Source organism: Pseudorasbora parva, chromosome 18 (genome assembly GCF_024679245.1).
Source record: "Pseudorasbora parva isolate DD20220531a chromosome 18, ASM2467924v1, whole genome shotgun sequence".
Taxonomy (NCBI): domain Eukaryota; kingdom Metazoa; phylum Chordata; class Actinopteri; order Cypriniformes; family Gobionidae; genus Pseudorasbora; species Pseudorasbora parva.
The window spans coordinates 19,006,568-19,150,746 of record NC_090189.1 but is presented as its reverse complement, the minus strand read 5'-3'; the positions used below and the strand labels follow the sequence as shown (position 1 = coordinate 19,150,746).

General features: G+C 36.8%; 8 protein-coding genes and 1 long non-coding RNA gene across 13 annotated transcripts; 4 read left to right on the top strand and 5 right to left on the bottom strand.

Annotated features, from left to right (window-relative positions):
* Positions 1-43,414: 43,414 nt before the first annotated feature.
* Positions 43,415-55,461, bottom strand: zgc:103482 (intracellular hyaluronan-binding protein 4). Its single transcript, XM_067424264.1, has 8 exons — positions 55,044-55,461; positions 54,797-54,905; positions 54,563-54,709; positions 45,058-45,129; positions 44,877-44,957; positions 44,595-44,760; positions 44,330-44,518; positions 43,415-43,581 (listed from the first exon to the last, which is right to left on the bottom strand). Exons 1-8 carry the CDS (start codon positions 55,285-55,287, stop codon positions 43,537-43,539), a joined length of 1,053 nt encoding a protein of 350 aa, XP_067280365.1. The 5' UTR covers positions 55,288-55,461; the 3' UTR covers positions 43,415-43,536.
* Positions 55,462-56,300: 839 nt separating this feature from the next.
* si:dkey-30k6.5 (zinc finger protein 431) lies at positions 56,301-66,260 on the bottom strand. 2 transcript variants are annotated; one of them, XM_067422910.1, is made up of 4 exons: positions 65,909-66,260; positions 64,615-64,750; positions 60,908-61,411; positions 56,301-58,005 (listed from the first exon to the last, which is right to left on the bottom strand). In XM_067422910.1, exons 1-4 carry the CDS (start codon positions 66,086-66,088, stop codon positions 56,549-56,551), a joined length of 2,277 nt encoding a protein of 758 aa, XP_067279011.1. In that variant the 5' UTR covers positions 66,089-66,260; the 3' UTR covers positions 56,301-56,548. The 2 variants fall into 2 exon arrangements, with proteins under 2 accessions (XP_067279011.1, XP_067279010.1); XM_067422909.1 differs by having other exon boundaries at positions 64,615-64,753; positions 65,909-66,259.
* Positions 66,261-67,034: 774 nt separating this feature from the next.
* hspb9l (heat shock protein, alpha-crystallin-related, b9-like) lies at positions 67,035-68,115 on the bottom strand. The gene has a single exon (XM_067423525.1). It carries the CDS (start codon positions 67,959-67,961, stop codon positions 67,344-67,346), a length of 618 nt encoding a protein of 205 aa, XP_067279626.1. The 5' UTR covers positions 67,962-68,115; the 3' UTR covers positions 67,035-67,343.
* A 912-nt stretch (positions 68,116-69,027) lies between these two features.
* Positions 69,028-71,541, top strand: LOC137046549 (uncharacterized). The gene is made up of 4 exons (XR_010898998.1): positions 69,028-69,146; positions 69,818-69,872; positions 70,571-70,669; positions 71,428-71,541. It is a non-coding gene; the product is annotated as an uncharacterized lncRNA (long non-coding RNA).
* Positions 71,542-72,788: 1,247 nt separating this feature from the next.
* Positions 72,789-89,176, bottom strand: pde6b (phosphodiesterase 6B, cGMP-specific, rod, beta). Of its 2 annotated transcripts, none has more exons than XM_067423535.1 (23): positions 89,041-89,176; positions 82,871-83,671; positions 82,090-82,242; positions 81,685-81,774; positions 81,440-81,580; positions 81,246-81,320; positions 78,951-79,015; positions 78,790-78,856; positions 78,638-78,685; positions 78,406-78,555; positions 78,180-78,323; positions 78,025-78,090; positions 77,581-77,727; positions 77,373-77,480; positions 76,920-77,029; positions 76,740-76,827; positions 76,565-76,665; positions 76,252-76,359; positions 76,101-76,164; positions 75,950-76,024; positions 75,725-75,808; positions 75,464-75,617; positions 72,789-74,389 (listed from the first exon to the last, which is right to left on the bottom strand). In XM_067423535.1, the coding sequence occupies exons 2-23, from the start codon at positions 83,339-83,341 to the stop codon at positions 74,334-74,336; spliced, it is 2,565 nt and encodes an 854-aa protein (XP_067279636.1). In that variant the 5' UTR covers positions 83,342-83,671; positions 89,041-89,176; the 3' UTR covers positions 72,789-74,333. The 2 variants fall into 2 exon arrangements, with proteins under 2 accessions (XP_067279636.1, XP_067279634.1); XM_067423533.1 differs by lacking the exon at positions 89,041-89,176 and adding an exon at positions 88,809-88,946.
* On the top strand, positions 88,551-90,647 carry rbp4l (retinol binding protein 4, like). The gene is made up of 6 exons (XM_067423537.1): positions 88,551-88,675; positions 88,835-88,952; positions 89,048-89,184; positions 89,701-89,813; positions 89,902-90,114; positions 90,250-90,647. Exons 2-6 carry the CDS (start codon positions 88,836-88,838, stop codon positions 90,258-90,260), a joined length of 591 nt encoding a protein of 196 aa, XP_067279638.1. The 5' UTR covers positions 88,551-88,675; position 88,835; the 3' UTR covers positions 90,261-90,647.
* A 1,130-nt stretch (positions 90,648-91,777) lies between these two features.
* Positions 91,778-101,637, top strand: slc26a1 (solute carrier family 26 member 1). Of its 3 annotated transcripts, none has more exons than XM_067422995.1 (4): positions 91,778-91,906; positions 96,343-96,454; positions 97,421-98,062; positions 99,499-101,637. In XM_067422995.1, exons 3-4 carry the CDS (start codon positions 97,448-97,450, stop codon positions 101,014-101,016), a joined length of 2,133 nt encoding a protein of 710 aa, XP_067279096.1. In that variant the 5' UTR covers positions 91,778-91,906; positions 96,343-96,454; positions 97,421-97,447; the 3' UTR covers positions 101,017-101,637. The 3 variants fall into 3 exon arrangements, with proteins under 3 accessions (XP_067279096.1, XP_067279097.1, XP_067279098.1); XM_067422996.1 differs by having other exon boundaries at positions 96,343-96,525; XM_067422997.1 differs by lacking the exon at positions 96,343-96,454 and having other exon boundaries at positions 91,827-91,906.
* An 801-nt stretch (positions 101,638-102,438) lies between these two features.
* Positions 102,439-109,785, top strand: zgc:86764 (uncharacterized protein LOC797431 homolog). The gene is made up of 14 exons (XM_067423536.1): positions 102,439-102,590; positions 103,131-103,263; positions 103,342-103,464; positions 103,796-104,029; positions 104,118-104,288; positions 105,526-105,675; positions 105,796-105,946; positions 107,563-107,699; positions 107,790-107,885; positions 108,296-108,442; positions 108,572-108,667; positions 108,744-108,857; positions 109,128-109,226; positions 109,433-109,785. The coding sequence occupies exons 1-14, from the start codon at positions 102,574-102,576 to the stop codon at positions 109,496-109,498; spliced, it is 1,734 nt and encodes a 577-aa protein (XP_067279637.1). The 5' UTR covers positions 102,439-102,573; the 3' UTR covers positions 109,499-109,785.
* A 144-nt stretch (positions 109,786-109,929) lies between these two features.
* On the bottom strand, positions 109,930-133,017 carry si:dkey-247m21.3 (5-hydroxytryptamine receptor 4). Its single transcript, XM_067423250.1, has 5 exons — positions 132,889-133,017; positions 131,395-131,595; positions 129,669-129,822; positions 126,566-127,128; positions 109,930-111,454 (listed from the first exon to the last, which is right to left on the bottom strand). Exons 1-5 carry the CDS (start codon positions 132,918-132,920, stop codon positions 111,361-111,363), a joined length of 1,044 nt encoding a protein of 347 aa, XP_067279351.1. The 5' UTR covers positions 132,921-133,017; the 3' UTR covers positions 109,930-111,360.
* Between the last annotated feature and the right edge of the window lie 11,162 nt (positions 133,018-144,179).

Below are 144,179 nucleotides of genomic sequence, written 5' to 3'. Positions count from 1 at the left end.
CTGCCTGAAGTTTACATGTTTGCATGCAATGTGTTATTTAAGTGTTGATTATTAGATCTAAAAATAAATAGCAACTGAATTTAATTTTGGGCTCTGTTGTTATATGCGTAATAATATAATATACTATAATAATATTATATTATAATATTTTTTATAATATGTTGTGTTTTACCGGTGTTTTACCTTTAACATGTAGAACCTGGCAACCATATGCACACAAGCTCTCTCTCGCGCGCAGATGATCTGAAAAGACCAATAAACAAGTAAGCTGCATTTTAGAAATCTCCATTTGAGATGTTCTGCTTAAAGTGTCATTCAGTCTTCATTTTAGACTTGTCTTTTTTCGTCAACCATATTGCATTTTTATATAACGTTAGTCACAATATAGGCTAAGGTTACGCAGTGACTTTGAAGTACTTTGAAATACAAGAATGCAAAAACATAATAGGCCTACTTTAGTTCTCAAAAATATAAATATATAACTTATATTTTTACAAAATTTAATAGCCTTGTCAAATGACTATCATTTTAACTTATATGGTGGAAAAGGTGACGTTTGCTAGAAGGATCAAGTGAACGATCTGTAAGCAAAGTATCTACAGTTGTATTTTGTAATACAAAATAATATTAACCTTTGTCATTAGACACACTATTTAGTTTTGTATGGTACTTGGAGTTTCCTATTGTTACTGTACTAGCATCTTGCGTTATCCAAACAATGCTGTCTCTCTAAGAAACTTTCAGCTAGTCAATAAGTGGATAAATCACTACTTACTGCTTGCAGGAATATAGTTGCCCCTTTCTTCAGTTTAAGACGCTGAGTGAAGCTTGAAATGGGCCGAACAAACGATTTTGAATTAAATTGTTGTGGTATCCGATTATAATAAACCTCAACCATGACTGTTGACATATGAAAAGTCCTCACGTCCCCTGCACAGCCTAGAACATGACGTGTGTCATGAGAGCCGTTTTTGCTATCCTCAAGTGTTGTGTGTTTATGTGCAGTCCCGATGATTCGGCTCCGTCAGTTCCGCCTGAGAATGAACATGTTTGGACATAAGCAAATGTCGGGGCATGCATATAAATGATCCCCAATGCTTGCGTCACGGTTGGCCTTATGCTGAGAAGCATTTATTTTTCTGTTGTTTTTCATGCATGAGATTTACATAAGAAGTAGGAGGCAATGGTGTTTGAGACTCACAGTATGTGATGTCCATGTACTGAACTTTTATTATTTCACTATGGCAAGGTTAATTAAATTTTTCATTCTAGGGCACCTTTAAAGAAATTTTCTTGCATATAAAATTGCACATGGTTTGTCATAAAGCAAATTTAAAACACCAAACTAAAAGGAAACCCTGACTTTCACCATAGGGGGTCTTTAGATTGACCTTTGCATAATTATAATACAGCAGCAACAAGGAGAAAAATGCAACAAAATAATAATATAAAGGTGTAATGTGAGTATGTGCGGATTGTGCTCCTCAACCTGACGGAAGAAACAAAACAAGACAGAAACGTCTGTATCTTTTACTTCAGCAGAGAGGCCAAGTAAATGCCTTAGACCTCTTCATGAACCAATCAGCATAACCGTCCAGCAAGACCAAAGCATGTGTTTCGACAGAGCAGCGTGGAAGAGGGCTGGGTCAATGGGAAATTGATTTTCTGTGCTGTATCTACAGAAATGCCAACTCTCTTCAAAGAGTAACTCTGTGGAGGAGTGGGTTTGCATTGTCTGTTCATCACAGAAAGCCTCAGGAGAAGTCAGAGGTGACAGATGGTAGAACAGAACGGAAAGAAAACCATGCACAGAGCCATAGATAAAATATTAAAAACCCAGCATGGGCTTTCACCTTTTTATTATTGAGCCTTGTATTTACATTTGTCTACGTTGCTGACTTCCACTGTAAATTCCAGTGTTGGGAATAAATCAGCTTAAAGGTAGGGGAGACAATTTGCTTTATAAATGCTTTGTTATACTGGTTGAAACTCTCTTCAGGTCCAGATAGCAATCAATAAAAGAAGTGGTCTTAATATTAAAAAGTACATGCATCTTCTGTGGAAGTCTCAGAACCCAAAAAATGTTCTTCCAATCATTGCATTCTGCCTAAAATGCAACGATACAATGTCCTACCTGTCTGGCAACATATTTCCAAACCGTAGCACACTAGTGCAGGCTTGTTCTAGACTTTTTGAGCAATATTAAACTGTATAAAAACAAGTCTTAATATGGTCACCAAAATATGGTCCATTTCACACACAAAGACTAATTAGTGGCGGTGCCACACAAAAACAACACCGGCCGTCATATATTGCATTTTGTTCGGCTGCATTTCCTGCTCTCCTCCATCTCTCTGTCACTCAAGTGTCTCACACACAAACGCACACACACAAAGGTGCGTTCCATTCGACCGCAAGTCAAGGTTGCCAACGCTCACGCATTTGGCATGAGACACACGCTTTCAGGCTCTGTCTCATGCGTTCACTCTGCCCAAGTAAATCTCATGCCAAATTGCCAAACCTGCTTTTGATATGAAAACTTTTTCTAAGTTTTAATACAAAATTCGAACAACAAATAGCATTTTGGCGCAAGTAATGTGGCATAACAGTTAAAGCCAGAGAGTTGCGACATGCTTTCATCTCCCGGCTGCGCGCGATCACGTGGTCCATGGAGCTCTCAATAAACAAAGCAGCACTATTTTCCAATTAAATAAATGTTCTATATATTAGTTTAATAATATTTATTGAATATTTTGAGGAGATATTTTGGTACTAAATACTACTTGTGCAATAATTATGGTCTATTAATGACCACCTAAAAAATAAAATACAATAAATATTTTTCTTCTTATATTTTTATTATTCATATCACAATTAGTGTAGTAATCAAGGTTAAATAGAGAATTCCAATGCAAAGAGGCAAAATAGAATAATTTTGTGGCTGGAATTTTTATTTGTAATTTTCAGTACCCACAAGGTGCCGGACTGGTTCTTTAATAAATATACATGTAGACCTATCTAGTCTAGCTGCTCAAAGTATTGCAGATCATAATTGCTAACTTATTTTTAGGTTTTTCATTTGAATACATATTTAGACATGATCAAACACTAGATATCTTTAAAGGTGCCCTAGAATGAAAAATTGAATTAACCTTGCCATAGTGAAATAATAAGAGTTCAGTACATGGACATCACATACTGTGGGTGCTTCCCAATTCTTATTTGTGCATCCTCGTTTCCTTTCCTAGCTTCCTTTCCTCGCTCCTTAGCTCCGCCCCTTCAGGATGCGAGGGAAGAACGCAAGGAAAAGACGCGAGGACGGAGGAATTGAATCAAGTGAAATTATATATCCTCGCTCCTTTTAACGTCACTTTAAAGCAGCGTCAGTTAATGATGACTTTACACCGCAGGATTTAGTCAGGATTCTTGAACATAGAGATAACTATTTATATTGTGAGCTTCAGCCTCCACAAAATACCACATTTGTCCATATTTTAATTAATATTAACAGTTATTATTAAAAACAAATTATTCATTGTATAGTATTAGTTTCTATTTGTTTCTTTCATTTTCTTGTGCTTTGATATAATTCTGCAACTGTCAGTTGTTGTTATTTGACAAACATTTGTGTCTTGTACATGTAAACATTAGTCTAGAAATCTAGACGCACCCTAGCGGCAGCAAATTTAATCTGCCCGCGAGTGTCGTCTAGCAACTCTCAATACCCTTCTGAGCTGTATTCCCCTAACTCTTGCCGGGCCAATCACATCGTGTATAGAGTCGGAGGGCGGGGCCATAATGATGACGGCCGAGTTGCGTTTGCGTGCTTCTTGTAAACACAGAAACTGGCGAACGTCGGTCTTTCGAATCAGCTTTGACCGCGATTCTGGAAGACTTGGAGTTAAACTTTTCTCTGAGAAATGAACAAAGAATGGCACTGAAGTCATTCTTAAAAAGGGAAGATGTGTTCGGAGTTTTGCTTACCGGATACGATGAATGTTTAATCTATCAACGAGCTCTGTTTCACCTTCGTTGCTCTGGTTGGTTGTAGCGCTATCCTATCGCGTGCAGAGGGAGTTTGAGAGACAACCATTTGTCCCGCCCCTTGGATTGAGCCCAGTCAATGGTGAGTTTACAGACCAAACATCTTGATGTGGGTCTGGCTTGTCAGGCTATGTAAACATAATAATAATAATGAATAAACTGTGGCACGATATGAAGTGGGAGGAGAATTAATGCGTGCGTTACGTTTAGTCGATAAAACAATTCCGCAAAGGATACTCCAGTGTATCCTCGCTCATGACTCCTCAGGAAGCCTCCTCACTCCTCGATCCTCGTAGCCTGGGTGCCTGGATGCCAGCCGAACTTAGCCCCGCCCACAACAATTTTAGGTCGGGCAGTTCGGTCTGGCCTCGCTCCATAGAGGAGTAATTATCCCTGAACAGAAACTGTTCGGACCAATGAAATCATCAGGGCGGGCTTTAGACGATAATGGACAGATAAAGTAACAGTAAAGTAATCATGCACGTCATCAAAGGGGCTTGGATTATATTTTTTCGAATCCTAAACAGAGAGCTTGTTTGTATCTGCATTCACCTTCACAATTTCTCTCAGAAATGATGATCATGTTGGGTAAGTACTCTGTGTATCATTAAATTATTTTATTTTTTTACAACAGCGGCAAAGATCGTGTATTCCAGCCTGATTTCAGCATGCATGCAGACAGGGTTGCCAAGTTTTTACAACAAAACCCGCGAACTACTAGCCCTAAACAATAGCTTCTCGGGGGGGTTCTCCGGGGGAAAAATGGCGTTTGGGGGGTAAAATGTGTGTTATTTTGGCAAGGTTGCCTGCTAAAATTCGCACTCATGGGTATATCACAATAATAGTCGCTTCAACCCGCGGACATAGAAAACAACCCGCGGGGAAAAAAATGCGGACTTGCCAACACAGTGCAGTTGAACTATGTCGACATTTGACGATGCGTCGCTTCGTTGTTCTGATTGGTTGTTGTAGGTCTATCCAATTGAGGTCTTTCCTGGTTCGGTTGAAACACGCCCCATAATCACAGCCCAATGGAGCAGTTTCAGACTCATATTCTGACTAGAATTGAGTATGACCACGTCAGGTTGGGATCCTCGCCTCCTCGCGGTGCAATTAGAGAATTGAGATCTCCTCCATCCGCTGAGCTCCATCGGTTTACGGGTCATAGGATGGAGGACGGAGGAGCGAGGAAACGAGGAGGGATATTGAGAAGCACCCTGTGATTCTCAAACACCATTGCCTCCTACTTCTTTTGTAAATCTGCAAATCAAACACTCAACGGAAAAAAAGTGCTTCTCAACATAAATGCAACCGTGACGCAATAAGCGTTAGGGATCATTTATATGCACGCCCCCAACATTTGCATAGTCCAAACAAGCCGAATCTACTGATGGTAAAAAAGACACTCGAAGATAGCAAAAACGGCTCTCATGACACATGGTTGAGGTTTATTATAATCGGATACCACTAAAAATTGTTTCTTTGTTCTGCCCATTTCAAGCAAGCTTCACTCAGCATCTTAAACTGAAGATTTCTGATTAAATTGAAAGTTTCTTAGAGAGACAGCATTGTCTAGATGATGCAAGATGCTAGTACAGTAACAATAGGAAACACCAAGAACCATACAAAACTAAATAGTGTGTCTAATGATGACAAAGGTTAATATTATTTTGTGTTACAAAATAAAACCGTAGATACTTTGCTTACAGATCGTTCACGCGATCCTTCTAGCAAACGTCACCTTTTCCACCATAACGATAGTCAATGGAGATGGATAAAATGCAGCTTACTTGTTTATTGGTGTTTTCAGATCACCCGTGCGCGAGAGAGAGCTTGCGTGCATATAGTTGCCAGATTGGGCATGTTTAGGTAAAAATCGGAGAGTATACGGGATTGTTTTTACAGAAAAGCTGTTTGGGGGATTAATTCCTGAAATTTGGCAACCGCAAGCACGAACGCGAGCTCTTTCTCGTGCGCAGATGATCTGAAAACACCAATAAACAAGTAAGCTGCATTTTATCAATCTCCATTTGAGATGTTTTTCTTAAAGTTTCATTTAGTCGGTCTGTGTTTCTGTCAGAGCGGTCAGGGCTTCGCTGAACTGCTGTGAGCTGATGAAATAAGCCAATCAGAGCAGAGTTCAACATTAATATTCATGACCCTTCCAAATAAGGCAAAATCAGAGCATTACATCCTAGGGACAATTTATAGGGTTGTAAATGGACCTGTAAAACTGTATCTGGACATTTTTTTCCCTTAAATAAGACACATACCCTCTATGTAGATATCAGAGAACAATTTGACATCATTCTAGGGCACCTTTAAATGTGAAATATTAAAATGCTAATAACTTGTATCCTAATATTTGTAATGATACTTATATAAGCACACACAAGTGTATATTAATGAATGCGAGCGAATATAATAAAATAAACTAGGCTATATACATATGAATTGATACTGAATCAAGATTGAAATCGATATTTGTGGCAATCACTAACCATGCAATCAGCAATGAGCACTCAGTATGACTTCAAAAACAATACATTTCAGCGCCAGATCGCCTCTCATTTAACACAATGAACGTCAACTGAATATTTTATTTGCATTAGGTATATCCGTGCAGCAAGATATTTCAAAAAAGTGGTGGGGACAATATCGACCTTTGCAAAAAGTGGTAGGGACATGTCCCACCCATCCCCCCCCAAATTACGCCAATGGTTGAAACTCAATATTTGGTTTAAAGTGTTAGTCTGTCATTTCTTTCCCAAAAAATCCTGTTGTCACTGGTGCACAATAAATTCTACGGTAGGCAATACTGCAAAGGGATCTGCTGTATTCTTCATTGCACAGGAAATGAAGTACACATTTGGAGGCCACATTTGAAGGAGACAGCCTTCATCACGCAACGGTGACACAATCGGCTTTTGAAGGATCTAGCCTCTGAATTGGGATGCAGCTGTAGACAGACAGTCGCAGGGCGCCGTAAACAAACATCCGCCACATTTTACAGTTCCTCCTGAACCAAAACAACAAGCTTATGCTGCATTCACACGATGTCATAACCCTCAAGATCTACCCGGAGCTGTTCACTTAGATTTATGTTTTTCTATGTCAAGACTATAAACACCCAAAGTAATCTGCAGCAGTCAGGTGATACAAGTCCGAGCTCTGTTTACGTTCATTAATGTTGTAATGTTGTGTGCTCTGAGACATGAGGAAATTTAATGTCATCTCTTGTCTTGTGACACGTTGCAGACTTTGCTGTGTGTTTACATGTTTTGAAGGAGGCGTGGCTTTGGAGACGCTCTGACGGGAGGGTGGGATCTCATGCTTTCAAAGCTAGCTTGCTATTGCTAGACGCTCCGAAATTGCCTTTAACTAATTTTTTTTTAGTAAAGTGACAGCAGTTCTGCTATAATAGTGTAGCTCTACCAAATGCGGCACAAACACTATTTTTAATATCTGAGTAATTCTATTAATATCCGATTCATTCTAGTGAATCAATGTGTAGACATAGACAATTCCTTTAAATGAACAGATGCACAAAAATAATTCACCACATCTAATGCATGTATGTAACTATTTTTGACACGGTTATGTCAATTAGGGTGTTTTATTGTACTTTATATATATATCTGCTTAAGTTTGATACTGTCTCCATGAAATCAAAATGGACTATTATTATTTTTATGGAATAATGCAGTATTTATTATAAATGATTTATCCATGCACAATAATTGTTGTCAACCATTTTATGTTGACTTACTTAACTATACTAGTAACTCCAAGTATAGTTTAGCTTAACTAAATTCTTGGACATTATGGACAGGACATTGAAGGCGTCTGCTGTCTGAATAATGCTTTGTCAAGACCGCCTGTGGCTCTTCATTGATTTATCAGCGAGTTGTATGAGAGCACACAGCACTCTCCACGGAGCAAGACAGATCAGAAATGACTTGAAAAGAGTTTAAAGGATGTAGAGAAATGTTTCTGAGTCTGAATACCAATTCCTATAATCAAGAGCTGTCTTTTCTTTGTTTTATAATGAGCATTGATTGAATGTGGCGGGGAAAAAAGGAAGGGTAAAAAAAGAAAAGAAAAATCATTTTTCAATTTTCTCTGTGTGACGGAATGTAATTAGACTGTGTGTGAGAAAGACAATACTATAATATTCATCAGGAATGATTAATTTGAAATATGAAGCATGATTCATTTGAAGTCGTTCCCGATTAACAATCCCTCCGTGGATGGGATTTATATACAGATTTGTGCTGTTTCTGACAGACAAATGGATGAAGAAAGAAAACATATGCTGAATTTGTTATTGTAATTATATATAAGAGATGCCACAGACATCGGAAAAATGCCTCAAGCACACCCCACGAAACCACAACCGGACAGATAAGGCATGTTCTTCTCGCTGACATGAGCTACACAGACTCAATATTTCGCGACATATATCTGCATTGTCCTGTCCACCCGCTGACTGTGATGGCCTTTGAATCAAGAGCTCCGAACGAAATTCAAATTGCGGGCACCTTTCATCCCGGGGGCATCCACTGTGGGTGACATCCTGTGAAGAAATGTTTCCAGCTGCTCATGAATTCATTATGCACTCTCAGACACCTCCTCCAGGTGCTGCAGAGGTACCGGCACTCGTTGACATTCTGAAGCTGGTGTGTGCCATCTATCCAGTAGACCCACCAGAAGCTTGCCAAGGGACTTTATATAATACTTTATATGATACAAAGATGGGTAAGAAGCACAACCTTGTTATAACCTGACCAGGGGCCATGGGTTCCTCCTGGGAGCAGTTGTGAGCCCTTGTCACATGCACTATGAAATCTGTAAATGCAGAAGGCCGGATGTGTTGGTGAGAGGGGGCTTGCAGAAGAGTACAGGGATTATTAGAGAGCACAGTCAAGGTCACAAAGCAGACATGTTCAGTGAGAATGAGACAAGGGGTCTTTGGAGGCCTGTACATGGAGACTTTGTGTTGATATTGTACAGGGATGAGATACTGACATGTTGCAGGCATGTCAAAAAGGAAAAGATTTCATATATAGCGTAAAGAATGAAAATGCGCACACATTGTGGGCAAAATGCACACACTTGTGGGCTGGATTTTAAAGTCAAATTGTGCTGGATTTTTAAAGTCAAGTGTATCTTTGATCATTATTTGCACAATTGTTGTTGATACACATTGAAATAAAAATAATTAAAAATATAAAAATAAAAAGAAATATTTTAAAATTTGATCCCTTCATAATTAAAAGTTTCATAAATAAATAAATAAATACATGTATAATGTTCTCTAAGGTCCACTTAATGTTAAAAAATCTAATGACAAAAATCTTTTTTTTAGAAGTAACTAAATAGTCTATTTTCTATCCAAGATTTTTTTGTCTTTAAAACACTCCATTTGATGAGCACGCTGCATTCAAGAGTTGCTATGAATGCTATGAATGTGCAGCAGTTTTTAATATATAAAAAAAATTCAACGTCCATGCAATTACACGCATAGAAATGTTTTTAAAAATCCATAGTTTGTCGCACTATTACACAATATTCATCGTTCATCAGTTTCAGTAAAGGGTAAGCAAAGTTATTACACATCAAATGTTAACATTAAAGGGATAGTTCACTATAAAATGAAAATTCTGTCATCCTTTACTCACCCTCAAGTTGTTTCAAACCTTTATCAAAGATATTTTGAAGAATGTCAGTAACCAAACAGTTAACTGGAGCCATTGACTTCCATAGTGGGAAACAAAAATACTATGGAAGTCAATGGCTCCAGTTAACTATTTGGTTACTGACATTCTTCAAAATATCTTTCCTTGTGTTCAGCTGAAGAAAGAAATTCATAAAGGTTTGAAACAACTTGAGGGTGAGTAAAGGATAACAGAATTTTCATTTTAAAGTGAACTATCCCTTTAAGATTGAACCACTAGTCACAATGACTATTTAAACGATGACTTTACTCCATTTGTGGGCCTTGATAGTGGTCATTGTGTTGCTGTCTATTTGGGGTCAGAAAGCTCTTGAATTTTATCAAAAATATCAATCCCGGGACATGTTTGCATTCAAACTCTAGCAATGGCAATTTTCTGGGAACGATGCTCTGAGTGAGCTGACGCAATCTTGAACTTCATTAAAAATAAAAATTTATAATTATTTATATTAGGATCAAAAAAGGCAATACAAAGACTCTGTTGCACCTATTTACTACTACATGGCAATAATATAGAAGTACCCGTCGATTTTATTCTGCTGAGGTGGACTTATGTCACACTATAACACGCAAAAAAATGCTGAAACCGCTGAAGAAAACGCTGTTTTCTTTAATAATCAAATTATTTTATTGGTAAATTATGGGTGTGACAAGAAACTTATCTCACAAGACGAGACACGAGATCGGGTTCACGAGAACAAGACAAGACTTTACATAGTACGAGATTTAGAAATCCACAATGGTGGAATACATGACTAGAAAATAAAAATAATTTGCAGGTGCATTTGAAATGTTTAACTAATCATCTTGTAATGAATGTCACTTCATGTTTTACTTTCTTATTATGAATTATCATATACAGTAAACAACAGTACTGTATTCTTTCCTGTATTATTGTCTCTTTAGACCTAAGAACTGCGCATGAGCTTCTTTTGACCTCCTAACTGAACTCCTTCCTACTAATTAATCATAGATATTATGTGCAAACTATAACTGTAAGTACTCTAAGTATTTAATATTCAAAGTGCAAATAGAGACCATTTTTATCTTCAAGCATACATATACAGAGCTAAGAGATGGTTTCAACTACAGCTCTGGAAAAAATTAAGAGACCATTGAGAAATCCATGTTAAAGGGGTAGCCTACTTTAGCGCTGGGAAGATGAAACTGTATTTAAACAGGGTCAATAATGTAGTAGAAATGTGAAATTATTTTTGAATTTGGTGCTTTTACTGAGAAAAGACAGAAAATGTATTTTTGTCTCATGGGGATGAAAGACAACAATTCCCAGAATGCTTCGCTGCCCTACGAGGCCACTTCCAAAGCCACCGCTACTAACGATCATTTGAATATACTCCAGAGTGTCTGATAAAACGCCATATAACGTAAAGTAACCCTCTTAATTTTTTTCAGAGCTGTAGATAGCTTTAATATTGGAGAAATGCTCATGCCTCAGAAAGCCGCTTTTTGAGCTGATGGAATTAAAGCAACTGTTATAATTATCCACCTGAATTAAATTGTTTTTATTTCTATAAAAAGCAAAACTAGAGTGGGGCCATAATATAAACTTCCTCCTCACATCCTCCTTCCTCCTCAATGACCAGATAATGAGTATTTTCGCCTTCTGCCTTAATTCTACGTGGCATTGATTCAACAAGGTGCTTAAAGCATTCTTTAGAAATGTTGGTCCATATTAATAGGATAGCATCTTGCAGTTGATGGAGATTTCCAGGGCACAAAACTCCCGTTCCACTACATCTCAAAGGTGCTATTGGGTTGAGATCTGGTGACTGTGGGGCCATTTTAGTACAGTGAACTCATTGTCATGTTCAAAAAACCAATTTAAAATGATTCGAGCTTTGTGACATGGTGCATTATCCTGTTGGAAGTAGCCATCAGAGGATGGGTACATGGTGGTCATAATGGGATGGACATGGTCAGAAACAATGCTCAGGTAGGCATGAGGCCTAAAGTGTGCCAAGAAAACATCCCCCACACCATTACACCACCACTACCAAGCCTGCACACTGGTAACAAGTCATGATGGATCCATGTTCTCATTCTGTTTACGCCAAATTCTGACTCTACTATCTAAATGTCTCAACAGAAATCATCAGACCAGGCAACATTCCAGTCTTTAACTGTTTTTTCAGGATTATTTAATGAATAGAAAGTTCAGAAGAACAGTATTTATGTGAAATATAAAGCTTTTGTAACATTATAATGTCTATACTGTCACTTGATCCATTTTATACATCCTTGCTGAATAAATGTTTCATTTAAGTTCTTTCCCAAAAAAAAAACAACCCAAAATGATTGACAATGTTACAAAAGCTTTCTGTTTCAGATCAATACTGTTCTTTTGAAATTTCTATTTATCAAAGAATCCTAAAAAAAATTATTACACAACTGCTTTCAACATTGATAATAACAATAAATGTTTTTTTTTTGAGCAGCAAATCATCATATTAGAATGATTTATGAATGATTATGTGACACTGAAGACTGGAGTACTGATGATCAAAATTCAGCTTTGCATTACAGAAATAAATATATTTTAAAATATATTAAAATAGAAAAGTTATTTTACATTTTCATAATATTTCATAATATAACTGCTTGTTGTTTATTTTTAATAACACAAATACAGCCTTGATGAGCATAAGAGACTTCTTTAAAAACCTTACCATCCTCAAACTTTTGACTGGTAGTGTATATATAAATACACATACCGGTAAGCCTTACACCCACTAAAAAAACACAAAATGTTTCCTTTGGTCATGTTTTATCTCACCTAGAGCATTAAGTGAGCCAGGACTGGCACTGGTGCATGACGGCCCTAAACTCTGCCTCACACACCTACGTCAACCACCCTTCAACCCCAGACGCACTCATTTCTTTTTTATCAGTGGATTATATGGACATATTGCTCCATTATATGATACATTTTCAATCCTTCTAATACATATGAATTTTTCATTTACCTGTGATTTATGAGTACTCTGCACTGAAAACATATTAGAGCATTTTGACTGGCACCAGCATTTTATTTTTATTACACTGTCAAAATGTCTGATGACTCAAATGTCTGATGAGGTTCCTATCTGCAGGATATGTATTCATATAACAGATCATTTCCTTCCAACATTTAATGTCCATTATTTGTATTTCTTTCAGGCAGAACATTAATTCTACCTTTCAGCTCACAAAGACTCATTGGTCAACATTATGACAAGCGTATGTTTAACTGTCAGCTAGGATATAATCATGTATCATGGAAATCAAGGAATAAAGGTAATTTTCTATAGCATTTTCCATCAATGTTTAAGCACTTATGTCCCAGGGGTTGATTTTTATTAAAAAGAACAGATTTGAACTTTCTATCTTTTAGTTATATGAAGATCATATTATTTGAAAGTCTTGGGAACTTTAGATCATGCACTCATTTATTTTTGCTAATTTTCAAATGCATAGATTTGATTGTTTTACCCTTGTCCTAGACTAGACATTACATCTTAAAATATAAAACTCTCAAATCATAATCTAAACAAAGCTCAATAATCATAAACCATTTAAATTGTATTGTGTAAAATTAGTTTATATTTTTTTTACACAAATTACTTATTACTTATCCCTTAGCTGAGCCATCAACTTACACTTATATATTACAACCAATAATTTTGCCACTGATACATTTTTTATCAAAACTTGTTTAAACAACAGTGTCAGTGAAGAGCATGCTTCAAATTAAATATGAGACTAAATATGATTTAAAAAAAAGGAAAAAGTGTATTATTGTGCATCATTTCCAACAGCTGTAACTGTCAAATTATGCACAAATGATTCAATTCCACAATACATATATAACAAATTAGCCTTATGCCTAGTTTAAACATTAAGCTACATCCGCACGAGCACGATGTCATCGTGGTGTGGGTAGTTGTGGGCGAGACCCCATTTTAAACTGCATTTTTTCAGGTGGTGCTCACTGCTGAGCCAAATGATGTCAAGATCTGTGGACCTAATGCATGACAATGCCCCTGTCCCAAATGGCACACTTCATATGCACTTTCGGTCTTGTGAACTTACAATGGCTGCCGTGTGCGTATGTCCATTAAGTCCATGAGACCGTAGGGTGTCCCATTTGTCATTTTAGGTTTCAGATCTGTGCTCACGACTGTCCCCTTTTGCAGTTGATATGTGAAAGTGGTTGAAAGTGTGGACTCATAGGAAGACCGTGAGTGTTTTGGGTGCTATTTGGGACAGGGCTTACGAGGTGATTGTGGCCTAGCAATACGGCATCAATACGGCATCCATCTCACGGGCATCCTGTTTGCACTTGTCTAAATTATTTGCTTACATTTAAAAAAACAAAACAAAAAAAACAAAACGAGCCTAATAGCAGAAATAAGACTTTTCAATAAAAATATAGGTCCCTGTTTAATAATTTTTTTTATGGGATTAAATTATAATTTTTAATGAAATGAGAAAATATTTTGTTTAAGTTAGTTTTACACATATGTTAACATATCCATACATTTAGCTCTAATGTCATTAATGTCAAGTAATAATCTCAGGGTGTACGGTGAGAGTAGCCTGTCATGTATAAAAGCCATGTCTGTTCGGGGAGGAGTGGCTCGCGGTGTGGTCCCAGGTGAAAAGATTACAACACCTTCACATTATACACTGTCATCGGTCACTGTGTTGATGTCAGTTTTGCTGCTCTCCTCAATCCCAAATACATTCAGCTTTAACTATGTCACTTCCTCTGGCTATTTGCCTCTAGTCTCTCAGCAACAAACAGAAGAAATGGGTATGAATGAGCTCAGTGTCTCTGTGGGTGCCGGCAGAAGGAAGCAGCACAGACAAGGTGGACGGCCAACAGCAGGGTGGAGCTGTTTTGGAGCCCCTCTAGACCTGCATTCTCGGGTGCGGTACTGCACTCATGAGGTGTTTCTGGACAGTGACAACAGTCTGGAGTTCATGCAGGAACATATCCATAAGCAATCATTTATATGAAGCTAGTTGCCAGGCTGCAATGTCATCTCGAAGCAGACAGTGCCAGTGGTAGGTTATGGTTTTTAGCGGCTGTGCCTTGGCTCCCAGAGTAAAATGACCCCTTCTGGATATTAACAATTATTTTTTTTCCAACCTATTTATAGGGGCTATGTACCCAGGTTTCCTGAACTTTTATAAATAACTTTCTCCAGTTTAGTACATTTTGTATTTTACCTCTGTATTCAATGCATCTCAAATGACCAATGAAAAACTCAACTCTGTTTTCAAATAGATTTAAAGAAGAAAACCACTAAAGAAAGCTATATTCCTAAAAGATTTAGAAACTTAAGTGAATCTTATGAAATTCAGGACCATTATTAGCCCTTTCGTTCAGTACTCTGTGTGAAAAGTAATTTCTTTGACATATGAATACTGAGCGTTGTGTGAAGTTCCCGTGGAGCACATATCCCTCTGTGCCGATAAGAAAATAGGTTTGAATCAGCGTTATGAGCATCCCCAGGTCTCAGGATCGAAATCTCCCTCTGTATTAAGCCCATTTTTTAACAGAATGTAGAGCTTTTGACATTAAATCGATTCCCAAATGAAACAGTCAGGTACAATGCAAGACAGAAGAATGATTAAATATACTTAGTTAAGTTCAGGGACCCAAAAACGAAAATTCTGTAATCATTTACTCGCCCTCATGTAATTCTAAAACTATATGCTTTTTTATTTTGCATTAAATGCTGATAAATGCTTAAAGGGATAGTTCACCCAAAAAAGAAAATTTAAAGGTTTTAATTCTAATTAGACCCCATTGACATGCATTATACAAGCAACGGTTGGAGTTAAATATCTCCATTTGTGTTCTACTGAAGAAACAAACACATCTAAATCTTGGATGCCCTTGGGGTAAGCAGATAAACATCAAATTTTCATTTTTGGGTGAACTATCCATTTAAATTAAATGTTTGAATAAAAGTTATAATTTTCCATGCTAAATATTATTTAAAATAAAAATGTATTTTTAAATGTAAGTGTTTTTGATGAGTAAAATTATATGACATTTTAGCCTATTATTGAATGTGACAAAATATGTAAAAATGAACGCTTATTCAGAAAATTAGGAATATACTGCTCAAGTCATATGGACTAAGTTTTATTATCCATTTATGTAACTTTTTTGTCATTTTGGAGTTTGGTAGCAAAAGTTCCATTTACTTGTTGTGGCTTGTGGCTGTATGATGGTTATAAAATAAATGACAGAATTTTCATTTTTGGATGAACTACACCTGACCATGCTAGAAACTCAAGCCACCTTCTCCCTTCCAAAAGGCTTGTTTGTCATACTTGCCAGCTGTCTTAATGTCACACAACCATCCACCAACCACACTGAAATACACATTCTTTATCAAACTGACAGGACAAGATGGAACTCGGCTCCAAAAGTTTGGCACCGGGGGATGCACACAATCCAGGAACCTTCAGACTGATATACAGACCTTATATCCAGTTTCTGCACTCCCATCACAAGCATCTGATTACTTCCACTCTCTGTGAGGTCACAGAAATCCTCTTTCTCCTTGAGGAGAGCAGGAGATTGTAAGTCCTCATTATCTTCTCTGTTTCTTCTTAAAATTCTCCACATGTGGTCTAATCGTATTACCCAGCTCCTTATTACCGGTGGTATTAGACAGAACATCAGTTCTGATGTAGGGCTTAGAGCTTAGCTCTGTTTCTCAGCATTAGTGCCGAATAACAGGGGGTCTCCTCCTCTGCACATTATGGTTTATATGCCTGTCAGTTAGTTGCGGTTTTCTATAATACACTTCATGTAACACAGTAGGGCTTCAGTCTTTAAGCCACAGTTGTTTCTCTGTATCTTACACTACCTGTCTGCTGTTTTAACACACCTCTGTGTTAGACCACCTTTTTTAAAGCAGCAGTGCTGAGACACACACATAAAAAAACAACAGCAGGAAACTGAAATGTTAAATGTAAAAAAAAAGTGCAGGATCTTTAAAGAGGGTCCACCAATAATTGTTTCATCTCCAATAACTTTTGGTGAAAAAATTGAACTATTATATTATTGTATTACACAGTATATAACACCATTAAAGGGATAGTTCACCCAAAAATGAAAAATTGATGTTTATCTGCTTACCCCCGCAGGGCATCCAAGATGTAGGCGTGTTTGTTTCTTCAGTAGAACACAAATGAATATTTTTACCTCATAGCAGATGAGTCTCATCTGGTATTCCCAACGCCATTACTTCCGCCGGAGAAGGTCAAAACTCTGCAAAATCATAGATATATTTATAGAATCCTTATTAGTGTCTGCGCGGATGGCGCGGATCAGTCAAATGATAAATCTTTGTACACATATCTATGATCGCGCTGAGTTTTTACCTTATCTGGCGGAAGTGATGGCATTTGGAATACTAGATGAGATTATTCTGCTATGAGGTAAAAAAAATAACATAAATACTGCTCGGTTTCTCGCAGAAACCAATCGTTTCGTTTTTGAAGACATCAATGTATCGTCATGAGCCACAGGGTTTAATATTGATTTGTATGTGTGTATGTGTTGTTTACTCTTATAATGACTCTCATAGAAAAACACCCTATTGACATGCATTATATGACTGGCACAGTGCAACAGTTGGAGTTAAAAATCTTAATTTGTGTTCTACTGAAGAAACAAACACACCTACAAACCTGGATGCCCTGGGGTTTAAGCAGATAAACATCAAATTGTCATTTTTGGGTGACCTATCCCTTTAAGTTAACTTAAGCTAATTCTTTTATTGCAAATTTCCCCAAAATATATGAAGAAAAAACTAATTGTGCAAATACTGTATATGATTTGTTATGTAACAAGGTAAAATACACTATAATATGAATTTCTTTCTGTCACCATGTAAAGCATACAGAGCCAATTTAAACAGTTATTCAGAAAAAGAAAAAAAAGCTAATTAAAAATTTCTACCCTTAAGTAAAATAATTTCCGGTTATATGGAGTAAAAAGCAACAGGGCTAAAGAGAGGAGAGTGAAGGGAAAAAAAGACCAGCTACGGGGAACCTGACAGAGAGCTGACAGCAGCAAGCCAAGAGACTAGATGCTTCAGCACAATTCCAAAGGCACAATGGACTGGCAATTTAATGAAATAATGAAAAATTAATAGAAGTCGCTTCAGGTTATCATGCCTGAGCTCTAGCGGCTGTACGGTGAGGTGAGTTTCCAGAACGGCTGATGGAGTCTGTACCTGACTACAGGGGGAAAAGCGAGACGATAAGCAAAATTAAACTAATAGAGCCGCTCTGCTGTGAGCAGAAACTGCTGCTGTTTTCTTACCGCTGCATTAATTAGTCTGACCTTCTACTCATTACTGCCAGTGTTACAGCTAAACCAGCATTAAAGAGCCCCTCAGCAAGTATGCATAATATAATTTGCCACCTACTTGCAACTGGGGGAAGGGCATTTTAACCAAAACAATAAGTTATGGCACATGAAACAATGTGGAAATAAGAGACTAACACATACATGGGGATATTTCTGTCAATGTAAAGGTTTTAACAAATGATCTCTTATGCTATGGCAAGGCTCAAAAGACCAGCAGCAATTATTGGATGTATTCCTAATAATAGAAATACTCATCAGGTGTTAACAAAGCAGATCACATAGGACAAAAGACCATCAGTGTGTGCAGGCAGCTTATCAATAAGTTGAAGCTTATAAGCTCCTCAATTAAAACATTGGTGATTTAAAAACGATGTCAAACATTATAACCAATGAATGCTGGACAAGAAGGATCAGTCATGAGAGAATTTCTTGCTGAATTGAAGCCGTAGTGCTGCTGCTTGCCAACTTGATCACATTATTAATCAAAGGTATGCTAAGCCTGGTTGTACACATACATTTTAATGAAACTAAATGATCAACATACTGACAGCATCTAAAACTGAAGCAATATATACTGTATATACACCTATCAGGCATAACATTATGACCAAGTAAAGTGACAGATGAAGTGAATAAAATGATGAAGTGAATAAAATGAAAAAATCTCTTCATCACAGCACTTTTCAGTGAATGGGATTTTTTAGACAACAAGTGAGCATTTTGTCCTCAAAGTTGATGTGTTTGAAGCAGGAAAAAGACAAGCTACTGTAGCTTAAATTGCTCAAGGAGTTAATGCTGGTCGGACAGAAAGGTGTCAGAATACACAGTGCATCGCAGTTTGTTGCGTATGGGGCTGCATAGCTGCAAACAAGTCAGGGGGCCAATGCTGACCCCTGTCCACTGCTGAAAGCGTCAACAGTGGGCACGTGAGCACCAGAACTGGACCCCCGAGCAATGGAAGAAGGGGGCCTGATCTGATGAATCATGTTTCCCTTTACATCACGTGAATGGCCGAGTGCGTGTGCATTGCTTACCTGGGGAACACATGGCACCAGGATGCACTAAAGGAAGAAGGCATCCCAGCAGAGGAAATCTGATGCTTTGGCAATGTTCTGCTGGGAAACCTTGGGTCCTGCCATCCATGTGGATGTTACTTTGACACATACCACCTGCCTAAGCATTATTGCAGACCACATACACCCTTTCATGGAAACGGTTTTCCCTGGTGGCTGTGGCCTCTTTCAGCAGGATAATTCACCCTGCCACAAAGCAAAAATTGTCCAGGAATGGATTGAGAAGCACAACAACGAGTTTGAGGAGTTGAATTGGCCTCCAAACTCCCCAGACCTGAATCCAATCGAGCATCTGTGGGATGTGCTGAACAAACAAGTCAGATCCATGGAGGCCCCACCACATAACTTACAGAACTTAAAAGATCTGCTGCTAGCATCTTGGTGCCAGATACCAAAGCACACCTACAGGGGTCTAGTGGAGTCCATGCCTCAACAGGTCAGGGCTAGCCTAGAAGTCTAGACGCACCCTAGCGGCAGCAAATCTAATCTGAGAGTGTCGTCTAGCAACTCTCAATACCCTTCTGAGCTGTAATCGCTTAAACTCTTGCCGGGCTAATCACACCGTGTATAGAGTCGGTGGGCAGGGCCATAACGACGACAGAGTTGCGTTTGCGTGCTTGTTCTAGTAAACACAGAAACTAGCGAACGGCGGTCTTTCGAATCAGCTTTGACCGCGACTCTGGAAGACTTGGAGTTAAGTTTTTCTCTGACAAAAGAACAAAAAAGGGCACTGAAGTCATTCTTAAAAATGGAAGATGTGTTCAGAGTTTTGCTGACCGGATAGCGAATGTTTAATCTGTCACCGAGCTCTGTTTCACCTTCGTTGCTCTGGTTGGTTGTAGCGCTATCCTATCGCGTGCAGAAGGAGTTTGAAAGACAACCGTTTATCCCGCCCCTCGGATTGAGCCCTGTCAATGGTGAGTTTCCAGACCAAACATCTTGATGTGGGTCTGGCTTGTCAGGCTAGGTCAGGGCTGTTTTAGCAGAAAAAGCAGGACCAACAAAATATTGGTCATAATGTTATGCCTGATAGATAAAGTTTAGTTCGAGGGATTTTTTCTATATTTCTCAAAATAAATCTCTTATATTCACCAAGGCTAGAGTTATTTGTTCAAAAAGATTTTTTTTGTTGTTGTGGTAAGTGTTTTTTTTTTTCTTCCCAGGATACATTGATGAATATAAAGGTAAAAAAGAAAGCATTTATTTGAAATAGAATGTTTTTGTAACAATGTAGTTTAGACAAAGCTTTGAAAAACTTTGTTTTAACTAAGCCACTTTGATAGATTTAATGCATCTTTGCTTAAGAAAAATATTAGTTTAATTTAAATGCATATGTCTTACCTTTTTAAAGTTCAAATGAATATACTTTACCATTTTAGATGCTGTCAATACATTGTATACATGCATATTTCAGAGTATATGAAAATGTATATGTCAGATTTACATATGGATACTAACAAATATTAATGAGATCAGGCTGTTTTTTGCCACTTTTATTAATAGTGGAAAGATGGCCGAACGATAGAGTGGGGGATTCAGGAAATGACAAAAGCAACCCAGGTCAGTGTGCACACGCCACCCACCCAGCCAGACATTGTTTTCAAAGATTGCTATTGATTATTGCAGGGTGAAACCACCAGTTTATCAGGCTGATTTAATAAAGATGCGAACGTTCGGTGCTCTCTAAACACTCTTGAAGTGTAAAATATTATGTTTGAGTTCAATCTGATTTTTATTAAACATAAACTACAGAAGGATTGACGCATTTCCTGTGAAAACCACAAATTAGCAGACAGAAGAGCACTCTGATGGCATAAAAAAAAGATCAGCTGAAATGTATTATAACTTTAGAACATGCATTCTTTATGATGTGTTTTCATATCACACAAACCCGGTGAGGCAGGATGTCTCCGCACTCAAAGTATCAGAGCCCGAGTTCACTAATGTCAACAAACCTCGACCGACAACACAGCGGGGATGCAGGAGTCAGCCAGCGAACAGGCCAAACATCATATTACCATACCATAAAGATTAGCCAGAAAGCAGACGGATGTGTTTTCTGTATCCCAGCCTCTGTCATAACAGCGCCCACATGGAGAGATTCAATCACGTCTCATTCAGTTAATGTGAGAGCAGCCAAGGCTGGGCCTGATTACCTCTCCAAACAAATCACCTGAGCTTCACTTTCACGACGGCTGACTTGTGCATGAATTCACTTACATACTACACCTCGTAAACCTTTCATAGTATATTAGGAGGTAGTCATAACTGTGGCAATTATCCCCCCAGAGGATGTTAACCACTCCAACTGAAGCGAAATGCCTAACAGGTCTGATAACACAAAATAATTTGAGTAGCATTTCGGAGTGTGTCCATAGCTGTTCATTACACATCAGGCGAATTACTTCAAATACACGTAATCTTCAACACATTTATGTTCTCTATAATAACATTTAAATCCAAGTGATACACGCTCAGTAGCATTTTTCGGTCAGGATTAGTTTTCTACATAATTTTTGACTTATAGCTATTTACAAGATGTCTGTGCGTTCATGATTCTAACAGAATTGGGATCTCTATGGATCATGTGCTGTGAATGCATCATGAAACCCTTTAAAATAAACAAGACATTAATTATGACATTATTTACATAATGAGATATTAATTAAATTAAGGATCATACCTGATTTTATCAGATTTTAGCAATTTAATTTTCCATTTTAATAGATGCGGATGCCAAAAGTATTTGATACCACCAAGTTAAGAAAAGGTCTAAATCCATAATGCAAAGTGCACTAGGAAGCACAACACGAAATATATCTTTACATACGGTACTCAGTGAAGGTCAGAATGAATCAAGACATGCATTGTAATCTCATCTATTAATATTCAGATAGCATTTGATAAAAAAGTATGTCCTCAAAAAAAAGAAATGTATATAGGTGTGCCAAGCCTGGTTGTACACATAAAATTTCATGAACTTAAATACATCAACATAATGACAGCATCTAAAAAATGAATCAATATATACTGTATATACACTAATCAGGCATAACATTATGACCAATGACAGGTGAAGGGAATAACATGTTAGTGGGTGAGATATAATAGACAGCAAGTGAACATTTTGTCCTCAAAGTTGATGCGTTAAAAGCAGGAAAAATGGGCAAGCTTAAGGATTTGAGCGAGTTTGACAAGGGCCAAATTGTTAAGGCTAGACAAATGGGTCAGAGCATCTCCAAAAACTGCAGCTCTTGTGGGTTCCCGGTCTGCAGTGGTCAGTATTTATAAAAAGCGGTCCACATCACGTGGATGGCTGGGTGCATGTGCGTTGCAAACCGGCAGAGACAGAGATACTTTGGGCAATGTTCTTCTGGGAAACCTTGGGTCCTGCCATCCATGTGGAAGTTACTTTGACACGTACCACTTACCTAAGCATTGTTGCAGACCATGTACACCCTTTCATGGAAATGGTATTCCCTGGTGGCTGTGGCCTCTTTCAGCAGGATAATGCACCCTGCCACAAAGCAAAAATGGTTCAGGAATGATTTGAGGAGTATAACAACGATTTTTGTGGTGTTGACTTGGCCTCCAAACTCCCCAGATCTCAATCCAATCGAGCATCTGTGGGATGTGCAAAACAAACAAGTTCTGAACCCTTTTTGCTTTGTGGCAGGGTGCATGACACTGCAATTCTGACACCTTACTATCACATGCATCATTAACTTCTTGAGCAATTTGTGCTAGTTACAGTAGCTCGTCTGTTTGATCGGACCACACAGGCCAGCCTTCGCTCCCCACATGCATCAATGAGCCTTGGCCGCCCATAACCCTGTAGCCAGTTCACCACTGTTCCTTCCTTGGACCACTTTTGACAGATACTGACCACTGCAGATTGGGAACACAGCACAAGAGCTGCAGTTCTGGAGATGCTCTGACCCAGTCATCTAGCCATCACACTTTGGCCCTTGTCCTTGTGGGGACATTTTTAGGTCCCCATGAGGAAAACATCTTATACATCATACAGAAGAAGCTTTTCTGAGAAAGTAAAAATGCAGAATGTTTCCTGTGATGGGTAGGTTTAGGGGCAGGGGCAGTGTAGGGGGAGAGAAAATACAGTTTGTACAGTATAAAATCCATTATGCCTATGGAAAGTCCCCATAAAACATGGAAACACTACGTGTGTGTGTGTGTGTGTGTGTGTGTGTGTGTGTGTGTGTGTGTGTGTGTGTGTGTGTGTGTGTGTGAGCCTGTTTATGTGGTTTATGAGGACACAAATTTGTATAACTACATGGGTATTACTCTGGTATTACACTATAAATGTGGTTTATGAGGACATATCAAATGTCCTCACAATTCAAATGGCCTTAAAAACATACTAAATGATGTTTTTTTGAGAAAGTAAAAATGAAGAATGTTTCCTGTGATGGGTAGGTTTAGGGGCAGGGGCAGTGTAAGGGGATAGAAAATACAGTTTGTACAGTATAAAAACCATTACGCCTATGGAGAGTCCCTGTAAACCACATAGACCAACGTGTGTGTGTGTGTGTGTGTGTGTGTGTGTGTGTGTGTGTGTGTGTGTGTGTGTGTGTGTGTGTGTGTGTGTGTGTGTGTGTGTGTGTGTATATATATATATGCACAGTATATATAATATATATATGCACAGTATATATAATATATATTAAGCAGACATAACATAATGTGCCCACCACATATGCATCATGAAGATATAATGATGCACACCAGGAAGAATATAATGGAAATGTCTTCAAAATTATTTATTCATGCCTAATTCTCATGAAATATTGTCTATCTGTGTAGAAAATTTATAGACAAGTGATTAAGACATAAATCTGTTGAACATGGACATTTTAAATGCCATTGCATAATAAGACAAGGACTTGACACAACCAGCCTGAGAAATGAGCCTCCTCATTAGCAAAATAAGAGAGCTGACATGATGAAGTGTTATATTAAAATAATGGTTTTATTGTTCCATTTTTACAACTGGACTGGCATTTATCAAAAGGTCACAGACAAAAGTGTAATACTGAGATGTTCAAGGACAGTCAGAGGACGTGGAAAATGTAATAATTAGGCATTAAATGCTTAAAATGTTTTAGTCTCGCTAACAAACCGCAACTGTATAACCACAATAAGTGTCACAAAGTATTTTTCTCCTAAGGCCCCTCTGTTGCTTCACGGCAATTTTGGATATGGCAACGGACACAAAAATCCGTAATGACCAGAGACAGTCAACAGCACTTACAGACCCACAGGCATAACTAACAAGTCCGTGTATTGTTATCATCTGTTTGCCGAACTGACCCAAAGAGTGGCTCTGTCAAAATATAAACCCTAATTACTTTGGCTATCAGTCTTCTTCTGTTTGTCCACATTCTCTTGGGCTTTTCTATTCAATCTAATTGACCAAAAGTACCACATGTAAAGGCCATAAACATGTCCTCTGAGAACATGCTCAGTCCTAATGGTGAGCTAAACGGCTCCCTTGTAGCTCATTAAGTGCTTAACAGCCAAAACCAGAATATAATGAGAATAAAGGATGCCTTCAATCTAAATCGAGTGCGCTTTTAATGTGGAGATGCATCTCCACTGTAACTCACGGCCGAGTTCAGCTCTATGGCCAAACAATTGCAGTTATGTGAAATCTAATGGTCCATCCAGAAAAAGTACTGTGCAATTCTTGTTACAAAATGAGGTAAGGAAGATAACGGTGATTGTGTGTGTTAATTATCAAATGAACAGTCATTATATTTCAACCCAGTTCAAAATATAAATTATATTTTCTCTCACTTAGCATAGAATAAATAGAGGACTGGTTTGTTGGTTTTAAAAGCATCTTGAAAAGCATCGTCGCTATAGGCTGCGAGACAAATTAGACCAATTTAAACCATCTTAGGCTGCTTTAAGCTGTTTTTTCCCCCCCAGCAAGAACAAAATGTCAGATTGTATAAGAAATTATAATTCTCGACATACAGGCTTTAAAATTGAATAGAAACATGTTTATTTCTCATAAAAAATATTAAAACTAAAAAAATTAATAGTGGTAACTGGACAAATTAAAGACTTTTTTTCTGATCTATATACAGTTTTTTTTTTATTTTTAAATATTACAGTAGAAATATATTTATTAAATCATTCAATTAAGTATCTCAATGTGCTCTTGTGATGAAGGTCTTAAAACAGCATTGTCTGATTGAACTAAACTACGGGAATACTGTATAAATCAAATCAAAATTATGATAGTCTTACGATCATTGAAGTCAAAATAGATAAATGCCTAATGCAAAACGAATTACACTGTTGGACTCAATGGTACTTGGAGTTTCTGATGTGATTAAATGTGGTACTTGCCCTGCGTGAAAAGTTTCAAAAGATGAGAAATGCTATAATATGAAATCAGAGCTCTACTAATGGTTTTTACACACTGTTCAGAATTCACAGACTCATCCAACCGCACAATACAGCACATGGTGCCACCGGAGTTCCCTTCCGGAGGGAGAAAGAGTGACCACACTGGAGTGAGCAAGTTGGTGATAAGCTTTCATTAATGCTGAGCAGTTCAGCAGGGTTTGTCAAGCAGGGGATAAAAAGCGATCAGATGCAATTAAGCATCAGGAGAGCTCCGGTAATTGTATCATTTTTATCGTCAGCATGCTTTATTGCCCCACGTCTCTGAAAAGCAAGAGTCTGCAAATTACTGCATTAGAGTCAGTACTCATCTCATGGCCTGCATACTGCTAGCTTATTAAAGTACCGTCAGTACAGCCACTCAGCAGGCTCAGTTGATGAATCACCAGCTAATCACCTCCCTTTGCCCTGCTCCTTCATCTCCATACAGGCTCCATCTCCTTCCCTAAACAATCCAGCTGTTTCTGTCTTTTACCCTCTAGTGTCCTGTTCTCCACGTGATACCGTGCAGCATCAGTTAGCAAACAGCTCTACAACGTGATAAACTGCTGTTTCGCCACAGTGACAGTCAAAGAGTTTTTAATGACTGGAGAAGCGATCCATTAGTATTCATATTCATCTCAACAACGGCAGTTGCATTGCCAAATGAAATCTATTCACTTTGATGAATGCCAAGAAGTGTAAGCTAAAAATACCTATGGCTCTCTAATCATGTTTCAAATACTCAGATCGGTTTTACTGAACAACAACCCAATATTTAAAGGTGCAATAGGTGATCTGGGAAATGCTAACATTAGCTTGCTACCACTGAAAGCATACGATCCCCCCTCCCTACAAATCGCCGTCCAGAGCCATGTCTTGAACGTACACAGACCAGAGACGACCAGAGAAAATGTAAGTGGATTTCATCTTGTGTTATTCACCTTGTGAGAAAACATTACTACAGTTAATAAAAGTACTACAATAATGAATGTAAACAATTGTTTGCCTGCCATTGTTACTCTGTCTGCAGTCAGTGTATATGTGAATGTGCTGATGACTGACAGGGAACACGTTTTCATTTCATCCGGATCGAACGCAAAGATTAAACAAACATTTTATGGTCCTACGCCTTTCACAGATGATATATATTTATAAAAAATACATTTAGAGCGCATAAATTGTGACTGCTAAGAATAATATGATGAGACTTTTAACCAGCATAAAAAAAATAAAAATAAAAACTTTTAAGAAAATATACATTTAAATTGTGGAGGCCAATATTGCTCTCCTGTGTGCCTATTAGCAAAAATATGATTTTTTTTTCTTCTTCCTCCACATCTGTTGTTTTAATGCCATTTGGTAAAACAAAATTTAAGCTCAATTTCTGACACCTACTATACTTTAGTATGACGTGCTTTGCAGTTGCTTAAATACTGAGGTGTTGTCCACCAAAAAGCATTTAAAAAATGAAAAGCAGCATTTAATTCTTTGCTAAAAAGTGTTACAGCAAATACGTAATACCATTATATTAAATTCATTAAAAAAAAGATATTAATTAAAGGTGCAATTAAACAGAAGTAGCCATATTTTCTTCCATATTGTGACGTACAGCCAAGTGATTTTTTTAAGTAGGGTTCTGTCCATCAGTTGTTGACTGGATGTTGGATGTAATAAAGGGGTGGGTTTAACTGAACTAAATGATTGGAGAGGTCCTGCATACATCATCAGAGAGAAGTCTATTGTTTTTCACTGGAATATTATTTCAATAATAAAAAAAAGGTTAAAAAAAAAAACCATCCATTTAAAAAATAGACAAATGTAATGCAAACATTATGCATACAAAAAAAGCATAAACAAAATATTAGAAAAACAAGTCAAAATACAAGGCAAATTTCTGTCAGTGGAGAAATATGCTGGTTTGGAACAAACATCTAGTGTAGTTCCAAAATTGACCAGGAGGGGCAAACAGGGCCATGCTAACCAGCTAAACCTTGAGACCTTGGTGACAGACACTTATTCTGAGTACTGGGTCGAGTTACATTGTATCTTGTGACATATGAAACTTCTAATCCCGTCCTAAGAGATCAACCAAACGCTGTCCCCACAAGGGGGCGAGTGCGCGAGAAACCCAGTCTGAACAATGACTCATAACTTTATGAAAATAGGCAGCGGGGAGACCTGGGGAGAGGAAATGAGATTTCCTCAGTCTGTCACCGGATAGACAGGGTCGCTGAGAGGAGAGTGGGGTTATGTTTTATGAGGCTTTCTTTTTCTCCAGCTTTCATCGCTCATGTGTCACTGTTGAAAGAGTTCATAAGAGCTGCGGCTTCTGAGTCTAATGTCCCATACTGCCCTCCGCTTCCAGTAATCCTTGGGTCATCTATTCAAATCAAACCAAATGCAGAATCAATCTTTGGTTTGTTTAACGTCTTTTTGAGTGTTATAAACAATGGAACGGAACGTCCCCTCCTTCTCTCGCTGTTTTGTTTGTGCTGGCACAATCCACTGCAACAATGTGTTATTCATATTGAGAGATTGAGTAAGTGCACGGGGAAAGCAGAATTCATCCCCCACAAAATCTGCCCGAATTCCCACCATATAACACCGAGCTTTCATTTTGATTTCCATCCTGTCAGAGGAAAGAGCTATGATGTTATTTCTACAGTCGACTTTTCCTTTGGATTTCTGTTTTGGATGAATAGCAAACTCTTTTTTTTCCGGGTGAAATTAGCTCAACACGCAATAGCTGCAGGTGCTGGCTCCCGCTGACAATGACAGGCCATTTCATCTTACGCACTCCCGCACGTTCCTCTCAGTGGATGAAAGCATCATTTTCGGCGGCCATCCATTTGCTCCAAGCCCTGCATGGTAAGCATGCCACTAAAAGGCTCTTGAAAACACGGGAGCAAATCTCAATCAGTTTGTTTACCCTGGGAACGACAAACATGCATTCCCGTTTCCAAGCAGAGAGATATTTTTAAATGCATTTGTCCTCAACAAATAACAATGTCATGTTTACCTGAAGGGAAGATTTCCCCGAAAACATGATGAATAACGAGATAAAATATCAGAGGGCAAGTATACACTGTAAAAAATGATATGTTCAATAAGTTATGACAACATATTTTGATGAGTAAGTTTTAACTCATCAAACTAAGTTAAGAAATGTTCAACTTTTTTATAAGTTATACAAGATGCAACTTATTTTTTAAAGCCAGTTTAGCATAATGTAAGTTGAAATAACTTAAACACCCAAGTCAATTTAATTTTAATGTTTTTTTTTTGTTTTTTTTAACAGTGTATGCATTTGGCTATGAGGACAACATTAATATAACCCACACTCATTAAATTAAATATTTAGGACTACAATATATTTTTTCAAAATGTATAATGTCACTGATGTTTTATAATCATAGAAATAATAATCATATAATCCACCCACAAACTAAGCAAAAAAGCAGTTTTATGTCATGCTTACTTGCATTAAAATAAAAGGTCAAAAACAACAATGCATTTGTCATCTCTATTACCTGTTATATAAAACTGTGATTTATGAAATTAGATTGACGAAAGTCTGACTGCTTATACACACATAAAAATGTGATCATGAGCTTTCAAACTTTGAGATTAAGAACTTTTTTTTTTACACAATTCATCATTTTTAGCCTAGAGTGAACACGAAACATGACAAAGTATAACCAAATGTAGACATCATTAGTCATGTCTGCTTTAAAGAATCTACAGTTTATAGTTTGTGTAGAGTAATGTCAAACAAAAGGAAAAATCTCATTTGACTTGGAATTACTTTACGATCAAGCAAAGAATCTGTTTTGCTTTGCTAAATAATATAAATGACAGGCTGAAGTAACATACAATTATAAGTCTTTAAAAGAAAAGACCAATTGTGTGCTATAGTTAGCTGGTCATATGCCTATGTATGAAGTCTTCCTCATAACTGTGTCGAACCTGTCCTGATTTTTCTCATTTCATCAAATGAATAATTTGTGCAGATGTGTTTTATGCCTAAATTCATCTGCAAAATCTATCTTCACAAGAACAATGCAAGTCAACAGACCTGAAACTTCCCTTTCAAAATATACGCATTTGTAATGTAAAAGGAAACAAACTGTTTCTGTTGGTTACCATCATTATGCACATATTCTTCATTCACCAGTCAAATCTCTCATAAATACTCTAATTTGCTCTAAAAATTGACAACTACAGGGCACAGGCCTCCTATCCATCTGGTTTTCAAAGAACTACTGAATCATTTTGCTAATAGAAAGATACATATTTGACCCATGCTGGCAAAAGGAGACAGAAGCTTTAGGCAAAATAAGTGAAAAATGTCACACTTTTTTTTTTTTTTTACACAAAAACGAGTTCATTTAGCCCTCGTCTAGCGACCCGACCCCAATGCTCAAATAGCAATTAAACTTCTAAAAGTATCTTTATTTGTACATTTTCACAGAGGAGTACTTTTCCTTTGTCCAAGAAAACGTTCTTACTCACGCTGACTGACAGACTTGACACATGCGCACAGACAGCTTGTGATCCCGATATACACATATACACAGAATTATAGCATTTCAAAATATCTGTCATGGCAAACTTTATCTGTTATGTCATAAATAAACGTTTGGTTCAAGTCCTCATGAAATGAAAATTGACCCTATTTATTGACCCTCTTAGCACACATTATAGGTCTTAAAGGGTTAGTTCACCCAAAAATGAAAATTATTTAATTAATTACTCACCCTCATGTCGTTGGACACCCGTAAGACCTTCGTTCATATTCGGAACACAAAGGAAAATATTTTTGTTGAAAGCTGATGGCTGAGAAAGGCTTCAGATAGGCCTCTATTGGCATTTAGTACATTCCCACTCACAAGACCCATAAAGGCACTAAATACATCGATACAAAGTCCATCTCACTACAGTGGCTGTAAAATAATGTTACAATGCGACGAAAATAGTTATTGTGCGCACAACAATCCAAATAACGACTTTATCCACCAAGTTATTGACGTGAACTCGATGCATGCGCGAGAATATGACGCAGATCTGCCGTTCGGATACATGACCCAGAAGAGGAGGAGCGCCGCGATCACGTGAGTTTCGTCGCATTGTAACATTATTGTACAGCCACTGTAGTAAGATGGACTTTGTATCGATGTATTTAAAGCTCATCTGAACACACATCGAGAGCTTCAGAAAAACTGAATCTACTGACAACAGAGAAGATCATTTAATAAGAGAGAAGAATGAAGATCAGTGCCTTTATGGGTCTTGTGAGTGGGAATGCACAGGAATGTGTGTCTTACGGGTGTCCAACGACATGAGGGTGAATAATTAATGAAATAATTTTCATTTTTGGGTGAACTAACCCTTTAAGGTGAACAATTAATCCATGCAAGTTAGTACACAGAAAAAAATGTTAATCTTTATTCAAAATCTTAGAAGTTAATTCCGGTCTGGAAACGGCATTACTTCTCAGATGATGTCAGTTTGATGGCTTAGGTTTGAAAATGCTTAACCACTCCCCTCCAACCGTTAGTCTGCCATGAGCACGAGCTGGAGAGGAGGAGCGCTGAAGTAAAACCCTGCCCTATATTCAATATTCCGTTACACTTGGAAATACGTCACAGCACTGAAGGAAACCCACTTGCAGCTTCCGGTTTACTGGGACCGGTTCACCGGTTCCACTGTTGTGGAAAAACATCTGATGTGTTACATTAGTTTAGATCCATGCAGTACAGTAATAATAATAATAATAATAATAATAACTGTAATTTATATAGCGCCTTTCACAAAACCCAAGGACGCTTAACAAACAGCAAGGGAAGGGAAGGGGGGCAGGGAGAGAAAACCGAGCAGTTATGGTCCATAGGCCTCAGTGAAGAGATGTGTTTTAAGCTGTTTTTTAAAGGTTGCTAGAGAAGATGCAGAGCGGATGGAATGAGGAAGCTTGTTCCAGAGTGAAGGAGCACTAACACAGAAAGCTCTATCACCAAACGTCCGTAGCCTGGACTGTGGGACAGCGCGCAGGTCCTTGTCTGAGGACCGCAGGGACCGGGCTTGGTTGTAAGGATGGAGTCAGATCAGTCAGATACTGTGGTGCAAGTCCATTTAGAGATTTGTACGTCAGGAGGAGAAATTTATATTTGATCCTTGATTCAACTGGCAGCCAATAAAGTTTTTTGAGGATTGGAGTAATATGAGATCCAAGTTTTGTGTGAGTAAGCATCCTAGCCGCAGAGTTCTGTATACTGTAGTCTGTCAGTAGCTTTGCTAGGCAGACCAAACAGAGACAAACTAAACAATCAAATTAGACTTATTTTATAAGTGTATATTTTATAATTATGTAATTTTTTCCCAAACTTGGTTTGTGTCATTTTAGGCAGGTTTTTTCAAAATGGTTTCATTTCAAGTGTTCATTTTATAAATACGTTTAGTTTTAGTTAGTTATTTGATTCTATAAAAACAAGGGTTGTGAAGTCATGATCGACAGCTGAGATTGACGGCTTCTCTGAGTGTGGTTGTCATTGAGGCAATATAACTTTTCTCTGGATTTTCGGGAGGAGAGTGGAGCTTTAGCTTTAATTTCTACATTTCCATAACCGTTAATTTCACACCTACATAATGAATTGCTCTGCATCTGTGAGGGTGTGGGTGGGCTTTTGATATCACGCTTCCATTTCCTGCTCTCTACTGCGCAACTCCGGTCCCGAGATCACTACTGTGAAGACTCTGTCCCAAAATGTCAGCGCCATGTGCTGGCCATCCGGAGGCTTCAATTTTCATCAGCAGAAGGCAATGAAGTCGCGTCATCCATATTTTTTACGGTATATGGCTTCAATAGAAACTGGGGGAGGCTGCTGCTTGAAGCTGGCGCTTGAAACAGACAGTGGTTTATAGAATATGATAATTAATGGATCTTTATCATCGCTGAAGAGGAATGACGATACGATTGCAAACGGACAAACAAGCGAACATGACACACGAGCATATTCAAGCAAAAGCCAGCATATATTAGTTCTGTGAAACAAAACTAAATCAATTTTACTCGCCTATCGAGAAGTCACATGAAATAAAGCAACCTCGGCCTTCGCTGCTTGTAAAGTTGTACTTTACAAAGTTTTTATATTCCTTCCTTCTGCCCTGAATGGAATCTATAAGTATAAATACAATTTTACATGAGAAAGTAGCTATTATACATATTCTTATTATAGGACTTCATGATTTAAGAAAAATTAAACAAAAACTTTTGCTGGGGGAAACCGTTCATGTGCATGTGCATTATATCATTGTAAAATGGTCTAATTTAATCCACGTTAACTCAAACACTAGACTCGACAGAAAGAAATCAATGAATATAATTTCCATAGCTCCCTGTTAAAATGTTTGTGGTAATGCCAAGCATGGATGTGCAAACAGCCTCTGTGCCTTCATTTGATTAAAATAATAATGATGGTGTTAAGCAGCTGCGATTTTTGTTTGAATTTAAAACTTCCTAAGGAGTAAAAAGCGGTTGTCGAAAGCAGCAATGCGACTTTCTTTCCCCTCGGACTGAACGGTAATTACTATTGCAGCCCAAGCCACATCCCAGACAAAACAGAGAGGAGGCAGAAGAGAGAGGCAGAGAGATGTAATATGAGCTGCTGTCTCTCTACTAATTTCAATTATACAGTCATCATTAGCACGAGCCATACTCTCCTGTGGAATCCTATTTACTTTGAGTGTGTTTGTCAGCGTGTATCTGCAGATAAAAAGCGACACCATACACATCAGTAACGATCAACACATTTCATTTTATCTTACTAATTGCCAGCAAGTTTAGGTACTACTAACATAAGCACGTATTTAAACTCCAGTGGTTATTGCTCAAGCTTTCGTTTTCCTTACTAATCCAGTCACATTTTCAGGTCAACAGGCTCATGTAAGTCAATAGAGATGGAACCACTTTTATCGTGACGCAAAACATGTTACATGTTTCATTTCTGAAACACTAGGGAAGCAACAAATACAAATCTCCAAAGATATTGTGGCTCACTGCGATATGGAGATCTGCGTGACCACCCTTGATGGTCTATATATATATATATATATATATATATATATATATATATATATACACCTGGACAAAATGTTCTCACCACTACCCATTGTCAATACGCAACATAAAAATAAAAAAAAACTGATCTTATGAGGTGGATACCCTGCTGATGAGCAGACATGAAGCTTAAAGTTACACTACACTGTCAAAAAAATTATCCGTAAAATAACAGATAAAGTACTGGCAGCTCATTATCTGGACATTATCCAGAAATTTTACGGACATTTCCATAAACCCTAAAAAACAACGCAAAGAAGTGCAAGATTCAAAATACAGGTAAAACACCTGTAAAAAAAAAAATGAATCCGGAAAATTCTGTTAAATTAATACAGTCTATTGTGCCCTATTTTTATGGATTTTTTTAGAGTGTATATAACTTTTAAAACCATATGTTTTGTGAAAGAACCTTGTTTTGGTTTCACTTCGGCTCCTGCACGGATTAATGTGGTTCGAGGCCTGTGTGTACATATGGATCTTATCAGAGCAGATGGACAAATAAATATTTATTTTCCCCTCACAACTTGTGATTACCTTGATGTTTGAAGTTATGAACGATCCATGTGCATTTTTCGCATTTATTGTTACAAACTTTTGCAATTTCTGTCCCGAGAGCTCTAACATATAAATTATTATAATAGGTTTATCACAAAGCATTTGGGGACAGTTTGCAAAACTCTCTTTAAAGACATATTTTATATATAAAAGTTTCATGGTGTACCTAGCTAAAAATGAAAATGGTGATATTTACTCACCCTTGTGTCGTAATTTCTTTCTTTCTGAAGTGTCTTCACAGGTCATTTCCATTCAGCTTGAATTTCAGTCTGTTCCTCGCACATCAAATATCATGATCCCCATTTGGAAGACCCATTCTTCCTAAAACATGAAAGCAGAATTTTCTCATTTTTTAATGTCTGAGAACAAACTCGTTATATATATATATATATATATATATATATATATATATATATATATATATATATATATATATATATACACACACACACACACACACACAACTCTGAAAAAAAAATTAAAAGACCACTGAGACCATTAAGTGGTCTCTTATTTTTTCCCAGAGCTGTATATTTAAATATTTTTGAAGATAAACACTATCATCCTGTCACTGTGAAAGTTGTATGTAAAATGCTTTAAAAATAATAATAAAATAAAATAAAAAACCTACTATTGTGTGTTCCTCTGTAAAAAAAAAAAGGGGGGGGGGGTTAATAAATACTGAACATTTTAAAGAACTATTCCTTTAAAAAAAAAAAAAAGTAGCCTTCCTATTCACTGCCTTCATTCCTAAGGTAATTCAGTTCAATATTAAATTGCTTCATTGCACTTTAACAATGCTACAAGATTAAACTTGTTCTAGACAAGCAACCTAAATGTTTGATAATGAGCCACCAACGACACTTACATCCACAAGCTTCTGCAACTTAAATCCACGACATGATCTACCTCACCCCCACATGTCTTAAATTTTCAATTACTAAAGATTAGCAGTGCTTTTCTCAACCATAAACAGGGTTTCCACATTACATTCTTACACATATGAGCTCTGTGAAGGCAACCAAATGAAAAGCCCTTCTGAGGATCCCAGGAGTGGTTTCAGGTGCCCACCTCACCACCCACCAGAGCCATTGCAATGACCTTTACAGGGTCATAGAAAGTTCTGGCACAGTCTCAGGATGTTAATAATAACATAATAATAAAAGGCAAATATTCACATCCCTCAGGCCAAAGCGGTCATACATATGCATGCAAAACAAATAGTCCTTGACCTACAGCTCACAGATTGTTTGTTGCTAAAAATCACATCTCAAATGAAATATTCATAGCCGTCACATGCCTACACATATCTGTTTATTCCACAACACTGCTTATGCATAGTTAAAATAAAGACGTACACAGTTGCCACTGGATTTGCAGCTTAGAGAAGAACTAGTTCCGTGCCAATAAGAACAACATCGCCTGCACGTCTTGACTCTCGAAGGAACCAAGAAGTCCGGTGCTTGGTGATAAATGTGGCATAGGTTATTTCTAACGGTAAACACATTTAGATAAAGTAAGCGTGTGGAAGGGCCTTCTGGGTGTCTACTGTGGAGAGTGTGAACTAATTAAACAGCTCTACAGTGCTGTGTTTGGACTGCACTTCCATAACCTGTCAGGGCCATGTTGTATCACACCACAGGGAGATCAGCCGTTGACTAAAAGAGAATCACCTGAGGGCATTTATCCACATTCAATAGGCTAGATGACACAGCTGGGCCAGGGTAGGTCAGACCACACACTGTCTGTGCCCTAAAAAGACAGGAACCGAATGGAATACAAATGATCTCCGGCGACCTGCTTGTGTTTTAATGAAAAAGAATAAGTAATTTGAACATTGCAAACAGTCCCGAGCTGGCTGCTCAACTCTGCTGGAATATTAATATTTTGATAAGTCATCTCTGGAAATGTTCCAGACAAGGTTAGTCATTTTCATCACAATGACGGAGAAATGATAAAGAACCATAAAGGGGGAAAAAGTTTTTAAATATTTCACGTTCAAACGCAACCATGGAAACTGAAGCATGAACATTGGTCACATTTGTCTCTCAAAATCAGAAAACCTTAATTGAGTACCTCCAAATTCACTCTTGCTGTCAAAAAAACACCCCTTTTCTTTTCTTTTTACAGATTGTTCTTTCCCCATGATTGAAGATGACGGATAACTGGTGCACATTTTTTTGTGCTTTTATTGCCTGTGCTTTCATTTTGGCTCATGTTGGGAAGACACTACAGGTGAATATGGTGTAACAACAAATTAATATTCCTGTGAAATATCAGCTTTTTTTGCACTCATAATAGCCTATGCAAATTATAAAAATAAAAAATAGATTACAGAAGAATTTTGATATTTAAACCATATCACACAATTAAGAGAGCTGTCTGTTTTACCCAGCCTTGGAGATATTCACAATAGTGTAGCCTACGAGATATTGCTTTAATAAAAAAGGTAAATAAACAAATGTTAATACTGAGCACATTATAGACATAAAACCAGTTATTTTGTCTGTTCTTGCTCCGATGGTGAAGAAAGTGCGTTCATTACCTTTCAAAATGACGAGATTCAAACTTTTAAGAAGCTTATGTCCTTGTAGAACTGCCGCGATCCAGGCAACCCGTAACCTGCGTTTTTTTCAACATTCAACCCGTAAAACTGCACTGGAACGGCCGTTAAACTCGTGACTTCCCACATCAATACAATACATTTCCAAATATACAAATAATGTCGCCTGACAAGCCAGACCCACATCAAGATGTTTGGTCTGGAAACTCACCATTGACTGGGCTCAATCCGAGGGGCGGATAAACGGTTGTCTTTCAAACTCCCTCTGCACGCGATAAGATAGCTACACCAACCAGAGCAACGAAGGTGAAACAGAGCTCGGTGACAGATTAAACATTCACCGTATCCGGTCGGCTAAACTCCGAACACATCTTCCCTTTTTAAGAATGACTTCAGTGCCGTTCTTTGTTCTTTTCTCAGAGAAAAGCTTAACTCCAAGTCTTCCAGAGTCACGGTCAAAGACCGCCGCCGTTCGCCAGTTTCTGTGTTGTTTACTAGAAGCAAGCAAACGCAACTCGGCCGTTGTCATTATGGCCCCGCCCGCCGACTCTATACACGATGTGATTGGCCCGTCCAGATTGTGAGGAATACAGCTCAGAAGGGTATTGAGGGTTCCTAGACGACAATTGCGGGCAGATTAAATTTGCTGCCGCTAGGGTGCGTCTAGATTTCTAGGCTACAAATAATGTAAAATAAAAGGCTAATTCCTCCACCGTTTCCTTCAAATAAGCAAGAAGTAAGAACTTCAAGTAAGCCCTTGAGTAAGCGATATAAATTATAGTAAATGAGCAAGCATCGTATAAGGTCTTGGGAAGATTTGTTTAGCCTACATCTCGTTACCACAATTCCTCGAGTTCAGGCAGTTTGGTGTGACTTTGCCTGGAACGCTACAAAGTCGTGAGTGATTTGAATTCGTAATTTACGTGCTCAAAAACCTGCCTGGAACGCAACATTAATTACAACTTGTAAACTGGGAATTTTCTGAGAGCTCCAACTTTTACCATTTGGGCATTGATAGTATTGCCTTAGAAATTCATAATTCCCATTCTGAGGATGTGAACAGCTTTTAGCAGAATGAGCAAGATTATGGTATGGTATGCCATGAATGCAGCAATGCTTTTTTTGTGTTTTTTTTTAATAGTCTCAGAAACACACAGTAAGCTGATTCAGTGTTTTGGATGAATGATTTAACGACTCAGTTTGTTCCTATATCAGTGATTCAAACAAATTGGTTGAATGACCTATTTAACAACTCACTCGTAAAGACAATTGTTCAAAAACACGGAAAATGAAACAAAAACACAGAAAATGAATTGTTCAAAAACACAGAAATGAAACAAGTCTTCTGAATTAATTATTTAATGGACATCTTGATTTTTTTACTTTTCCTAATTTTAAAAATTTGCTTGAAGATGACAGCTGATTCCACCGCTTTCATTGCTTGTGATTTCACCATTCAACTCTGACACTTATCCACTTATACATACAAAAAAACAGAATATTTAATGCATATAATTGTATATATAACATCTCGTGCATGTTAATTACCCATAGTGATGACTAATATTACTTGTTGCTTGAATATATTTAACATAGTAGACCAAATCAATACCAAGAAGGCCAAACTGTGATGGATGCACTTTGTGCTGACACAGAGCTCTAAACTCAGTGGGGTGGGGAGCTAAGAGGTCCCATAGCTACTGAATTAATAATGAGCATGGGTACTGCTGATTGGCCTCCTCTCCCTGCAGAGTGAAAGCAGCCCGTGTCTCTAAAGCCCTGATTGATTAGTTGCTTATTATTAATAGATATGGGTTAAGACTTTGATATGACCGGCCTGTTTGAAAACACACACACATCAAATGTGTATAAAAATAGTACCGATATGTCCATATTGCAGTATGCATAATCAATTCAGAGGGTCTTGTGCAGTTTGTATAGTAGTAAACAATTGTTCTGTAAAGTAGAATTTCTTTGTGTGAGATGAATCTAAAGTCCCAGTAGCAGCATGTAGTTTATCGGAATCCATTTCCTTAGTCAACAAGTACATGCTCTTCAGGATTCAAGGTTTCTGACGGCTCTAGCCTTAAAGCTCTAATCAATATGTTGGGTTTGCCTCTTTGAGCCCTACACCCATTTACCATGGATCACAACCTTGAGACACCACCACAGGAAAAAAAGGAGTGAGGGACTTTAGGCTGCTAGTAGCTGTCCAATCACAGTGCAGGATCCTGGAAGGACATGAATTGCAATGAGCTAGAGAATGGAATAGTTGAAGGCAAATCATGGTGCAGTACATAGTTATATATAGTCTATATATACCGATCAAGCATAATATTTTGCTTGGTCCCCCTTTTTGCTGCCAAAATAGCCCTGAACCATCGAGGCATGGATTCCACTAGACACCTGAATGTGGGCTATGGTACCTGGCATCAAGATATTACAACAGATCCTTTATGTCCTGTAAGTTGCAAGGTAGGGCCTCCATGGATCAGACTTGTTTGTTCCGCACATCCCACAGACGCTCGATTGGATTGAGATTGGGGGCATCTGGAGGCCAAGTCAACACCTCAAAAGTCATTGTTGTGCTCCTCAAACTATTCCTGGAACATTTTTGCTTTGTGGCAGGGTGCATTGTCCTGAGGCCAAAGCCACCAGTAAATACCGGATGGCAGCACCCGAAATTTCCCATTAGAACATTGCCCAAAGCATCACACCATCCTCCACCAGTTTGCCTTCTTCCCATAGTGCAACCTGGTGCAATGTGTTCCCCAGGTAAGCAATACACATGCACCCAGCCAACCACATGACGTAAAAGAAACCGTGATTAATCAGACCAGGCCACATTCTTCCATTAATCCACGGTCTAGTTCTGATGCTTACACTTTCGGAGCTTTCGGTGGTGGACAAGGGTCAGCGTGGGCACCATGACTGGTCTGTGGCTATGCAGCCTCATATGCGACAAACTGCGCATTTACTGTGTATTCTGACAATTTTCTATTAGAGCCAGCATTAACGTCTTGAACAATTTAGGCTACAGTAGCTTGTCTGTTAGATCAGACCACACAGCTCAGCCTTTGGTCCCGACGTGCATCAATGAGCCGTGGCCGCACATGACCCTTTAACCAGTTCATCACTGTAACTTCCACTGGACAACTTTTGACAGATAATGACCAATGCAGACTGAGAACACATCAACTTTGAGGACAAAATGTTTACTTGACAGCTAATATATCTTACTCACTAACAGATGCCATAGAGATAATCAGTGATATTTACTTCACTTGGTCATAATGTTACTCCTGAACAGTGTACATGATGTTCCTCTTGTTTTCAATGTTTCTATATATATAACACACTGAAAATTTTGAAATAGATTGATTTTCAAATTGTCTCTTTTAACAAACATTTCTTTAGTATGATGTTACAAGCATGACTTAACTAAGAGAAACTTCCATGAAACTATTTTTGTAATGTTCAACAACAACACAATTGAACACTACAGTTTTGTAATGTAGACCATACATGGTTGAAAACTCATTTCCATCCATGTTTACAAAACTGTAAGAAATCAGGAAGTAAATGTTATATTAAAATCATTCTGTAATATCTTTCATAACATAGTTAAAACACTATGTCCAAATACTTAGTAGAAGTTTAAATGTCTATGTCAAAGTACTGCAAAATAAATTAAGATTAAACACGACTAATTAATGTACACTAGTGTGCATACAAAAATATGAAATATAAACATTATTCAACTATATATGTAAAGGAATGTAAAAGAAAGTCAAAACAAAACCTAAGTAAATATTTTAATGTATTTTCTTAGTACCCAAGTCCTGAAATCTCTACAGAGAAGTCATTTCTCCAAACACTATAAATTATTTCTTTAAAAAAATAAAACCTTAAATTCCACGTTTTTTTTCCAGGGTCCCACGAGGATAACAAGAACAAATGCAACACAGATGAAATACAAGCAGGTCTAAGACTTTTAACGTCAGCTTAGTTCAGATCATCTCACATTGCTTATAGGACCAACCGCTTCACTGCATCTGTAGCAAAAGACTGATATACAATAATCTGAAGGAAAACAAGATCTCACTTGTTTAAGATTTAGCCAACATTTGTTCAGGAAAAATAAACGACAAAAAGGTACAACATGCTATTTTGGGGTTATACCAAATTCAACACCACACTGAATCAATCACTCTTTGGATCCCGAGGCCAACGATCAATCACCATTTGTTTCTACGCCCCAATGGATCTATATTAATTCAAAACAGTTGACAGTTAATTATAGTCACACAGTTCATGATCTCCCCAATAGCCACTTAAATACAGAAGGAAAGAGTAAGGAAAAGGGCTGATGGGAAAAAATAAGATGCCAAGACAAAGAAAACTTTGGACTTGGGTGCAGAAAATATTGTATACACATCCTTCCAGTATCACTGCTTTATCCATCTGGATTCACTCTGTCAGCTACAATGAGCTCATGCCTGTGTGTGCTTCACCAGCTCAACACTATCCACAGAAAAAACAGCCCTGAGAATGCAGAAAGAACATTTAAGCCTAACATTTACAATCACCTCAGTGTTAACTCAGCCACGGGAATCTGGCCCAATCCCCCTAAAAAAAACAACTGACTCTCTTCAAAGACTAAAACAGTGTGTATCATATGACTACACTAAGACAAGACTCGTATAGCTCAAAGATAAGAGTGTCAGAGCAATCAAGAGGGACAGCGTAGCCAAGAGAAAAAAAAGAAGAGAGATTTCAGCAGATGAGAGGTTCTCTGACTACTGTCCATTTCCTCATTGAGGAATCTGTTTCCAGAGTTCACCGCTGCCAGGCTTGCAGGACAGAGCTCTCTGGTTCTTTTCAGCGAGATTGGCAGTATGTCTAGCAAACCGCCAAATCTTACAATGATACACGGTGAGTCGAAGGAAACAGCCCACTGTAAATTTAATTTCCTTTCACTATATGACTAGCAGTGTGACATTCCATCACCAGCCAAAGCACTGCAAGCTTAGAGGAAAGAAACAAGCTGAATTTCCTGACATCAGAACTTTTTAAATTTAACATTTTTCAAGCAGAGCGTTACAGTATAGGATCATTGATCCAGTTTTACAAGTCTCACCACAACAACAGCGTAAAAGCACAACGGACATCCTACTGGCCACAGGAGCACAAGGGTCAGATTTCACTGATTCTCTGGGGTATTATGCCCCCTGGTGGTAAAGTGAAGCACTGTACTGCAAAAAAGCTAAGATCCAATGGTTAATTTGGACTACAGTAAGCGTTACTAGTTTAAAATAAAGCTCTATCCATCTCTTATATACATAAGCAGTGCTTAAACTCAAAATAAACACTTAAAACTGTCAAATTGATCTTTACCTTCCTGTTCATAGGTGTCATTACACATACTGTTTAGGGTGAGGGTGCATAATTTAATTATTCTTATGCTCAACACGGCTGCATTTCTGATAAACTATAGCATGCATTTAAAATTTAAAATATGGTTTACACTCAATTTCTTCAGCTGCCATAACTCCAGTCTTCCCATAAACCTTCAGTCTAAAATTGGTTTGCAGCTCAAGTTCAACTTGCTCATAACGGTGTCATGAAATGACGGATCCAATATAGAAGAATGGAAATGGCACACTGTACACGATCGCTCAGCCACATCTTTACACTAATATTGAGCACCCCCATATTGCCAAAAATGGTATGATCCTCATTTCATAACACCCGCAAAGATTCGACAATAAGATCGGTGGTCGAATTTTGGTTCTGCATATCGATGCATCGAATCTTTGACCATTCGGGGTCACCCCTAATAAAAATGTAGCTTTTTTTTAACTTTTACCTACTCACCCTTATAATGTTACAAACCTGGAAGACTCATCCTCAAAACAAACTAAGATATTTAACGAAAGGAGCAATTTCTATTCCTCCAGTGACAGACAACTTGGCTTCAAAAAGCAATCGTAAAACTAACACATATGAATAGAGCAGTTGTCAAATTTCTGAAAAGGTATGTTTAGTTAGGCTTTTATTCTCACATAAACATTGATTTGCTTGATGCGCGAGAACAAACCTCAAATGTTTTGCGTAAGGAGAATGAACCTCATTTTTTGCATGTCAAGCGAATATGCTCAAGTGTCTGTTTACAATAACTGATGAGAGTTCACAAATATTTTTATGTGAATAAAATAGAGTAACAAATTGCTCCGATTTCATTTAAAATCTTAATTTGCGTTGCAAAGGTGAGCAAAGTCTTATGGGTTTTATGCTTTATGTGTAAAGTCTTATGGTGAGTAAGTAACGGTCAATTTTTGGGGTGCACAAACTCTTTAAGAGTCCACAAACTAAAGATTAAATACGTAATATAGTGTTCACTCGGTGCCAGTGAATGCCTTTAACAGCATGCTTTATTCTAGAACATGCCACTTCTCCAGCCTCAATATTAAATTAAAAAGTGAAAGAATGATGAACAAGTTGACAACGACAGTAAATGCAAAGAACCAACTTCGATATTCTTTATTTTGATCATAAGTGCACATTGCCCATTACAGTGTTACCAACATGAGTTGCAGAACCGTTTACTCTTCACCCTCTTCCTCTGGAGGAGTACTAGGCCAGGGCAGGGAAATCTTCTGGATCATCTGGGTTTGGAGCCTTAGGAAACACCAAAACATGATTTAGCCACAATCCACCACAGGCACCTTCTCATACAGCATGAACACCTAGTTGGCTTACAAGTCTTACGCCGCATTCACACGGGGCGTAGGCGTTAACGCTTGACGGAGGGCGTGGCTGAAGCCGGGTGCTGACGCGATCGTCATAGTGACAACAGCCAATCACATTAACTTGCCGCTTGGACCAAAACACAACACAAAAAAGCGCCTTTTTATGACAGCTAGTCTGTGAGACGAAATGGATGCCGATTTGGTTGTATGTGCGAGTGCGATTGCCTGTGTAGTTGTTGTCAGCGCACTGCACAGGTGCACAAAGCTGTTAAGTATATTAAATCCTGAAAAAGCGCCGACAGCGGGAAGAATATCACGTAGTGGTCCAGGAGCTGCGTCTGGATTTTTAACGGTCTATGGTCTGGATGGTTCACGGAGCAGTAATGAACGCAATTGGCTAGCGTCTGCTGTAGGATATTTGCATACGGCGATCTGATTGGATGACGCCTGCGCTGGCGCTTGAAAAGTTGAGAATTCTTCAACTTCTGCCGCTTGCAACGCGAGTGAAGCGCCGCGACGGAACCCACAATTCAGTTCGGCAACGGATGATGTCACGCATTCAAAGTAAATGGGAAGCGTTAACGCCTACGCCCCGTGTGAATGCGGCGTTACATTTTACACGGTTGTTGTCAGGGGCATGAGCAAATTCTGATGCAACAAATACAACATAAACTTACAGATTCAAGTTTTTGTGGAGATCTCTGGGGGGGCATGGAGGGAGCCCCACGGCCACGACCACCTCGTCCACCTCGCCCACCACGAGAGGGCCTAGCCAGGCTGCCAAAGTTGATCTCCAGTTTACAGGTAATGTCATTGGTTGGGCGACGGAAAACCACATCCTCGTCATCAACACCATCTTGTTGTTTCTAAGAAAAATAAAATTGGAATTACAAGAACAGACCTGCACACAACAAGATCGGCATCAAGATTGAGACTCCTTACCGGAAGGATTTTGGACTTATGGATAACCACAGCCTTGGACGGGACAGGGGTGTCTGCCTTCCGGATATTCAGCTCCACCTTGGGCCTGCTTTGCTCTTGTATGGCTTTCCACTCATCCAGTGTCATCTCTACAGCAACCTCAAGCACTTCCTCAGTCTCAGATGGCCTATAAGAGGAGCAAACGTGCATTAACATCCATTATACAAGTTCATAAAGCCAGCACATAATAGCATTTGCTGTCACTGTTACACAATGGATTTCCTGCAGCAGTGCGAAACAAACCTGTTTTCTCCATCATTCTCAACTGCCTCTTGGGTCTCCTCACTTTCAACGACCTCATTAGGTGACCTCTCTTCAATTTCACTACAGTAAAGTAAAGGGGGAAGATGACACTTATGGATAGAGGGAGGAAGCAAACTAAGAGATATTCCAATCTGACAACTATATACAAATGTGAAGTCACCTCATTTGGTCTCTCATAGAGCCCCAGTTACGAGATCCACTGCCACTGCGCTTCTCTTCCGAACGGACACTCCTGATTTCAAGCAGAGGTGGAAGTCAGTCATACATGTGCAAGCCACAAGCAAGTCTCAAGTCTTAACCTTCAAGTCTCAAGCAAGTCAAGTCATAGCTTGGGTCAAGCAAGTCACTGGCAAGTCATACAAATGTTCAATGATTTAACTAAATTAAATGTATTAAAATTTGTTACAACTACAGTAGTTATGGACAGAGTTAGTTACAAAAAAATAAATTCAATATGCATTTCTACCCCAAAAAAACGTGTCCATATACAGTAGAATTGTTAATACAATAAAAACTCTAAATAAATACTACATAACCTAAAATGGAAGTGTATAACTGAAATTAGGCCAATATATTGGGTGAGAAATTCTCTTTGTATTATTTGAATGTTCTCTCTCCTCCTATTTCTGTACAGCATGACCAGGTGATGATTATTATAATTAATAAACTTTTTGAATTGAAAAAAAAATAAGAAATCATGTTTTAATGTGTGTAAAACATGTACACATGCAGTGTTGGCTGGATTTCAGCATTTTTATTAGGCTTGATTCAAGTCATTTAACTCAAGTCCGAGTCAAGTCTCAATCATGAATAAAGTCAAAGTCGAGTCGAGTCTTTTATTAATAATAAGTCTCAAGTCCTAAAAAGTGCGACTCAAGTCCCCCACCTCTGATTTAAAGTAATGCGTCATTTACCAGAAGACATTGCACACACAAAAGGTTTTAAAAGGAGTCATATAATGCTTTTTAAATGTTTTCCTTTAGTTTGTAACAAACCAGCAAGTGCATGTATTTGAGCTGGAAAGTTGCAAAGCTCATAAGTCTCCCACAAAGGGATTTATTCTATCTAACAGAGAACGCCGTTCCAGACCTGCCTAAAACGCCTCGATCCAAGTGCAGATATTACTTCTGTAAACATCTGTCAGAGAGTAATATTAGCATTAATGCCCACCCAAAAAGACATGCAAATAAAGAAGACTTAAATTCTAGTGTTGTCGTCATGTTGCAGAGAGACCATGTGTTTAGATGTGAAAGCAAAACCGCTTTGTTTGGCCTTCCATAATTAGGAATCAAATGTTAAGTTTTATAAAGCTGTTCTTCTTGAGCAGTACAACCCAAAAGTTTGCTTGTGCAGTGCATTTTTACAAAGGACATCTTCCTGAAACTGGGAAAATACAACACTGGCTATATACAAAGTACTTAAAACTGCAAAATGTTCTTCTCAAGTCATGCTTGAGCAGAAGTGCAAACGCCTGCAATGTTGGTTCCGATCGTACGGCTTGATCCACATTTTCAGAAACAGACCTGGGAACAAACTGATATGGTAAAAGAAACAACATTAACGGTTTACAATTACTTAACCTAGGAAGTTCAAAGCTGAAGCTCCCAATGATGGAATAACAGTGATCTTATATTGATTTGAGGGGCATTACATTTCAGGCACACACTTGAGGTATTTGGCCAACTAGAGCAATTTGAGCTGTACGGAGGGAGGGGCTTTGTAGAAATCAGCACGTTTGAGACAGAAGATAGTTCAACCAAAAATTATTTACTCACCCTCAAGCCACCCTAGGTGTATAATGACACTCTTTCATACAAATACAATTTTAAGTTATTTTTTTTATAATAAAATAAAAGTCCAGGCTCTTCCAAGCTTTATAAATGGCAGCTCAATTTGAATTCCTAATGTCATTCCACACCCGAAAGACCTCCGTTCATCTTCAGAACACAGTTTAAGATATTTTTTATTATTTAGTCAGGGCGCGTATCCAAGTGTAGGCACACTATACTGTCCATGACCAGAAAGGGAATAACACTCGTGATGAATGAAATCTGACTCCTGCCGCTAGTCTTTGCTCAGTTCAGTTTTTAATTGTAGCGTGTTCTCTAACTGAACGAAATAATTTTTATTACTACTATCAAAACGATATCGATACGACGGTTTATGATTTCAGACAGCTATAATGAAAAAACATTTACAAGTCCTGACATCATCTCCGGGAGAAGTCAGTAAATTCGAGTAAAATCACAGGGTTTGCTTATCACGGGCGAATATGCCACTGCCACGCAAAACTCAGATGTGGGGGAGAAATTTCTAAAATCACAGAGGTCCCAGATAATACAAATCCCATGCGAATAGGGCTTAAGTCAAACTTTATTAAATGTTCTGACAACTCCATTCACTCCCATAGTAACGTTGTTCAAACGTTGATGTGCATATTAACAATATCTCCCGGCCTTGGTAATCTTTTGGCCGTTGCTGCGAGACGGTAGTTCGTTTGCGTATGGAGAAATTACGTCTTTTCGTAAAACGAAAGCACCAAGAAGGCAGGGTTGCCAGGTCCCAGACATATTTCTAGCCCAATGACAACTCAAAATCCGCCCAAATGGAATGAAAACTAGCCCAATTTTCCAGTGTCCAATCAGAGTAGACAACCACTGGATTCCCATAAAGGGCCTACAAATAAACTCATATTTTATTTATATATTTATATATATATATATATATATATATATATATATATATATATATATATATATATATATATATATATATATATATATATATATATATATATATATATATATATATATATATATATATATATATATATATATATATATATATATGATTGTTTTAAAAAAAAGTCTCTTCTGCTCACCAAGCAGGGTTCGTACACCTTTTCAAAGGTCAAATTCAAGCACTTTTCAAGCACTTTCAAGGTGAATTTTAATGATTTTTCCAGCACCTAACACCGCTGTAAATTACATACCAATACATTGTCAAAATTATTATTTAGTACACTTTATCATCACATTAAAAAGATAATAATACTATAAACAGCCAAAATCGTGTTTCGTAAAGCAGCAGGATCAGATATTTAACCAAATCAAGTTTTATTTCTTTTAAATGTATCACTGTCTAAGTAGATTTTGCTTACTATCTGACCTGCCTTTGGGGTAATTGTAAAAACAATTACCCTAAACAAAATCACTCGACGGGTTCACTTCACTTTCAATTCATTTATTGAACATTTTAAAAATGAAAACATTCGTCTTTGAGGTAGACAGTCAATCACATGTACCTCATTGACCTTTTCTATTTTTAATTAAAAAAAAATTGTGTGTGTATGTCTATTAAAAGTCTAGGCAATCAAGTATTTCTTCTGAAGAGATCACTTTATATGATCAGTAAAGAGCAGCAGGTGATCTTTTGTCTTTTTGTAGTTTGAATAACTGCTGCCCCTTTAAGACCTGACGCGAGTGTGGAATCAAAACACTGTTCCTGTTACTCATTCTTCTGAATCGTTTACGGCTGTATTTAGGTTAATACACACCCAGATGAACAGTGTAACATTTTTTGTGTGTATTTGACCATTAATTAGCTGGGAAAAGGAGCTATTTTTTATTTTATTTACTTGTATGTCAGAGGTCGGCTTTATAACGGTATGTGCCCACTTCAGATATGAGCGCAAAATCTGCAGGAATTTGTAGAATTATGTGTCTAATCCCGTGTGAAATTCAGACCGATCGAAAAATATATCAATATTTTTGACAGCACCAAGTTACTTGCAGGGGCAAAGCCATCTTTTCAGAAGTGAGTGGGACAGAATTTTTTTTTTTTTGGACCAATATAATTTATTGCATCTCTTGCTTTTAATTGGGCAAGATATCAAATAAACTGCTGAACAATAACCACTAATTAATATCTATAATATTATTCTCCTATTTTTTGTGCCAATTTTATAATTGGTTTATATACTAGCCTACAAACACTTGTGCATTAACATTCCATAGATTTTATGCAATGTAAAAATATATATATATTCTAATGTAAACCAGCTGTTCTCTGTGTGAATATATAGTAAAGTGTGATTTATTCCTGTGATCAAAGCTGAATTTATCATCATTACTCCAGTCTTCAGTGATCCTTCACTAATCATTCTCAGATGAGGATCTGATGATCAACACACATTTATGATTATTATCAGTTGTGCTGCTCATGGTGATGCTTAATTTTTGTGGAAACCATCTAAACATTTGTGGTAAAATTAAAAAAGAGAGAAATTAATACTTTTGTTGATCAGACATGCATTAAATTGATCACAAGTGATATTTTTAATATTACAAAAGATGATAATTTTTAATGAATGCAAATAACTGCTATCCTTTGAACTTTCTATTCATTAAAGAATCCTGAAAAATAACATGTAGGCTATCATGGTTTCCACAACATTTTTAAGCAGCACAACTGTTTTCAACACAGATAATAATCATAAATGTTTCTTGATTATTAAATCCTGATATGAGAATGATTAGTGAAGGATCATGTCACTGAAGACTGGAGGAATGATAAATTCAGCTTTGATCACAGGAATAAATTACTATATATTCACATAGGAAAAAAGCTGTTTTAATTTGTAATAATATTTCAAAATATTACTGTTTGAACTATTTTTGATTACATAAATGCAGCCTTGGTGAGCAGAAGATACTAAACATTAAAAGCTGCATTATTCATATGATAGCCTATACTTTATTGTCATCAATAGCCTATATTGAGATGGCTTGAAAAACACACATAAAGCATATATATTGTCGCAATCGTCTGATTGTCGTCGTCACGTTTCATCATCATAACGATTGTTTTCCTTCAGCTGCAGCTCCAGCGTGACTGGATATTACTAATCCACTTTTGGACTTTCCAAAAGTGGATGAGGAGGCGCTCTCGTGAGAGAGCGCCTCCTCATATTTAGATGCGAATAAAATGACAGGTCATGCATAGATTATTTTTTGTCTCTGAATTTAAATCTTGATGTATTCACATTGGTTTCTATGTAAATACATTTGACCGTGACCTCAAGAAGCGCGCAATCAACCGAGATTAGAGAGAGCTGTTTTTAGCGTCCCTGTTAACTTGCCCGCCCCCGCGCAGGTAACGCCGGTTCGGATCCCGCTCGGAGCGGGTCGACTAGCATCGGTGAGACCCAGTAAAAGTGCGGGGGACGAAAATACATTTTATTAAAAGTGAGGGGGACACGTCCCCCGCGTAATCTACGCCCATGGTTACTTGTATGATCATCTGACACTATTTTTATGCACTGAGCTAATGTTTGTAGGTTTAAATTTGTGGCTACGTTCACTGCCTATTCCACAAATGAACATGCCATAACGGACATGCTAATCTTACATTATCACATTATACATATACTCTGTCACTAATGCGAATTCCTAGCTAGCAGTTAATAGCGCAAGTTAAACAAATAGGCGCTAATGTGTAGGCTACAGTAACGTTAAACTACTTTAGTTAGCTTACTTGAAAGTCTATGACTTAGCCTACCTTTCATGTGACTCGAAAGAGCAGACTCGCCCATATAGTGAAAAGCTGCATGTATTTTTGCAAACTTTACAGGAGGTACTTCGTGGGGTTTGTGCCAGTTTGATCCAAAATTCGTATTTAGCATCTTTCAGCCAACGTTCAATGAAACGACAACATGGGGGCGGAGTCACACGGGAATAGAGAGGCAGATCGCGAGCACAGCAGGTTTCATTTTAGGCTCTCCAACATTTTATTTCTACATTTAATAAACGAACTATTTAGTCAGATAGGTATTTGTTGTAAAATAAATTGTTACAATTTCAAGCATTTTTAAGCACCTTATCCAAAATTCAAGCACTTTTCAAACCTTGAAAACACAACATCAAAATTCAAGCACTTTCAAGGATTTCAAGCACCCGTACGAACCCTGACCAAGGCTGCATTTGATCAAAAATACAGCTAAACAGTATTATTGTGAAATATTTGTACATAAAATAAATAACTATTAAAAATAACTTAATATAATCTAAAATGCAATTTATTTATGTGATACAAAACTGAATTTTCAGCTGAATTATTCCAGTCGTCAGTGTCACATGATCCTTCAGAAATCATTGTAATATGGTGATTTGCTCCACAAGAATTATTTATTATTATCAATGTTGAAAACAGTTTTTCTCCTCAGGATTATTTAATTAATAGAAAGTTCAAAAGAACAGCATTTATCTGAAATATAAAGCTTTTTCAACTTTATAAATGTCTATACTGTCACTTAATAATTTAAGGCATCCTTGCTGAATAAATGTATTCCTTTCTTTGTTTACCCACCCCCTACCCCCCGGTAGTACAATGTTACTAAAGTTTTCTATTTCAGATGAATACTGTTTTGTTTTTGTTTTTTACTTTCTATTAATTAAATAATCCTAAAAGCGTTTTAACATTGATAATAACCATATGTTTGTTGAGGAGGAAATTATATTATAAGGATTTCTGAAGGATCATGTGACACTGAAGACTGGAGTAATGATGCTGAAAACACAGCTTTAAAATCACAGAATAAATTACACTTTACCATATTCAAATAGAAAACAGTTTCGTTACATTTTAATAATATTTCACAATATTACAGTCAACATTACTTTTTTATTTTTAATAAAATAAATGCAGCTTTGTTGAAGATACTTATTTCAAAAACAATCAAAATAGTCGATTCCAAAATTGTGTGTGTACACAGTTTACAATCTCAGGGCTGTCTTCTTTTAAACATTATGCTCTCTTCCCCATCCTTCTCATGTGGTGCTGAATAGATTTCAGCAGTAAAGAGAGAAAGCATCTGTGGTGATGGTTCTCTATTTACCTGATATTTTATAGTGCTGCTTGCTCATCCACAGACAACCGAACCGATGCTTCAACCACCAAAGGCATAACTCATGTAATGATGCTTGATTTGTGAAAAGCTCAAGTGGCGTGTCTACCCACGTGCAGTGGTTGTTGCCAAGTTAATTCGTTCCCGGGGATCAATACCCACTAATAAACCGTTCCATTTAATTTTTTCTTTGGCTCTTTTATATTGTTTCGGGGCCGCAGTACTTTTTAATTGTAGCCCAAAAGACCTCAACCCACGGCTCCGTAATTTTTCCCGCAACTCCTTTTTTAAAATAGCCCAATTGTGCGGGAAAACCGCGACCCTGGCAACTATGCAAGAAGGACCGCCTCGAAATTCATCGATGTTTATGCCCTGTACTAGTGCTGTTGCCTTCATTCAAATAGTGACTGTAGAGACGCCAGTCATTCATTCAGTTCATTACCAGTCGTACTGAAACATTTTATTATTATTAAATCGTTTTTATTGGTTTTTCATACAGAAACATTTTGACAGAGCGCCTTGATCCATATATAAGGCGCTCCGGATTATAAGGCGCAGGACGATGTTCATGCCCTGTACTAGTGCCGTTGCCTTCATTCAAATAGTGACTGTAGAGACGCGGTGCGGCTTTGTAGTTTACCAGTCGTACTGAAACATTTTATTATTATTAAATCATTTTTATTGGTTTTTCATACAGAAACATTTTGACAGAGCGCCTTGATCCATATATAAGGCGCTCCAGATTGTAAGGCGCACTGCCGTTTTTGAGAAAATTAAAGGCTTTTAAGTGCGCCTTTATAGTGCGGAAAATACGGTATATGAAAGTTTAATTTTTATCATTACATTATGGAAAATAATGAACTTTATCATAATATGCTAATTTTTTGAGAAGGACCTGTAGAATCTAATTTCTCACGATTGATCATTCAGAGGCTCCATAGTCAGCGTGGATGAGTCATCAAAATATGCAGCATTGATTTGTCAAAGAAACACACGTGGGTTGGTCCCCTGAGCCAAAAGGAAATCATTTTTTTTATCATTAATCCCACCCCCCTTGCCCAGAATCATTGAAACTGTCATCAACTCAACCAATAAACACAGTGTTTGATCTTTTGAACCACCAATCACGTTTTTCTGGAAGATGAACATGAAAGTGGGTGTGAATTTGCGTGCATGAAAACAAACAGAAATAAACGCGTTCAAAGTGCTCTCTCAGAGCACAGCACACAAAAGTCAGTATATTTCTCCATTTGTATGTAGTTTGTTTTACAATGCTTTCACTCAGTATATTTTCCTCAATTTGTGTTCAAGAAACATAGCCTCAGTATATTTTATTGCAAGGTTTGTTGGTCACAACTTGTTCCATTGTTTGCATTTGTTTTACATGTTCAAATTATATTTCTCTGAAGAAAAATGTTTCTTTCAATGTTTTTATAAAACAATCTTTATTTGCTTTGAACTTTTTAGGACAATTTCAGTAAATAAAACACCTGCGTTCACTCAACCTAGAAACGCCTAGAAATGTTTTAATAAACGTCTATAACTTGCTAAGGGATTGTTACATGTAGACAATTTAATCTGGAAGTGTAAAACAACGAAGTCTAACTTTCTAAAGGAAAAAAATCCAAACTTCATGAAGTTCTGGTTGAGTTCAAACTAAAAATACCACATTTTTGTTGCCATTTCTTGAAATTATATTACTTTAAACCAAGCGGCAACCTCCCGCGATCTCTCTTGAAGCCAATACGGAAGTAATGTAAACTGCAATTCCTCAACTGGCCACTAGGGACAGGCTCCAGAAGGGAGCAAAATCTCATTGAGCCCCATGTTAAAATTCTCAACTTTAAAGCAGAAAAAAACATGTTTACAGCCTGGTACAAATTGTGGTTTTGGCTTATAAGGCTAATGTTGATCTTCATGACAACTCTGAGGGGGGTGAATTTTTTTATAACTCATTCGTTTACGTTATATAAAGCCTTAAGGTTCTGCATAATTAAGGGCGTGGTTACAAGTGGATAGCCATTTATCCGCCGTCTATAGTTATTGCGTCACCTCAGCTCCGCGCACATCCCGCCTTTTTGCCCATTTTCTGTTATCCGGGAGTGACACGCGATGACTCGCTCACAAGATGGCAACGCCCAGCTCGCCCCTACTTTAAGCTTCAGAACGGCTTATCAGAATCCTATGGGTGACGTCACGGACACTACGTCCATATTTTTTTACAGTCTATGCTTTAAACCAGTCTGAGTTATCTGAGCAAAACATGTCTCATTTCAGCTAACGGTTGGAGTTACAACATCTACTTCAAGATATTAGTTTATTTCTAGTCGGAGAGACCGTCACTCATGTCAGAAAGTGAGTAACTATAGTAACTTGTGGGATCAGGGCTGATTTGAGACGCAAACCGTTTAGAACGATTCAGTCCGATTTGGTGAACTGGTTCACTATAAAGATCCGGTTAAAAAGAACGATTCGTTCGCGAAGCGGGCATCACTACAAACGAGCCTTTCAAAGGACAGTGGAGACAGCGGTGTGGAATAAAAGTAAAATATAAGAAAAAGACGATGTTTTTAGACAAGAAGTTTTAGACAAAATAAGTATTAAGCCATGTTATACTGCGCCCCATAAACACAACCAAGAAAAAAAACACGGAACCACCCCTTTAGGTCCGGGTCCTAAATGGTGTGTGTGTGTGTGTGTGAGTGTGTGAGTGTGTGTTTTGTTAAATGAAAAACACAACCGTAAAGAAATCACTGCTCACGTTCGGTCACTGCCACTGTGTCTTTCGAACTCCCGCTTTCCTCTCTGGTCAAATCCATCATTGGTTCTTGGATATCCTGGGCCTCGGGCTCCTCGACCTCGTCCAGTACCTCTTCCTCTGGCAGGCCTGTCCAGCACATCCGTCGGCCTACACAACAGGCCAAGATAAGAATGGGTGGCACGCAAAATTTAACGCTGAAGTAAAAAATAAAGACATATAACTAGAGAGCTTCACCTCTCAACAGAGAAACTGAGAGGGGTGTCTGCATCGTTGAATTTTCGCTCAAAAGTCACGCGTCTCTCTATTCGCTCCTCAACCTCTCCACGAGCAAGGCGGACCTGGCCTACACATTTAGAGAAGCAAAAACGCGTTTAATCGCCAAACTAGCAAACAGCGCACGCTACCTGCGGTTGAATATCCGTTTATTAACAGAAATGCATGTTGGGACACCTAAAACTACCCGGCCTTCACCTAACGTTACCTGGTCCACTTCCACCAACAGGAAGAACGATTTTCCTCTCCCGTTGGGACTCCTTTCCAGCCTTATTCGTGGTTGAAGGTTTCTTTTGCTCCTCTTTCTTTTTCTTCTGCTTTTTTTCTACCCCTGCCTTGTATAAGATGTCGAAAGGGTCGGATTCATCGTCCAGCAGCTGGCCGAAACGATTTGCAACGGCGCATCCATACCCCTCATCAGGCATCTCCTCCACTAACGTTAACTCCTTCATCTTTATCGATTATTATCAAGATATTGAAATAATCGACTTGATATCATCGAATGATCAAAAAATAACCAGTCTGTTTATCTCTCAAAGAGAAATAGAAGCTTTAAATAGCGACCATAGCTTGAGGCCTCAGTGAACCCCAACAAAATTAACCGTCAGAAGTGACGTACACGAGATTGAATTCAGGTTCATATACAAGCAATTAGTCCCTGCCCCGGAAGTCCACTTACTTTTCAGAACACACCCATTAATATTAATTACGAATTACAGTTATTTGCTATCATAACAGAAAATACCAGAGATGTGAAATGTTTACTTTTAAAACAAAAATAAAATAATAATATATTGTCAATATATTGTCATGCTAATATAAAAGGTGTTTGTTTGTACATTTGCAAAATTACTACAATAATAAAAAGATGTGTTAAATTAAAAGATCACGCAAACGTTTGACATAACTATGGGATTGATAAAATAACTTCCTAGTATAAGTAAAATGTAAAAAAAAAAAATTGTTAAATGTACATTAACCACTCCATCTGTGTAATGATCATCCCTGTGTGAGGGACCCCCTTTCTAATTTATAAGATATCTGTCCTTAATTTATGCAACAACAAAAAAAACTATGAATATAAAAATATTTTGTTACATTATACATTTTGTTATCCTCAGTTTAGTAATGTATATTATTTCTTGCTTATTTAATGTTAATACATTTATCATCTATTTATATAAATATTTTGTATTTTAATCCAATTAAATATATTTAACAGATTAATAACTAATGTTTTTAATCACTTTTTTGAGATCCAATATATTGCTTTACAGTTTTTTTTCTAGACTTTTCCACAGAACCCCATCCTTCTCTTGCAGTCCCGTGTTTTTTTTTTGTTTGAAAACCCCTGGGTTAGCATACATTGTATTTAGACATGACATTTAATAATTAACTATTATATTGTATTGAACAAAATTATTTAATAATACATTTAATGTTAAGAAGACAGAGCTGGTTCTCCATGATGTTTTTATTGCATCACACACAAGCATTGATTCCCAGTCCTGGTTTGAAAGAATAATTGTTCATACAATTAAAAAATACAGAGGCTTACAAACTCTTATTTCATTCAGCTTGGCAATCAAGACCCTACAGTTCAGCAATGAATATAATAATGCTATGCATTACATAAACTATTTCAAACAGCTCCGCACATGAGACTCAACGTTTAATTCAGTGTAACCTTTGGTCTTTCAAAAATTGAAGAATTTACATGGTATATCTACATTTATGTTGCTTGAGATTTCTATGATCCACAAACTTTTTCTCACAGCTCTCACAACTGAATGACTTTAGACCGGTGTGCACTCGCTGATGTGTCCTCAGATGCACGGCCTGATTGAACGTCTTACCACAAACGTCACAACCAAAAGGTCTCTCTCCTGTATGGATTCTCATGTGCATCTGAATACTGCTTGAATACCCAAACCTCTTTCCACAAACCTCACAACTATATGGCTTTTCTTTCGTGTGAACCCTTTGGTGAACCGTAAGGGCGGCTTGTGAATAGAACTTCTTTTGACAATGATCGCAACTGAACTTCTTCAGCAGAGGACTGACCAGTCGCTCGTGATGCTTCTCTCCTGTGTGTACAAGCATGTGCTGATTAAGAGAACTGGGGAATATGAAGGCCTTATTACAGATGGAACACACACAATCCCTCCTTCCCGCGTGAATGATTCGCTTGTGCCTTTTCATGTAGTCCGAACTGGTAAATCCCTTACCGCAAACATCGCAAAGAAACGGTTTGCTTGAAGTGTGTTTGTGCATGTGCATCTTCAGGGCGTACGCTGTGGTGTACCTTTTCAAACATATCGGACAACCGTACAGCTTCACTCCTGTGTGACCAGCTTTGTGTCTGTTGAGGTTTCCAGAGGTGGCAAACCTCTTGTCGCATACGTCACACACGTATCGCTTTTCCCTGGTGTGCACCAGCATATGCGCCTGCAAGTGTTTGCGAGCGCTGAACCGCTTGTTGCAGAGTTCGCAGGGATATTCATAGGTTTTCTCGATGTGACTCTTCTGGTGATTTTTCAGATATCGCTCGCAGCTATAAAAGGCGCCACATATCTCGCAGCAGTAGGGCTTCTCGCCGGTGTGCAGTGTTTGATGATCGAGCATGTTTTGTTTAATTTTGAACTGCTTGTCACACACGGGACAGTTGTACAGCGTTTCGACTGCTCTGCATCTGTGTCTGCCAAACGAGCGCTTGCCGGGAAAAATCTTCTGGCAGTTTGTGCAAGTAACCGTCTTTTCTGCGGTATGGAGACGCTTGTGCTTTTCCAGAGTGGCCTGAAATACGAAAGACTTGGAACATATATCACATTTGAATAGCTGAGCTCCGGTGTGCATCGCCGCATGTCTGATGAGGCAGCTTCTCATAGTAAAGCGCTTGTCGCAATGCGAACATTTGTAATGTTTCACGTGAGCCCTAATGTGGTTAATGAACTTCCACCTCAGTTCAAAACACTTCCCGCAAGTTTTGCACCAGAACAAACCATCATTTGATTGCTTTATCATTTCCGTGTTAGGTGTGGCGTTGGGCTGACCGCCTGCGTTTTCAATGGTTATATTTAAACCTTGCACAAGCGATTCCGTTGTATACTGACTGCTTTCCAAGACAGCACAAGATAAGTCTTGGTTGTCCAAGTTATTTTGGAGAATTTCTGTAAGAAGAACAGAGGAAACAAACATAAAAAGGTTAAAATATTGTTATATTTTCATTTATACAGAAATATTGGTCATTTAGAGTGCATCCAGTAAATTAACTCATTAAAGCTGTGGTGGGTCGTAAACATTTTTGTAGTCATGCCCCCCTTAAAGGGGAAGTGTGTAGTATTTATGAGGATCTATTGACAGAAAAGCATTATAATATACATAACTATGTTTTCAGTAGTGTATAAAACCTTACATAATGAAACTTTATATTTTATTACCTTAGAATTAGTCATTTCACATGTCATGATTCTACAGTAGCCCTAAACAGACAAACTGCTCTACAGAGCGCTTGACACTCTCTGCTATTTCTTTGTCCTGTGTCGGCCACCATAGCTTTTCAATGTGCTGTGAACAGGAGGGATAAGTGGTGGGTTGTTGCAAATCACAACCTCACCACTAGATGCCATAAAAATTGACACAGTGCACCTTTAAACCTTTAAAAAATATGGCACGCCAACCCAACTAAAATCATAAAAAAAATATAAGATTTTGATATTGAAAACCTGCGATTGAAAACCTGCAATGAAAGACACCTGCAACTGTATTACTTTAGCTATAGCTGACACGAGTGGCGCAATGTGACACAACTAAAGAACCCATTATAATCAGTAATTCTGTTCACATTATTTGTGTTAAGCATTAAGCATTTTTTTAAAGATTTATCCATTTCAATTAATAGTAAATTTTCATCAAATCGAATAATCCTTACATATTTTAATTGAATAATTGATTAAAGATTGTTTAATTATTCAATTAAAATATCTAAGGATTATTCAATTCAATGCGATAACACTTGTGTCCGGCATAGACACAGTGTTTGTACTGCTTGAAGGGGAGCAGCAGGTTCACAACAGCAACTTGTGATGCCCGTCCGCTGAAGAGATGCTTTTCTATGATGAGGATCTTCAATGTTCAGACAGTGTGAAGTTAACGGTCTGAAGAAGAAAGTTTCAGAGGAATTGCCATTCGGTGACGTTTAATAAAGGGCAGAAGGCCAACCGACATTCAAACACTACATTTTTTAAATTAATACTTTTATTCCACAAGGCAAATTAAATTGACCAAAAGTGGCAGAGAAGACAACAAAGTCAATTAATCTAAATTCAATAAAAAACTAAAAAGTATCACAGTTTCCAAAAATGAATTAAGCAGCACAATTATTTTCAACATTAATAATAAAAAAGTTTGTTCAACACAAAATTAGAATTATTGTGTATTATGTTTAATGTTTACTAAAACATTAGTGATTTCCAAAGTTACAAGTTACACTGAAGACTGAAGTAATGTGCTGAAAATGTTTGTGCTGAAAGCTTTGCCATGACAGGAATAAATGTTTTATTTATTTATATATATATATATATATATATATATATATATATATATATATATATATATATATATATATATAAATAAAACATTTATTCCTGTCATGGCAAAAATGAATATATATATATATATATATATATATATATATATATATATATATATATATATATATATATATGGTTGTATGTATTTTGTCCATACATTTAGTTTGACTAGTCAGTCATAAGAAAAAAATAATCTGAATCTATCTGTCCAGTTAACATGATTTGTGGGTGGAGAAGCGGCGAACAGACAACGCCAGCGTCCTCTAAAAATATGAATTACTGTTTTTACTGTGCTTTACTGTATTTTATATACACACACGATATAAATATCGTCAATTTGCGTTCCTTCCTGAAACCTTAAAATGTTGATAGGTTAGTGTTCTTGGCCAAGAACCTTTAAGGTTTTGTGCCAATTGGAGCAAAAATCACAGGTTCTATTTAGTTATTTTTATTTATTTTTGTATATTTTAATGTTCTCTTATGTTCAACAACATAAAGCTTTAAAATGATTCTCTTTAAGGGGTCTAAAATAAAGAAAAGAGAGTAGAGATTTTTTTGTTACTTCTGCACTTTATTATACTGAATGTCCTCTGTTTTTTTTGTACTTACAATATATTTTGGTTGAAAAAAATGAGAATCGTGTAAGAGAATCGTGATCTCAATTCCCATGGAGAAAAATCGTGATTCACATTTTAAATCGTGCAGCCCTACATGGTAGCATAATAAGGGTCCCTACATGCATACCGAAGCATTGAGAAATTTGTAAGTGTACAAACAGTTTAATAAGAAGCAGTGTTAATTTCGTTAACAAAGACGATTATGAAAAATATTCGTATATATATATCTCAACACCCACTTTTTCTGTGACTAAAACGAGACGTTGCCAAGCTAAACTAATATCTGATGATAAAAACTATGACAAAACATATGCCATTTCTTTGTTAACGAGACGAGTAGAGACGAGACGGTTCTAGAATGCTATTTGAGAAATATCGGACATTAAAAATGCATCATCTCTTCCTATGCTGTCTTTCAAAAATGTGCGTCCGTCTCTCAGGAATCTCTGATTTTTATTTATTTATTTTCTCTGCTGCATTCAGTGTTTTCTTCCGGAAATAATGGACCATATGAGATTCCTAGTCACAGTTCATCGCTTAGCACAGCGTTCATGGCTCGACTCGTCAAGTTTTCCAAGATGGCTGCTGTCTGCATGCACGTAATAGACTGTCTTTATAAAGTATCTTCTTATAAAACTGTTTGTGCACTTACAAAGTTCTCAATGCTTCGGTTTGCATGTAGGGACCCTCATTATGCTACCGTGTTACTGTAAGGCAATTTTGAGCCTTGTTAGTGGTATTAACTAGCGATTTAATTTTACTTACTCTGTGCCCCATAGACAAGCGGGAACCATGTGTTAATTACTCCTAGGTTCATTTTTCACCAGAGTTGTCCTTTAAGCACTGCATTTGAAATGTCCTACCTTGAGTGGTGACCTCTAGTGTTTCCAGGGATGTATTAACAGCATCACAGGTTTCGAGCTGCACAATGAATTCTTCTTCGTGCAGAGTGGCTTCGAACTCAATACTCAAACCCGGAGTCGTGTGAAACCTCTGGTGTTTCATCAAGCATTTCATCATTTTAAAAGTATTCCCACATGTCAAACAATTGAAAGGTCTTTCTTTGTGTAAAGCATTGTGAATGTTCAACAGGGACAAGTCATTGAAAGATACTCCACAGGACTCACAAATTAAAGGCCCTTGTCTCTCTTTTGCAGCTACGTTTGTGCTTGTGGAAGGTTGGCTTTCACTCAAAACCACACTGCCTGCCAGAATATCGGTGGGTGCAGATGACAGCTGTTGGTACTGGTACTGATTTGCTGCTTGTCCAGAGTTTCCATGATGTTCTGATTCCAGTTCATAATCCTTGTTCTTTTCAGGCTCAAGACGCACACTATTTTCAGTCTCGGGAGCAGCTGCTTGACCCTCTGTAAAAATACAATAGATTTTAAAATAATACCCCATACAAAGACACACATACACCAAATATTTTTGCCCAAGTTTTGATTCAAGTTGGTGATTAAAATCATGAAATCGAAGTCTTCCCTATTGTGATGTATATGTGAGTGAAACGAACAAGAAAAAATGTATGGTGAGGTTTTGTCCATCTGGAATTGATTGAATTGTTGTGTTTCCCACAGATTCGAAAGCAACGTGTGGTGATGGCGGTTGTTCCATGAAACAAATAAGTAAGCATGGTAAATAAGTATGGTAAATAAGTAAGCATGGTAAATAAGTATGGTAAATAAGTAAGCATGGTAAATAAGTATGGTAAATTAAGCAGTTATGATCTGCAATACTTTAAAGCTACACTGTGTGATATTTTCCCCCATCTAGCGGTGTAAAGGTATATGACCATCTAGTGAATAATAGTTTCTGTTCCTCTCAATTTCGATTTCGTTTCAACTCCTACGGTGGCCGATTTAGTCATGGCTTCCAGTTCGACCTCTTCGGTGAGTGTTGCTTTTGAAAGTGATGAGGTTACTTTTGAAAACTATTATAATTTGCAGTTATTTAATTTTCCAAATGATCTATGATCAAATTAATCTATGAAAAATGAATAATAGTTTTGTTTTCGTTATTTTTTTTCCATTTCATTGCTAACATCAGCTATTAGGTTCCCAGACGAATGCAAGCTAATCTTAGTAAAGGAACTTTTATCAGTGCTTTCGTTATTCTGTATATTGTACGACATCACTAGCGTAAGGCAAACAAATTATAATGCAATTAAAATATTAATCTCATGTTATCCGTCATAGAACACGGATTTATGTTATAAGGTAAACAATACTTTTTCATCATTGACGCGAGGAAAACTATCCTAGACGTCGTTCTAGTGTATGCACAGCACAACATGATATAATTAGCCAAGCAACAATAAAACTTCCAATATACACAAATAGGCTGAATTAATATTACCTGTCGAGAAGAAAGCAGGCAACGTCGGTGTCAACCCTCAACACGTATGTATTTTCAATGGGATATTATAAAATTACGAGAATGCATTATTACTTGAAAGAAGTAAATATACATTAATGAGCACATATATTTTTGAAAGAACTAAGTGATTTTAGCTAAGAATACACAAAAAAAGTTACACAGTGTAGCTTTAAGCAACTTGACTATTATTTATTAAAGAGCCATACAGGCCCTTTGTGGGTAATGGCATTACAAATGAAAATTATTATTTTTCCGGCCACAAAATGAGTCTAATTTGCCTCTTTGCGGTGGAATTCTCTATCTTAACCTTAATTACTATACTAATTGTAATATAAATATTAGAAGAAAAATATTGTAAGTGGTCATTAATGGACCATAATTATTGCACAAATAGTATTTAGTACCAAAAGATCTCCTCAAAATATTAAATAAATATTACTAAACTAAAATATAGTTTATTTTTATTTATTTACCTGAAGTAACAAACAGTTATGAGGACTTATGCAGCACTTAGAGCAGTGTGCGGCAGTAATGCATGACGCACTGTGAATGATAAAGGATAAAATGAGCGTAAAGAAAAAACACTTAAAGAAAGAAAATAATTAAAACAATATGTGTCCATTACAAAGGGACTTTAAGTCACAATTACACAAATTTAACTTTGTAGTTTTCTCTGTTGTAACTGACACATTATGGTACCAGTTCACTGCCTGTGAAAACCACACGACACCTTTTAACGTGATGAGCTCATCTGCCATGGTAGGATGCAGTATCTGGCCAGTCCATCCGGAGCTCATACCCTGTAGTTTAGGTTCTAATGCTCACCGCATGCCAGATGATTAATATAATAATCTTGAATACCCGTAGGGACATGTTTCTATTGCTACAACAGGTCGTGGCTAGTTATTTGCAGCTTGTGAACATATTATAGGGCCATATAAAATCTGTTTTATTTCCCAAATTCCGTTTTATTTTATTTTTTCAAAATCCATTTTAAACATTTTAAATACTTACAGTCTACACAACAGTCTCTGTGCTAACAGCTTCATGTTTGCTAAATCTGTTTTGTTTTTCCAGTTTTTCTTTTTTTGCATCTGTATGAGCATTCACACCAGTAGGTCACGTAAGTTTACGTGCTGATTTAATAAGGCCATATTTCTTGTAACTGATTGTTTCATATTTGTGTAATTTTTACTTTAAGTCCCTTTGTAATGGACACATTTTTTTGAATTATTTTCTTTCTTTAAGTGGTTTTCTTTACGATCATTTTATCTTTTATCATTCACAGCGCGTCGTGCATTACTGCCACGCGCTGCTGTTTTTTTTTTTTTTTTAAGTATTAAGATTTACAAACAAACATTGTTGCATAAAATCAATTTTTTCAAAATAGGATACAGAAACAATATAGCCTGAGGGAGCAGCTCTCAACACAAACAGGGAAAAAATATATATAAAAAATAATATGCATTTTTAGTAACAAAAATAAAAATGATTTATAAGGGGAAAAAGCTGCTCTAAGTGCTGCATAAAAGTCCTTGGCAGCAAGGCACGCAGTAATGGCGGCACTGCTTTACTTCCGTGTTTCGCCGGATTTGTGTATATGTGGCGGCCGGTGTTGATTCTGTGGCAGCCCGCCACAAATAAGTATATTTGTGGGAAACACTGGATTATTGTGGTTTGAATACATGTTAACAATGATATATCCTTATCGTTGTTAACATTTATTCATCACTTCAATGAGCTCATTGTTTCTGCCTTAATTTAATATATTGTTTAAATTAATACTTTGTTAGCTAACTGCGTACATTTCTGAAATACACATTTTTTTGGACAACCACCTCTGATAACAGATCACACTAAATTGTAATGTAGACACATGCATTTTCTGTAAAGCTGCTTTGAAATTATATATATTGTGAAAAAAATGCTATACAAAATTCATTGAATTGAACTGGTTTGATATTGCGCTGATCTCATGTGAGCGACAGGTTACCCCGCCCTCAAGCCAGCATGTCATCAGTAAAGAGAAGACTTGTTGTTGCAAGTCGTCATCTTGATTAATAATTATGCACATTAATTAAAAAAGTTATGATGTGCATAGAGAAATAATTTATAATAAACACTCCAAATCCATATTTCATTAAAAATTGCATTTTTGATTTCATCGTGACTTTTAAGAAGAAATACTTACCATTTAGTGTGGCTTGTTTTGACAGCCGAGACTTTGCTGTAGCTTCCAGTACTTGAGCTAAGATGCGATCGTGAATCAGTTTCACCATCGTCTCTATTGTGGCTTTACTCAACAGCTCCATGAACGCAGCAAACTCCTTCTGAAACGCAAAGAGATCATTTGAGATGTAGTTATTTGCATGCACATATTACAATTTGCTGCATGTCAAAAGGGTAGGGTTTTATTAAAATAAATTATTTCCTTGCAATAATTACTTTCTATGTACAAAATATTTGACTCTGATCTTTGAATCCCTATACATATGCAATGTTGTCTTTTTTTATGCATTCTGAATAGAACAACTTGCCCAAAGGACAAACGTGTTCAGAGGTATTCATCTGTTTGAGTGTAAATATCCTGTTCCCATGTCCTCAACAAAATATGAATTTCCAATCACTCAATATGAGTGAACACCGACAGACACAAAAAGCAATGTTGCGTATTATATAAATCACCAATTCTAGCATTGAGTTGAATTAATGAGACAACAGGATGTTTTCTGCACCATCTATTAAATTGTCAATTTGTCATCACGTTGCAGTGTGCTGCTGCTGAGAAAAAAAAAATCAATTTTGTATTAATGTAGCATTGATTGTGTTTTTTGTTGTCTCTAGCTACTTTTAGGAGGAAAAATCATTTAAAAACACCAAACATTTTCCCCCCACAATTTGTTTGATGAAAGGTTACAATTGTCATGATGTTGACATTAAACATAAATTAAAACCTTGCCAAGCACATATGAAGGGAAATGTGTTGTTTTTTTTTTTTTTTGGGGGGGGGGGGGGGTATCTGACATGTGGACACAAAGTGGGTAAAGTTGTCTAAATGTACATTTGCTGTATATTTAAAAAATATATATATATATAATAATAACAATAATAACATCCTTATGTCAGAGCGGTTCGTTCTATGGTGTTCATATATTCATGTGTCTGTCATGTTTAAAAAACAAACTAGATGTATAGGAGATTCTTCTGTAAAAAAAAAAAAGTCTTTTAAATACAAACAGGACTTTAAAACAGCATGTTACAAAAAACATGGATACACGCCATTCAATCAACAGCAGCTTACTGATTTATTAAACAGATTTATATTTATAATATCATTATCACTAATATGGAATTTAAGTAGGTCCTTACACTGTAAATACGTTATGCCAGTTGCAATTACAATGTAAACAACAGTCAGTCTCTGTTTAGAAGCGTGTTGTGAACATGAATGGACACTGCATTCGCTTTTCTACTCTAGAACTTACAGTTTTGGCTTGATTCGCCTTGTTAAGTCTGTTTTTGTTCACTGTAGTCCCCTTGTTGCGCTTCCATTCTTCAGATAAGACAGTCGTGAAGTCAGAGAGATGTTTGCTCAACTCCGACACGACACTTTCAACTAACACCCCCATAACGGAGGACAGTAACTCATGAATTACTGCCGTCATGCTCAAGGATGACACTCGGCACTTTATTTGCCAAAATTTTGCTTACTACCTCATTACATACACAAATGCGGGTTAAAAAGTATCTTAGCTATCCCGATCATAGATCCCGATCCATTTGGTTGTTTTGTGGCGGGTGAACAAACGGAAGGAAATTTGTCTCTCAAACTAAAATCTCGAATGAAGAGCGTTTCGTAAAAGCAGTACTGCCACCTAGAGGGTTGGAGTTATTAGTGAGCTTTATTCTTGCAAATTATCTTCACTGTGAACGGAGGGGAAGTCAAATGTTTTTATTCCTTCTTTACTGGGAATAATAAAGTATCTTAATTTGTGAGATTCATATTAGAGAGCAAAATGTAGGTGGGCTTATTTTGTTATTTGTTCAATTCTCAATTTATGAGACGCATGATGGAACAATTCTTAAAGGGATAGTTCACCAAAAAATGAAATTACTGTCATGATTTACTCACCCCAAAGTTGTCCTAAACCTGTATGAAGGATTTACTTCTGCTGACCACAAAAGAAGATATTTTGAAGAATATGGGTAACTAAATCGTTCATGGACCCCATTGACTTTCATAGCATGGGGGGTTGGGGGGAGATCAATGGGGGCCCATCAACTGTTGGACTGAGGACTGAGCAAACGTCTTCCACATTCAAAGTAGAGTAGAGCAAGTATAGTAGGCATATGGATTAAGAATGTTTTGTAAAAGCATTAATGTTTAAGATCCAATGCCAAATGAAAGAGCTATATACTGATCATTGCTAATTTATTATTATTATTATTATTATTATTATTATTATTATTATTATTTTGTGTGTGTGAATTTGTAAGATGCATGCAGCAATTCTTAATAAACTCTTAATTATTTAGCCTAATCCATGCAGAGATTCTAGATTGTAATAACAAAAATGGAAACAACAATTATTGAATCAATACAACTTATACATTTACCAATTTAATAATACTTTGTGAAAATATTGCATGTTACATAAACATGGTGGTCATGCAAGACCAGATTAGTTTTTGCCAAAAACATCTGTTTACAATTTAACAAAAACAAAAATATTACTCAATTGAAGTATTCAACTTCCGTTTTAGTAAATATTAATACAATGAACAAAATGTTAATAAAGTTCTATAAAATGTAGCATCAATAAAGATCTTTTACAACTTGTTTAAGTTCAAGCTTTATATGAGTGTTCCATAGAGTCATTTGTTCCATTGTGGGATATATTCATAGAGGTGAGGCGATGCTCAGTTATCTGTAGACTCTGCCTCAGCTTCTTGGCTCTCAGGCTGAGGGCTCTGAGGAGCAGGACTCTTCACGGCAGGAGTGTATGTAATGGGAATCACTCTCTCGTTGCTCACAGCATTAGCCTCTTTGGGTGCTTGTATCTGTAGCTGTCCATTATTTAAAGAACAGGTCACCGTCTCAGCACTCACACCTTCAGGAAGGTCAAACTCCTGCCTGAATTCTTGGCATCTGTAAGAGTACGATCCTTTCCCATCATCTTGCTTCTTCTCTGTCTTGCCGCTTACCCGTAACTTCCTGCCCACTTGTTTGACGGACAGCTCCTCCGGGGAGAAATTCTTTGTATCAAGTGTCAGTGCATAGTGGCTTCCTTCCTTTCCGATCTGGAATGAAATGGGTTTGAAAGTCGTCATGGGTGGGACATGGTCAATCTCGTCAAAAATCCTTTGGTGCAGGCGTTCCATGAACTCCAGATTGTGCCTCATCTCCTGCATGTGCCTCATCATTTCTTTCTCGATCTGAAAGAACAGAGGTCTGGTCTCCGGCCACAGGCTGCGCACTGGCCAGTGGAAGTCCATGAATGGGCTAAGATGAGGCTGAAATGTGCTTGGGCAAAGCATCTTCTGTGGATTTTCGGTGCTGTGTTGAGCTGGTCGACTCCGTCTGTGCTTCTGTCCCAATGAACAAGACTCAATGCTTTTATATGCTACCTCAGAACGTTCCAGTAACACCCCGACATTAGCACTGCAGTGTGTCAGCCTGTCGAAGAGCTGCTATGACTGAGCACTTGCAGTCATGTTCCAAAACAAGTCGGCTGTATTTTTGTGATCCATCTGTTAAATACCAGAGAAGTGTATCGTCTTTCTATTTACAGTGACAACTCATGGCACTCTAATGGGTCTGCATAACTTTCTATTAAGGGAAGAGGTTAATGCAAGAGGATAACATAAGGGTTTCCATACTTTTATTAATATAACAAACATTATATTACTAATTCTGGCTAATCAGGCTAACTTTAATATATACTTCATTGTTTTCTGTTTGTGTCATTATGTCCGACGTGTTTAAATTTAACTTACGAGGGTTCTAATCCTGAAGGATTCTGAAACTGACACCTGCATTGGCAGTGCCTCATCTGACGACGGCACCGCCTGAAATAGTTTCTAAAGAAAGGAACAAGTTAAATCTAAACAAACAAATGTATCATCACTTGGAGACTAACATCTATTTAGGTAGTATGATGTAATTCATCTTTATAGAATAGCCATGACCTGTCCTGTCTGTCAGACTATTATCTAATTGAACTAGCTAAAAAGAATGTTAAAATGGTGAATAATAATAATAAAGAATGGGCCAATACTAAAAATTAATAAAATAAATTAATAAAAATGAATAAATTAATAAATACCAATGTTACTTGAGACTATATTTTTAGGCTAGGCCTACATCAAAAAACGTATTTGTAATACTGTATGGCCATTTACGTGAACTGCTAAATCAAATATATATAAAATATATAATAATAAACCTAATAAATAAATAATTATATTAGCTAATTGAGAAACTGTATTACACTGGAATATTTATTATTATTAAAATTAAAATAAAAACATTTAAGCTAACTGCTAAAAAGGTTAAATGTTAAAAAAGGTCACACAAGTTGATAAATGTGTACAATAAATGCACTGACAAAGTAATCATCAATCAATCCCCGAGCTCGCCACGCACTGACTTCCTCTCCTGCCTGAAGAGAAGAGATCCATTCAAACATGGTTCCTCCCGTACAGGTCTCACCGCTAATCAAGGTACAGGTTATATTAAGAATATAACCCTTAAATTGTGTTTTATATTCATAAACATGTTTAATACTTGTTAGTTCATATCAGCGACCTTCATTCATCCTCAGCAAATAGCTCGCTATACAGCTAACGTTAGCGCTTAGCTTAGCTTAGTGGTTGGATGAACTAATCGTGTTGGCCAGCTAACGTTAGCTGCCTATCCTCAGCACTGCAAGGTCAGGAATGTTTGTCTATTATGTTTGACGATTATCACGACTTCCAAAGATACCAGCGAATGAAAAAGGGTAACGTTCATTGATTGAAGCTGTACATGCATGCCCCTGCGATGAATTGAATTCACAAAAATATCAATATCACATGACGTCCCTGAGGTCATACACAATGAAGACAATTTGTTTTAAATAGTTGACTATATTAATTATAGCATGTCGCACAAGAGGACGTTTTGTGAAGTAACGTTACCATAAACAGGCTGTGGTTTGCAATTACATAAGTTATTGTCCCGTAAGTTTGACCGACACATCATTGAAATCAGTTTATCCTCATACTGTGTGTTGAGTTTTCGTTGTATTCAGTAAAGAAACAATTTCTAAAAAAAATATTGAAATGGCCTTTGAAGTCACTGACTAACGTTAGTTTACCAGTAAACAAACCAGCTGTCTTATTTCTGATTTCAGACAGCAAGATGGTCAGCCTTGCTAATTGGGTTAATTTATGGGAAGCAGAGATATGGTAAGTGTTTATATATTGTAGACGTGCCCGGTTTATATTTGCTACGATATATCACGATACTGTAATTGTGGCCACTTCAAAATGCAATAAATAATTGCACCATGAATAATTGCATTAAAGTGCATTTTAAGGATACTTTTCCATCAACCAGGGGAAAATATGTCTAGATATTGATTGAAAATGTTCTGAATCTTTATTATTGTTCAGTAAAACTTTACAATATGATTCCAATAGTGTTTGTAGTTTTTACTGAACTATAACAGAGGTTCAGTTAACATTCGCTGAGTCATTATTTAACATGAACTAACAATGAAAAATACTGCAAGCTTTTATTAATCTTAGTTCATTTTAACTTAACATTTGTTAATATATGTTAATATTATTTATTGAACTTGAGCAAACAATTAAAGTTGTATTTGTATTAACTAATGTTAAACACAAATCATAAATACTTTAACAATTGTAGCTATTGCTTATTGTTAGATAATATATTAACTAATGTTAACTTAATCAGACCTTATTGTAAAGTGTTACCTGTTGTTCTTAATAGTTATTTTGCACTATAATCAGATTGAAACATTTGGTTACTTTATACATTTTGTGTATTGTTTTTTGTATTGAAATGTTCAGAGCTGTTTACTTGTTTTCTGCCTCATTAAATTGTCTCTATGGTGTTTTTCAATCAATTTGCTCACCAGATTATCTGAAGCCCATTGCTGCTGAAGAAAGAAGGATTGAGGAGGAAGAGAAGAAACTCAGGGAAGAGCAAGAGCGCATTTACAAACAGCTTTCTGAAGGTCTGTAACTAGTTAGAAATAGTTATATATAATAATTATTATTATTCTTATTTATATATATATAAATAATAGTAGTAAAGTGTTTAATTTGAACCCTGCCCTTTTTATGCATTTATGGAGATTTTACATTAAACAAACCAAACATGTAGAGGGAAAATACAGTATGTCAAAATAGTGTGTGTTGGTCCCTTTTTATTATATAATACATTAACAGCATCTCATGATGTAGAATAGATCATTTGAAATGTAACTTTGGTTGCTTTAGATTTTTTAAAATTCTTTTCAGCCAAATATTCATTTAAACAAATGCCAAGAAGTGTTATTCATGGAAAATAATTCCAGGGGATGTATTTCAACTCAGTTCATGATTAAGAGAAAGTTATCAAAGTTCAGTGTATGTGTGTGTGGGATAACTTTGTCACGTTTAGTAGTAATACAGGGTGTTAACTTGACCAAAAATATATCAATCAATATCCAGGGTTTCTGTGAAATAAGAGGAAGAACACCACTTTTTTTGCTGTGTGATCAGAAGATACAGTAAAAGTTGTCTACATTGTAGTGGTTGAGAGCAATTTTTTGTGCTGCTAATGCAACTCGTGTTTATTACTAGACATTACATTTCCAGAACATACTGATATATTGTATTCCCTTCAACATGTTGCTTAAGTTTTCTTTACTTCATCTTGAAAAACTAACATAACATTAAACATAAAACCTCCAGAACCCCTGAATTCTCTTTTTTTTTTTTATCTCCACAGCAAACTCTGACACCATTCTGAAGTAAATCTCTGACGTATCCATTCCAGCACCAAATGAGATGAATCACAATGAACCTAATTTTATTTTTCAATAAAGACAGAAGTTAAAATGTTTTTTGTATATTTTCTTTTTTCTCATTATCATTATTTAGGTAATTCTGATTATATGCATCATAGGGATTTCCTCATACTTAATCAGCAAGAAAATAACATGTTTATTTGTTTATATTTGTATGCACTATGTGCATCTAACCAAATAAGATCATTCTCTTTAGACTGTTTGGTCTTTTCTGCATTCCCGTAGTGAGGACGGTTGTATAACGACCATGGTTTAGCATAAATCCCAGGATTTAGGTCAAGCCAATACTGTGCAAGTGCTGATTTTGCACAAATGCTTCACACCTATTTAGCAGCAGTGCTACATTTCATTATCTAAGCAAGATAATATATTTGTTTAGATGTCTCAACTTTGCTTTCTTTAATTTATACACCACATTTCTTGATTTATGTTTATCTGAAACCCAAAAATGCTACGAGTTTAAAGACACCAGCGGACGATAATGTTCTGTTTATTATTGTTGCATGCTTTTGTCTTCTCCCAAAACTCATAAAAGCAGGATGGAATTAATTGGCTGTCATTGTTCATCAGCAGGAAAAAGTGACTATTGCTTCTCTGTTCCTTTATCGTAATATCTGTGGTGTGTACACTTTTCTGTTCTATATCGATTTTTTTGAATTATATATTTATCGTTAGATTTCGCTCCTGCTGTGAAGGGGCCTTAACAGGTGCAAACTATTGAAAGCCTTGTAAAAAATATTGTCAGGATTTATTTTGAAATGGAATATGTAGTTGTTCAGATAACCTTTGCAGATGACACCTTCTCGGATGGGAAGGGTGGAAACTGCTGATAGTTCTGATGGGATAAGAGGCTTTCTTATCGAGTGAGTCACTGAGCAGATGTGTGAAGAGAATCAAATCCTTTGTATTTGAAAAAGAGTCTTACTATTGTTGCTAAACTAACATTCACAAGTTTGAGCTAATGTTTAAGGACATCTTATGTTCAACAAGGCTGCATTTATTTGATAAAAAATAGGGTCAAAACTGGTAATTTATTAGTTTAAAATGCCTATATATATGTTTATAGTATAAAATGCCAGTTTTCAGTGTCACATGATCTTTCAGAAATCATTCTGATATTCTGATTTAGTGGTCAATAAAAATATTTCTTATCATCAGTTTGAAAATGTAATAGTTTCCTGGAAACCGTGAAGCATTTTTCAGCATTCGTTGATGAATAGAAAGCTCAAAAGCAATTATTTAAAATGCTCATCTAACCACTATGTAAAAACCACAAAGTTCATAAAAATATATGCTTTAATTGTCATGGTATTGAGCATACAAAGTGAAATTTAACATTTTTACCAATTGAATTGGAATCACCCAAATTTGATGGTGTATTGTGGATGGTTGGAGAGAATTATATTTGATGATGAATCAAAATAATCAAACATGATAATCATAAATGAGCAAAAAATTATGAAACTTGCTCACATTTTTGTCAAAGAAGTCTTATAACCGGGCCCCCACTGTCAGATCTGAAACATCGTTTTAAACATCAATTTTCTTCTCTACTGCCTTAAACTTCACTACTTTAATATAACCTTTATTATACATGAATCAGAAGCAGCAGCTTTGTATAATAAGCAATTCATTAAGTGCGCTATAACACACCATTATTATTTTTTAAACTATGTAAAGTCGTACCTCATAAAATATATAAATAATTTATGTATATTGACACAATTCGATTCACAACTGATTTTTTTACAAGATGTTTCATAGATAACCAGTCAAAGAGAAACTTGATTCCTATAAAAGTCAGATATAAGAGGAAAAAAACATGCCCGAATCCGAATACCTTTGTGAATTTAATCACAGACTTCTCAAGGTACAGTGTGATGACAGGTCAGCTGAGAACTCAACAGATGAATGGTATCAAGGCCACTGGAATTCGTTTTCTCTGTGAACGCATGTCCCAACAGTGGAGAAACAGAGTAACGGGACATTGCTCAGTAAAACACACCCATGACAGCACTTGACGTACAAGTCTGAAGGACAATTGCGCATTTCCTGTCAGAAATAAAAATCAAACTATAAAAACAACTATAACTCTTTATACATGCGGACCACTACTGTACTCCTATCTTGCTTACGCAAAGCTATATTTTGGTGCTCTAAAGTTTGTCACCTACCAAAGTCAGATTAAATCATAAAGTTTAGCGATCTGATGGTTAGCTTCAAAGCTGTATGATGTGATCACGTTGAGAGGGAATGAATGACATAAAAACTACATCTCATTCATATAATGGCCTTTATGTTCAGGGAAAGTAGCAGGTGACACTAATTGGAACATTATTACAATAACAAAATGGAGAAAATGTTTTCTTTAAAGTACAATATCTTGCTGTACATTCCTTCGATTTTAATTACACGCATCCGAGAACTTGTCATAGATCTGCTTGGTATTAAACAGCAACTGATCACTTGTGAGGAACTAAAAGTAATGTATAGATTATCCTAATATTTTCGATTAGCTGGGGGAAATTTTTTCTTCATATAAATCAGAACCATATTAATGTTCACCTCTGAGAATTTCCTGTAGTGCATTTAAGACTTCATTGTGATTAATTGAAACCGATAACCATCCAATGAAAATGCTTAAACAAAACACTATGGCCCAAAGGAAACACAATGGAACAGTAATACTAACTGTAGGCAAGATCCAACACGTGTTTTGGTTAGCAGGTGGTCCACTATAATGCATTGATAGTGTTTTCCCACTCACTCTTGATTAGATCCTTAGGGATCCTTAAACTGCCCTGCCCTCTGTACAGTTGTCTTTTCTCTAGCAGATGGAGCAGGTCTTGGATCCTGATCCACCGGTGCTGTTGGAATTCGCAGCTGTAGAGAAACAAATACCAACACAGAATCCATATTATAGAAATGTGTTAGATCATACAATATATGGTCGACAGGATGTGGATATCAGGTTTGGCTATTCTAGTTCAGATTTGTGACGGCCAATCAAGTACTTTTGAGATAAATAAAGTTTTTCAGGCTGGATTTTTTGCTGTGTAGGTTGGGTCAAAAGTTTGGTTTCATTAGTTTTTTCTTCTGCAAGGATACATTAAATTGAACAAAAGTGACAGTAAAGACATGTTAATATTACAATTAATAGTAACGTTCAATTTTAAATAAATGTTCTTTTGAACTTTCTAATTATCAAAGAATCCTGAAGAAAAATTTACCAGTTTCCACAAAAATATTAAGCAGCACAACTGTTTTCAACATTGACAACAATTTTAAAAAATCTGCATATTAGAATGATTTCTGACGGATCATGTGACACTGAAGACTGGAGTAAATCACTACAATTTACCATTACAGGAATTACATTTTGAATGTATTAAAATAGAAAAAATTTATTTTAAATTGTAATAGGATTGTATCTTTTAATCAAATAAATGCAGCATCAAAAGCTAAAACAAACAAACAAACAAAAAAATTTCAAGCAATAGTAAACATTTGTATGTCAAATGAACCTGAAGATGAGCTATACGAGGTTTGATAATAGGTTTTATGGCCCAACTTTATATTAGGTGGCCTTAACTACTATGTACTAACATACAAATGTACTTGTGTTCATATTGTATTGCAAAATCCACTTGCTGATATTGAGGTGGGATACAGGTAAAGTTAAGGACAAGTGTGGTGGGATGGGTAATTTTAAGGGTAGGGTTAGGTGTAAGAGAAGGGTCAGCAGTGTATAATACGGATGTAGTTTTTAAAATGTAAGTACAATGTATAAACATGTATGTATGTACACAATAACTGCATTGTATCAAACGGTTTATTAGTACATTGTACTTAAGACAACCAAATATAAAGTGGGTCCGTTTGTATTAAATTTAGTACAACTACAGTAAACAAAACTAAGGATACAAAATAACAAAAGACTGTATCTAAAACTCAAACCATTTTTGGCAGCTGCTTCTTGTTTGGCTTTAGCTGCCTCCTCCAACACCTTTAGTTTCGCTTCATATTCCTCCTGCCTCTCTTTCCAATGCTTTCGGTTGTTCAGAATGCCATCATACATTGGCTGGATGTCCTTGTGGAAACGAGAGAACTCCTGTAGAATACAAAGAGTAGAGGGCTGCTAATCATACTGACCAAAACCTTTCCATTTTTTTTCATTAATTTCATAAAACAGAAATCATTCAGTCCTGACACTGGTACCTTGTAGACAAAAGTACAGACAAAGTCGATAAAACCACACTGAAGCTTTGGCAGCTCTGCAGCTTTGTTCCTGTCCATCATGGGCTAGATGTGGTGAAAAGACAGACACCACATAAAATATTCAGATTGGGTTTTTTTTAACCAAATGTTTCCAATATGGCTGTTTTCCTAGTAGAATAACCGCCATTATTAGCAAGTTTTCTGCGAAAACAAATAGGTACTCACGATGGGCTGTTGCTCAAGAACAGTCCTCTCAAGATCACCCTGCTCCCAGAATTCAGCTGCCACAGAGAGGGCAACCTAGGATGGGAGAAATCACACTTGGAATATTTCCGAGAAGCAAATGTGAAGTTATTCTTCAGTTGACATCTCCTACCTTGCTCTGAACCTCCCATGGCTTTGCGATAGCTGAGAGGTCACACGCTGTCATCATCATCGCCCTGGTCGATTAATAAAAATATGAAAATTCTTTGTAAAATATTCATTATGGTAAAATGCCAAATGCGGCTATAAATGGAAGTACTTACATTACAATTTCTTTCCTTGTCGTTTCAAGGGACATGAAGTCCACCCATTTCTTCTCATCTTCATACGTCTCAGACAGATCCACAATTTTCTGGAACATTGTCCTCTTTCTTTTAGGTAGAGAAAGAGTTGAGTTGAGCATTCTTTAAAGAGTTGAGCATTCTTTAAATGAACAGCCATGGTCACTATGAACTGTCATTGAATAAAAAAAATGCAAGATTCTTCTCTTCAGTAAAAAACAAAGAAAAAAAACAGTAAATAATTTAATTGTGGTATTTCAAACATACCATTGTTACATATTGGCATATAACTTACTTGAAGTACAAGGCAAGATCAGTTGCAATAATGGCAATATCAATGAGGTGGAAGACATGCTCTGTTTGTCTTCTGTTGAGGTTTTGGAAGATGTTTAGTGCCTAAGGAAAAATAAATATTTAAGTATTAAACCAAATTAACATGGAGGCTTACATTCTGGACGGTTTGCTCATACCTCTTCGCCTAGCAAGAATTTGCCAAATTCCAAGTGATGCCTCTCTAGAATTGAGGACCCATGCAGCTTAGCTAGAGGATTTTGGGACCTAAATGTGATGATGATGATGATTATTATTATTATTATTAGATGCAATAGTAGTACAAGTACGAATAGAAATAGTATAAATAGTTTACTAACTTCACTTGGTAGAGGTTATTTGTGCCTCTGTGGTCGATATCATGCAGGAAGCCAGCAGTGATCATGGCCATCACCTCCAAATCTGAGTAATACCGCTTGAGTTTGCCTGTCTGGATCCATAAATACAAAAATCATTCTCATTAAGATTTTATTATTCGTATCATTGTATGTATATCAAAAATGTGTCATGAACAACCAAATCAAAATACAAAAATCTATTTGTCTGAGTTTGGGCGGGGATATACCAATGGAAGATGGAACTTCAAAAGGGTTTTAAATATTTATTTAAATCAAAATACATTTTGTTTGGACCCTATATCTCAAACAGTACAGCATGACACTAGAAACACGAACATTATGGTTCAAATTCCCAGGGGGATGTGTAAACTGAAAACATCAGATAATAGTGGCGTCCAAATGCATACATGTAAATATAAGCTGAGCAGTTCATACCGTGAGTAAAGTGAACATGGTTTGCCCAACATTAAAGCCATGGCGCCAGTTGTGGTAGGTGATTTTCCTGTAGCCTTTGCTGACCGAGTACATGAATCTCACCAAAACCTAATCAAAGCAGATAGCAGCCAGATAACATTTAGGTTTTATGAAATTTCATGATGCACATACATCAAGTGTTTCTATCATTATAAACAGGAAACTGTACCTCCTGAGGGATCTGAAACTTTCTAACCACTCCAACTTCATAGTACATCTGAATCCCACACATTACAAGCTCCAGTTCAGTGCAGTCAAAGTCTGAAAAATGGAAGGCGTAGATCTCGAACTTTTTTGGGCCAGGCAGCTCTTTTTTCTGCACAAAAAATGAAAAACAAATAAATAAATAAGACAATGCATAACTTTTTGAGAACATAAACCAACGCTAAATGAAAGATTTGCAATTATTTTTAATAATTTTGAAGAATAAAATAATAGCTGAAACAACATAACTTGAACATAATTAGCATATTAAGAGAGTCAAAAATTACATATTTAAATGACATATTGTTATTGCTAATGGTTTCCTATTAAAGGTGACTTTCTTTGTCTTATCTGATTTAAAAAATCTTGAATTAATAAGATAATAGGAACAGTAAGCAGGTCAGTGTACCAGAATTTCCAAAAGCTCATCCTCCTCACAGTCTCTTGGCTCTTTGTCAAAATATTCTCTTGTTTTCTATAATAGCAAAAACAGAACAATAATAAATAGAAATAAAATACAATCAATGTCAGTACAATATATAAAATAAGTCACTAGGAACCCACAAGGATATCTTGAATCTCATCGTCTCGACATTTGACATGGTACAGCACCATGTCCTGGGCAATGTCCTTTCTGTTTTCCAGCTTATTCATTTTGTCGTAGGTGTCCGTGTTAAGGACCGACCAGCCCAGAAACTGTGTCAAAGCCTATCAAAACAACAATGCATTGTTCAATGACTCATCAATTAAGTGGTGACCTTCCTCTTGTCGTTCTACCAATCAATTTTACCTCCATGAGTTGTTCATCATGGTCATCAAATGGTTTGCCATCCTTCCTGTTGTAGAAAGTTGCAACGCCGACAATTTCTTCTTTTTTGTTGACAATTGGCAGGGACAGCACATTTTTGATGGTCCATCCACTGCTATCCAGAGGTTCCTTCTACAGAAGCACAAAGTGCTATTACTGCAATTCAAGGGAACTTCAACTATTAAACATGCTTTAGATAGCAAAACATATCTACCTGAAAGCTGAACATTTCATCTGCTGCTGCATTCATGATGTTGCAAATCTTGAGCACACAATAAAAAAACAATAAATGAACATAGAAATATATTTTTACTATTTCAAAAATCAACCATACTTTGTTCCCAAAATAATAAAGGAGTAACTTACAAATCCACTTTCTGCTACATATGTGGGTAATCCACTAGACAAAGCCCAATGATCTGCAGTTGGATTTCTGTGAAAAAAGAGAGAAATATTTATTCTTATAATGCCATCTTTTAAAATGCACACTTTGGATATAGCACATCAGAAGAAAAGAGAAAACGTACGGTATGACTTTGATGTCCTCTTTTCCGTGCAAAATATAATCAATAACTTTGTAGAAAATTATTTCCTAAGTGAAACGAAAGATGAAAATTACATTTTATTAGAATTTCAGAGGCCTTCAAAAATGAAAATGTTATCATGTCATTATTACATAATTTTGTCATTCAAACCAAGTATGACTTTTTTGAAAAGTAATCTAGCAAAATGTCCAAGCTGCTCTCCTCAAAATAACGAAGTGAATGGTGACCACAGGTGTCACTAGCCATGTTTCCACCGAAATGACCAGGAACAAATTGTCCCAGGAACTTTTTGACATCAGCATTTCCATCATGGTCTAAAGTACTGTGAAGATTATACTAATTAGTCCAGGAATGTAGGACTGTGCGCAACTTACAGTGGGGCAAAAAAGTATTTGGTCAGCCACCAATTGTGCAAGTTCTCCCACTTAAAAAGATGAGAGAGGCCTGTAATTTTCATCATAGGTAACTATAAGAGACAGAATGAGGGGGAAAATATCCAGAAAATCACATTGTCTGATTTTTAAAGAATTTATTTGCAAATGATGGTGGAAAATAAGTATATTACGTCAATAACAAAAGTTATTCTCAATGCTTTGTTATATACACTTTGTTGGCAATGACAGTGGTCAAACATTTTCTGTAAGTTGCCACAAGGATTTTACACACTGTTGCTGGTATTTTGGCCCATTCCTCCATGCAGATCTCCTCTAGAGCAGTGATGTTTTGGGGATTTCGCTGGACAACACGGATTTTCAACTCCCTCCAAAGATTTTCTATAGGGTTGATATCTGGAGACTGGCTAGGCCACTCCAGGAACTTGAAATGCTTCTTATGAAGCCACTCCTTCATTGCCCAGGCAGTGTGTTTAGGATCCTTGTCATGCTGAAAGACCCAGCCACGTTTAATCTTCAATGCCCTTGCTGATGGAAGCAGGTTTTTACACAAAATCTCACGATACATGGCCCCTTACATTCTTTCCTTTACACGGATCAGATGTCCTGGTCCCTTTGCAGAAAAACAGCCCAAAAGCATGATGTTTCCACCCCCATGCTTCACAGTAGGTATGGTGCAACTCAGCATTCTTTCTCCTCCAAAAAGTTCTATTTTGGTTTCGTCTGACCATATGAAATTCCCCCAATTCTCTTCTGGATCATCCAAATACTCTCTAGCAAACTTCAGACGAGCCTGGACATTTACTGGCTTGAGCAGAGGGACACGTCTTTGAGTCCCTGGTGGCGTAGTGTGTTACTGATGGTAGCCTTTGTCACTTTGGTCCCAGCTCTCTGCATGTCATTAACTAGGTCGCCCTGTGTGGTTCAGGGATGTTTGCTCACCGTTCATGTGATCATTTTGACCCCACCAGGTGAGCTCTTGCGTGAATCTCCAGATCTAGGGAGATTATCAGTGGTCTTGTATGTCTTTGCATTTTCTAATTATTGCTCTCACAGTTGATTTCTTCATTCCAGACTAAGTCTTCCTAGCCTGGTGCAGGTGTACAATTGTGTTTCCTGTGTCCTATGACAGCTCTTTGTTTTTGAGGTTGTGGACAGGTTATACTGATAACGAGTTCAAACAGATGCCATATATACAGGTAACGAGTGGATGACAGAGGAGCCTCTTATAGAAGAGTCCCATAATTTGCAAATAAGTTCTTTAAAAATCAGACAATGTGATTTTTTTTTCCATTCTCATTCTGTCTCTCATAGTTGAAGTGTACCTATGATGAAAATTACAGGCCCCTCTCATCTTTTTCAGTTGGAGAACTTGCACAATTGGTGGCTGACTAAATACTTTTTTGCCCCACTGTATATAACTTATAAGCTTAATAAAGCCTAAGCCTTGTTGTTGGTCCATCGGTCTGATTTTTGTAATACTTCATTGTTGATTTGAATAACAACAACTCTTACTGCACGCACACAACAGACTTTAAAAAATTGTAGTTGAAATAAAATGCTGCGTGGAGTCAACCAATCAGCGCCCAAGTCCCAACCCCGAAAGTTTCTAAACTTTGAAAAAATACTACCTCATGAGCAGGGACTTTCTGAGGGGGCTAGTATACCCCGGAAATTAATTTAAACCCTGGAGTCAAAACACACAGAGTACCACCCCAAAGTCCCTAGCTCCTGGGGATAGTTCCTGTGGTGGAAACATGGCTACTATTCCATTTTTTAAAAAGTCATATGGGTTTGCATCAACATGAGGATGAGTAAATAACGAAACAACTTTGATTTTGGCTCAATTCTCCCTTTAATCTGAAATATTAAAAATACAGCCTACCCTTCCGTCTGGAGTTACAGGGCCAGAATAAGGTGGCTGCTCTCCCATCAACACCGGCCAAATATCAAAGAACTCCTGCAAGAGAATAAAACCACCAGATCAGTCTTAGATAGAAACAGGAGCAGGAAAGTCTGAAGCCTCTAAATTAAGAATGAAGCCTCTGTTCCTTTCAGCAATTATAGTGATTGACACACCTTTTCCTTGGTCATGTCCAGCAGGCCCACAGAGTACCTGTCACAGTTGAGGTAGGCTCGCACGGTGTACAAAGCTTTGTGAAACTGTCGTTCAATGTCTGTGAGCTCTTCAAACACCTTGTTAGCTGACCACAACAGCAGCTATTCATGAGATAAATATAAAACAATTATTAAGAATCATATATTTTTCAACTGAATTTCAAAAATCTCAAAAGCTAGTTTTTAAAAAGCGTATGCAGACTGACCTGTCCTTTACGTGTTTCACAGTTATGAAGATAGCTCAGATGAAAAATCTTCAGGTTCAGAGAGCCAACTTTCAGATACTTTAAAAAAAGCTTTGAGAAAAAGAGGCATGTTTTGAAAATTAAGAACATTACATGATCAGTAACTGCCAAATATGTCTTTAGCATCTCATTGCCAGTTAAAATGTGCTCCAGTTAAGGGTTTTACTTTTTGAACAGTATATTGTTTTCTCATATAAAATCTAACTTGTGATGCAAAAAAATACAAAGAGTTGTGCTTGTGCTATCTGTTGTGCTATTTTTTTATTTTATTTAATGCAGTGACATTCATACATTTTTTAATGTGTTTTGAGGCCACTGTAGACTGTATTGATAGGTGGTGGATGGAAAAAGCAGAGAGACACTTACATCCTCATCTTCATCTGTGAAATAGGGTCCATTAGTCTTGTTGACTGCCATGATGACGGCTACTATGTCCTTTCCATTCATAATGGGTGTGGCCAACATGTTGCGTGTGGTGTATTCAGTAAGTTCATCAACGAATGTGCTGAAGTGACTATCCTACAGTAAAAGCAATGTCAATTATGTCACACACATTGCACACTATCCACACATTTTATCACAAATTGTTGTAGGACAAGGCTGCAAACAAGCTGTTGACTTCTTACATTTGGATTCAGGTTTGTTTTCTCTTGATGTCAATTAAAGACAATATCTCAGTATATTTGGGGAAAAATACTCTTTTTACATATATACTGATAATTGGCTTTTAATTGTGGCACTAAAGTGCCATTTATATGACAAGTACAGATGATGGATATTAAAAAGTAGATGAAAAGGAAGGTGTTTTCACCCATGTTTAACAAATCAAATCATGTAGATTCCATAACACCCACCACATATTGTTCAAATTATTAAACTAACAATCTTTTCGAGGTTTTGTGTGAGTAATTGAGCTACTGAGAGGAGATTTGGTCATTACATAAATGCCACAGGTGAAATAATCCTTCATGCTGGACATGGATCATGGCATATTGAAATAAATGGATTATGTCAAGAGGATTTGCTGCACCTCAAGATATGACTATAGCTGCAGTCTAATAAAGTATAATAGTGTCATTGGTCTCTTTCAATCAAGTTTTACAAAGTGTGTCGGATCTTTGTACAGATGTTTCAGAGTTGTTCATACCTGTGTAACATCCTTCACATTGATAGGCTTCTTGGTTTGAGCCACATGTCCTACTATACCGATGTCCAGAGGGAAGACGATCTCAGAATCTGGAGGCACCACACAGTCATCGAGCTCAGAATCTTTATTGACGTTGAAGAGGCGCGTAGCCAGCTCGGCGATGCCGTTCCTTTGTCGATACATGAAGAGGCTACATCGGTCGGCATGGATCAGAGCGCTGATCCTCTTCAGAATCTTAAAAATCACCTTCTCCATATTGACATTCTCCTGCATGTCTGTAATGAGATCGTAGAAGATCGCCCCCTCTTCTATCGAACTTATGTCCTTAAAAGTGTTCACATCCACTTTCGACTCTGGTATTCCCATGATCGAGGCCACGGCACCAAGTTTGAGCTTTTTGTCAAAATAGCTTCTGGCAAAATCTTGATTTCCATCCAGGAACTTCTCCACATCTTCCTTTTTGACACTCATCTTGGGATCTTCTGGCCCAGTCCCAGTACTGGCAGGTAATGGCCAAGTAATGAGAGTTCAAATAAGTTTTCAGGACAAAACAACTGAATATTTACAGCATATAATCCTCAAATGGTTGAGAAAAAGAGAAATTGTGAGATGAGACGCCTGCCACAGCAGGGGCAACCCGTGTCCAATCTAACTGTCATCAGCAAGGTGTTTTCCTAATAGTGTTGAAGGTGAATCAGGATCTGCTCTAGTAAAACTGATCAGGTGACCTGCATCAAAGCCTCAGCCCACAGCTAAAACTGACCAACATCCTTCTCCGAACTCTCCTCTGCTTTCTGTGTCCTGGGAAAAAGAAGAGTTTAACGACAGATTTAAAGAAAAAGCTACAATCATAAAGTATGAGTGGTACTGCACAATCATATGCTTTGTTCCTCTTCGTCTCTTCTCCCGAAAGCTTGGCCTTTACGCTACAAGCTCTTTAAGTTCTTATTAAAACACACTCCTCATTACTAAGCCCTATTTAACCAGGCCACTAGCTGATTATCTCAGCACCCCAGTTGTCTTCTTACTCAATATGACTGCTACAATGGGAACAGTGAAAAGGATTTCCTGAAATTTGGAAAAAGAACAAATGTACAGTATTATATATCTGAAGATTCTTTATTACTAGTATTATACAAAGTAACTGTAAAAGTAATGCATTACCACATTGCATTAGCCTACTCTTAGTTACTATTTTACTGGATTTCAGAAGAATAGGATGCCTCTTACTAATACTCTTAATACTCTTACTTCAGCAATAAAAACAAAATGAAACATGATGTTTCTATCTTTCCTTGATTTAAGTAAACTCAGATATTTTGTTGTAAATGTAAAAGCAATGTGTTACTTTACTAGTAAACTATTACTAGTTTACTAGTAATATGATTATGTAACTTGCCTGAATGAACATTTAAGAGAAAAATGTTAAAATAAAACCAGCATCCATACCAATTCTCAAAAAGCCAATATCTCTGTATTGCATCATAATTCTATGAACAATCTCTCTCTCTCTCTCTCTCTCTCTCTCTCTCTCTCTCTCTCTCTCTCGCTCTCTCTCTCTCTCTCTCTCTCTCTCTCTCTCTCTCTCTCTCTCTCTCTCTCTCTCTCTCTCTCTCTCTCTCTCTCTCTCTCTCTCTCTCTCTCTCTCTCTCTCTCTCTCTCTCTCTCTCTCTTCTCTCTCTCTCTCTCTCTCAAAAGTAATTAATGGTATTACAAAAAGAATACAGTCATGGCATAAACAACAGAAAACAGCAGGATATTGATATATTGATTCCATGTAGGCTGCTTGTTTGAAAAAGCATTATCAAATCCATATATACAGCTCTGGGAAAAAATTAAGAGACCACTTAACATTGATTTCTCAATGTTAAGTGGTCTCTTAATTTTTTTTTTTAGAGCTGTGTTTTAAATTAAAAAGCCTTTATTGTAAGATGGTTATGTACAAAAATCTGAAAACGAAATCTAAAACGTTTCGGCCCAGGCCTCTTCTTTGAAATCTTGTTTTATATATATATATATATATATATATATATATATATATATATAATATATATATATATATATATATATATATATATATATATATAAATAAAGATTAAGAAATTGACAAATTATTTTAGAAATTAATTACTTAAAGATGCGGATGTAGATGGAATAACGATACAGAGTCTTATCATAAAATACCTATAATCCTTTGTTTAGGTAAAGTTCACATCTATATAAAGGCCTCGTATCCATCTTAAGCAAAAGGTCATGAGGATAATCAGCATATTAATCGCTTCATACGTGCACAAAACAAGTCACAGCTTTGGCTACTGAATGAAGGTGAATACTGGAACATTTCTATTGTTTGGGTGAACCCTGCAGCTGTAAATGATTATTAGTCAAAATGTATCCAACTGTATGTCATTTGCCAGAGTACACAGACATTTGAACTAAATCAAGCTGAAAATCCAGTCTCTTTGGAGAAACTTGGAGGTACAGGAGGGACATGACTGTCTACAAGGGTGTGATCTCTATGTTAGCGCATCAGATCCATAACTAATAGGATTTCATCCGCCAAACGTAATGGTAATGGATGCCCATATAAAAATAATATTCAGTGTGTTAAAGTTTGTTTGTTTGGCAATGAAAAATATATTTTTAGCCTTTGACATGCATTTTAATTGTAAGTCTCTGTGTAACCGTCCCGACCAACATAAGGGCAGTAATCAGAACCTGATCAATTTTGCTGTAATTTTTTATTACTGTAACACCTAGTGGTAAATAATAATACATTTTTCAAATAATTGAAAATAAAAACAAACAAATTATCAAGCCTATGTAAATAAAAGACCTCAAGACTCAAGGTTTTACATGAAAAATCGGAAGACGACAAAGTTTTTTTTGTAGTCTAAATGCAGCTTTTGTCATTACCTACAATACCCACAAGGGTGCAGTAGACAATAGTTTGACTCATTTCACTGAACTCGGTTGAACTCATGTGAAATTACTTTTCTTACATGCAAAAGATCTTGCATTTTGTACAGTTTGATTGAATTGTCCTTTGACTGACTGAGTTTGGATGGGAGGAGGTGGGGCAGGATTGAGCTAACATGGACCTTTAAAAAAAAAAACTTGCTCTCTAAAAAGGAGCATCAAACAATGGATATGATTACAGAAAACTAGCCTAATCTAGTGCATCAGCCAACAGGTACATGTGCAAGGTCAGCCCTTGTGTATGAACTCACACCAAGGAGTGCCTTTGTTTGAATAGTTTCATAGGTTGGCTAGGATAAAAACCATGAGAACATGGGGGATGTGTGGGATTAGGATCAGGGTTTATGGTTTGAGGTTCACGTGGACAACAAACAAAACAAAAGGTTTATAGCTGCATTTCTGTGTGTGCTAAGGCTGAAGGAAACAGCAGGGAGTGTGGATATCCACTGAGAAATATATCATGTAAAATAATAATGTGAAAAGGTCAATCAAGGCAATTGTTAAACAGCAGTTGTTAACATGCAACAATGTTTTAGACCTTTAAAAGAAAAAACAAAAGGAAAAAGAAAATGTTGCTGTTATTTACATCATCCTTGTGTCGTTCCAAATCTGTATGGCTTCCTTTCTTTTGCAAAACACAAAAAAATATTGGGAACAATGTTGATAACCAAACAACATCTTCCACTGTATGGACAAACCCTCTGAGATATTTCTCAAAATATCTTCTTTTCCATCCCAGAGAATGAAAAAAAAATGCATTTTTGAAAATTAGTAAATGGCAGTAGAATTTTCAATTTTGGGTGGAGAATCCTTTTAAATGTTTTTTCCTTGTTCTTACACGTTTAAAGGTAAATGTGCAACAACCAGGGACAAACAATACAACAGTCTTCTTTGCCATCTGTTTACATAGTATATATAGCTAACAGCTTGAGAAGCTGTGGCCAAATAAAGGTCTTTAAAAGAAGTGTACTAATCTCTGTGGAGTACACCTACAAATAGATACCACTGAACACTGTCTGGTGTGCCAGGAGAGGTTAGCCAGGTTAGCCATATCTCACCTTTAGGCACAGCGTAAATAAATGGATTAAGATTCAAAATATGGCAGCACTGCCACTCTAGAGTTAAGACAGAACCTAATTATGTATTATAACAATGGAACCTGTGGAGCATAATGACAACTGTATACATAGGTTGCCTAGATCACCCCACCTGAGAGCGGTCACCATGTTTTTGCCACGTAAGACATATTTTGTTGATCCTGGAACAACATTCCTGTCTGAAAATGTAGTCTTTATCCCTATCCCTAAACCTAACCCTAGCCCATAAATTATCCCTGAATGTCGTTGATCCAGGAACATTTGGTGAACTTAGTGAAATCACATTCACCACCTGAGAGCAAAGTTTCTTGAGGTCACAGTAGCATCTAAGCCAAGAGACCTCAGTCCTCTAGTGTGCCCTGTGGCCAACCAATCCTAATACTGCTAATTCAGCAAATTTTGGCCACAGATTATGCAGATATGCACGGGAAGTGGTCCAAAGAACAGCTCAGAAAAGACTTCTATGGACAAATGTTCAGAGATCATATTGTACAACAAATGTATCCTTCAATATCAAACGTCTGTCCAAGTACCTTAAAAACACACATCTAGGCTTTTAATAGTACTATATATATACACTTTTACTTTTTAAATAAATCAATCTTTTCATTTAACTTGCTAATTGATCAGATTTGAAGTATACATACATTTTAGTAGTAGAGTTCAATGATGAGAGAGACTAGAGTGTGTACAACATCTTAATGAATATGGAACAGAATAAATAATGGATGCAATGTATTGCTTTTATGCAATGACTCCATAAAAATATATATAATATAGATTTTGTTTGCAAATCTACCACAAAAAGAAAAGTACATTACATAATGGATTCTCATAATGAATAATGCTGCTTCCGTAATCAAATCTATCTCATCTTAATGGCACAAAGCCACTAGGAGCCTACTGTCATCAAGATAAGAGGCAAAATCCACATTCATAATCATTCTAACACAACAATTTGTCTAGCCTTTGTTTGCTGATTATTTGACATTTAGTGGAACTTGCATTATCTAAAGCTTGTTCATCTTTGGAAATACATCTGGAACTGTAGTGTAGTTACAAATAAGTGATTCAACTATTTTCCCCTTCTTTTATATCTTGCAATGTTTCTCTTATAGATGTTATTTTAACATAACAGACATCAACATACAGGACATCAAGGGTTTAGATTTAAATTTGAATATGGAAAAAAAAAACATCCTTAGTCTGGAACATTCTTGCGTCACTAATTAATCTGTTAAGAAATTATATGGACCAGAACTATCTAGTTTATTAAGATAACAAAAGTCTATTATGAAGAAAACCGATATTCCATAAATTTGTTTTTCACTTTGCAAAACTACCAGGAACCTAATGACATTAAATAATACATTATATTATTCTTTCAGCTTCATCAACCACTATTCCCAGATGTTTTTGATTTTATTTAGACAAAGTCCCACTATATTCCACTTAGTTGCATAAAGCTTTTTTGTTTTTATGGCAAGCATGGGAGGGTTCAACCGAGAAGCCAGATTACAGTGAGGATTTCTACAACCGGATTAACCGTAGATTTAAGAACCTTATTTAGTCACAAGAAGTGAAAATAATCAATAAGCCTGTCTGTAGAGTTGGTATAAAAGGGCTCTTGCTCAGTGTAGACAACAAAGTCCTGAGAAGAACCACAAAGAGAGATCCTACACCACTGAATCCGTTCTTTGTTCACTCCAAATAACAACAAAACAAACAGGTAAGATCTAGAGTTTTTGTGTAGTCCCTCTGCTCTGGGCCACGAGGTTAACTAACATGCGGTTCAAACGGTAATGAAAAAGACTGTTGGAAATAGCTAATGAACTGATTAGCTTTGCATCAGACTGCTTCACCTGTGCTTTCCTTCTCCGCTGCTCAGAATGGAATACTACAAGTTTGCCCTTCTCGTGGTTTTCATCTCCTACATTGAGCGCTGCTGGTCTGCCTCCTGCGTTGTGGACAGTTTTACAGTCAAGGACGACTTTGACCCTAAGAGAGTATGTAGTATGCCGTTTGATGATCTCAGTGGAGATAAACGTTGCATTAATAATGTTAAAGCAAAAGACCTGACTTGCTGTACTGTACCTTGTAGTATGCAGGCAAATGGTACGCTCAGCAGAAGAAAGACCCAGAGGGACTCTTCCTCCAGGACAACATCTCCGCCGAATACACCATTGATGATGATGGCACCATGACTGCCTCTTCAAAGGGCCGCGTAACTCTTTTCGGGTTAGTGGAAAATCTAAAAGTATGAGTGTAATGAAGCATTCAATTAAATGACATTTGATTCATAAACCAAGATTAATATATGGCAGCAATGGCATCACATGCTAATTATGCTGCTTACAGATTCTAGTTTGATTCAGAAATCAAGTTTATATATAGGACAGCAATGGCATTACATGCTAATGCTAATTCTGCTGCTTACGGATTCTGGTTTGATCCAGATATCAAGTTTAAAAATATGACAGCAATGGCATTGCATAGGCTAATGCTAATCCTGCTCATGTATTCTGGTTTGATCCAGATATCAAGTTTAAAAATATGACAGCAATGGCATCACATAGGCTAAAGCTAATCCTGCTCATGTTTTCTGGTTTGATCCAGATATCAAGTCTAAAAATATGACAACAATGGCATCACATAGGCTAATGCTAATCCTGCTCATGTATTTTGGTTTGATTCAGAAATCAAGTTTAATTAGTGATGTCACATGTTAATGCTAACCCTTCTAACTATTTACAGATTCTGGGTTGTGTGTGCTGACATGGCTGCCCAATACAGTGTGCCTGACCCTACCAATCCTGGCAAGATGTTCATGAACTATCAGGGCTTGGCTAGCTATCTGTCTAGCGGAGGTCAGAAGATTTGTATATTATCAAACGTGTACCCATTGCTGTCACATGAATCATTTGACTTATGCTTTATTGTTTATTCATCATAAAGGCGACAACTACTGGGTCATTGACACAGACTACGACAACTATGCTATCACCTATGCTTGCCGCACTCTGAAGGACGATGGCACTTGTGATGACGGCTATGCCCTGGTCTTCTCACGCAACCCCCGCGGCCTACCTCCTGCAATCCAGCGCATCGTCCGCCAGAAACAGGATGAGATCTGCATGGCTGGTCAGTTCCAGCCCGTGCTGCAGTCCGGTAAGTTCACGGGCAGAAATCAGGCTCTTAATTTAGCTGCAAGACAACTAAAGTAGACATGTTAATTCCAGTTAAATATGCAGATGAAGATATGAGTTTGGATTTATCTGATTTCTCTCATCTCTCATTTTACAGGGGCCTGCTAAGCTGTTAGAGGAAAAGGATACCTTTAACATGCTGGCAGAAGAATGCTAATGAGCGAAGGCTAAATTAATCCATCCACTGTCATTCCATTTCAAAGCTATAGAGATGCATGTGTGCATCAGGGAGACATCAGATCATTGAACTTCTTATCTCAAGGGAGTCATGAATTGTGTTTTAAGTGTCTGTGACAATAAATATTTTTGAAACAAAACTTAATTCAGTATTTTTTATAGAATTCATAGCGGTGGTGATTATGTATTGATTTGCATATCACTGACATCTTTAGTATCACCGGCCATATTGTGAAGTCAGTCTGATTATTAAAATGGATACACAGCAGTTTAAATGCCCTATTTGTGTACAAATTGAAAGACATTATACTACAGAGGCAGCATATTTGCACTGATAACCAATGACACCAAAAAATGAATATAATGATATAATCAACATACTGTACAAAAAACAAAAATAAAATCACAAGAGACAGGAAATATATTTATAGAAAGAATAATAAATGTAGGAAGAAATAAATGTATAAATAAATAAATGCTGAAATAAATAAATGTATAAATGAATAAATGTATAAATGAATAAATATATAAATAAATAAAAGGATAAATAATTAAATATTGAAAAAAATAATTTTGTATATTCTATGTATATTTATTTATATTTTTATTTATATATTTTTTACATTTATTTGTATATTTATTTATTTTTAATATTGTCAGCTTTGGAATTCCATATTAAATGCATGTCACCCACTATTCGCTGTTTCCTGAGGCCACCAGGTAGTGGTGGCCCCGGTTGCGAGGGCCCTTTCATCGCTGCTTGCAGCTTTAATCTGTTATATAATGCTATAAAGACTTTAGTTCTTGCAGTTATGAAAAATTGATAGTGCCAGCCAAAAAGAACCAATTTGATGGCAAACCCTTATAGATTTTGTCTCTGGAAACCATCTAACTAACTGTTGTCATGAAAATACACTAAAGTGCAATGCAGAGTCTGCAGACATCAGACAAAGAGATGGCCACACCCCAATCTCACACCATTGCCTGAGCTGTTGGCAGGCGGATCGGGATGCTCAAACAAGCAGAGGGATTTTTTGACAGCAACACAGCCACAAACAGTGTTACAATGTTAGAGGACAACAACCAACAAATGGCTCATTAATGTTAAAAATGGCAATTAACAGAATGCATTTAAACATAAATAAATAAATAACACTTCACATTTCAAGTATGCCCTTTCATTCATATACTGGAGTCCTCAATAAAATATCTATGACATCTATGGATAATAATCATATATAAAGTATGTTATCTGTGTCAATATAAAATCAAATTCCAGTGCAATTGTATAACGTGGCTCTCAGTGCACACTACAAGATGCTTTCATCCATGTAAATTCAGTAATACTAAGAAGTGACTGTGGGTGGCACTGTTTCTATGGTGATCAGTCCACAGCCCCTCCTTTTTTCTCTTCCTCCATCTGTCTATGATTGGTTGCTGAGGGTTAAGCAAGTGAAACAACATATTTACCCACAATCCTTTGCCCCATTCAGTCAAGCTACCGTATACAAGGAAACTCAGAAGGGAAGGCATGGCAAATGTATTCTCCATTCTACTCATCTGCTCCTATGATAAGGGTGAGTCCATTTTTCTGTCCCAAAATATTTATACTCATTCTTTATATGGTGGTGGGCTTACTCTTATACACATCCTTAATATGCGTCTAATATCACAAGAATATTTCATAGGAAATGAAGATAAGGCAACATCCCTCTTCATGTTCATGTCATGAAAATTATTTCATGATAACGTTTTAAGATTTTTAAACACTTTAGAAATAATAATACACTGAATTGGCAAATAATCTGTTTCCACATGCACATTATTTAAACTCAAACTCCCCTACTTCTACTACTACTACTACTACTACTACTAAGACACATCTTACATTTGCTAAGAACCATATTTGATCAGGTTTGACAGGTTTGTTTCTGTCATTCACTCAGTTATAACATATTTACTCATAAAGCATGACTTATAACTGGCTGTGGACCGAGATCTTGGTCTATAATTGCAGGACTTGCTGGATAAAGACTGTATGACTGAAACTAAGAAGAGCGGACAGAAAGGACAACATTATTCTTAACTACAGAGTCTGTATTCGACCAGATGACAGAGGCTTAAAGTTCGTAGATTAAACTGACAGGTTGCCTGAACAAGGGGGCCTGTAACAAACTCAGGGATAGAGGATTAGTTTTGAGTTGACAAAACCAAATAATCTATTCAGGCTTTGTTAGTACCCTGATGCTGATCATCAGCTTTCTCTGTAAACTTAGGCTTTGATCCTGAGTTCAGGAGTTTAGCTGAGACATCAGTAGTGAACAGCCAATCACAGGCTCTGGATCAGTGGAACTGAGATTCACTTCTCGCGAGAGAAGCAGAGAGATTAATTTCTCTCTTCTGCAGATTATTACATGATTGAAAAATATTAAGAATTTAAATTTACACCACAAGAAGAAAAGAGCTGTCTATGAAAGAGGACAACTTAAAGAAAAATATTATATGTCAAAAGTAAAAACTATGAAGTTAGTTTAGTTGATATATAGAGAGAAATTAACATTTAAGCTTAGTAAGCATCTTTTTTAAATAGCTTTATTTATTGCTTTTAAGGCTTATTTGTAGGACTTCATATAGGCTATTCATATTAATTTTAACAAATTGCCTATTAATGATTAACTAAAATGATAAATGTGTAATTAATTAAGGGTATAATAATTACATAAATTATATCTAAATCATTCAAAAGTATTATTATTATAAATAAGCATTCTCTCTCTCTCTCTCTCTCTCTCTCTCTCTCTCTCTCTCTCTCTCTCTCTCTCTCTCTCTCTCTCTCTCTCTCTCTCTCTCTCATAATTCCTTTCTTGGTGGCAATGTTTGTAAATCTAATATTGTTGTGAAAGCATTTATAGAGAGGGGGTTGACCAAAATTGCACATCTTATTGATATTGTCTCCAGAAAATGGAGACCAGCTGTTGAAATTCGTGAACAGGTGGGATTTAGATCGGTAAGAATGGTGGAACATTTCATAAACCACCTGAGAGCTTCTTTTCCTGATCAATTCCTACATTTTGTAAATTGTTTCCTGACTGGTGATTCGATGGAATGTTCTTTCCCTAAGTTAATTGTGTCTCCAGGGGTCTGTACACAAGATGACCAAGAAGGGAAGTTGTGGAAATTCAAGGGACTTGATTTCCAAGCAGTTGGAAAAGAGAGTTTTATCAGATATGTGTCAAGATTGATTATTTTGAAGATCTTAATCAAAGTTGTGATACAAAATGGAAACAATATCTTATGGTTTCTGATGATCTTGTACAAAGGTCCCCTCCCAAAATGTTCGGGAGATTTTCAGTGGAGAATATTGCATTGTGCATTGGCTACAAATAAGTTTGTTTCAAAGTTCAATACGACATTACCATCCTGTAATTTTTGTAACAAACCAGAGACTGTGTTTCATGTTTTTACAGAATGTTCCAGGCGAGTACTACGGTTTACTAGCCTGGATGCCAGCCGAACTTAGCCCCGCCCACATTTTTTTTTCGGTTGGGCGGTTCGGTCTGGCCTCACTCCATAGAGGAGTAATTATCTCCGAACAGAAACTGTTCGGACCAATGAAATCATTAGGGCGGGCTTTACAGGATGACGGACAGATGATAAACAGTAAAGTAATCATGCACGTCATCAAAGGGGCTTGGACAATATTTGTTCAAATCTTAAACGGAGAGCTTGTTTGTATCTGCATTCACCTTCACAATTTCTCTCAGAAATGATGATCATGTTGGATAAGTACTCTGTGTATCATTAAATTCTTTTATTTTTTTACAACACCGGCAAAGATCGTTTATTCCAGCGCGTGCAGACAGGGTTGCCAAGTTTTTACAACAAAACCCGCCAACTACTAGCCTAACAATAGCTTCTCGGGGGGTTCTCTGGAAAAAAATGGTGTTTGGGGGTAAAATGTGTGTTATTTTGGCAAGGTTGCCTGCTAAAATTCGCACTCATGGGTCAATATATCACATAATAGTCGCTTCAACCCGCGGACATAGAAAACAACCTGCAGAAAAAAAAGGCGGACTTGGCAACACAGTGCAGCAGTTGAGCTCTGTTGACGTTGCTTCGTTGCTCTGATTGGTTGTTGGTCTATCCAATTGAGGTATTTCCTGGTTCGGTTGAAATACGCCCCATAATCACAGCCCAATGGAGCAGTTTCATTCTGACTAGAATTGAGTATGACCACGTCAGGCTAACGGTTTACTGTTGGAAAGAATACTTGGAAAAAGGGTTTTGTTTTAACAAGATGCTTTTTGTTTATGGATGCAAGTACTTGAAAACACACAAAGAACAGTGTACTTTGGCAAATTTTATAGTTGGCGAAGCTAAATTAGCTGTTTGGAGGACCTGTAGAATGGTTGTTGACAGGAAAAACATAAGTGTACTGCAAATTTTTACTGCTTTGGTTGAGTCGAGAATCAGAGTAGAGCACAAATTTTATTAAATGACAAAGATTTTACTTAAATTATAATTCAAATGGTGTGTGAATGGTGCTTTATGGTCAATATGTGAAGATGAGACTATAGTGTTTAACTGGTGATGTTCGATGGGCAATTTTAAATTTATTTTATTAATTCATTAATTTATTTATTTTCTTTAATGATTTTGAGATTTGTTTTGCATATGCATATTGTAGATTGTGTTTGAATAGATAGAATATTCAATGTTTTAGTGGTTTAATAAATGTTAAATAAAGAGTTGTTAAAGTCATAAATTATATCTAAATCATTCAAAAGTATTATTATTATAAATAAGCATTCTCTCTCTCTCTCTCTCTCTCTCTCTCTCTCTCTCTCTCTCTCTCTCTCTCTCTCTCTCTCTCTCTCATTATGTAAATTAAACACATCACAAACAAAAGTATGGACTCATACTGATACCCCCCCCAAAAAAAACATGACACGAAATGTGCACATCAACAAATATAAACTATGATTTAACTTAATAAATTTGCTATCGTATATTAAAAAAGTATTAAACCAGTGTTAGGTTTCAATGATAAGATCCCATGTGATCTTTGTAAGGTTCCATCACGTGGGACCTATATTTAAAAAGCAGAAATTGTATGATAAAAGACAGAGTTAAAAAAGCGTTCTGCCGAAATGTGCGTGTAACTCATATTTCACACAATTCTTCACAGTATAATGGCATGGACCCTGCAAGTAGCTAGAACAAAAGCATTTTAAAGTGAGCGTAACATTTTTAGCAGAGGCAGACATTAGTGAAGTATGTCTTTTTTACACATTTTTCAAATATAAGATTTTTTTTTTTTTTACTGCACTACGTTTCAAGTTTTTTTTTTTTACTTTTAATACTTAATTACATTTAAAAATGCAGTAGTTTCTTACTTATACTCAAGTAAATCTTTGAATTACTTTTACTGTATTAAATGATATTCAATATGAAACGTAGTGTAGTTAAAAGTACAATGTTATGCAATGGAATGTTGTGAAGTAAAAGTTTTACAAAGAAGAACACTGATAAAGTACAAATACTTGAAAAATGTACTTAAAAAGTAAAAAATATTTCACTACGGTCTGCCTTAGATTTTTAGACACTACATGCCATTGTACATCTCTGCATTGCCTGAAACAAAGAGACACTTATAAAACTAGTTCTCTAACCCTGGTTACAACTCATTTAACTATAGGTCAGATGAAACTTTGAATCTGGTATTTTCTTTTCAAATTTGATTAAAATTAGCTCAAATGTGGCTCGCGTTGCACTACTTAGTCCAATCTATAAATCATTTAACTAGTTCAAATGAAACTTTGATTCCATTAATTTCATTATTTTTCACGGAACAATCTGATGTGTGAAATGTTTTTGCTCCATATGATAAGAACCAGTAAAAGATTGACTCCTTGTGCCTTGATGCTCTGTTATTGCTTAATATATCATTACAAACTAGCATATGTTTAACCCAGGAGTGACACAACAACACTTCCACCTTCTGTTCCTACAGCCTGTGAAAACCACTGACGTTGGAAAGAGGGACTGCCTCAAGGTTTTTACATACTGAAGCATGGACTTGCATCAATGCTTATCATTTAGCCGGTGGGAGGTGGGGTAAAGAGGTTAGTGCATAAATCGAAAAAGTTTTGTTCATTTCATAGCTTGATTTCTACTAAAGTGACGATTTATTCAGGTGAGTGTTTAATAATTGCTCACTTTTAGATTGTAGCTAATTCCTCTCTTAAAATCAAACACCTCAACCAAATCAAGGACAACTGCAGAGGGAAAACAAATAGTTTACTGATGTTAATGCCAGTTCAAATATAATAAACTTTATAAGAGGCCATCATGGAAAAGAATCTCATCTAAGTGGTGATTTTATGACCCGCCAATAAAAAGGCAATTATGACATAAAAAGCATGCATGTATAGTTCACTTTGATTCCAGACCAACTTCTTTCAATGTCAAGAAGGACAGACACATCTAAAATTAGATGCCTGCCACATTGACATGAAGATGATTTAATGGGACAAGGAATCGAAAAGAAATGTTAGATGACATTTTTCTTTGAACTAATAATAATTGGACATTTTACTAATTTACCATTCCCCAGCTAAGCGCACAGACCTGTATGTGGTGCCACATACGTCTGACCTTGACATTTGTGGAGTGGGGCCATCACTTTTAGCAATTATTATTAAAGGCCAGGGATTTTGATCATGGCCATCATAAAAGAGTTGTATTAGCATATGCATGGTGCATACAAATCCTTATAATAGAGCTGGCTGAGATGTAAGATCAAGCTTATGTTTCTTAGTTACGCTTCAGTCTGTAGATCAAGCAGCTACAGAGGAAAAGAGATGATTGGTTGTTCCTAGGACTGACTGGTTTAAAACCTTTGATAATTGTGTTAACTTATGTGACTAATTATTGACCCGAAACCAAAAAACTCAAATGGAGGAATCCGTATTCCATTCACTCTTGTTCCAAGCACAGTGATTAATCAGTTACCCCTATTTAACAGGCATCCAGTTTGATCTTTAAGGAAGATCAGTTACTGATCAAAGGTCTTTGTCCCGTTTTTTTAGGAGCTGTGTTAAAAGCCACATCAGTGCATGCATCCTTCATCACTGGAAGGCATGGAAGACCTAAACTCTAGGACTGTGGGCCCACTAAAGCGTAGAGTTCGACAGAGGAGAAGAATTCATGAGATTATCAAGACCAAGTTGCAGCGAAACCTTTCCTGCTCAGCACTTAAAGTAAAGAGGAATCTAACAGGCTTCTTCCCTGTAGTTAAATGGCTTCCGAAGTACAAGGTAAAGGAATATATATGGGGAGACCTGATGTCTGGACTCATAGTTGGCATAATACTGATCCCTCAAGCCATTGCGTACTGCCTGCTGGCCGGCTTGGATCCTATCTATGGCTTGTACACATCGTTTTTTGCAAACATCATATACTTTTTCATGGGGACGTCAAGACATGTTTCTGTGGGCATCTTCAGCCTCATGAGTTTAATGGTTGGACAAGTTGTGGACCGAGAGGTTTTCCTTGCAGGCTTCGATTTGAACGAAGGCAGTACGAAAAACACATTTGGGTTAAATGGCACTGGGGAAACCAACAGCACTGTCGTCAACTTGACGATCATGGCACTGAATATCGAATGTGGAAAAGAATGCTATGCCATTAGCATTGCCACAGCTTTAACATTTCTCGCTGGAGTCTACCAGGTACGTACATATTCTGGCAAGTTCTAAGAAATTTGTGAAATTAACTTTATGATTAATCATCAAACAATTTGTAAAAAAATTTTTACATTTGAAGACATGCGAGTAGACATATCTTAGTTATTTTAATAAAGAAAAAAGAAAAAAAATGTGTCAAAAAGTGGTAATTATATATAATTATATATAATTATATTATATATAATAAATATATTTATTATAATTATATTAAAAAATATATATAAATAATTAGCATTAAAATTCCAAATCTGATACTTTAAAGCACAGAATGTAAGTTTCCCCGCTAGAGGTCACTTATTAAAAACAAAAGCTTAGCTTGATGACGCAGTGAATGAGCGTGGAATCATGGGAGTTGTAGGCTTGACTCTTTACCTTCACAGCCAGTGGAAAGGAATCCGACAGAAATCATTGTTAATGAATGATTGAATGTATTAAAGTTTTATTAACGTTACGTTGGTATGAAGCAGGACGTGCTGAGAGCCCTTGTGAGCGAATGCTAATGAGAGAGACCTGCGCGAAACACCGGTTTCTGAGTTTTTGTTCTATGCTTTTGTTGCAGTCGCAAGTTTCCGCTGTTTCTTTTGCGTATGTGGGGTAACGCAGCACTATTTTATATGATTAAATCAATCATACTAAAAACATTTGAGTGTTTTGAAAGTCACAAATTTGAAAGACAAATTTTACTCTGTGCTTTCTCTCGGTGAGTGGTATGAGACACGTTGGATTTTGCAGTAATCTATATCGATATTAGAATACCACATTAATAAAAACAGGATGACTAAATGAATGTTGCTAAATGACATGCAGTTATTTTTTAAATATATTTCATGTGAAGAAAGCTCTCTCTGATTATGATATATATGTTAGCCACTTGACAAAATAGTGTTGTCTCTCAGACATGAAATTATCTATCAAGAAAACAAGCGTTTCAAACAATAAAGCTGTATAACAATAATTTTCTGTTGATAGATGTATATCCAGAAATTTGCTCACCTGTCTAATAAAATATATACTATATTTAAGCATCTTTGCTGTTTCCAAGGTTTCTACGGAAATTAAGGGTAGCGCGGCTCGGAAATCATTGACAGGCGACACAAGGGCACGGTCCATAACACTGGATAAATTTGCTGATTTCTCTGGGTTTAAACATTTGGGATAATTTAAGTACACAGGTCAACAAAATGTATAACTGTTCAAATGGTTTTTTGAATTTTAATCTAGAAATATTATATACTGTGCCTTTAAAAAGATTTATTAAAAGTATTTTGTAGAAATAAAAAAAATGCCCATTATAAAATATGTGTATTTAAGTATTGTACATTAACTGCATTTTTTATGTATTTGTAAATGTATACATTAGACAAAAAAAGCAATGTCATGTCATGTCATTGACCTAATGGTTTATTGTATGTTCTTCTCAGGTGCTGATGGCTGTTCTCAGGCTGGGCTTTGTCTCCGTTTATCTCTCTGCTCCTATGCTCGATGGCTTTGCCACTGGGGCATCTTGCACTATACTCACTGTCCAGGCAAAGTACCTTCTTGGCCTTAAGATTCCTCGACACCAAGGCTACGGCACAGTGGTGGTCACCTGGATCAACATCTTCAAGAACATCCACAAAACCAACTTCTGTGACTTAATAACAAGTGCCATTTGCATCATAGTACTGGTTGCAGGAAAAGAGATCCAGGATCGCTACAAAGACCGTTTGAAGGTACCGATGCCCACAGAACTGGTGGTAGTGGCAGTCGCCACCATAGTTTCCCATTTTGCTGATCTAAACGGGCAGTTTAGCTCTAGTATCTCAGGTGCCATTCCAACTGGTTTCATTCCTCCAAAGGTACCCAGCGTTGAACTGATGTCCCGGGTAGCATGCGATGCCATTCCATTAGCTGTCATCAGTTTTGCGTTTACCGTTTCTCTCTCCGAGATGTTTGCTAAAAAGAACGGCTACACGGTTAGACCGAACCAAGAAATGATAGCAATCGGGTTCTGCAATATAATTCCTTCATTTTTCCATTCTTTCACTACAAGTGCCGCCCTTGCGAAAACTATGGTGAAGGACTCAACGGGTTGCCAGACTCAGGTCTCCAGTGTAGTGAGTGCCTTAGTGGTTCTTCTAGTCCTCCTGTTCTTTGCACCATTTTTCTACGCCCTGCAAAAATGCGTCCTCGCCTGCATCATCATCGTCAGTCTCCGGGGCGCCCTGCACAAATTTCAAGATGTCCCTAAACAATGGCGTGAGAGCAAGATTGAGGCAATTGTCTGGTTGGTGACCATGAGCTCAACTGCTCTTATCAGTGTGGAGCTTGGATTGCTGATCGGGGTGGTCTTCTCTATGATCTGTGTGGTGGTCCAGACTCAGAATCCTAAGGTTTCGTTACTGGGACAAATTGAACAAACCAATGACTATGAGGACATGGAAGAGTATGATAATCTCTCGCCGGTTCCAAAAGTGAAGATCTTTCGTTTTCAAGCACCTCTTTTCTACGCCAACAAAGACTTCTTTTTAAAATCTTTGTATAAAGCAACTGATCTTGAGCCATTCCTTGAAATAACCCGAAGAAGAAAACTGGAGAAAAAAGCTAGAGAAAAAGCTAAAAAGAAGACTGATAGTGTAGATCAAACAAATGGAGATGTAAGTGTGAGCTTGATTTCAAAAGACTTAGATTTCCATACTATCATCTTGGATTGCTCCTGCATTTCCATAATAGACACAACAGGAGTGGGCACCTTCAGAATGCTTTTGAAAGAGTATAAAGATGTTGGCATCAATGTAATTCTAGCTTGCTGCAACACAAAAGTAATAGATTCTTTAAGGAGAGGCTCTTTTTTTGGAGCTGGTGACAAAGACATGGAACGACTATCCTTTCACACCATCCACAGTGCTGTTTGTTTTGCTACTAGTACAACAGAACCGGTTAATGACTCGTCTGTGTAATGTGTCCACAAATGGGCCTCAAGAGCTGAAACACGTTTCTATTAAAATGTGAAATATGAAACATGAAAACTCCTTGAAAATGATATCATGTTGAATAAGTCATTTGATGGCATAAAAATTCCACTCATGTTTGAGTCAATGTGAATATTCTGAGTATCCTGCTACTGTACAAACTCAGGGGTTATGATTACTAACACACTATACGAAAACGCATTTATGTCTCATATAATTTTTTTTTTTTTTTACTTCAGCTCTGCAGCATATTTTGAATGATTATTGATGATGCAATATTGGTCCCACAGGTGGGGCGCAGATTTGAATTGGTTAATTACAAGAACATTAAACAAATAGCTCAATAATTGTTTGGTGACATATTTCTAATGACAAACTAGTCCCTAAGAAATATTTAATACCATTTTAAATTTTAAATACTTATAATATTCAGTGTGATTGGTGCAAAACTTGCCATTATCTTATGAAAAAAAAAAACTTCTGACATTAATAAATGAACACAGCTTTTGTAAGTGATTTTAAGTTATTATAAGCTAGTAAAGCTACTGCCTTTTTATATTTGTGAACATGTTTTTATGGTGTTCTTAGAAAATAAAAGTGAATGACGAATTTCACCCAGAGATGTGATTATATTTTAAACCAGTGTCAATAACTATTATCTGGACAACCATTTGGATACACTTGCTGCCTCAAGGTTCATACTTCTTTTTAGCTTTGTTCTTCATATGTACATGAATATTTTAAGCAGGGGTTATAGACCAGAGTTTTTTCAGACAAATCCTTGAGAGGAGAGACTGAGCAGGAAGCGCTCTATACAACTACTTGTTTATATTGCAAAAATATTTAGGTATTTTATAGTACATGTTATTGTGCTTATCTTGCAATCAGTTAACTTATTGTTTTTTACCTAGTTTATTTTGGGATTAAACTTGCTGGAGGAACAATTGCCAATGCTTTGGCCAAGAAACACATACAAAAGTGGCATTACTGTTTACTTTACCTTATTTGAAGATCCTCCACAGACTGCAGATTTTGTGGTTTGTAGGCTTCCTGTGTTTTCATCATTTGTTCAGTTCTTTTACAACAAATGTGTAGTTTCTCTTCAATTATGTTTAGTGGTACAACGGTCACAGGTTATCTGAAGGTTATTCCAATAATGTATCACACTGAGGAATTGTGGGTGGCCAAAACAAAACAAACAAAAAATGTTTAGTGGAGCAAAGTTCCACGTACAGGTTATTCTAATATTTTATCACAAACATCTTAAAGGCTATTACGAAAGCAAAACAAACCTTCGTTATCACAAATCACTTCGGAATGTGTTTGATAAGGAAACTATTCCGCTCCAGGACCCGTCGTGGCGCACTACTTTAAACGCTATATGAGTCTCTTGTGAAGCTGCATCCAGTGAAGAAGAAAAGAAGACGTCAGTGGCGATTCAAATTTTACCGCTCGCTGGTTGCTGGGAGAGACGACAGTTATTTATTTTTGTAGTCATAGTTTATGTAGTTTAACGACGGAGTTGTGCGGTAATACGGTACAACGATGTCTTGTCGAAGAAGGTAAGGGTCTCTTCGTGGGGACTATAAAAAAGCGCGAGAATTAACAGTCAAAACAGCGCGAGATCAAATCATATTATGGCCGTTTCATTATCTGGTAACTTTATATATGGGTAACGTTATATCTTGCGCCTGGCAACATAAAACACGTCAGTTACAAACATTACATAAATGCATTTGGAGTTTTTTGAAGCTGTAATTTTAAATAGCTAAACGTAGTTAATTACTTGCTGAGCCGCTTCGTTGTGAAACTTTTTTAGGTGTCCATAACAGTGTGTTAAAGGGATAGTTCAGCCAAAAGTCGGATATTAATATTAGTAACTTAGTAGTAATAAACATTCTGTCATCATTTGCTCACCCTCATCCAAACACATTATTCTGTTGAACACAAAATGAACGATGTGTCTTAGTCACCATTCACTTTCATTGTATTGCAAATAGATTAAATGAAAGTGGATGGAGACTGAGGCTTTCAGTCCCAACACCTTAAGATCTGTAAGTATTCCTTTAATCTCTTTTATTTGCTTGTGTTTTCATGAGCAGTGAGGCTCTGGCATTCTCTCTTGTGACTGAGATCAATCATGCGATGGCCAAGCTTGTGGACATATGGGACAGCATTGGCATTATGGAGGACCAAAGGGTGGAGCGAATGCAAACTGTGAAAAAGCATATAGATGTAAGTTATACCTTTGCGCACATCACATCTCTCGCCTATCTAGGCTTTATACTTCCTCTAATTATACATCTTCTCTAGGGGCTTTTACATTCCATGATCACTGAGGAAGAGGCCTTAAGACATCGCATCAGAACTGATATCATTACCTTCCAGAAACAATTGGATACTCTGTGCTTGGAGCTAACAATGGAACCAAACAAAGTAAGACCTGTGAAATACTGTCATATTATAAGGATGAGCCATTTCACTTTTCATGAATAGCACAAATTGGTGTATAATTATTATTATTTTAAAGTCATTATTCATTCATTATAAACAAACCTTTAAATTAAAAAGTTACTAAATATTACAAAAGATTATATTCATGATTTTCCAACTTTTATGTAGTTGTTAACTTTATAATGCCGTTTGTTACGTTAAAATAAAATCATTTTATAATTCAGGCATTCATGCATGTATAAAAAAAAAGACTTTGTATGCTATTCATGGCAAGTTCCCGTTTCTTTCATGGTTATTCTGCAATCTTTTTTAGATGGATGAAGATCTTACAGTTCTGCAGATTGAGAAGATGCTTCGTTGCCGGGTAGAGTTTCTTCTGAAGGAGAAGAGTGAACGTTTGAGGGAGTTGAGTGATTTGAAAAAGCAGGACGAGGAGTTGTGCGTGACTCTGTGCGCCACCCCGTACTACATTCCTTCGGGAAGTGTGCCTTCTCGAAAACAGCTGAAGGAGCTCCAGGAGCATGTCGAGAAACTCAGCAAAGAAAAAGTGTTTATTCTTTCTCTTTTTGAAAGTTTTCTGATCACTCATGAGTTTCTGTCCTGGATGGTTTTGTGATTTTTATCTCTGTTTGTAGGAGAGCAGGGTGAAGGTATTCTCTGGGCTCAGGGAGGACATCAGGACTCTAATGGATGAGATGGGACATGAACCAGAGAGCAGTCTGGAACGGGAGTCCATCTGCCCGGACACTGAAATTTTTCTGCTGACGCATGACAATATCAAAGCCTTGAAACTGCTGCTCAGCCAGGTGCTAAACTTGAATCATGTTATTTAAAGAATGTAGTTTAATTTTTGAAAATGTTTTATCTGATTTTTAAATCAAGCTAGTGGTGCCATCTAGTGGTTGTTTAAAGTATAAGGAACACCTTTAGCATCTCAGCCAGCGTCAAAAATGAGCATGCCAAATGCGCAAAAAAAAATCACTGCAGAGTACATGCACGTCCTGCTTTCTATAAGTCTCTTATGCTCACCAAGGCTGCATTTATTTAGTTAAAAATGTAAAAGTTTTCAATTTGAATATATTTAAAATGTAATTTATTTCTGTGATGCTAAGCTAAATTTTCAGCATCATTACTCCAGTCTTGATTGTCACATGATCCTTCAGAAATCTTTCTAATATGCTGGTTTGCTGCTCCAAAAATCAAAGATTATAATTCTTTGGATATGTTCAAAAGAACATAATTTATTTTAAATAGAATGTTTTGTCACATTAAAAATGTCTTTACTGTCACTTTTGATCAATTGAATGCATCCTTGCTGAATAAATGTATTAATTTCTTTAAAACCTTCTTACTGACCCAAAACATTTTGTACTAATCAGTAGTACAACGTTGTAAAAGCTTTCTGTTTCAGATAAATGTTCTTTTGAACTTTCTATTCATAAAAGAATCCTAAAAAAAAAATGTACACAAATTTACTCATAAATGTTGCTTGAGTAGCAAATCATCATATAATAATTTTTAAACGATCACGTGACACTGAAGACTTACTTGAGGTATTCTGGTTCCAAAAACACATCCAAAAGCTTAGCCAACCCAGAGTATGTTCACAGCTGACACAGACATTCTCAACAGGACATGTTGATCATATAATAAAAAAGAAAGGCTAATTAAACTAAATAAGAGTCTGTGCTTGCAAAGATAACATGGCTGTATAAGTTTTTTTTTGTGTGTGCCTGTTTAGTCATTTTGCATCATAACGTTTTTTATTTGAGATTTATTATAAAAATACATTACATCATAGAAAACATTGGATTAAAAAAAACGTCTCATTGCAGATCAATGAGATGTGATAAGAATTTGTAATAAAATAAACAGCACCTTGTTATAATAGCACGATTAATCGTTTAAAAGATTCAAAGGCCCACGTGATCTCATTCCTAAATGACAATGATCCACCTGTTTCTGTGAAACATTTGACAAAATCAGAGCGGAACATTCAAATCTTAAAACGTGCATTTAATGCTTAATGTTTATTCCACACAGCTTGAAATGAAGAAGGAATCCTTGATTTCAGCTCGAGACAAACTCAAGGAGCGAGCTACGAGCCTGTGGAATCGTCTGAGTTGTCCTGAGCCGGAAGGCGAGGTTCTGAGAGAGGCTGCTTTGAGCACTCTCTCTGATGATATCAGACGGGTGAGAGCATTTCCATCTAAACCACAGGATGTCATATCAGGGCACTAGAACCCTCTCGCAGATCTTAACTCTCCTTGTGGTTTACCAATGAATGCTAATGGAGTGCATTTCCTCTTTCAGTGGCAGGGATTTGTAGAACATCTGGAGGAACTGCAGATGGCTCGGCTGGAGGAGGTGGTTGAAAAGGTCCGACAGGAGCTTGTGGTTCTGTGGGACAAATGCATGATTGGACCAGAACAAAGAGAGCCGTTCAGTGTTCACTTCTGTGATAGTAAGTTACCCAAACCTCGATAATAAAAGCAGTAAAGTAATTTCAAACTTTTTTAAAGGTACCGTATTTTCCGGACTATAAGTCGCTCCGGAGTATAAGTCGCATCAGTCAAAAAATGCGTCATGACGCGGAAAAAAACATATATAAGTCGCACTGGACTATAAGTCGCATTAGGGCAGAGCTGGAGCCGCGCGCATGCGAGCACGCGAGCACCCGCGCGCGCATGCGAGCACCTGCTCGCGTGCACTCGCTCGTGCCCGCTTCACTGCATAACCCGAGCAGAAGAAAGAAAGTTTGAAGTGAGTGAGAAACTTGTAAGGGACTGGCGAAAAGCAGAGGTTACTTTAATTGTGATGAAGAAGAAAAATAAATCTACTTGCAAGATGCAAGTAAGCAAGATGGCCAGAGCTGAAGGAACGAGTCCACAGAGGCTTGAACTCTCTGCCGGGAGAGGCTCTGCCGCGCGAGACGAACGCTGTGAGAATCGTTCTCCGCTGCATGTTTTACTACATGCTGTTTGTATTTTGCAGAATAAGATTTTCTTTATGGGGGCATTTTGTTTGTGTTCAGTCTTTCTAAGTTGTTGTCTATAAGTAAATATTAGGCTACAGGAGCAACATAGAGCGCATTCTCGCGGCTATATGTTTATTCTTGTCAGTCAGTATGAATTAAATTTGATATATAAGTCGCACCTGACTATAAGTCGCAGGACCAGCCAAACTATGAAAAAAAGTGTGACTTATAGTCCGGAAAATACGGTACACTATTTAACTTTTGGTGGTAAAAAAAAAACGCATTTTGCAGATGAATTTTTTTTGGTTGTGCTTCGGCTCGGTAAATGTGCAGATGAATATGGCCCTTTACAATAGGTAATGCTTCACAATAAACTCTGTTAGAGGCTACATATTGGCAATTTATCTGTTCAATAACATGCCATACTCACCTGAGGAATAATAAAAATGCCATCTCCACTCACTTTTACAGCATTTCAAATCCCTCAGTTCTCAGAATTTCTGAAGTCAATGCAATCTTGACCGTTGTTTTATTATGGACTTGGTCACGTTTTCTTTTTTGCCAGCAGACCGTTCAGAATTTTTGTGTGTGTGAATTTAACAGATTTCCGTTTTACCCGGAGGTTTGAAATTTAGCGTGCTCTATATCAACCTTATCAATCTCGCTGGTTGTAACTATCCTATGCCACTTCCAAACCATACATGTTTTAAAGTAGCCAGTGCAACTTTTCTCTATTTACATATATGATAGGACATGCACAGATGAATGATATATGTTTACCATTTCCTGTGAAACCCATCCTGCTTAATTTAAAATATAAACACTTATAATAATAATAATAGGCTTACCATAGTGAATCAGGGTAAGACAAAAACATGTTTTGGAAGAAGGACTGATGATATTTTAACTGATTATGTAAATTAATTTTGGGGAAAAAATGTCATGGTGTATCTTTAATTCATAGCTTTCACTCAACATTTTATGGAAGTTGATTAAATATTTAATAATGATTACTAACCCTATTTAAAATCATTAAATTTAAAGATCTGATAACTGACCCTTTGCTAATGGACAGGGGCTTTAACTTTATTCTGGTTGAATAGATCACTACACTGAGGAGCTGCTGGCCCTCCATGACACCGAGCTGCTGAAAACGAAGGCTTTATATGAGGCAGCACAACCCATACTGGAGGACCTGGAGAAATGGAAAAGGAACTGGACTCTCTTTCAAGAGTTTGAGGTTCTTCCTAGTCCCATGCGTACAGTCAACTCAACCTTTCATATGTTATTTTGTTCTATATGTTTGTTCTATATGTTCTTTACTTACTAGAGAAAGGCTGCGGATCCAAGTCGCTTCAGTAACAGAGGAGGGTCTCTGCTTAAAGAGAGTAAGGACAGGGCCAAAGTACAGAAACTGCTCCCAAAGGTACTTAAACATTTGTTCATGGTTTAAAAAAATAAGCATGTTTTAATAAACTGGAAATTATGTAATTCCAATCCTCTATTTTTGAAAAAAAATTCACAAAATAAATTTTCTAAATTCATGTTATTGTTTTTTTAACATTGTAATTATTGAGAAATGGCAGAATTCTCCAGTCATTTAGTCAGCTTAAACCACCCCCGTTCTTACAATCAACTGCAAGCTTGCATTCAAATCTGCCTCCATCTAATCAACAACTGATGGACATACTCTGCTTTATTTGTATTTTTTCCCAATAATCCATTATTCAGATGAATGATCTAAATTTTTGGGTGAACCATTCCTATTGTAAAAAAGTTAAAGCTGTGAACAACAACACATTTTTTCAATTTGTCTATGTGTTTCTACACGTACAGCTGGAAGAGGAGTTGAGAGGCCGTGTGGAAGAATGGGAAAAGAATAAGGGGTCTTTCTTCCTTGTACAAGGTCAAAGGATCATGGATTATATCTCATGCCAGTGGGAAGAACATCGCTTGCAGAAAGATAAGGAAAAGAATGAACGGGCAAGTTTAACTTTATGGGTGCAATTTAGTAGGATATACACGGTGACATACCTTAGCTTGATACATTTACATACTCGGGAACATTTTCATAGCTTTATTTCGCTAACCTGTATGATTTGTGCTTTCCAGATGACAAAGAAAGCTGAAACCTCTCAGTTTAAAACTCCAACAAAGAGACCCCTCGGAGCAACATATACCACCCCCACCCCTAACAAAATTAAAAAGGTGCTTGTTTTCTTACTGGGATTGTTCTGTGAAGAAAGCAGCATTTTAATCAAACATGTGTTTTTAATCATTTCAGACACCCAATCAGATGGCTCCTCGCACTGCCACCGTTAACGGTATCAGTACTGCCGGCAGCAGCTCATCCACCACGTTTCTGTGTGTGCCAGGAAGGCCTCAACTCTCTGCCAAGGTAAAAACACTTGCCCAGGGAAATCAACTCAACTCAGTGATCAAAGCTTTTGGTTTGGGATCAGTCCAAAAGGATTGTGGTTAGACTTAAGTTCAGTGATAAAAATAAAGATGTTCCCTCAGCTAACACTAGAGGACACTGTTGGATCAACAAAAATCAGTACTCCGTGTTAAACTGTAGGTCAAGTCCCATCTTCTTTAGTATGTTGTTGGTAGTGTCTTTATGCTGAAAATAAATGAATCTTCTTAATTTTTGTCTTGGCTCTAACAGAGGAGCAAGACTACAGAAGCCAGCTCTGGCCCACGCGTGCCGCTGCAGGAGTTCAACAGTGACAAGAACCCCATTTCGATGAGCTACTCTGCCTTTACCGTAAGACCAATCACTCCGTTCTAGACCACTTACCCAGATGTATATTAGCTCCAAATGGAGCATTGGTGATAAGAAGGATGCTCATTTGTGACCGCTAATTCCCCTGAGAGAGATCATTAACATTTTAAGACCCACACATGATAATGATTCAGTGTTCAGTTAGTAAAAATGTGTTAACAAATATGTCGTCTCGTTTCCCATTACAGAGCGAGCTCTCCAGGAAAGCCAACAGTGATGCCTTTCTCAATTCCACCGCTAGAGACATGCTTTGAATGGACTGTCAGCATTGGTTTTATAATTTATTTGTTTATGAGGTTTAGGTCACAAATCATGTCAGGGTTGGAAACTGTACACGATAAAATGATTCTCAGGTGTTTGCCTTATTTGTATGTTACCAATGTAGTGACTTTCTAACAACTTCATTTGTTTGTTTTAAAAGGCACAATTATATATATATATTTTTTATCTTGCTTTTTTTGTCATTGTTTACGTACTCAGTTGGACTGTGTATCAATTCATAAAAGGTCAGTCATTTCCTTGTATATACAGCACTTTGAATAAAATGCTTTTTTATACATTTAAATTAATTATTTCTGCTCCAATTCTTTCTATACTCTGGATTACTAAAAATGGTGAATATTCCCTGCAGTTTGTGGTCAGTAAGGTGTTTTTCAAAGAAATTAATACTTTTATTTAGCAAGGATGCATTCAAATTACAACAAATTAGAGTACAGACACATATAACGTTACAAAAGATTTTAAATGATTTTTCAAAAAATGTATCAACATTGATACTTGAGCAGCAAATCAGCATATTAGAATGATTTCTGAATGAATGACACTGAAAACTGAGTTAATGGCTGCTGAAAATTCAGCTTTGTCATCAGAAAAAAATGGCATTTTAAAATATTGAACAATAGAGCTATTGTAATGGTAGTAATATTTCATAAGAACTTTTTTTTTGCAGTATATTTACTCCAATAAATGGTGCTTTTGTAAGCATAAGAGACTAAAAAAATTATTGACCCTGAAGTTTTATATGGTTTAGTATATTGTGAGTATATGTCAAAGCAGTGCTTCAAAGATCTTATCATTATTATTTTTTATAATAAAACATCTGGTGTGTGCCTTAACGGCACATTTGAAATCATCTTCACTTTAGTTTTGCAAATGGATAGTAATTTAGATCTTTGAGTTTGAATTTTTGAGTGGCACTAGATGCCTCGACATATAATTGGCTCATTTGGGCAAAACAATGTAATGGCCTGATCAAGCTAATGCTTTCAAGGCCATATGAAACATTACACAATTAAAATACTTCACCATTTAGCTGTCTCATAGAAACCTCCATGAAGCCATCTGGAGCACAATGGAAAGAACAATGGCACATCAATCAAACAGCCGCATTTATATAATGGATGAGAAGTGCCCAACAGATGCAGTACAAGTAATAATACAGTTACGTAGTTTTATGAAACTGACAACAGTTTTTAGCTTCATCGCTCCGATAAACTACATTAAATTCAGTTTGATTACACAGTGATACATTAAAAGTACAAATGTCACACGGTGACAAGCCACTGCTTCTTTTCACAGAAGTCAAAACTACAAGTACAATAAATACCTTGATGAATAAAGGAGTATCAACTCCTTAGTCTGAAAATGAGTATTTGAGGTTCACTGTAAGCAAAAATAACCACATGCTTAAATGACAGGCTGCTTTTAATTGTCTGCTGAGCAGTATATATTTGTCATTGTTAGCCTTTACAGCCGAAGCAGACATGTTCCTCCTGATTTGAAAGATGAGACCTACATAAATGAGTAGTAAGCTGCTAAAAACCCCATATAGCTTGAAAAATGTTCAAGGGGACGAAGAAAGATCTCTTCATAGAGCAGTTTTCTTTGCCTTTACCTATTTGTTTCAAACTACCCATCTCCTTGAACATCCCTGGGCATATTATCTGTTTGCTCTCATCTGATAAAATGCCTGCATGCTAACGTCATCCTCACACACTGAAGATTTAGCGAAATAGGCCTATAAACAATCTTTGATTTATCACTAAAAGTGAAAACCCATCAAAAAGCAAGCTGCAATGAAGTCTCTTGATTTGATGTTTCCAATGTAGGCTCTTGGCTATGATGCACCAACAGACTCCTGTGATTCCAGCTCACTCGACAGAAATCGGTTGGAATTGTCGCTGTATCTTCGGCTTTGAAGAAATGACAATCTGAATACAAAAAGAAATAAAATGTATACATTTATATTCCATTTGGTTGGAAAAGAAGACAATGCAAAAAGATTATATACTAATGTCAGTGGACAGTAAATGAAAACAGATGTGAACAGGAAAATGAAAAAAAAAGCCAAAAATACAAATCAAAAGTAATAAAAGTAAAGACAGATCAGACCAGAAACAAACTATCCTCAGCAACAGATTCTTTGTACATATATAGAGCCGTAATGTTTTTGGCCTGTTTTCAGAAATACAATTTCTAAATTTCCCTGGTGATGTAGTTACACGTTACTACATATAATGACTAAATTATGCATATTTAAGAGTAACTAGCCCTAACTCTATATAGTATGCACATATTACAGGTCCTTCTAAAAAAATTTGCATATGTGATAAAAGTTCATTATTTTCCATAATGTAATGATAAAAATATAAACTTTCATATATTTTAGATTCATTGCACACCAACTGAAATATACCAGGTCTTTTATTGTTTTATTACAAAATTCCTCTAAAAAAATTAGCATATCATGAAAAGGTTCTCTAAACGAGCTATTAACCTAATCATCTGAATCAACTAATTAACTCTAAACACCTGCAAAAGATTCCTGAGGCTTTTAAAAACTCCCAGCCTGGTTCATTACTCAAAACCACAATCATGGGTAAGACTGCCGACCCGACCCTGTCCAGAAGGCCATCATTGGCACCCTCAAGCGAGAGGGTAAGACACAGAAAGAAGTTTCTGAACGAATAGGCTGTTCCCAGAGTGCTGTATCAAGGCACCTCAGTGGGAAGTCTGTTGGAAGGAAAAAGTGTGGCAAAAAACGCTGCACAACGAGAAGAGGTGACCGGACCCTGAGGAAGATTGTGGAGAAGACCGATTCCAGACCTTGGGGCACCCGCGGAAGCAGTGGACTGAGTCTGGAGTAGAAACATCCAGAGTCACCGTGCACAGGCGTGTGCAGGAAATGGGCTACAGGTGCCACATTCCCCAGGTCAAGACACTTTGGGCTACAGAGAAGCAGCACTGGACTGTTGCTCAAATTTTGCATGTCATTCAAGACAAGAAGACTGGGGAGAAGGAAATGCCAAAATGCCTGAAGTCCAGTGTCAAGTACCCACAGTCAGTGATGGTCTGGGGTGCCATGTCAGCTGCTGGTGTTGGTCCACTGTGTTTTATCAAGGGCAGGGTCAATGCAACTAGCTATCAGGAGATTTTGGAGCACTTCATGCTTCCATCTGCTGAAAAGCTTTATGGAGATGAAGATTTCGTTTTTCAGCACAACCTGGCACCTGCTCACAGTGCCAAAACCACTGGTAAATGGTTTACTGACCATGGTATTACTGTGCTCAATTGGCCTGCCAACTCTCCTGACCTGAACCCCATAGAGAATCTGTGGGATATTGTGAAGAGAAAGTTGAGAGACGCAAGACCCAACACTCTGGATGAGCTTAAGGCCGCAATCGAAGCATCCTGGGTCTCCATAACACCTCAGCAGTGCCACAGGCTGATCGCCTCCATGCCACGCCGCATTGAAGCAGTCATTTCTGCAAAAGGATTCCCGACAAAGTATTGAGTGCATAACTGAACATAATAATTTGAAGGTTGACTTTTTTTGTATTAAAAACACTTTTCTTTTATTGGTCGGATGAAATATGCAAATTATTTGAGATAGGAATTTTGGGTTTTCATGAGCTGTATGCCAAAATCATCAGTATTAAAACAATAAAAGACCTGAAATATTTCAGTTGGTATGCAATGAATCTAAAATATATGAAAGTTTAATTTTTATCATTACATTATGGAAAATAATGAACTTTTATCACATAGGCTAATTTTTTTAGAAGGACCTGTACTTACTTGATTAAGCACAATGAAACTATGTCACCTTAAAATTAAGTGTAACCAAAAAAGTTGTTTTTAAGCACATGAATCCAGGGTCCAATCCGATTTAGCTGTTCTTAGATTTGTTGTAGATTATTTTTGAGAAAGTATGATTTCCAAAATCATAGGATCTCTCTTAATGGTTTCATAAATGTCATGCCAACCAAGTGTGTCAATCAAACTTCCTCTGACTAAATTTAGACATCCATTAAAAACGAATTAAACCTTGTTGAAGAGTTTTTGTGCAATTATGGTGTGCATCCATTAATCCATTAAAAGAGCCAAAAAGCAAACACATGACAATGCTTGTGTTAGAGTTGCCATTTAGATGACATCTGTGACTAATTATTAATATAATATTTAAAAAAAAAAAAATCTAACAGGGGTCAATTCATCTTGTATTTTCTTTTTTTCTTATTTCTTGTTTCTCTTTTGCTAATCTGGAACATAATATACTACTGTTAAAAAGGTTTTGTGTGTGTGTGTGTGTGTGTGTTTCTTGACCAAACAAGTCTCATTGATCAAAAATACAGCAAAAAATTATATATTTTTTAAAATGTAATTTGTGATGGTAACAATGAATTTTCGGCCTCATTACACCAATCTTCCGTATTACATGATCCTTCAGAAATAATTATAATATGCAGATTTTCTGCTCAAGAACCATTTCTTATTATTATCAATGTTGAAAAGCAATGCTGCTTAATACTTTTTTTCAGGATTCTTTTATTTCTTTTAAACATCATTTAAGTCTTATGTAACACTATAAATGTCTTCAGTGCCACTTTTGATCAATGTAATGTGAATAAAAGTATAATTCTCTTCACTTTTATCCATAAGTGAAAAATCTTGACTTTAAGTGTATGCTGTCCACCTATCATCTATATCGACACCTGGAAAGCCCTTGGAGAATTTCATTTTTGTTTAACTAAAAAGGTAAAAGTTAATTTCTGGCACTAGTTGTTTGCAACTGCTGGGCGAATGTTTTATCACCTTATTCATAGGCCAAATTATTAAGTTTATTATGTGTCTCTTCCACTGTCAAATTGTTTCTACCTCTCTATTTAAATGACTGTAGCTGGAGCTTAATGATTTAAAAAAAACTATCATCATGGAGGAGCAGAATGTGGGACAGAAACTCTAAAACTAGCACTTGATCTGCATTATCTCATGACTACAGCAGGTTTCGGTGAACCTGAGCTCACTGTAGATCTTCCCGGGAAGAAATGTTGCACTCTTTGCACATCCACATTATCATGCATTTAAGCAGAGCATTCTACAAAACATCCCGTTTGTGTTGCATGAACGGGACTCCACAGGGTTAAGTCCTCAGCATGTTGTTCATTTAACCATGATACAGCATAACAACAGCTGTTTGGTGGAGCGAAACAGCTAAAAGAATGTGTCTTGGGTTCAAGTATGCTAGGGGAGTATAGAGTGATTGACTCGTGAGTTTCACTCGAGCGAATCTTGGCTGAGGGTTGGCAGGGTCAGACTGAGGAATTCTCAGCCTTACTGTCACACAAGCCACAAACTCACTAAGTTCCTCATCACTTTCTCACCTCCAACTGGCTTTGCTTCCTTCTTAAAATGGGGCCTCTGATATTTGACCTCTCAGTTTATAACACAAGTCAATGGAAATATTGTTAAAGTGGGAGTTCACCCATAAACGAAAATTCTGTCATTATTTACTCACACTCATGTTCCAACGCTATTTACTTACATGGAAAAAATTTAAGACAAATCAATAATTTCACATAGGTCATTTTCATACAAAAACAGTTCATAAAGTGAAAACATCCGTTCCAATTAGGACAAAATTACACCATAAAATAATAATAGTAAAATAAAATTGGTCCATACGACTGTTAAAATATATTTCAAGTCTTCTGAGGCTATTAGGAATTAGCTATTAAAAAGGTACAGAGATGACATTTAAGTCATTACATACAATATTTTCCTTCTATTACCTTCTATTTCTATTAAGCTGTTACCTTGAGAATCACTGTGACTTTATTACTGATTCAGTGAGTTTTAACTGAACCAATCCAATTTGTTCATAGGGTTTGAACAACAATGATATGTCTTTTTTTATTTCCGGGTGAAAGATCTGTTCTTTCAAATACCAACAAATACAGTGCATCCAGAAAGTATTCACACAGCTTCACTTTTTCCACATTTTATGTTACAGCCTTATTCCAAAATGGATTCAATTCATTTTTTTTCCTGAATTCTACAAACATTACCCCATAATGACAACGTGAAAGAACTTTGTTTGATATCTTTTCAAATCTATTAAAATAGAAAAAAGAAAAAAAAATCACGTAAGTATTCACAGCATTTGCTCAATACTTTGTTGAAGGACCTTTGGCAACAATTACAGCCTCAAGTCTTTTTGAGCATGATACCACAAGCTTAGCACATCTATTTTTGGGCAGTTTCTCTGATTCTTCTTATAGGATCTCTTAAGCTCCATCAGGTTGGATGAGGAGTGTCGTTGCACAGCCATTTTCAAATCTCTCCAGAGCTGTTCAATTGGGTCCAAGTCAGGGCTGGCTGGGCCACTCAACAACATTCAGAGTTGTCCTGTAGCCACTCCTTTGTTATCTTGGCTGTGTGCTTAGGGTCATTGTCCTGTTGGAAGATGAACCTTCACCCCAGTTTGAGGTCCAGAGTGGTCTGGAGCAGGTTTCCATCAAGGATGTCTCTGTACATTGCTGCATTCATGTTTCTCTTGATCCTGACTAGTTTCCCAGGTCCTACTGCTGAAAAATATCCCCACAGCATGATGCTGCCTCCACCATGCTTCACAGTAGGGCTATTGGCCAGGTGATGAGCAGTGCCAGTTTCCTCCATTCAGGCCAAAGAGTTCAATCTTTGTTTCAAATTTTGTTTCTCATGAACTGAAGGTCCTTCTGGTACCTTTTGGCAAACTTCAGACGGCCTGTCATGTGCCGTTTGGCCACTCTACCATACAGGCCTGATTGATGGAGTTCTGCATAGATGGTTGCTCTTTTGGAAGGTTCTCCTCTCTCCACAGAGAAACGCTGGAGCTTTGTCAGATCACGTTCTTGGTTATGTATGGGATTTTTTTTTTTTTTTTTTTTTTTTTTTTTATTAATACATTTTCAAAGATAAAAAAAAAACTTTGATCGAATGATCGAAAAAGGCTGTAACATAACAAAATGTGGAAAAAGTGAAGTGCTGTTAATAATTTCTAGATGCACTGTACACTGTACACATCTGAATAATGTGAAACCTGTATAGATAACTAAAAATACACATCATTTCACGATCACATGGTTTGGTACAAAATTCTACAATGGATTAAGCAAATCAATTTGAGTAGAGTGGAAATATTCTTCCTCAGTGCACATTTGCTTTGTAAATGAATCCTGATTTATTATAAGTAAATGTGTTTGCTTCTAATGCCTAAGAGAATGAGATTAACCTTGAATGTCAGAGTGAAATCTGATCAAATTATTCTTATTGAATCAACTGTCAAATATTAAAACCTTCTTAACTTTTACTCATAACTTTATGCAGCAGGATTGTTATTTGTCATTTGTACATAATGTGCATACCAACTATGCAGTTGTGGGAAATTTGAGAAATACAGTACATTGACTTTTTTAGTTATTGCTGACAACATGGTCAAACTTTAAAAAGTTCTATTTAAAAATAACCCTTAAATAATTTGGCAGTTAGTACTTTAAACTGAGCACTAACTATTATTAATGTCCCAAAAGAAACAATGAACCCGTTAGGTCAACAACAGGCATGTCTTGAAACCTTTTTTTCATGCCGTTCTCATGAGCTGTTCTATAATAAGACTGAGATTGATAAAATCAGTAATCCAGTTCAGATGAGTTTCCCCCTTTATGAGCTACATTATACTCCTAATGTCCAATAATTCTCCCCATATGCCAAAACAGATTCCTACAACACGCCAGGCAGGCTTTGAGCTTTGAAAACTTTGTAAAAAAAAGCAGCCTGTCTGTCTCGAAGCTTTCTTCTTTGACTGATCTCTGTCCTCATCTAGTTTCTGTCTTTAGCTAGAAGCTATCAAAAAATCTTTTAACATCCCCAGAGGAGAAGAGAAAAGAAAGAAAGAAAGAAAAGAAAGGGGGAAGAAAAGATTAAAGACAAGTGGAGAAAAATACACTTGTATTTAGGCAGATCACTGGAATTTTCGATTCAGATTACCATCACCCCATCTGATATTTCTGCTCTTCACGTTAATACAACAATCACTTTAGCAAAACTTCTCCAAAATGTTGCGGGCAAAGAAGGTCCATTGTTAATAGTGTAGTGATACATACAGTGCACACTGGCGCAAAGTGAGCTAAGCAGAGTGAGCGTTTTCAGTTTCTTTCTATGGAAGTTGAGCTTCACGGCACGCTCAAGTGGTGCATTGTGGGATTGAAAGCGGACAGGAAAAAGAACTGACAGCAAACCAAGAGCATCAAAAGGTTAGGCAATTCTCAAAATTATCCAAGTATCAAGTATTGGCAGCCAATAAATCATATTGTTAACATATTGGTAACTTTGGAGTTGTTATATACACTATAATGCCAAAAGTATTGGGACACCCCTCCAAATAATTGAATTCAGCTGATCCAATCGCTTCCATGGCCTCAGGTTTATAAAATCAAGCACTAGGCATGCAGATTGCTTCTAGAAACATTTGTGAAAGAATGGGTCGCTCTCAGGAGCTCAATGAATTCAAGAGTGGTACTGTGATAGGCTGCCACTTGCCACCTATGCATTCTTCCATTCATTAATTTCCTCTACTAAATATTTTACAGTGGAAGCAATTGAGAACAACAGCAACTCAGCCGCGAAGTGGTGGCTTAGGTCAAGTAAAATCACAGAGCAGGGTCAGTGCATGCTAAGGCAAACAGTGGGCAGAAGTCTGCAACATTCTGCAGAGTTAGTAACTACAGATAGCTTGCATCCAAGCCTTACATCACCAAGTGCAATGCAAAGCATGGACTCTAAAGCAGTGGAAACGTGTACTCTGGAGTGACAAATCATGTTTCTCTGTCTGGCAATCTGATGGACGAATCTGGACTTGACGGTTGCCATGAGAACAGAACATGCTTGACTGCATTGTGCAGTGTAAAGTTTGGTGGAGGGGGGTTATGGTGTGGGGTTGTTTTTCAGGGATTGGGCTTGACCCCTTAGTTCCAGTGAAAGGAACTCCTAATGCTTCAACATTCTGTATGTTCGACATTTTGTATGTTCCCAACTTTGTGGGAACAGTGGGGGATGGCCCCTTCCTGTTCCAACATGACTGCACACCATTGCACAAAGCAAGGTCCATAAAGACATAAGCGAGTTGACCTGCATAGTGTGGAGGAACTTGACCTGCATAGAGTCCTGACCTCAACCTGATAGAACATCTTTTGGATGAATTGGATTCGACAATATGACATTATAATGGATATGACAATGTTAATGTATTTTGTTTTGGCAGAATAGATTGTTCCATGTACAGTATGTTAAATATTGCAGTTTGGATGCTTCCAATAGTTATATATGGTTAGGTTTTTAAAATGTTGTAATATTGACAGGATATCTTTACTTGGGAGATTTGTAAACAAATTTTATTTGTGTGCATCTCTGATGATAATATTGTCTGTGTGTTTTGCCACTGTAGTAGGGATCCACATTATTGCACCATTATTGCTCAGCTGGCAAAATCCATTCCAATTGGAAATCGTACAAATGTTCGAAAATGTGCCCTTGCAGACACAGATGATGTTGGTCATACAAATTCGGTTTGAAAGTTACTTCTGTGCGAGCATTGCATCCTTTTCTTGTTCACTTGCTAATGTGACTGCACTGCACCTTAACTGAAATTAGTGCTACTTTCAAATATTATGTAATCACACTCTTGCCTTATACAAACGCAACGGCTGCCATCTAGAGTCATTTCTCAATTGTAGTAAAAACGACCTCAATGACTTTATTATTTATATTAGTAATATTGTTGCAGTGTTCTTCTTCCAGTTGTTTTGTACACTGGAATTCACAATGTTTCTTGTCTTGTGCAGGGGTGTCTGGGTGTGGCGGGCCACAGTCCAGCTGAGTTTACCTCCAAGTTGACTAGAAGTTTCTAGTATGCACAGTAAGACTATGATTAGCTGGTTCAGGTGTGTTTAGTTGGGGTTAGCGCTTAACACTGCAGGACAGTGGTCCTCCAGGAGCAGGATTGGACATCCATGTCTTAGTGGAAGTTAAACCATTCTCAGCTTAACTCCAACTAATATTTCATATCCTCTTTTCCTCTTTTACATTCTAATTACCACAACAGTATTCATTAAGTGATAATGGCTGGCTGACTGTACATTAACTGAGCAACACTCTGCTCTATTATTTATAGATATTGATTGGGAATCGTATATGGGCAAATGAAATCCAACAAGTAACTGCACAAACCAATTAGTGCCAGAGAAGAGGAACATCCGTTAACATCACTCAACCTTCTGCTTTTAAAGTAATTAAGTCTGAGTGTAGTAATTAGTCCATCTCAGTCATCTGTGCCTGACATATAAATTACACATTTAACATTATCCCCTGTTCTTTCTTCTGCACTTCCTAGTAATTTCATGGTTTTTATTTTTTAATTTTCTCATGACTGTTTCAGCATGCAATAATAATGGGACTTGTCGAGAATCGAAGTGTGACTTGAAACTGAGCGCACAAGTTTACTTTCACAGCAAACCGCATTGTGCTAACTGTGAACTTTGCTAAAGATAAAACAGACAGTACGGGTGGTCAAAAATAAGAAAGATCCAGGGAATGTGTGCAGATATATCTAACCAAACAAACCTTCATTTTGATTTCCAAATCAAACATAACCACATCGAAGTACTATGATCACTTAAAAACATCCCAAACATCTGCAACAAATCAAATCATAAGAGGATACGGATTCCTTGCTTCACTCTATCAGGCCACATTCTCGTGTAATCCGTGCACATTGTGCATGGGAAAGAAATGATACAAAACAAAATATTTTCAATACTGCCATTGAAAATTACTATAGAGGCCATACTGAAATTCTGCCTGTCCAAATCTTGCACTTTTATGTTAAAATAATCATCCCTGACAAATTTGGCACTGCCTTTACATTGGATCCATATGTTCACAGGGACACCAGGGGTTCAAATCCTCTGGACTGCTGAACAACCTGTCATTGACATTAGAACAAGAAATACATCATGTCAAAACCATTTTTTCACGTGGATACCAGCGGGACAGAACTCTGGACCTCTGAACAACTTTCAAATATAAAATAAAATAAATGTAATGTTCGCAATTAAGTAAATATCCACAAACAAAACAAAACAAAATCAAGAAATATATTCACTCCCTGTGAACAATTTTAGTTTTTTTTGTTTTACCCTATCCATTAGTCTGATGATCAACTCATAGCCTGACCTGACATTAACCTGAAACACAAGGATTTGGTGCAGCGGAGAGTGAAACTGATGCAGTTTTGACCAAACATGGAAACGTAATTTTTAGCAGTGGATTATAGCTGATACCTTTCAAATGCTCAGTCTGAACCTCATTTAGACTTCACAAAAGAAACGGAAAAGATAAAATGTGTTCAGGTTGCTGCCTATAGGTACCAGTGATTATCTAGGCTATTTTTTTTTAAACTGAGCTCATTTAATAGTTATCAAATAAATAATTGCATAAATAAGTGGTCTTAAATACTGGTAATCTCTAAAGGGATAGTTCTACAAAAGTTTTTTTTCCAAACCTGTGACTGGAAAACAAAATGAGATATTTAGCAGGATGTTCAAACTGCTCCTTTCCATAGAATAAAAGTGAATGTGGATCATCTTTACGTTTTTTTTCATCTAATATTTAAATTTAATTTGAGCTTGATTTTAATGACCTAAAATTATTTTAATAGTTTTAGTTTTGGTTAACAATAGCAACACTGCTTTGGAATGAAGAACGTTAGAAAACTTTGGAAAGACGTGAGGGTTATATTGGATTGGAATGTAAAAATGCTTAATGCTGAAAGTCAATCCAAGATTACATCAATGTTCCAGCACTTTTTATGATTTGTTATATATAGTCAATTCGGTTAAAAACGGCAAGCTAATTAGTAATAATAACAAATAATTTGACAGTTATGCCCTCTTTTAGACACGGCGTAGAGGTTTGCACACCGATTATTTATATAGGTTGCTAAAACAGTGCCACTTCTGGGATCAATCTGAAATAATAACTGCTCCGGCAAGCTGAAAAAGCTTGTAAAGTACATTGTTAAATCAATGGGACACATTAACCCATTGCTCCTGTTAAACCACTCCAAGTGTCTGAGATCTTAATGGCAGAAACTAACAGTTATTCAATATTTAAGGCCTTTACTGCAGTGTCAAATTCATCACAAGACAGAGTTAGCTTCAATCACAGGGTGGACGTGTTTTAAAAAATGTCTTAAAACAGGTCTGTCCATCTCTGAATAAAAGCAATGTCAGGGTGCAAGGCCGTGGCATCGCAGAGTGCCATTAAATTGAATTTCTCTCTCAAGCCATTAACCAGCCCGAAATCTAATGGGACATTTTTATAGGTAGCAATAACAACAACGTCCTTAATCTAAGATAGGACCATAAAACATGTAACCACCTTCATCTCAGCATCTATTCAAAAAGATAGCAGTAAGAGAAGGCTATCAGGGTGTTCCATTCCTGAATCATGCTCCTTATTAAATTGAAGAGTTGTAATAAAACATTCTCTCATTTGTTTTGGTTTTATTTCTTGGCTTTGTGTTTCACGGTTGTGTGGAGGATTTGATTTTACCTTATATAAACCTGAAGGCTGAGAAGTTTACCTTCAAACTTCTTGTTAACGTACATTTTTTTGGACACAGTCCTGCATTATTATTTCTTGAAAAGCTTTTGTGGTACCTGGTTCTGACTTAGCCAAAGGTCCAAAGTTCCTCTCACAAAACGTGAAGCTTTTTCAGTCACACCGAGCGAAACGTGAGCCTGGCTGCTACTGAACGGATTCAGAAAGCTCAACTCAAAGCTCTCCGCATGAGTAGAGAGCGGACTTAAACCACATGGCAATAGCACTAAGCCGTCCAAATGTTCCTCGGTTGGGAGAACGTCACATTCCAGACATACCTCCAAAACGAGGGAACAAATGTGTAGAATATGGAAAATATTAAAGGCTGTGATTGACAGTTAAGGTTTGCTGGATGGTGGCCATTAGAGAAGTCTCTATGGAAACAGAAGCAGAGAGATCTGTGTTTTCCGACACCTTTTCCGCTTTGCCAATCATCAGTCTAATAATGAACAAAGTGGCAAAAATGCAGGGCTAGAATACTTCATGTGGGCACCAAGGCTGTAGCTTTCAGACAAAAACCTCACTTCACTTCTCGCTCCATATTTGCGCATGTTGCACAAGGACAGATTCTGTTGCAGCCCCTCACAAAAGAGACTTAACTATAAATCCTTATATTTATAGCATACGAAACACTGGAATAAGCAGGGATGTTAAAACAATTAAGCCAGCCAAATGTTTACTATTAATTTGGATATAATAATATTAACAGGGGACTAAATTTCAGAGGATTTTCAGAGAACCAATGATTATTTGTCCTTCATAAACACTGACTTAGCTAATAGTTCTGCCATCAAATGCAGGAAATAATATTAAATATTATTATAATTATTACAAAAATATATTACAAATGAATTTTTTTATTTATTATTTAATATATTTTAATATTATGTATATTAAACTGTTTCCTGAATAGTGTACAGCAGCAAAATAGGACTTAAAAGACTATAAAAAATGCCACATTTTGCACACAAAAAAAAAAAAAAAGAAGAATAAGAAGAATAAGAAGCCTACTCATGCAAACTAAACATTACGGTTTGTCTAGAGCCACTTAAAAGTAATAAAATGGTGAACAATTCCTCAAAACATCATTGTAACAAAGCAAATCATATGGGTCCACCCTTTATGTTGGCGCATAAAACGACAAGTATTTTGTTAGGACGAGACAGCAAACCACTGAGCGAAGACATTCAGAGTACAGGCCTTAGTTACAAAAATCGAAAAGGTCAAATCATCAATGAAGTAATTAATTCGCCTAGGGTGGAAAACACACACAAATGATAGAAATACACAAATAAAAGACGGGAAAATAAATAGTGGTGTATTTAAAATGCCTGTGTTGTTTTACGCAGGTTATAAAATTTTCGAACGATGAAAATTCCACGGTCACAACCATGTGCTTTTGTTTTGATCAAGAGCCACAATGATGTCATCTATACTTATGCAAAACGAGTGTGTGGGTAATTGCCTTTGTAATGGGAGAAATCGCTTAAAACTGTCTGAAACCATGAGGTGAAAAACAACTGGAAACGTGGAAAGCCTTGTTGCTGAATATTCTACCAGCTCTTGTGGCTAAACGCAGCTTTTCACTTTCAAAGTTACAGAGTGTGTTCTAGCCGATTATGTCATTTTTAAGTGTCTTGTAAAACGCTATATGGAATTAGCATGTTTATAAAAGGTTTTTATAAAGATCATTTTTATGATAATGCACACAGACTAAGATTACAGTAACATGACCATTTCTAACATTTTTATCATCTTCAACATTTTGCAGGGCAAGAACTTGACAAACACATTGTGTAGAACTGAGGGTTGCATTTTCAGCATTACAGAAAAAATACTTGCATTGCAAAATCATTACAATAATAATTATGGATGAGAAATATTAATTACATTTTAATTTTACTACTTAACTATTTCATTTTACTTTACTAATTATATTTTGTGGAAGAAAGAGTGAAGCACTTTGGCTTAACTTTAGCTCAACTTGTGACTTAATGTTATACTTCTCTTTATTGCACATTATCTTTTTTCAAAATGATGGTACATTTTGAAAAATGAAATATTAGTAAAATATAAATTAATATTGATGCCCCATCAAAGACAACTGCTATAGATTTCGTGTTAACATCAAAAACATAACAAAGAATTACAAACCTGATTCCAAAAAAGATGGGACACTGTACAAATTGTGAATGCAATGATGTGGAAGTTTCAAATGTCAACATTTTATTCAGAATACAACATAGATGACATATCAAATGTTTAAACTGAGAAAAATTATAATTTTAAGGGGAAAATAAGTTGATTTTAAATTGCATGGCATCAACACATCTCAAAAAAGTTGGGACAAGGCCATGTTTACCTCTGTGTGGCATTCCCTCTTCTTTTTATAACAGTCTGCAAATGTCTGGGGAGTGAGGAGACAAGTTGCTCAAGTTTAGGAATATGAATGTTGTCCCATTCTTGTCTAATAGGCTTCTAGTTGCTCAACTGTCTTAGGTCTTCTTTGTCGCATCTTCCTCTTTATAATGCGCCAAATGTTTTCTATGGGTGATAGATCTGGATGGCAGACTGGCCCTTTCAGTACCCGGATCCTTCTTCTACGCAGCCATGATGTTGTAATTGATGCAGTATGTGCATTGTCATGTTGGAAAATGCAAGGTCTTCCCTTAAAGAGACGACATCCGGATGGGAGCATATATTGTACTAGAACTTGGATATACCTTTCAGCCGTTCCACCACTGGCCACCTTGATGCCTTAAGCGTCATTACTTTATGATGCCCACGGATGCGTCATTCGTGACTTTGTTTACCGGGGATGCTGAGAGAATTTTCTTGTGGTGCCCCCCTCAGCACTTGGTGCCCTACGCGCAGCACATGGTGGGAGCGACGGCACTGTCTTCCAGCATTGATGCTGCCTTTCCAGATGTGTAAGCTGTCCATACCACATGCCACATGCCAGATGCAAGCTTCTGAACTGAACTGATAACATCTTGGGTTGTCCTTGTTCTCTGTAGACCAGATGACATAGCATCCCAGTTTTCCAAAAAGAACTTCTGATTTTGATTCGTTTGAGCAGAGAATAGTTTTCCACTTTCCAACAGTCATTTTAAAAGAGCCTTGGCCATGTTTAGATATGGCTTCTTTTTTGACCTATCGAGATTTAGGCAGCAATGGCGAATGTTTTCTGGAAGTATTCCTGAGCCCATTTTGTGATTTCCATTACAGTAGCTTTCCTGTATGTGATGCAGTGCCGTCTAAGGGCCCGAAGATCACGGGCATCCAGTTTTCCAGCCTTGACCCTTATGCACAGAGATTGTTCCAGATTCTCTGAATCTTTGGGTGATATTATGCACTGTAGATGATGATAAATTTAAACTCTTTCTATGTTCTATTGTAAATAAAATATAAGTTTATGAGATGTGTAAATTATTGCATTCCTTTTTATTCACAATTTGTACAGTGTTCCAACTTTTTGGAATCAGGTTTGTTAAAAAAAAAATTTAAATCCTAAAAAAATGTTTTTTTTACAAAAATATTAAGCAGCCCAACTGCTGTCAACATTGATAATAATAAGAAATATTTCTTGAGCTCCAAATCAGCATATCAGAATGATTTCTAAAGGATCATGTGACACTGAAGACTGGGGTAATGATGCTGAAAATTCAGCTTTGCCATCACAGTAATAAAGTACATATTAAAATATATTGAAATAGAAAATGGTTTATTTAAAGTGTAATAATATTTCACAATATTACTGTTTTTACTCTATGTGGCGAGTATACGACTTTTCAAATATATAAAAAACAATTACCGACCCCAAACTTTTAAACGGTGTATACTGTATTTGTATACACGCACTTTTTACTTTTCACTGCCTTTAGCAAACAACTAAGGGTACTTTTCGAACAATCTACTAAAAACTGAATAGTTCCTCTGTTGCGTTTTTCGCATACCACAAAAGTTGTTAAAACAATCTCTAAAACTATTAGAAACGCTGTTGTGCATGCCAGGCCAGTAGTTGGCGATGTCACTTTGTAAAAAAACACTCCTATACTGAACACATAATATGCACACACGTCACCTTTTTCACAAATTTGCGTTTTTGTAGTTTACACGGAGACGATAATGATATTGTTTTCAAAAACGTGCACTTTTGAAACACGCTTTTAAAAGTTAGCATTTTTAGGCTTACAAAACGCGGTTATCCAAACAGAACTCTCCATCAAGAGAACTTTACCAACATTCTTACATTGACTTTTCATATACAGCATTATCTTTCATCTTTTTTCCCCTGAACTCATTTCTGAAAGCTCAGTGTGTTCAAGAGGGACTAACTGTACCTGAGAGAAATGGAGGTTCCGTTGACAGACTCTGAGTGCCGTCTGCTTGGACTAAAGCCCCCCTGCCGGGCATAACGCTCATCCCCACAGCACAGGATCCTAAGGAAGGCTCTCCGAAAAGCCCGGTTCAGAAAAGCATACAGGAACGGATTCAAGCCTGAGTTGATGTAACCCAACCAGAGCCAAGCGGTCCACATCTGCCAGGGCACGCTGTAATGAATGAAGGGATCCACCACATTGGTGATGAAGAAGGGTGCCCAGCACAGACAGAAGCAGCCCATAATGACAGCCAGTGTCTTGGCTGCCTTGGTTTCATTCTTAATGCGATTGGAGCCTTGTTGATCGTGGCTGGGGCAAGTCGAAGAAGGGGCCGAGCCGGCCCGGTGTAGAGAGCCAATTCGCCGTGCATGACCCATTGCGGTGATGTAGATTCGCTGATAGGCGAGAACCATCAGCACCAGAGGCACATAGAAGGCCACAGCTGAACACACCAGGGCGTAGGGTCGGTTCACCATGAACACACAAGTTGAATTACGGGAAGAGTTTAGTTTTCTTTGTTCAATCTGGGAAATTAAAATGAAAAAACTATTATGTATGCATCGATATTAAAATTCTAGCTGAAACCAATAATTGATCATTATTTTCGTGTTATGGTTGATAACCATAGGCGTTGCTAGGCCCTTTTTAGCCCCCCTTTTTCAGCCCCCCTAAACTTATGCCTCAGCCCCCCTAAAAAATATGTGATTAACCTTTAAAACATATGAAACTGGCGGCAGGATTCGGCTTCGTTCCGTTTTTTAGTCTGTCTCTCCAATCCGCAGCGGCTCTGAGCAGAGCGCAGCGCACGTCAGAAGCAGAGGTGTGTGTGTGTGTGTGTGTGTGTGTGTGTGTGTGTGTGTGTGTGTGAATCTGAGCGTCATTGGTCTGTCACCGCTCGTCAATGTCAAAATATTTGATAAAACCAATCAAATCAGAGTAGGCGGGCTTTATGGTCACACAGAAAGTGCTGAGGCTGAGCGCAAATTTTAGCAGAGCAACTCGACGTCAAGTAAGATAAATGCAGCTAAATTAAACATTCATGTTTGACAGCTTCTGCTTTAAGTCAGAAATGTTAATCAAAAGAAAAAAATATTTAGGCAAATGAATAAACTTGTTGTGTCTAATTTTTAGACATTTTTAACTGGAAATATGCCAATGTGATTCATAATGTAGGCCTTTAACGAACAGAAAATATTAACAAAGCCATTTTCATCAGATTAGGCGTAAGTTTAATAATAAATGTGTATATATTGTAAATTAATATAGCCTAATTCTATTTGTAACATTCAGTAAATTAAAAAAAACATCAGCTTTTTCAGCCTGTATTGGGCATAAGATTAGTAGCCTAATGAATGTACTGTGATTTTAATAAACTTAAAACTTTGATAAACAGTAAATTAACGTGTCTAAGAAAATTATTCATGAAACATAAATATCAGTATGTTAATATGTAAATCATATGTTCACTTTATTCACTGACGAAAACGGGAAAAAACAGTCAAAGCTCAGCGTTATGAAGAGACAGGGCAAGATAAAAACAGAGAAAACGAGAGATGTGGAGATAAGAAAGACAAATAATTTACCGCCCAGTGACATGGCTTTCAAGCTATTGTTATCAAATTTTTTGGCCTTCAGAACATCATAAAATGCTCATATGTAGATCATAGAAATCAAAATTTTCTTGGGGGAGCATGTTAGAACCCCCTAACATTTGGGATCTTGGTTATTATAAACCTGCCTACATTATTGGGTATGATTAATGCATGTACAGTATGGCCATGCATTAAGGTATTAATATTTGCTTTATAAGTAATGATAAACAGCCAATATCTTCTGGGTGTTTGTAAGCTAGTTAATAGCGCAATTTGGACCCTAAACTAAATAGTGTTACCATTTTTTCTACAGACCTACCCTCACTGGGGGCTGAGCCCCCCTAAAATAAAAATCCTAGAAACGCCCCTGTTGATAACTGATATCAATTTTATATTATTTTGTCTAAATATTGACTAAAAAACTCTAATATCGATGATATCAAATAGCTGATAATCGATACTGTTTTATTTTGTAGTCTTGACCTTCTCAACTACATCCAACAAATAGACATACAAAAATGTAGTTTATACAATTAATTTTCACATACACTACCATTCAAAAGGTCAGTAAAATTCTGTCTCTTATGGTCACAAAGTTGTATTTGATCAAACATACAGTAAAACTGTAATACTGTGAAATATAATTACAACAAAAAGTAACTGTTATCTACCTTTAAGTATTTTAAAGGGTAATTTGTTCCTGTAGTGGCAAAGCTGTTTTTCCAGAAATCATTGCTCCAGTCTTTATTGTTACACGATTCTTTATAATCATGGTTGTAATTCATTACTTAGTAATTATTACTGTAATTTAATTATTTTTCCCATGAAAGGAAAGTAAAGGTTTACCCTTAATTTGTAATTGCACTAAATATTGACAATATAGAACCAAACAAGTGGATTTAACGTCTGATGTTAAAATGTATGTTTTTTAAACCTATAAAGATAGTGAGTAATTATTGCAGTAGTTTAATTACACTGTTGAAGATGTAATTAGACTACAAGTAAGTGATTAATTACTTTTTTGGGTAACTTCAAAAGCACTTCAAAAGCATTTATTTGATTTTTTTTGTTTTTTGTATCAATGTAAAATTCTTCACTGTCACTTTCACTCAATTAAATGCATCCTTTCAAAATAAAATAATGATTTTCTTAAATTTTTTTTAAAAAAATTAACAGAAGTGTAACCTGTCTAATTCATATTCAATTAATTGTGGTAATATATATTTTTAATTATTACTATAACTACAATAACATTTAATGGGATTATTTCTTCTTACAAAAATGTATCATTCCTTAAAATGGTCACACCCAAGAAGTGACATAATTTCGACCCTTTTCTTTAGTATAGCCAAAGTAAGTACCATTTATTTTCAAAACTGGTTTTATAATCCAACCTAGAGATATCTAGCTGAGAGTAATTACCTAAAGCTTTTAATACATCAACATAACAAGAAGAAGGAACCCTCACTTACAAAGCTCTCGATTCCAATGGTATTCCAGCTTTGCATGATCGGAAGGAAAGAGATGAAAAAGGGGATGACCCAGCATCCAACCAGCATCAGAGAGACTCTCACAGGTGTCATCTTGTTATTGTAGACCAGAGGCTGACAGCAAATCGCATAGTACCTGGCCAAGACAGAAATTGCAAATATCTGAAGAATCATTCAATGGAAGCTGTCAGGCAGTACAGTGTCTTTCGTAATCAATGCGTCCCTACATACTGTACTTTGATATACCCTGATGAATCTGCTGATCTTGCCACTAAAAATCTAATGCGATGAATTATGTAGGCCTACAACTTGAAAATATGCACTTACTGGAGACCGCAAAGACATCATATAGACATCATGGGAATCGTATACGGATGTAGAAATAACTTGGTGACAGTGAGATAGATAAACAGCATTTATTGCTCGAGGAAAAAGAGAGATAGATAGGCAGAGAAAGGCTTCGAGAGACTAAGAATGAGTCATGTTACTGCCATATGGACCAGGTGCAGTGCATAAATCACAGCTGCTCTCTTTCAGGCCAAGGGTGCTGCAGTCTTCCCAATGGGTGAGCATGAGGAAATTTGCATACGTAACACAGCAAATTACACATAATTAACTGACACGCTGACAAGCCCCTTGGAGTTAGCGAAGACATAAATTATGTGCTTCTTTTTAGTGCAATTCTGTGTTTCCATTATGTCTTTCATTTTGTGCATATGTTTTTGAAGGCACAGTTTACTCAAATACACATAACAATTAGAAACTGGATAAAATATAAATTAGACATCACGATACAGGCCGGACATCAAGTGTATTGTAGTACACTGTAATTTGGTGACGTAAGATCTATAAGACAGCCTATAAATGCCAAAAATATTTATTGTGTGTATATACTATATCACGTCATAACCCAAAAAACGTTTTAAAGAGAAAAATGTATGATCAAATCTACGAATGAAAATTGCTATCCCAAAACTATTAAAGGGTTAGTTCACCCAAAAATGAAACTGATGTCATTAATGACTCACCCTAATGTCGTTTCACACCCATAAGACCTCCGTTCATCTTCGGAACACAGTTTAAGATATTTTATATTTAGTCCGAGAGCGTATCCAAGTGTATGCACAACAGTTTGCTTCAAACCTCAAATAAAGATTCAAGCGGTTATGAATCAGCAGATTGATTCAATGATTCGGATCACATGTCAAACTGCCAAACTGCTGAAATCACGTGACATTGGTGATCCGAATCATGAATTAACCTGCTGATTCATGACCGTTTGAATCTTTCTTTGAGGTTTGAAAACAAACGCGGAAGAGAAGACAATGCTGAAAAAAGTCATCGTTTTTGTTATTTTTGGACCAAAATGTATTTTCGATTCTTCAAGAGATTCTAACTAACTAACTGATGTCACGTATGGACTACTTAGATGATGTTTTTATTCCCTTTCTGGACATGGACAGTATAGTGTGCATACACTTTGATACGCTGTCGGACTAAATATAAAATATATTAAACTGTGTTCTGAAGATGAACTGAGGTCTTACGGGAGTGGAACGACATTAGGGTGAGTCATTAATGACATAATTTTCCTTTTTGGCTGAACTAACCCTTTAAATCCATGATAACATGGTCTAATTTAAGACCATGTTCTCAATATTGCCATGGCAACACAAGCCGTTTTTTGTATTAGTTCATGAGCACTTACCTGTCTAGTGCAATGCAGCAAAGATGCAGAATAGATGCAGTGGTTAGCAACACGTCCAGTGAGGTACGGATCAAGCAGAACGTCTCTCCATAACTCCACTGATCTGTGATCAACTCTATGGCTGCTAGGGGCATCACAACAAGGGCAACTAGAAGGTCTGCAAATGCCAGGGATACGACAAAGAAGTTGGTCTTCTTCTTCCTATATTTTAAACGGTAGATATGCAAAAAAAATAAACATTAGTTCACAGTTAGTGCTGCTGTGTTGTGCATTTGTTTGTGTCGTCCATATCGCACCATTTATTATACACTCCCATGATTATGCAAATTAGCCCTGCCTCCACTCACTCACACAAGTTTAGAGATCCACTTGCTTAACTTTACTGTAGTAAATGCTGTACAGTGGTATCACTCTTTACAATGTCGGACACATAACGGTAATTAATATGATTTTAAGATAAGATAATATGATGCCCTTTGCTGGACTATGTTATAAAACAGCTAATAATGTGTTACTAATGTTACAAAAAAACATGTTCCCATTCACCATCTCAGCATCAGACAGCTGCCTTCTGAAGCTCTCCATAGAAACACTTTAAACGTCATAGAACATCAGTGGAAAAAGGCATATAGTTCATCATAACATCATGATATACATCATATACATAATTCACCCTCTATATTTCTAAATGTACACGATTTTTCATATCAACAGAAAAATATATCCCGGTATGGCTTCTCTTGTGGAACTTACTTTTTTTCACTGCAGTTTTAAGGAGAAAAAAACTCAACAATGGTGTTGATTCATGACTTTGCACGTTGTTTGTCTTAAATAATATTAAAAACACCACATAGACATTTTTTTTTTTTTACCACAAGGGGTCTTAAAGATATTAATACTTGTTTTCAGAGAACTGTTGAGGATTATGTTTCATTTTCTTGCTTTTTGTTTTCTGGTTGTAGGAAAAACTAACTGCAAAGTGGGGTCAGCATATCTAAAGATGTGTTGTCTGAAACCAAATCCTTATACCATGTGCAGTTTTGCTTGTCAAGTAAATTGACCTCGTTTTAAAGTTTTAGATATTCTTACTCGAAAGAAATACAAGCATACTGATTTAAAGTTTTTGCAGTGCTTTCAACACCTGCATGACAAGTGTAGTAACCAAATGAATCCATTATATTGTGTGTAATTAAAAAAATAATGATTGTTCAGATGGTTGTACTGAACACTCCACCATCTGTCATTGGGTGGAAAAACAGCTGGCCCCACCCCAAACTCACACCATTGGTTGAGCCATTGTTGCTATGTAAGGCTGGTCGGGATTTTTAAACAAAAAAAAAAAAATTTAAATTTTTTTTTAAAAACAGAACCCCTTTTTAGAGGGAATCAACCAGCAAATAACATGTTTTTACATATATTGCATATTAAGCTTTACTTTTACCATCAAAAATGTAAAAGACAGTAAATTTAAATGTCGATATGAAACCCCATTACCTTAGCTGTCTGTCTTTACAGAGAGCCACCATCACAAGCAAATTACCAAGCGCAGTCAGAACAATGATGGTCGCCAAGACAATAGACAGTGTTATCCTTTTGTGTTTAGACACGACTGAATCCTGTGCACTGCAGAGAAAAATATGCAGATAATTATACATGAATATAAGATTAATATTTATGAATCTACTTTGTAAAACAATATTTGAGGTAGTTCTTACTTCCCCGCTGAGTCTGGTAGTGTGGCCATCACTGGTCATCTGTATAGAAGTGGTCAGATGGAGGTTGATTCACACAAGACAGAGCAGTCCCTCTTCTGTGGGATAAAAACAACTGTCTTGGGTTCTCACATCCAAAATGCAATCATATTCTTTCAGCATCAGCTTCAAAGTGAGAGCATTGAGAATAAACCATCAGCACATTTGTAAATGAAACAGGCTTCTGGGATATAACAAGGGAATATGAGCCATGATAAGTCCCTGATCCCCTTTTAAATGCACCAATCAGGCATAACATTATGACCAGCTTCCTGATATTTAGTTGGTCCCCCTTTTTCTGCCAAAACAGCCCTGACTCATTGAGGCATGGACCCCACTAGACGCCCCCCTAGGGGTGTTGTGGTATCTGCGATCCACTGTTGATTCTGACACCATCAGAACCAGCATTAACTTCTTGAGAAATTTGAGCTACAGTAGCTCGTCTGTTTGATCGGATCACACAGGCCAGCCTTCACTCCCCACGTGCATCAATGAGCCGTGGCCACCTATGACCCTGTTGCCGGTTCACCACTGTTCCTTTTGGACCACTTTTGATATATACTGACCACTGCAGATCAGACCACTGAACACCCCACTTTTTTATTACCCATATTTCCTGCTTCTAACACATCAACTAAGAGGACAAAATGTTATCTTGCTGCCTAATATCCACCCACTAACAGGTGTTGTGATAAAGATATAATCAGTATTATTCACTTTACCTATGTTATGTCTTAGTGTATAACTGAGTATAACTTTCCTTTTTTATAATGTGTTGTGATAACTTTCCTTGCACTTTATACATTTATGATTTTTCTCTGCTGACAAACGTGTTTCTGGTTTGATGTTGATAAAATGGATAAAACCAAAAATTGGAAAATAGAAGTCCTATATTCTCAAAACGCATCAAATATTAAAGATAGCAAAACTTCAGCACAAAGCATATGCACTCCATCATCGCACTGTTAATACACACAGTGGCCAAATCGCACCCTGTGCCTGTGGCGCTTGAGCCATAACTCATGCAGAAGTGTAGAGAGCTCTCACAGAGTAAACACTGGAAGCGTGTAATGTATTTGCCCAGCTGGGAGGCTCAAGTGGGTATTAGAGAGACAGCTTGGATGCTTCTTTCCTGTTCTTTTGCTTTCGTTTGAGTTTCAAAAGAGCTGCATGATTATTATACCCTTGTATCACACTGAACAAGACTATTCTAAACAGATACTGATACACAGAGAGAACAGCTGATTTACACATGATGTTTGTTTTTAAAAGAGAGGGTAAAGGGGTCATTCCAGAACAGGTGTCATTTGTGTCCCTGATATGCATGTGCACAATTTTACATTTAACATTAAACATCTGAAGGCAACTTTATGTGACACAGAGATGTGTGGAAACCTTAAAAGGACACCGTGATTGGAAATCATTTGAGATGGGAGGAAAAAATATATTCCAACTAGTCCTGTCAAACAATTAATCACAATTAATCACATATTCCAAATAAAAGTTTGTGTTAAGTAAATTAAGTAAACGCTACTTAACTAAGGTAAGTCAAATTAACAAAGCAAATAATTCATTTAAACTTGGCCAGTAAAAGGTTGAGTAAACTTAGTTGAAGTTTCCTTTACAATATGTTTTACTTAAACAATAAATCACTTAATTAAACCACACTTTTAAAGTGTAAGTATTACTTAGAAATATCTAAGTAAATAGCACAAGAGATATGGCGTATGCACCATATGTAAAAGTACCGCGGCACTTAAACACAGAAACCTAGAACACAATACACAGAGACGGTAACATTCGATAGATTGTCATTTTGAGTAGAAAATTTAACAAAACCATTTAACAAAATATATAAATAAAATATAGCGTTTTGTCTGCCAGTAGGTGACTTTTTTATGTCAACCCTGTTACCATGATTTGGTAAATTGGTATAGTAAACTATTGACAAATGACAAGTATAAATCTATAAAAAAAAATATCATTAACAAAGAAGCAACTTTGTTTCAAAATCTTCTGCACAAAATTGTCAATTTAAAATTACAACTGTCAACCCTTTTACCTTTCAGAAGCTATACAATTATTATATCCCAAAACACTTTCTTTTAATTAAAGATATCAGAAATGCAATTTAACGACCCAAATACTTTTTAATTTGATTGAATGTTTCAAATCTAATGAAACTTTTAAAAAACAAAAAAACTGGGAATGTCACCCGTTTCTTCAAATGACCCAAAAAGATAGCTGAGCTGAAGAATGAAAGCTGATAGCATGTAACACCACACTATCAGTAATCTTGTCTCATAAGATCTAAGAGCCCACTATTCCTTTCAGCTCAATGGATTTCAAACTTAGTTAATCGTCTGAAGCATATAGATCTGTCCAGATAAAGAATGCGGGTCTTTAAATGTTCCTGTTTTTATAAAAGCATAATAAACTGATTAGTACTAATTAACTTCAAACTCGCTATACAAGCTAACGAACATGCTATACTTGAAAACGCAACCTGAAGTGATATATCACAACCTGGATGCTTAATTGTTGAACAATTTGCAATAAAACTAAACATAAACTAATATATATATCGCAGCTATAGGTTTAAAAAAGCATGACACCTATAACTCTTAAATAGCACTTAACTATCCTTTAAAATTTAGCTTGTTTGTCCAAAAAAAAAAAAAAAATTGTGTACTATGCTAAGTCTTAACTGAGACTTCTTACAGCTCTTACAGGTTGTTGGCCTTGTTTGTTTCGTTGCTTCTATTGCTCTCCCCTTTTCTGTAAGTCGCTTTGGATAAAAGCATCTGCTAAATGATTAAATGTAAATGTCAACTCTTGGCAAGTTATTGTCATTGTAACCTATCGACAATACTCAGTTGTTCTGATTTGATTGATTTTAAAGCAAAACAATGTGACATAACTGACATGAAAAGTATACGCACTGACAAACCCTCCAATAACCAATTTGACACCTTCCCACACAACTTCTTTTTTCATTTCACGCCACCAGGAAAATAGAGTGCCATTTGCATTTAAAGGGAGAAAATACAATCTGTGGTGACAAAAAAAAACATAAGCCACAAGCCTCATAAACAAGTTATGATAGTGACATTTTTTACACAATCATAAAACCCATATGGGAGTTAAAGAAATGTATAGTGGTCTGAATTGATAATGTAATTGTGTTAGGTGATTTTGCTAAGTAAGACTTTGTTGATCTTGGAAGAACCTAACCATACCCACCCATAACATCCCTACATTCAAAAAAATGCTGGGTTAAAAACAACCCAAGTTGGGTTGAAAATGGACAAACCCAGAAATTGGGTTGTTTGAATGGGCCCCATTTACAAGGGTTCAAACAACCCAATTTCTGGGTTTGTCCATTTCCAACACAAATTGGTTTGTTTTTAACTCAGCATTTTTTAGAGTGTAGAATCTGAGGGAAATGATCGGGATGACGTGTAGAAGCACCTTACTCTGGTTGTAAGCCTAAACTTGACATTAACTGTAAACATGCGCCTCAATCAAATCTGATTGGTTGATTGGAATGTTGTTCCAGGATCAACAAAGATGTTGATACAGGAGCATGTTGTAGCTGGAAATCACATTCGTTCACCCATGAGGGACCTACATGGCAATATTTAACAACAATAACAATCTTCACACTTTTCAACTACTTTAATATCCTATTATCACTGTAACTCTGCTTTGTAAAAAGCACTGTATAAATGACGATGACTTGACTTGAAAATGGGTTAGCAAAGTCTTTGCTCCTCATGAAATAAATGAATTATTAAATAAAGCAATAATTTGGTTTCAGTCTCGATCAGGATTGGTCCCTCTACAATTACAATGAATAAACCATAATGAAAATCACATCTTTCACATATTAGAAAATCACATTAATGATGATGTCTTTAATTCATGATTTCAATCCCAGCTGTAAATTTGATAGTTGGAGGCAAATTTCTCCAAAATCTGAACAAATAAACTATGATAATTGAAACTTGTCATTGTTTGTTTTACTATTTAGGAAAAACAAGCCACATCTTATACATGACACAGATAATCATAATCATAATAATAGCTATTATTATTAACTACAAAAACACAGACATTAACAGTACTTTATGGTGGTTAGAATAACCTGTTGCACTTGAAGGCATTTAAGTATACGAGGCAGCATCAATCAGATAACTTTACTCACCCAGGGGCTCCGTGTTTCATGTCTTTGTGAATCCACACGTGTTTCTATAACCTGTCATATTCCATCACAGTATATATCGGAGACTGAATTGCTCTTCTCTGCCCTATGTCACAATCAAACAGCGGCAGCAAACAGCAGATCATCTGTTGATGTAAGTGACCGGTGCTCTGAGTCTCTGCCTATCCAACGCGCAAGAGTTTCTAACGCAGCACAGCAGAGCAACATCGCCACCCAGTGTCTCTATTCACATTACTGCGCTTATTCAAAATGCCCATTCGGTACACAAATGTTTCAGATTATCTTCTTGAAAAATGAGCTGCTGATATTATCTGTGTACTATGATATTATCACTATGTACTTTGCCATATAAAGTTGCAGTTTCAAGTACATGCGTCACTTGTTATGTTAAGCGAAACAGGATGTTATAGTAGTAGGCTGCAGTGTCAAAAATGGAAGTGGAAGATAACTGATTACAAACTACACCGTGTTGCCAAAAGTATTGGGACATCTGCCCTTACATGCACATGAACTTTAATGACATCCCATTCTTAATCTGTAGGGTTTCATTTGGAGTTTACAGCCTTTACAGCAATAATAGCTTCAACTCTTCTGGGAAGGCTTTTCACAAGGTGGAGGGTGTTTATGCCAAATTTTGACCATTGTTCTAGAAGCACATTTGTGAGGTCAGGCACTGATGTTGGACGAGAAGGTCTAGCTTTAATTTATTCATGCTGCAATGCATTCTGGGAGTACACTTCCTCAGCTCACAGACAGAATTATGTTGAGTTCTGCTTACAAATCCCAGTTGGCAGAACTTTTGAAATTGAGTTACTTGTACTCAAGTTTTATGGTAACCTCTACAAATACACTAGTTAACTCTACAAAGTAGTAGCAAGTAGTATCAAGTCAAAAATGATGACCTAATTTGCTTGAAAAATTCTGAGGCAGTCAGTTTCCACAGCTTTTCTAAGTAAAGTCAACTTATTACTTTTTACAGTGTATCATGGTATCCTGAGAGCAACCCATTTTTCACAAACGTTTGTAGAAACAATTCCTAGATGCTTGATTTTATAAACCTGTGGCCATGGAAGTGATTGGAGCACATGAATTCACTGATTTGGAGGGGTGTCCCAATACTTTTGGCAATTTAGTGTAACTGGTTAGGGAATGGTAGTCTGCTGTATGGAAACAACAGTCGTTGAAAATCCCAAAGTCTGACACAAGATGGTGCAAAAGCACCATACATACTCTGCATTTTAAGTCCATTTAGTCTTTGCTCTAATAAGGGGAAAAATTGTGCTGGGTTTGTGTGTCTCTATAATAGATATTGGTCAGGTTAATAAAATCTTGAGATATAATTTATATAAATTATTTACATACAATCAACAACAACTATATTGCATTTGAGAATCAATAAATATAAAGGTGCAGATTCTCAAAGATAACAAATATGACTTAAGAAAGATTTACATTGTGTGTCCAGAAAATCCAGCTGAGTTCTGTTCTCCTACAGCAGCGACAGTGTAGTCAGATAATATTGTTGAATATTTAGGGTCCCCAACTAAGCAAGCCAGAAGTGACAGTGGCACGGAACCCAAACTCCATCAGGTGACAGAAGGGAGGAAAAAACAGAAGAATACAAGCTCAGTCGGAAGACCATGTTCTCCTCCTATTTACTGAAAAGAGGAAAATCATACAGGCTATTAAATTTAAAAATAGTTGGGATTTTGTTTCACAATAAGAAATTAATCAGTAAACAAGGCCTGACCTTGCTTTACATTCATCATGTTGGTAGAAGAGTAAAAATCTTCTATTGGTGGACATCACGACTTCAGCTTGTCTTCAGGCTGCTAAATTAAATTGCATTCAATGACCTTACATGACAATATACTGTGGGTTATTGATATTACTGCCATTGATTGAGCTTTACCATTACAGGAAAGCCACTTCCTTTACAGCTAATGCTGTATATTAGAATTTAGCTTAATAACAAGTGACAGACTGAGTAAGGAAGCTGCGCAATATAATTTAATCTCTTTCAATTCGATGACACAAGAGAAAAACGCTCGCAAATATTGCCGTTTATCAAGACACGTGATAAATGAAATTGCTTTTTAATTTTAACAGACACAGCTGAGTTGTAAAGTTGAATGCAAAGCAGAAGAGGAACTGGGTGGTTTGCTGCTGTAGACACAACCACATGCAGGCAATGGTGAAATTTTAGACAGCTCCTGTGTTTTCTGGTGACTTTGCGCTCTTCAGTATTGAACAGATTTCAGTACTACAGCAAATGCTTGTTTTTTTCCCCTTTATTTTCTGAGAAAATCAGAGCACTAAATTATTAATTGTATTAACAAAAAATAAATGCAGATATTTGTAACATTAAAGTAGCAAAACAAAAGGGTTATATATATATATATATATATATATATATATATATATATATATATATATATATATATATATATATATATATATATTGTCAATACTTTACAAAGCTCCAACTGTGTTTGCCTTACATATTGTACTTTTAAATCAAATTTCATCATGGAAAAAAATAAATGCTGTTGATGAGCTTGGCAGATGCAGGATGGCTTCTTCTTAAATGGTTTACCGAGCAGTGCGTGCTTTTTTCAGGCATGTGCCTCACAGACTCTCTAGCTGAAAATAATAATTTGCATGACTTTAGTTCAGTCTGTTGTTATTGATTTACTCTCAAGCAGTTATGAAACAGAGTACATTTCAGCACAGGTGTTAGTGATGATTGAGGGTAAAGGGAATAAATATACTCCTACAACATAATTTTTTTGTCTTGTTCTAACATGTTGTTTAATCACTGTGGTAACTGAGATGCATCCCTGTAGATTGATATAAGGGATCTGTGTTAAATATTCATGAATTTTGCGTAGGAGCTTTCATTACTTGCCCTTGTCCCACTGAATAATGTATAGGTCAGAGCTTACTCTAACTCTTCGGATATGATTAGAAATTGATTGTTGTGTGCAGCCCGTTTTATTGAGATGACCTGGGTCAGGGGCTGAGGTCATGTCGTCACATCCTCCTCTAAACCATAAATCAAAACACACATTCAGAGTGCAGGGGTAAAGCAAGACACACACCACCTGCACTTTGGGGCCTGCACATGCAACCTTAAGGTGCTTTATAATTCCCTGTTTGTTTGGAAATGAGTGAATAACCCGGGCAAATGGAGTGGAGTGTGTGCCCAGGCATTTTCAGCATCCTGTGTCCACACTGCTAGAGTGTATTATTAACCTCGGTAAGGTCAGCGAGTCAGGCCGTTCTCTGAATAGGAGCAGAGCTAGTTTCCACGGAACCTGCTGTGGAATTTATCACTTATAACTGATCAGTCTAGTTGGCACAAGAGTTAATATTCAAACTGTTTAGCAGATCTTAAATATATTTATTTGGAACAATGGAGTGAAAGCAAGCTATACAAAATAAAACATTCACGCAGAGTTGTCCAGCCATTACTTGAAAAGACATTTTGTTATATACACTGCTTTTTAAAAGAATGGGATCTGTAAGATTTTTGTAATCAACAGATTAAAATGACAGATTAAAGAATCAAAAGTAACAGTGAAGCAATTAATATTGTTACGAAATTATCTTTCAAATAAATGATTTTGTTTTTAACTTTCTATATACAGTAGCCTACTTAAGATGCATTTTGATTAATCAGATCACAAGAAGACAGGGGAGACACATCCTCGTTGACACCTGGTGTTTCAGTCTCTTTTGTCCACTTTTAACCACTTCTTTCTTGATTTCTTTGAGGGGACGGTACAGGTCCTTCTCAAAAAATTAGCATATGTGATAAAAGTTCATTATTTTCCATAATGTAATGATAAAATTTAAACGTTCATATATTTTAGATTCATTGCACAGCAACTGAAATATTTCAGGTTCGGGCCAAACTGGATTTGGGCCAAAGTCCGAGCCTGGAGCCCTCCCCTGGACAGCACGCCAAATACACATAATCTTTACTCTATTTAATTTGATGTAAGTGTGAACTAGTGAAATAAATGTTTACAAGATTTCAATGTGATGCGTTTTTGTACTAATTTTTTTTTTAAAAGTAACTTTATAAAGTAAAATATCTAGCTTCCTCCAGACCGCCTTCTGTATTCAATGCGAAAAATGTAACGCCTCTCGTAGTTCAAAACGCTTGTGCTATGTCTGACGCCATTCGTCACGTCGGTTATGCTTTTTTTGTAAGTTGTTATAGTTAAATATGTATTAATATAACTGTGATTGTGTTCATCAGAAAGAAGAAGTCAACATTTCTCAAGCCCTAAATCAGCAAATTATTTCTGAATGATCATGTGGCACTGAGGACTTGAGTAATGGCTTCTGAAAATTCAGATTTGCATCACAGGAATAATTTACATTTTAAAATATATTGAAATAGAAAATGGTTAGTCTGAATCTAAACCAGCCCAAAATAGTTGAACGTGTAAATTACGCACAGACCTGAATGAATTTGGGAGCCACTGTGATGCACAAACTGTCAACAAGTGACCAATCTGGAATGTTCTACATAGCATATAGCCCCACAAGTATCACGTCATACATCAGACTTGCATTTAAGTTCAATGGTTTGTGTGCAATTCTTTTGGAACAGAACAAATGCCCGCACACTCGCCGACTTCAGTCTGCTTTTGATTATTTATATTAGTCAGATTATTAGGCCATAAGCCAAGTCTGTCTCAAACACTATCCTAATAAGGTTATACATAAAACATCAACACCTGCTCCATTCTCAGGGAAGATTGAGCTGTTTCCTACTTTAAAACAACTTACTCTCTATATATTCCAACAGAAACCACAGTTCAAGACCATCATTGAGTCATTAGTATTCACACCTGTGTGTTTGAGATAAAGCATGTAAAACCGAAGCATAGAAGTGCTTAGTGGCTTACAGGTGGTAGGCTTTTTTTCTTTTTTACATTTTGCTCAGCGGGTGACAAGACGTCTACAGTCAGTAAACAGGATGCAGCAGCCACTTAATGACACATTAGTGCCACCTAGGCAGGGTTAATGCTCTGACAAACACTGAGTCAAGAGTGTAATTGTCCCGCTGGGTGCTCTGTTTAGAAGTAATGGCACTGTCTTTACATTACAGTGGTTTATGCTGAAGTCTGAAACTGTTAGAACTGTTTTGTGATGAATTATTAATGCTAATTAAAGTTCATTAATAATTCATTAGCATTAATAGTCATGGGTGTTTTATAAACTGGGTAATGTAATGAAGCTACATGCACGTTCAAGACGATTCATTCACAATTCATTATGCTAATTGGATTTAATGACCTAATAATTGTATAGCTGGCCTTGTTAAAAAAGAAATACACTTCACTTCTTGTAAATGTGAAATATTAAGATCCATGTTCAAAGGTATATGAATCTCAGTCTAAAAATCCATGGCCTTTCATGCTCTTGCTGTGATTTTGCCAGTATGTGCACTTCAGCTTTACCAGATTTTTTTTAAAGAAGCTTCAGATGCCTCAACCTGCAAAACAATGTCTGGAAAAAATTCAAATGAGATATTTTAAGAACATAAGCAAATAATTTACTGCAATGGATCACGTTGATGTTGGTCATTAATGATCTCTGTAGATGTCATTGGATGATATACATCTTATCACACAGCTATATAACCTCTTACATTTTATATTATGTCATATTATTATCATATTATAGTTTAAAAACACACTACTGTACTTCATATTGTGCTCTTGCCCTCCCTCCCAGACCTCGCAGGAAGATGGTGCCATGGCACGAACACAACTTATCTCTTAGTTCACGCTACTTTTGTAACAATTATCATCAACTTGACAATTGATCTCTCAAGGCTCCAACTAAAGAAAATAAATATTTTTTTGCATTTATAAAAGTCAGATTACCAGCATGCATAGTGTGAGGATGTGTACTTGTCCTCTATGTAAGTGCTTTCATTGTGTCATTACTCAGGAAATGTAATTCATTGGAGATCACACAGGATAATTATAGTGCGAGTCTCAAGACAGTTAAGTACCACAAGGTTCCATTCAGTGCTATTCACGTGGGAGGTTAGTTCATAAAGAATGTGCATCAGGTTATCCATTGTATTATTCATATTCTGATGACAGTTTTTCCAGTAACTAGTGGAAAAGGATACATATATAGGATAATGCCATGGTACATAGGCTAAATGTGTTATTAATTCCGTAACATGAATTATAAAAAACATACACTATATTCACAAAAGTATTGGGACACCCCTCTAAATTACTGAATGCAGGTGTTCCAATCACTTCCATGGCCACAGGTATATAAAATCAAGTACTAGGCATGCAGACAGCTTCTACAAACATTTGTGAAAGAATGGGTCGCTCTCAGGAGCTCAATGATTTCAAGCATGGGACCGTGATAGGTTGCCACCTGTGCAATAAGTCCTTCATGAAATTTCCTCACTACTCAATATTCTATGATCAACTTTTAGTGATATTATCAGTAAGTGGAAGCAATTGGAAACAACAGCAACTCAGCCACAAAGCAGTTGGCTACATAAAATCACAGAGCATGGTCAGCGCATGCTGAGGCGCACAGTGAAGTCGCCAACTTTCCATGTTAATAGCTACAGACCTCCATACTTTGTGTGGCCTTCAGATTAGCTCAACAACAGTTTGCAGAGAGCTTCAAGGAATGGGTTTCCATGGCCGAGCAGCTGCATCCAAGCCTTACATTACCAAATGCAATACAAAGTGTTGGATGCCGTGGTGTAAAGGACGCTAACACTGGACTCTAGAGCAGTGGAGACATGTTCT

Excerpts from the sequence above, each read along its gene's own strand:
- rbp4l (XM_067423537.1), top strand. The coding sequence starts at position 88,836 with ATGGAATACTACAAGTTTGCCCTTCTCGTGGTTTTCATCTCCTACATT. Across the intron at positions 89,185-89,700 it reads GGCCGCGTAACTCTTTTCGG|ATTCTGGGTTGTGTGTGCTG; the intron begins GTTAGTGGAAAA and ends AACTATTTACAG. Across the intron at positions 89,814-89,901 it reads TAGCTATCTGTCTAGCGGAG|GCGACAACTACTGGGTCATT; the intron begins GTCAGAAGATTT and ends TTCATCATAAAG.
- hspb9l (XM_067423525.1), bottom strand. The coding sequence starts at position 67,961 with ATGCTTTGCCCAAGCACATTTCAGCCTCATCTTAGCCCATTCATGGAC.
- pde6b (XM_067423535.1), bottom strand. The coding sequence starts at position 83,341 with ATGAGTGTCAAAAAGGAAGATGTGGAGAAGTTCCTGGATGGAAATCAA. Across the intron at positions 77,481-77,580 it reads AGTTTCAGATCCCTCAGGAG|GTTTTGGTGAGATTCATGTA; the intron begins GTACAGTTTCCT and ends TGCTTTGATTAG. Across the intron at positions 76,666-76,739 it reads AATTCTTGCTAGGCGAAGAG|GCACTAAACATCTTCCAAAA; the intron begins GTATGAGCAAAC and ends ATTTTTCCTTAG.
- si:dkey-30k6.5 (XM_067422909.1), bottom strand. The coding sequence starts at position 66,088 with ATGACGGCAGTAATTCATGAGTTACTGTCCTCCGTTATGGGGGTGTTA. Across the intron at positions 64,754-65,908 it reads AGGCGAATCAAGCCAAAACT|AAGGAGTTTGCTGCGTTCAT; the intron begins GTAAGTTCTAGA and ends TTTGCGTTTCAG. Across the intron at positions 58,006-60,907 it reads ACTAGAGGTCACCACTCAAG|AAATTCTCCAAAATAACTTG; the intron begins GTAGGACATTTC and ends TTCTTCTTACAG.
- zgc:103482 (XM_067424264.1), bottom strand. The coding sequence starts at position 55,287 with ATGAAGGAGTTAACGTTAGTGGAGGAGATGCCTGATGAGGGGTATGGA. Across the intron at positions 45,130-54,562 it reads CACAGTGGCAGTGACCGAAC|GAGTGTCCGTTCGGAAGAGA; the intron begins GTGAGCAGTGAT and ends GCTTGAAATCAG. Across the intron at positions 44,761-44,876 it reads GAGAATGATGGAGAAAACAG|GCCATCTGAGACTGAGGAAG; the intron begins GTTTGTTTCGCA and ends CTCCTCTTATAG.
- slc26a1 (XM_067422995.1), top strand. The coding sequence starts at position 97,448 with ATGCATCCTTCATCACTGGAAGGCATGGAAGACCTAAACTCTAGGACT. Across the intron at positions 98,063-99,498 it reads TTCTCGCTGGAGTCTACCAG|GTGCTGATGGCTGTTCTCAG; the intron begins GTACGTACATAT and ends TGTTCTTCTCAG.
- si:dkey-247m21.3 (XM_067423250.1), bottom strand. The coding sequence starts at position 132,920 with ATGGTGGCTCTCTGTAAAGACAGACAGCTAAG. Across the intron at positions 129,823-131,394 it reads TGCTGCATTGCACTAGACAG|GTACTATGCGATTTGCTGTC; the intron begins GTAAGTGCTCAT and ends TGTCTTGGCCAG. Across the intron at positions 111,455-126,565 it reads GGAACCTCCATTTCTCTCAG|ATTGTCATTTCTTCAAAGCC; the intron begins GTACAGTTAGTC and ends TTTTGTATTCAG.
- zgc:86764 (XM_067423536.1), top strand. Across the intron at positions 103,264-103,341 it reads CTGTGAAAAAGCATATAGAT|GGGCTTTTACATTCCATGAT; the intron begins GTAAGTTATACC and ends CATCTTCTCTAG. Across the intron at positions 104,030-104,117 it reads AGAAACTCAGCAAAGAAAAA|GAGAGCAGGGTGAAGGTATT; the intron begins GTGTTTATTCTT and ends CTCTGTTTGTAG.